Source organism: Peromyscus californicus, unplaced genomic scaffold (genome assembly GCF_007827085.1).
Source record: "Peromyscus californicus insignis strain IS unplaced genomic scaffold, ASM782708v3 Scaffold_24__1_contigs__length_46423439, whole genome shotgun sequence".
NCBI classification, from domain to species: domain Eukaryota; kingdom Metazoa; phylum Chordata; class Mammalia; order Rodentia; family Cricetidae; genus Peromyscus; species Peromyscus californicus.
Genome location: NW_026294535.1, coordinates 42,313,880 through 42,458,058, shown reverse-complemented (window position 1 = coordinate 42,458,058; position 144,179 = coordinate 42,313,880). Strand labels below are relative to the sequence as shown.

The 144,179-nt window shown below is 43.8% G+C and overlaps 1 protein-coding gene and 1 long non-coding RNA gene across 3 annotated transcripts; one reads left to right on the top strand and one right to left on the bottom strand.

Annotated features, from left to right (window-relative positions):
- Nucleotides 1-54,773: 54,773 nt before the first annotated feature.
- LOC128119854 (uncharacterized) lies at nucleotides 54,774-73,122 on the top strand. Of its 2 annotated transcripts, none has more exons than XR_008221711.1 (5): nucleotides 54,774-55,203; nucleotides 57,535-57,669; nucleotides 68,461-68,548; nucleotides 71,824-72,019; nucleotides 73,010-73,122. It is a non-coding gene; the product is annotated as an uncharacterized LOC128119854 (long non-coding RNA). The 2 variants fall into 2 exon arrangements; XR_008221712.1 differs by having other exon boundaries at nucleotides 57,535-57,673.
- On the bottom strand, nucleotides 67,881-119,223 carry Lrig3 (leucine rich repeats and immunoglobulin like domains 3). Its single transcript, XM_052753517.1, has 19 exons — nucleotides 118,684-119,223; nucleotides 112,930-113,001; nucleotides 112,646-112,720; nucleotides 89,016-89,147; nucleotides 87,765-87,908; nucleotides 86,578-86,721; nucleotides 86,112-86,255; nucleotides 85,566-85,709; nucleotides 84,695-84,775; nucleotides 83,501-83,572; nucleotides 81,181-81,252; nucleotides 80,512-80,675; nucleotides 76,944-77,264; nucleotides 75,446-75,727; nucleotides 73,914-74,366; nucleotides 73,063-73,221; nucleotides 70,177-70,320; nucleotides 69,811-70,080; nucleotides 67,881-68,580 (listed from the first exon to the last, which is right to left on the bottom strand). Exons 1-19 carry the CDS (start codon nucleotides 118,932-118,934, stop codon nucleotides 68,336-68,338), a joined length of 3,369 nt encoding a protein of 1,122 aa, XP_052609477.1. The 5' UTR covers nucleotides 118,935-119,223; the 3' UTR covers nucleotides 67,881-68,335.
- Between the last annotated feature and the right edge of the window lie 24,956 nt (nucleotides 119,224-144,179).

Here is a 144,179-nt window from a genome sequence, read left to right as displayed (position 1 = left end):
TTCCCCCACACAAATACACTCAACTACCTTTGAGCAGCATTTTTCTTTCCGTTCTCAGCCGTATGCTCTGAGCATCAATGTACCACGAGAGGACCGTTTAAAAGGACTCCTAGGACGGGGTCATTTATGTCAAGCAAGGTGTTTGTGAAATTAACACATTGTACTTGTCATGGGGCCGTTGTAACAGAAATCTATTCCTCTGCAGTTGCCTCCAGAGACTACAAATCATTTTCCCTGCCTGGAGCCGCGTTTTCTAGAAGAAAGCCGAGAGATGGCTTTAGGTTATTATGGAGGTGACATTGTTGGCAAGCTTAAGCTGACATATGCTGGGTATAAGCATGGTCAGGCTCACATGATTCTTTTTTTTTAAACAGGTGCAATTGTTAGAAAGATATTTTGATTTAAAAAATTAAAAATCCCCAAATTCTTAACTTTTGAAAATATTCTTTACATCAGAACATTTTGAAGAACGAGCTGGTGGGACTTGGAATTTCTAAATCATTTTTTCTTGTGGTTATAGTGACGTCATCAAGGACGACTCATTGCTCTGGACTTGTGTTAATCCGTGTGCCACTGCAAACACCACTGAACCATCATAACCTTTGTCGTTATTTGTAAAATAAAGAGATTTCCATCACGTCATGTCGATTTTGTTGTATAACTTACATTATGAGATATTTAGATTAGTTCAAGAGAGTAACCACAAAACCACACATCTTGGATCCCTGTGAAGCAAAATGGGGGAAATTGTGTGTTTCGGTGTTTCCTTTATTTTAGGCATTTTAGGATTTCTATAGACCTCACAAGCAGCCTTCTGCCAAGTTGACTCAAGAATGTCATGTTGCCAGGCATATAGGGGCATGCCTTTAATCTCAGTGTGCCAAATTTCGATGCAGGAGGATAGCAAGATCAAGGTTAACCTGGACTATACAGTGAGACATTGTCTCAAAGGAATAAAAGAAGGAAGGAAGGAAGAAAGGAAGGAAGGAAGGGAGGGAGGGAGGGAGGAAGGGAGGGAGGGAGGAAGGGAGGGAGGGAGAGCCTGAATGGTTCCAAGTGAGCTAATAGTCTCTATCATATTTCTGCAAATTTAGTTTGTAAAAGACTATATAAAATAAATACTCTTTTTTTTTTTTTGGTTTTTCGAGAAAGGGTTTCTCTGTGTAGTTTTGCGCCTTTCCTGGAACTCACTTTGTAGACCAGGCTGGCCTCGAACTCACAGAGATCCGCCTGGCTCTGCCTCCCGAGTGCTGGGATTAAAGGCGTGCACCACCACTGCCTGGCGATATACTCTTTTATTTTAATTAATCGTCACTATTTCATCTGTATTTGAAAAAAAATTGTATTTAGCATAGTAGATAGAGCATAAACAACACAATCAAGCCTGAGCGGTTACTACCTTCATTAGAATCTATATCTCTGACTGATATTCACCAGAGCCCAGCCACACCCTGCCTTCAAGGCCTGTACACAGTGTTGCTTGCTATTGTAGGCCATTTGACCTCACTCGTAACCACCAGGAGGTAACCACTGATGCCGGAATTTACAGGTAATACAGATTAACTGGGAGAAATGATTATCAGTTAACAATAACATTAATTGGGCCCATTTAATTTTTTATGAACAATTGGGATTCGATTATTCCAAAAGTGTTCAAGTGGATAATTTGGGAAATTAAAATTTGTTTGTGTAGGCCTCCCTTCACCCACTCTTCTGTGCCACCATTATACTAAGATAATAAATGAAAAGAATTGCCAACTTTACCTAGTCTACTCACCTTAACTTATTTTTTCACTAGAAACTAAAACCTTGTTTTTCCAGTTACTGGTAACTTCTTATAAAGCATTCACACAACATACAGATGAGTAAAACACCAATGTGGTGATATTATGTTCCCCAAAATATTGTACACCCTAATAAACTTATCTGGGGTCAGAGAACAGAACAGCCACTAGATATAGAGGCCAGAAAATGGTGGCACACACGCCTTTAATCCTAGCATTCCAGAGGCAGAGATCCATATGGATCTCTGTGAGTTCAAAGCCACACTGGAAACAACCAGGCATGGTGACTCACACCTTTAATCCCAGGAAGTGATGGCAGAAAGGTATATAAGACGTGAAGACCAGAAACTAGAAGCTTTTGGCCTGGTTAAGCTTTTAGGCTTTTGAGCAACAGTTCAGCTGAGATTCATTGTGGATGAGAACTCAGAGGCTTCCTGTCTGAGGAAACAGGATCAGCTGAGGAATTGGCAAGGTGAGGAAGCTGTGGCTTGTTCTGCTTCTCTGATCTTCCAGTGTTCACCCCAATACCTGGCTCCAGGTTTGTTTTTATTAATAAGACCATTTAAGATTCATGCTACACACCAAGGACAACCTTCCGTGATTGAGTGAGGGTTGGGATGGGTTGACACTCCACTCGGGGGCCTGTCTGTGCCCATGTGTTACTTACAAGACACTGTGCTCAACAGAAATGTAAGAACAAACTCTGAAACCAGGAGAGGATTTGTAACAGCATGTGATTTTTTTCCAAATACCATAATTCAACTGTAAAGATGCGTTCTTAAACTGTAAAGGCAAGGGTGGGAAAATCAAAATGTCATACCTCAATAGCCCCAGCTTTTCACTTTATTTTATGATGATTCACAAAATTAAACACATCCTTTCATGGGCAATAAAATAAACTACATGAAAATAGAATACAACAGTCTGACAGTGCTCTAGAACCAGACTTAATCATCATTGTAATTAGTGATCAATGAATTAAGCACATGTGTTAATAAAGGTATACCAAACACAACACTTTAGTACGATGGTCAGAATAATTTATGACAATTGAGCCTTTTATTATTTTTAAATATCTATGTGATTTTGTTATGTGTCTGAATGTATTTTTGTGCTCACATGTGAGTGGGTACATGCATCTGTATGCACACGGAGGCCAGAAGAAGGCATTAGATCCCTCTGTGTTGGAGTTACAGTTGTTTGTGGGACTCCTGGCTTATCACATGAATGCTGGGACCCAAACTCTGGTTCTCAGGATTGCACAACCAGAAGCTTCAACCCCATCTATCCAACTCTGTCCTTTCCATTTTTTAAATTAACATAATTGAAGTTGGTAGTAAAAGAGGACTTGGTTAATATGGAAAACTAACCTATTTTAAATCAAGAATAAATATTCTGATTATCCATGAAACATTATAAGCATTATTATTACAAACTACTCAAGAATTTTAAAAACAGTAAGACTGTAGAATCTGAGGCAAAAAGACCAATGTTACATGCGCTCTGTCCTTTCTTCTTTTATTTACATTCAGTAACAACTTGAATACAAGATCAATTTACTAGGCTCCAACGATGTGCTTAGAAATTGGGGAGACCTCAGGGAGTTTAGTGATGAGCAGATGTAGTTGTTGTGTGTGGGGGTGTCCTTATTCTACAGGAAATATATTTGAGCAGACAACAATTTTAGGTGGTTCTGACACTGTGGTGATCAGGGCTAATCTGGTTGCTAGGGAAGCATGTCAGCAGAGAACCCACTGCAAGAAAACAGCCTTTACACTAATTCTCACCAACAAGAATGGCTCTAACAGTAGAGTGAGTCAAAGGTGAGTGTAGGATACAAATGCAAGGGCAAGGACGTGAAAAATATGGACCTAGGCGTGATGCTGTAGATGTCCAGGGCAGTTTTCAAATGAGTTAGAACTGCCCTGATAAGTCAATTTCCATTAACTCTAGATTTTGCTGTATCTTGGAAATCAAAACACACCATGATCAAATCTCTTACCAATGTGAGATGCTGTTATTATTGTAGGAAAAAACTTTTGTCATTATTTTGACTTGGTTCCCAGTCATAAGAAAGACTTCCTGTGTGGCAGTTCTCAAATTGCTTCTTACCTTTTATAATTCCTTGACATCACGGCCTTCCCTTTGAGTTTACACTGAATACCATTACAGAAAGTCTATAATATTTCCATTCTTCTCAGTGCACTGTGGCTTTCATAGGACTGTGGGGCTATATGACGCTGTCTTCAGAAGCCTTGTACCATTTATTATGTGTGGTAGACATTTGATGAGGTACTAACTGGAAGTCAGATGGGGTTCATACCAAACTGGAAGTCACCTTCATAGAATAGTTAATCTTCCTCATGGTTTTACACCCTTCAAATCTATAAGCAATCATCGGGAATTTTCCATGTGTTCTGTTGCGAAATCACGTCTCTAAAAGTAAGTGCTCCCATTTCATTTCAATGAGATATCTTTGTCTTTAATCTAAGCTTTATCTTTGTAGATAGAAGTCCATTTGGAAAGACATCAAGGTCTCCACAACAACATCTTCACAGCTGTGGTCTCCACAGCAGCTTCTCCATAGCTATGTTTTGTTCAATAGTTTTTCCAAGACAGGGTCTCACTGTGTAATCTAAGCTGGCTTTGAACTCAAGATGTAGCCCAAAATGTCTGTGTACTCACTGTGATTCTCCTGCTTCTTCCTCCCGAGTACTGGGGTTAGGGATATATATCACCACGCCCGGCTCTTTGTGTCGTAATCTACTGATAATTTTCAGAATATGAATCGCAAATGCCTGCTGTGTATCAGTGTGCTACTCCTTTAGCCAGATGTGTTCTCCAGCTGTGAGGAAAAAAAACTTGAGAAAATCAACTTGATAAAGGGAGAAAACATTCTCGAATGTTCTGGAAATGGTAGCGCAGGATAAAGTCTGGAAGAAAAGTCAGAAGGCCTCGTGCTACAGTTCAGATCTGGGGTGTCCTCCACAGCTGGTGTGTTGAAGGGTTGTGCAAAAGGAACACACTGTGCTGTGAGATGTGCTGGAACGTTTAGGGGGCAGAGCCTGGTGGAAGGTAGGTTCCATCACGGAGACATGCCCCTTCCTCCTTCATGCATTGATTCCCAGCGTTTGCTCCTCAGTATGATCCCCGCAAAGATGATTCCTTCCCCATGAGCTGAAAAAGAGCAAAGCCCATTGATCACAGACTGAAATCTCTGAATCAATGAGCCAGAACAAGCCCTCCTTTTTCATCAGCTGACTTTTTCAAGTGTTTTCTCACAGTGATGGATAGCTGGTGAACACATCTGGCCAAAGGAATAGCACACCGATATACAGAAGGTGTTTGCGATTCACATTCTGAAAATTAACGATAAATTACTACACAAAGAGCCAGGCATGGTGGCATATAGATCTCTAACCCCAGGGCTCAGGAGGTTGAAGCAGGAAAATCACAGGGAGTGCACAGCCAACCTGGGCTACATTTTAAGTTCAAAGCCAGCTTAGATTACACAGTGAAGAAAAACAGCCTGAAGATGATACAGAGGGTCTGAAAACGAAAACACTGCTATCACGGCTTTAAAATCACACCGAAAGCCCTTTGCTTTAAAAAATCATAGATGGCAGCTTCTCAAGAACTATTTATTCTCAACTAATAAGCAATTGTTGGCATATTTTCTATGAAAGTGTTTACATAAATTTCACGTTGATACCAACAAAACAAGTAACAAAATTACTTCCATTGCTGTCTCTGTGTTTCTTCCCAAACCGTCATGTTGAAGCAAATAACTGAGCATGTGTGGATTTTACCCCACATCATCTAGTGAAGCCTGCCTCATTGACATCTTAGTCTTTAGGATAAAGACTTGCTATTTCAGTGACTCCTAAATGTACAGTTGTATTGAAAGTCATTATTTGTAAGATTCTGTGTGTTTTCTCACTTAACCTGGTGAATCTTACATATGCCACCAAACTCAGTAGTTACTCATTTGCATAGTATTTATAACTCTGCCTACAAATATTAATGAGAGTTATCTAAAATACTCACACTTTGTGGGATTTTTATTATTTCTTAAGTTTTCTACTTTTTTGAGAATTTCACAATAAGTATATCGTATTAACATAATTTCTACATTTCCCTGTCCCCACTCCAACTACTCCTGTGCTCTCCCTCTCTTGAATTCATCACCTCTTCTTCTATCATTACTATTGTTACACACACACACACACACAAACACACACACACACACACGCACACACTGAACCTATTTAATGTTGCGCATATGTACAAGTGTTTAGGGTTGAACACTGAAGACTGGACAACCTACTGGGGACTTGTCCCTGGGAAAACTGATTCTCCATCTCTTAGAGGCCTTTAACTGTCTGTGGTGCTTTACCTAGCGGGGGGCTATTGTGAATGTCCCCCCATCCACCTTGGCATGTCTCCTGATGGGGTCATTCCACAAGTCTCGTTTAAGTGACTGTATGGTTGAGATTTCATGGGTGAAGCATCCTTGTCATGTCTAAAAGACACGACCTCACAATAGACTTTCTGGTCCTCGGGCTCTTAGAACTTTTCTCTCCCTGTTTTACGATGGTCCCTGAGTCTTAGGTGTGTGTTGTAAATACCCCAGTTGGAGCTGGGCACCCCATGGTCACTTATCTGCTTTTTGATCAAGTGTAGATCTCTATGGTCACCTCTATCTGCTGCAAAAAGAAGTTTCTTTGATGAGGGGTGAGAGATATACTTATCCATGTGATAAGGACATGTATTTGGAATATAGCTACACTCTATATTGATATAGGAGTGTGGCAGTAGAATGCTCTCTTTTAGCATCTATGATCTTGCTAGTCAGTAGATCATAGTAGTTAGCTGGATTTCCAGTAACACACATTATTTCCCTTCTATTGGTTCCCTTAAGCCCAATTAGATAGATGTTGATTATCTTCAAGTTGTAAATGGCACTCTTGCACTGTTGGAAGGTAACACTTTAGAATGGCTGCTGAGAGAATCCTATTTTAGACTTCTCAGTACTAAGACATCCAAGAGGATTTTTTGTGTTGCAGACACCGCCCCCCTCTCTCCAGTGACAAAATGAAATCACTGAGTTCTGTGACCATGATTTCTTTACTCAAATGAACACTTTCCATGATGTAAGTAGATGAACTTGGGGCTTTTCAGGGTCACCAGTGATTCTGTGGAAAAGACATGAAGCTGAAAATCCCATGAGGTGTCTCTAAAAGTCTTCTCTCTGACTGGGAAGCCATGATGCAGAGTTGTTCTTAACGCCCATGTTTGGACATCATCCTGTGAGCCATAGTGATGTTCTTCCATCTGGAGCCCAGGCCCATTGAAGACTTTCTCTTTTGGTGGACTTTATTGTTGTAAGTCTTTATTTTTATGCTCTTAGGAAACATACCCATCGTTTCATTTGTATTTACTGGAAAATTGAATTGTGGGCTAATATCCATTTAGCTTCCCAATATATTCATGTCCAGGAATTTTTTAATTATAATATCCAGTAACTCAAAATTTCTAAATTTGCTTTTGTGTTATTGATGCCTTTTTTTGTGGTCTCAGTATAACTTACATACACTTTTTTTTTCTGTAAATGAGCTTTGATTTCACACTATAAGGCTTAAGAGCTTAGCTTTTACACACTTGATAATCAGAATTATAGAATAGCCTTATCACTGGGGTTGAATTGGATAGGTCTCATTAAAATTGACTATTTCTTGATTATAAGACAATTTTCTGATAAACCCAACCACACTCTTTGGTTTATTTTTCACTTCATTGTCTACAGTAACATTTGCTGAATGTAGTAGAAATTATGTTCAACTCATTCTTTCTTGGCCAAATTATCACGTCTACATCTTGTTCTATTTTTGAAAGGGTCAGCTGCCAATCTTGTGCCTGGTAAATGTCTCCCACAAGGCATGGCAATCTCAGGTGACTAGCCACTCTTAACATGTATCCATGTGTCACTATAGCAGTGTTAGATTCTAAATTGAACTCTTAGAGGGCAGACCCTGTGCTTATATTTACAAATACGATTCTCAATAAGGAAGTTCATTTTTTTTTTCCGAGACAGGGTTTCTCTGTAGCTTTGGAGCCTGTCCTGGAACTCACTCTGTAGCCCATGCTGGCCTCAAACTCACAGAGATCCACCTGCCTCTGCCTCCTGAGTGCTGGGATTAAAGGCGTGCACCACTACCACCCAGCAAGAAGTTCATTTTTGAAGATTTGCTCAATCAGTTGTTCAGTTCACAGCCTATCAAATAATCATGATAATTGTTTAGTTCAAATCAATCACATAGACAGATTTTGTTTGTTGTTGTTTTTCAACATAGTCAGAATTTTCCATTTTTATCTGTGGAATCCAACAATGGGAGGTGAGTAGGGGTGAGCTAACGACCAACCTAAAGTCCCCATGACGTGTACAATGAAAACATTTCTCTTGACCACATTTCTCTTGACCATATTTCAGTAAGGCAGACAGTGCTAGTTTAAAATAAAATGGCTCCCAAAGGTAATGGCACTATTAGGAGATATGGTCTTATTGGAGGAGGTGTGGTCTTGTTGGAGGAAGTGTGTCACTGTGAGGGTGGGCTTTGAGGTCTCTTTTCTCAAGCTTCACTCAGTGTGGCAGTCAGTCGACTTCTTGGTGCCTTCTGGTCAAGATGTAGCCAGCACCATGTTTGTCTGCATACCATCATGCTCCTCACCATGAAGATAATGGACTGAACCTCTGAAACTGTAAGCCACCACCTCAATTAAATGTTTTCTTTATAAGAGTTGCCATGGCCATGGTGTCCTTTTACGGCAATAAAAACCTAACTAAGTGCTGTGGGATGTCTTTCTGTGTGCTGTGAATATGTATTGCTATGATTGGTTAATAAAGAAGCTGCTCTGGCCTATGGTGAGTCAGGTTATAGGCAGGCAGGAAATCCAAGAGAGAGACTGAAAGAGGAAGACAGAGGCTGACGAGAAGCTGCGAGCCACCGTCATGTTGGGAAGATGAGGAGGGTGGAGTCAGCAGCCAGGGCTGAGGCTTTCATCCTAGCCATGCAGTTTCACAGTTAAAAATCTCTCCTGGCCAGAGAAGGATTATAGATTCACAATAAGACAGATTCAGATGGAATACTCATACACATCCTCACAGGCATACAAACACATGCAGGTATACACATATACGCATGCACATAGACATACAAACACACACATGCAGGCATATACATACATGCATGTACACAGACATACACACATGCACACAAACATGCATACACATGCAAGAATATACATGCACACAAGCTCACAGGTACACACATGCACATTTGTACACAGACATACAGACACACAAACATGCTTGCACAGCCATACACACATATGAATAAAGGCATACACACAAATATACATATGCATGCAGGCACATGCCCATGCATTACACAGTTATTTTCAGAATCATCAGGAGGCTAAACAACAATTTTAATAATGTGTTCAACTCAGTCTTAAGGACACCCTCCCCCTTAAAAAAAATAACCAAGAAGGATGTGCCTACAAATATGGCCATGCCTTACTCTTTTGAGAATTGCCTATTTATGGTTTGGAAAAGAACACACAAGGAGCATTCAAATTTAATACTACATCAAATATTCTCCAAAAGGATTTAAGGAGGTCTATGCAGTGGATCTCTCATTGAAATATAAACATTTTCTGTAGATAGAAAAGTGTCTTTTTTAGTTTTGGTAGGCCAAATACTCATTTTGCAGCGACAGAGAGCAGACGGATTCTTACTGAAGTGGAAAGAAAGACGCTTTACCACCAGGGAAGGACGGGGATTAAAAGGATACGGCGAGAACATATCTCCAGGCCCACCCACTGTGAGGAGCTTTTCAGCTGGATCCAATAGCAGTCTAAAACCAACATGACAAGAAACAGAAAGAAGGGCTGAGCACTTGGCCTGCACTCCTGCCCACACACAGGCAAGGCTGTGGAAAGAGTCAGTGAGCTCACTGGAGTCTGCACACCCAGGGAACCAGCAAGCGCTCTCTTGCTTGTGTTTGGTCTGAATGCTGTTTCTCTTATCCTATATTAGAAAAGAATTATGGACCCATTAGTCAAAAGAATGTACGCGATTTTCATTCATGAGAAGATGACGGAAGCTCCGGGAAGAAGTAAAAGCACCCAGGAAAAGGTTACTTTGTGTCATTGTCATAAAATTATGTATACTATATTCAAAAGTGAAAGCCATGATTCAGAAAAGTTTCCTTAATCATGAGGGACTGCCATGTCAGTTTTACAAACCGTTTGAGGTAGGAAGGCACCAGATTTATTGACTTAGCTTTAGTAACAAATCTTGTACGTTTCAACACTGATAACTTACGACTACAATGATTCATACTGCACTGGAGTCTTTTATATTAAATTGTTAATATACTCTTATTCTGCTTTGTGTTTCTCTCACACAGCAAACACCCAACATACTTGCCATGATCAATAAGAACCATAAGAGTAAGCATGATGACTGTGCCTGAGATAATTATTTCTTATGATACAATGGTTTTCAAGTCAGTTTTGTTCCTGAGAAGCCTGTTTGGACCAGTGGCATGGCAGATTTAAATAAGGACAGGGCCCCTATGCCTGAGCTAATCCAAGCAACTCAGCCATTCCCTCCAAGACCACTGGGGTGGGAAGATGCACAGTGGTCCTTCAGCTGCAGGGGTACCCCAGAATGGGGAGACAGGATAGCTCATGTAAAATGTCTATGGATTATGGAGAACTAGATGGGTTAGTGTCCCTCATTCCCGTTACTGTGCCCCAAATTGTTCTTTGACAAAGAGATTGATAGAAAGATGAGATATTTTCAGGGCACATTAAACTTTTGCTAATATTCCTTTGTTAGTATCTCTTTTGACACTCAACATCAACTGGCACTTACTTCACATGGATGACTGTGAGCCTTCAGAGATCCCGCCAATCATCTGTAGGAAGATGTTACATGAGGCTGACCCTGACTGTCCTTCCCATTTGTAAAAACATCTGGAAGAGAGTAAAGGCAGAGGTTGAGTAGTTTAAACAAAGGCACCTTGCTCTCTCTCTGTGTGTGTGTGTGTGTGTGTGTGTGTGTGTGTGTGTGTGTGTGTGTGTGTGTGTGAAGAGCACTCTTAGAAACCATCAGACTGCTAGGTAAAAATCTCTCTTTGTTGTTGGCCAGAAAGGCCCTTGAGACACCATACACCATAAATCCTATCTCCACTGCTATTCATTATGTACCAAAACTAGATAGTAAGAACCCATTGATAAAGACTCCACACAGAGAAATAAAACTGCAGCTGAACTATGAGCCTTCTTGCTGTCTTGCTCTCACAGTACAAAAGGCATGGTACAAGCTGCTGAGGGATAATTGTCACTACCTTGCTACAACACTGTATACGTTACTTTTCTATTGCTGTGGTAAAACACTATGACCAAGGCAACTTACATAAGAAAGTGTTTAATTTATAGGTCACAGCTTCAGAGGGCTAAAGTCCATGGTCATCATGACTAGGAACATGGCTAAGAGCTCACATCTTGAGATAAAACCACAAGGCAGAGAGAGAGAGTGAGAGACTTGGTCACAGAATCTTCTGAAACCCCACATCCTACCGCAGTGACATAGCTCCTCCAACAAGAACACACCTTCTAATCCTTCCAAACATTTCCATCAACTGAGGACCAAATATTCAAATATATGAACCCAAGGAAGTCATTCTCACAAATCACCATAAAATATTAACATGCCGGGCAAGATGGGCCCATCAGTGCAAGAGCGGCATGGCGTTATGGGTGCAATCAGTGGTTTCTGGTTGGCTTTAAGGCTGCCCCACAGGAAGTAACAAAAAAATGTTACTTGGAAGCCTAGGTAACAGCTTGAGGTTGGGAGTCAACAGGTCAGAATGGGGGAACAGTTATGTTTTGTTGGATGACTGTCAAACTAGCTTATAAATATTTATGCTTATGCCCATGGGTCTTTGTTGCTGTCAGCCACAATCATTAATTAAAGGAAACTTTCTTTGTTCAACAGACTCAAAAACACCAGCAAAACTCCTAAGAACAAATTACTGTGGCTGTGGCATAATCACATGATGCTTAGCGGTAAGTAGACGGGTATATCACTCCTTCCAAATTCAAGAGACACTACAGAAGAGGAGGCAGAAAAATAGAAGAACCAGATGAATAAATGTATTTTGTAGCAATTTCTTCTAAATTTAGACATTCCCTGGTGAAGGGAAGAAGTAAACACACCAGACTCAGGAAGTAAATAACAAAGTTCCTAAAACTTACAAGACTCATTAAGCTCCTCTGAAAGGTTATATTAACAATAGTAATTTCTGGGAAGAGGAGACTGTCTGACTTGTCAAACTGCCTGGAAGCCATGCAGAACATTCTAGGGATGTTGCTTTTGTGAGTTGTCATCCAGGCGAAGGTAGGCTTTTCAGTGACATGACTGCTTTTGATGGTCCATGCTCCTGTGCTAAAACTCAGCAAGCTCATTGGCTTACCAAGTAGGACCTTGTTGGAATCATTAGTTTTGTCCGTCAACAGTGGCCCTATCTGAAGAGAACAAGGGATCATAAAACCATGAATAGATAAAACAAGGAGTCATGAAACAAAACATTATTGGTGGTTAAAAAAGAATGTAATTTCTAAATAAGCTAAGACATTCAGGAACATGGAAGACATGCAGACACAAAAGTCACACGGAATACTCCAATTCTGTTCATATGAAGGATTCATAATAAGCAATGAGTGATGGAGTAAACTAGTGGTCACCAAAGGCTGAGGCAGAAAGGAAGGAGCAGCTGTGGCTATAAACATGGAATTTCTTTCATGAGTGTTAAAAAATACTTTAAAATTAGTGGATAAGGTCGTATCATTTTATGAGCACACCAAGAAAAGTACTGAATTGTTCATATTACAAGGGCAAATTATTAATGCATAAAATGTGTTTCAACACAAAAAGAATTGATTTTTGAGGGTTTTCATCAAAGTTCTTGATGTTGCAAGAATATATGAGCTACATCTAATGAATTCTCTATTTCATACACAATTTACATAACAGTTATTTCCTGTTCTTGATCATTTCATCACAATGCATACTTAATACAATCATTGATGTCATTATTCTATAATTGTCCACATAAACGAAGTATAAGACTATGACAGACTATAATCAACACACAAAATTGGCTGACAAAAATCATTAAATCACAGTAGCTGGTTGAAAATTGTAAAATGTATACTGCAAACATATTTACAGATATTAGTGATGTTTGGGTGTAGGGTCTATTTCTGTGAATATTTGTATATATGTATGTCAGAAAACAGCAGTGAAGAAAAGGTATGTTTGAAAGATACATTACCGGAAATGTTAATTATCACCACTGTTGTAACTCATGGAAGACCTCCAAAGTAGAAGATTCACTGGTTAGTTCAGTTTGGAGATGAAATATCTTCCCCACAAAAGCCCATGTGTTGATGAGTTGGTCTCCCGATGGTGCAATTGAGAATATTGGATCATGAGGCCCCACCTTCTTGGGTGGATAAACCCATTGATAACTTTATAGTTTGATATTATTCACAGATGATGGGTGCTAGGATGTGGGACTTGGTTGGGATGAGACTTTGAAAAGTATGTCTTTGTCCCAGGTTCTTTCCTCTCTCTCTAGCTCATCTATCTATCTATCTATCTATCTATCTATCTATCTATCTATCTATCTATCTACTATCTATCCGTCATCTATCTATCTATCTACTATCTATCTATCAATCATCTATCTATCTATTTATCATCTATTTATCTATCTATCATCTATCTATCTATTTATCATCTATCTATCTATCTATCTATCATCTATCTATCTATCATCTATCTATCTATCTATCTATCTATCTATCTATCTATCTATCTATCTATCATCTATCTATCATCTGTCATCTACCATATCTTTCCTCATCCTACTGCTCTTTCCTCTTCTCTCCTTCCTGGATGCCAGAAAGTAAGTAGCCCTATCCTACCATAACCTTTAACCATGGTACTCTGCCTCACGGTAGCTCCAGAAATAATGGAGCCAGTTGACTACTATCCAATTAACCCTTTGGGACCATGAGCAAAACAAATTCATCCTCCTTAAAGTTGTCTGTGTCAGGCAGTCCCCTCCCCGCATCGTGACAAAGTACAGAGAAACAAAGGTTGTTAGTGACTTTTCTGTTGCTGTGATCAAATACCATGACCAAAAGCAACGTAGAAGGAAGTTTATTTGGGCCTACGGTTCCAGAAGACTATGCGTCCATTATGATGTGGAGATAAAGAGGCAAGCAACAGGAATCCTGACGGGAGCAGGAAGCTGGGAAGTCACACCCTCGACTGCTAGCCTGGAGCAGAAACAGCAAACTGAAAGTAGGGCAAGACTGAAAACTCTCAATGATGCATTTCTTCCACCAAGCCTCCTTAGACACAACACCCGGGGACCAAGTATATGAGTACCCTAGCCTGTGGAGGACGTTTCTCATTTCAACACATACTAGTGTGTACTGTGACCATTTCTTACGGCATTCTGCAATTCAACAGGGTCCTGGACTCATGAAAAGGAAGATGAATAATGGCTAGCATTTCCCAGGCACATGAGCAAAGATTATTTTTCATTTTGTTTTAAATAATGGAGTGTTTTTTTTCCAATAATGCTCAATACTTTTTCAGTGATTTTTTTTATGTTTTATACTCACACAATGATTCTTTTAAAAATCTCATAAAAAAGAGATTTTTTTTTCATTTTAGTACTCACATTATAATTTCAGTGCTAGGATTTAAATAAGGTGTGGGACCCATTTCTCCAGTCATTTTAAGTCTAAAACTGAAACTATCAGTTAATGTATGATTTCAAGGATGTTGTAGAGATTTTTTAATAATTTGTTGTTAATAATTTTTAAATATTTTTCTTATCATATCCAATTATATTTCACGCTGGATTCCCTATTACATAATTCCTACATGTTTCTTGTTAAATTCTTTGTTGTAAATAGTTGGGGTTTCTAATAGTTACTGTAGAGAAATAAATGTTTTTATTCCTATTTATGATTCAACCACATGATTATTTCTGCTGCTATCCATCCCTCTTCAAAGTAATTTTTCCTTTCTAATTTAGTGTTCTGAGACACGTGTATTTGTTCTCATTTGAGAATTTTCTGGATAAAATTATTATTATTTATCATACTTCCCATACAATAAATGAATTCAATGTCTCATCTTCATTTTTATCTACTCTCCAAAGAGTGACTTCTGGAATTGCTAATGTTTCTAGTTTTTATTATATTACCCTAACTGCTGGATTCTACATCCTTTGAGATTATATAATAATGAAATTAAAGGGAAATAAATGACCAATTTATCTTCAGGGGTGAAAAACAGAGAAAAATAGCTGTGAGTTAGGTGGGGTAGGGAAAGAGTGAGCAGACTTTGGTTTATTTATATTCTCTTACAAAAAAATTAAAAACTGCATAACCTTAGCTATGTTCATGTTGGTTTGCAGCTTTCCAACGAGTCTTTGGTAGCTCCATAGCACAAATTTCTTTTCATCCCTTCATGAGGGTGGTCAGGTGAAGACAGGTCAATAACAAACTCTGTGAGCTGTGTCTGGTGCTTTGATAAAAGCCTAGGCCGTGAGTTTGGACTACTTATGTGCTTTAGATATGTGTGTAACAGTTTGACCCATTTTTTTTTTTCAGAAGTAAAAGACAATTTACATTAAAAACAGGTTTTATTTCAGTAATTATAATAGGAAAGTATGCACAGACATGCTGTTAATTGGCCAATACGTGCAGTATGGTGCAGGCCTGTTTTTCTTCGAGGTTCTTCTATGTTGGGAGCTATTTGGTTTCTACTATCCACTTGATAGTTTTATTTTCTCTGTGAAGAAAAGGAGGTGTCCATGCTCTTACTGTTGTTTGGGTGGCATTTCTGTGAGTCAAAGACATTTCCCCTGAAATACAGCTGCATGAATAATGGTGTGTTAAGAGAAAATCCAATTCATTCTTCTAACGAACACATAGTTCTGAAAGTCCATGGGCCTGTTCAAACACACAGTCAGCTTGAGAAGGAAGAGATCCAATAGTTCACCTCACAAAGTACCACACATAGCGCCGGCATAAGGACAGCACGCTGTGGGAGCCAAGGGGAACAAAGCTGACTGAGACCAGAATCACAGGGACCTTCACAAGGAGGCAGCGCTCTATGTGGGCTTTGAAGAATGAGCAATTTGCTAGGTAGGATCAATGGGATATCAGAACGGGCAACGGTTAAAGTCTGACCCGTTTGTTGTGAAACCGTGTGACCGTCAGTCTGAAGGCCTCCCTTGAGGACTCCATTCTAAGTGTCAACAGCTTACAAAGTAGCAGCTCTGGCCCAGAAATTAGACTTTTAGCCTAAAAAAATTGCCCTACAATAAGCACGAGTCATTTTCACCAAAAATTACTGACAAATTTCTTTGATCTGGAAACAAAACACAGAGGTTTAGAGAAACTTCTGAAGGCCAAGCTCTGCCGGATGGGTTATATTCACAAGCAAATAAATCTATTCCCTTCAAACCAACACACTTATCTGAGGAGAGTTGCAGGGATGATACTCCCGTTCTCACAGGCAGCATCAGGACCAGCTCTGGAAAAGGCTGTTAGCTGTCCCCACTGTCTTCAGGGGTGAAATCTCCAAGGTTTGTCATGTTGGCTGAACACTGACTGGGCCTCTTGGTCTCGTCTGGTTATAGTAAGATGAGCAAGTTCGGGGTGATCAAGAGAAGAAGTACGTGGGTGGTGGTTTCTGTGGCGTGTTCTTCGAGGTGAGGTCCGTCTTTCTTTTTTGCTCCTTGAGATGGGGAGGTGACTGAAGAGCCAGAACATAATGGAGTAGAGAGCTGAGAGGTGCTGTGTGACATTTTGTTTGCATTCTGACAAAGAAAGCGTGCCTGGAGATCAGAGGTCAGAGCTAGCCACTAGTTAACCATAGAAGCCAGGCGGTGGTGGCACACACCTTTAATCCCAGCACCGGGGAGGAGGAAACAGGAAGATTAGGAGTTCAAGGCCACCCTGGGCTATAGGAGATTGAACCAGTCTAAAAGAGAAACAGGAGGCTCACACCTTTGATCCCAGCACGAGGGAGGTGGAGACAGGAACACAAGGCAGATGGAGACGGAATCTCACCCCATTCAGTCTGAGAGTCCATAGAGGTAAGAAGTGACTGTGGCTGCTCCTTTGCTTCTCTGGTCTTTCAGTTTTCATCCTAACATCTGACCCTGGGTTTTTATTGTTAATATACTAATTAGGATTGCACTTCAGAGAGCAATCCAGGGGCCAGAGCAGTGGGTCAACCTTAGATGCCTATAGTGAATAAAAGTAATCAAATTCTAGTTTACAGAGGCTGTAAAGAGGCAAAGTGGTTAAAAGCTTTGGCTGTTTCTCTAGAGGACCTGGGTTTTGTTCCCAGCACTCATGCTGGGTGACCGTGAGCTCCAGTTCCTGAGAACAGGGCTCTAGGAGACCCTGCCTTACCCACACATCAGAGAATGTGTGTTGGGGGAATTATAACATATGTTGTTACAGTATTTAAGAAAATAAAAAGGTGTGTTACTTTCGTGTGTTACTTATAGCCAAACTAATTAACCCCTCAACTAACTCCTCTGTAGAGCTTTGAATCTATTATATACATCTATGATTTATTTCTCTTCAAAGGGGTATTCTTTTCTAGTTAGTAGATTTATTTCTTCTTTTGTGTGTGAAATCTATTCTATGTTTTCTTTTTCTTTTCTTTTATTATTATTGTTGTTGTTATTATTATTATCCTTTTTTTGGTTTTTTGAGACAGGGTTTCTCTGTGTAGCCCTGGCTGTTCTGGAACTCGCTCTGTAGACCAGGCTGGCTTTTAACTCACAGAGATCTGCCTGCCTCTGCCTCCTGAGTGCTGGGATTAAAGGCATGTGCCACCACTGCCTGACTGATACCTACTCTATAAAAAATGCATAAATAGAAGGAGAGCCTATTTGAGTTCTCCATGAAAAGCAAGCCAGTGTTTCCAACCATGAGCTTTCCCCCAAATGTGCAATGCCTTGCGTGGACACACATACTGAATCTTTCTGGCTCCAGTGAAGTATTTCCCATGATTAAATTATTTAATCCTTCCAACAGCCCTAGGAAGTAGGCACTATTTCTAGCCCTGTGTCCAGATGGCAGAGGTGGCGGGAGAGGGGAGGGTGCTAAGCACTGTATCTGACTAACGTCTCCCAGCTGGAGAGGAACGAACTTGGGCTCTAATGCACAGCTTAGCTATTCAACACTGCTCTCACCACCCCACGGGTGTATGCTTGTTCCTGAAACTGTGTGTCTTAGTTTTTGTCCTTGGGAGAAAAGGGAAAAAAATATGTGTAAGGGGAAATGGACGAGTGAATAACACGGGATGAGGTATTTTTGTTAGTGGATCCCTCAGTTCTTAACATTTTCTTTCTGTTGCTGAGATGTTTATAGAACGGGTTCCTGCTTTGCCCTCAATGACTGAGCTTTATGCTCCTGAATCCAGAACATATTTATTGCAACCCTGATCTTCATGGTCAGACTCTGGGAGCCTGACCATGGTTGGGGGACCATTTGCTGTCAATAATTATCTTCCTCATCCAGTTGTTCTTCAGCTCCTTACTTCACTCATCTCCCTGCAGCTTGCTTTCCGTGGCTTAGAACCTTTGTCCCCATCCTGTATCTAGCTTGCCTCTGGAACCCGCCTTAAAGCTCTAGAATTGCCCATGGCACTGTTGGTCATGCTCTAGATACCCACCGCATCTGTTGCCTATCTTATCCATCAAGCCATTATTGATCCCTGGTCACGTGCCAACTACTGTACTGCACTGTGACCATCATGTATTATCTCCTACCTTTGTAGAGTATTTAACATCGCAAACAAGAGCTGTAACAATGAAACGTAATTATGATGGTAAACAATGATTCAAATAAAAAAAAAAGTAACACCTAACAATACTGTGAGGAACATAAAGCAAAGAGGTCATCAACAAGCTGTGTGGAGCTTGAATACTGTTTCTACAAGCTGCATGGTCCACCAGCTTGACTCAGGGGGAAGGACATTACCATCAATAGACAGATTTAGCAAGGCATGGAAGCATGACCCAGCACAGCTCAACGTTTAGGTTAGGACAAAGGGAATAGCTGGAGGTGATATGGAAGAAAGATTTGAGTGACACCAGGGAATGCCCTGTGTGCCATGCAGAGGGACTGGGGCTTTGGAGGGATTTCGACCAGCTAGTGAAATGCTGCCGTTTTCCAGGTCTGCCCTCTCTGTTAGGATTCTGCACATCAACCTGCCATCCACCCAGTGAACACACAGAAGTGATTAATGATCTCTGTGACCACCCAGAAAACATTCCTGGCAGCGGCAAGCCCCAAGACACAGCCAGGAATCTGCTGCTCTGGCAACATTTAGGGCAGAAATACGCCCCCCTTTGTAGAGCTCAGCTGTTCCTTTAATCACACCTCCGTCCAGACCTCCCTACCACAGTATGCGGCTACTGCCTCTTTCTCTGCGTTGTGTTTAATATCGAATGCTAAGATCACTGGATACAAAGGACATTTCTATTGCCTCCATTATAAGCCAAGACTGATTACAAGTGTAAAATAATGTGGCCACACACTCTAATTCCTCACAGCCCCAAATACAGAAATGCCTATTTCCCCTGTGAAATAAAATGATCATATTATAGCAGAAAATGGCAATGCGTTCTTGAGAATGGCCTCTTGAAAGTCTCTGGTGCCTTCTGCACCACCCTCCCTTTCTGAGGCCACCTGCCCCTCTTGACCCTAGACTTCCGAAGGCTGAAGGACCAAGGCGGAGATGTTGGCTAGGCTCTGTGGCTCTACCTCCATGAGCATTTGAACTTCACGTGTGATTTTTCATCTTTTGGCAGTATTGAGCGACGTAGCCTATTAATAACAGAGATTTATACAGCTAGTGTTTCCATCAATAGAGAGAGAGGTTCTTGCTTTCCATTTGGAACCCATAGAAAGCACCAAAGTCTAATATTTAGAAGATGGAGAAAGTGTGTGGTCCTGAATACATTATAGAGCTGTGTGGTATTCTGCTCATTTGGAGACTTTTCAAACCTGGCCTAGGGGATCTATTTCATGTTTCCTTTTAATACGAGAACAACATTTTCCTCCCATTGTACAATGATTAAAATTCCCAGTGCCTCAACTCAGGCCAAAGGAAAAGAATATAAGCAAAAAAAAAAAATAATAATAAATGTTCCCGAGACAGGAGAGACGGTTTTCCTCTCTGCAGCAATGCCAAGAAATGAATGTGAAGATGTGGACTGTCTCCTTGACTACTTCATTTTTAATAAATGCAGAGTTGGCTACAAGAAGAAACGAAGTGTTCACTGGCAGGAGCAGCGGGGAAGGGGGTTTCCCACCTGATGGCGGCCAGCTCTCTGAGACAGTCTGGATGTCTTCTTGCAGACCAGTAATTGGAAATTAAATATTCCTCATCCAAAGAAGAGGCACCTGCTTGCAACTTTGTGTTCTATTATTCCTGCTTTTCCCCCTTTGATGCCTGATTTTCACGTGCTTGGAATAATTCATGAGAATTGCTTTAAAACTTCAGGGGAAAGGGAAAAAAAAGCAATGCATGAGAGCTTGCTACCTAGGAGAAAATTAGCTGATTTCTGAGTTTAAAAAGCCCTGGGATTCTTCTTTTTCTGCTCCATAAAATAGGTGCCATTAAAAAATGATTTCGGAGCCAGGAAACTTGGGCACAGGATCCCACACCCACTGATAATGAATCGTATGTCTTTGTAAAAATGTATTTACATCAGTAAGTTCCAGTCATGTGACCTAAAAGAAGAAGGGGAGGAAGGAGTCTGATGTCACTAAGGACCTTGCTATTGAATGTTTATTTTGGGTTAAGTATAAGTGAACTATAAATAAAACACAGAAATTTAAGGCATTGGCATAAATGCAGCTGGGGCTAAGGGGACTTCTATGTGGAACGCTGGGGCTGCTTCTACCCCACAGCCTAGGCTAGGACGAGCAACTATGTATTTAAACGTGAAATCTGGATGCAGAAAAGGAAATGGGGACTCAGGACAAGGGAGCCAAGGGGAGTCTACTAAAACACACTTTGGATGACAAGGCTATAATAAAATCTAATACTTTGTATGCTGTTTAAAAGTTGAATTAAAAATCTATAAACATGGAGCTTTGTATATGAAAATGTATTAAATAGGACATGAATTACCAGATTAAGAAAGCTTATTCTGTCCCACAATTGTTGAGAGTTTTGTTTTGAAATAATGAAAGGGTTACAACTGACATCCACTTGCAAAGAAAAACTTAGTTTTCTCCAGTGGAGTCTCGCTGGGGATATTAACCACACTTAAGGGTGGGGCCCTGGGCCCAGGAGTAGAAGTAGATGGCCAGTACAGAATGAACTCAGTAGTATTTTTGTAGACTTTTGGTCTCATATTGCTTTGGTTTTGTTACTGGTCTTTTGCTTGTATAGCATGGTTTCTGATTTTGTATTTTTATAGTTTGTGTGTGTGTGTGTGTGTGTGTGTGTGTGTGTGTGTGTGTGTGTGTGTATTTTGTTTGTGCTTTCTCTTTGTTCTTGTTGTTTTTAAACTCTCATTTGTTTGCTTTTTGTTTGCCTATTTGTTTTCCAAAGAAAGAGAGAGAGAGAGAGAGAGAGAGAGAGAGAGAGAGAGAGAGAGAGAGAGAGGAGGTATAGAGTTGGATGGGTGGGAAGTGGGGAGAATCTGGAAGGGATTAGGGTAGGGGAAACTGTGACCAGAATATTGTATAAAAAAAAAGTCTTTCAGTAAAAATAAATAAATAGATAGATGATAAATAAATAAATAAAACAAAAGAAAAGGTTACAAGTTTAACTATCTTTTTATATCTATGAAAAACGATAATATGTTGTTGCCCCCCACAAGTGGGAATTTACTGAGGCAGATATGTAGGACTAGACAACCAACATGTCACCACATTGGGGTAGTCGGGGTCCTGGTACTAACTCCCCTGCAGTCCACGTGTATGTGGCACTCAGAGAGTGAGGTCATGACTCACAGGTGGAGCCCTTTCTCCACCTTCCAGACTTTTTCCTCAATAATGTTTGACAACCAGAGATAGCCTAGAGCTTCTGCCTCGAAATATCAAGTCATTTGGGGCTGGGAATTATTACGTATTTAAGGTGACCTGCTTGAATAATGAAATAAAAGCATATCCTCTGAAGTCCAGATCCTGGCTTCTGCAGAGATCCAAGGGTTATTTTAAATGAATTTAAGTAAATTTCCTTTTTTTTTTTTTTTTTTTTTTGGTTTTTCGAGACAGGGTTTCTCTGTGTAGCTTTGCGCCTTTCCTGGAACTCACTTGGTAGTCCAGGCTGGCCTCGAACTCACAGAGATCCGCCTGGCTCTGCCTCCAAATTTCCTTTTTTATTACATTGAAAACATTCCTATAGAGATGCACATTGTCAATTTAAGATTGAATTGGTAAAGTACTTAATAAGGCAGCAATATAGTGGCTTGGGGCAGGACTTGGACAATTAAGTGATAGATCCTGTCTGTGTTGGGATGTTACAATGTCTGGAGTAATTTCCCTTTAATAAAACATCTGCATTCCAGAATGACTGCAAATATCTCCCTACAGGTTGTCGATTTTAGGCATGATTTAAATCAGAAAAAGCAGGTGAAAAACAGCACAGTGAGGCTTGCCGTTGCCTGGGTTTGCCTTGATTACTAAACACCACAGGCACAAACAGTGCAATTTTCCTGCCAAAAGGAAAGAGGAAGCCGATTCAGCATGTCTCCACTACATCCTAGACAATGCGGGGTTCAGAAGGGAGCTCCATCTGAAAATGCCAGAGAGTCACATTTTTGTCATTGGCAGCCTTTAGAAGTTTAACCGACTTAAAAAAAACAAAACACAACCCACAGCACTGTACCATCTGCAGCTTATCTTGCAACATTTTTCTAGACCACTTTCTATAGATTGCAGCATCCGGTGTTCCCATGTTTTTTGTAAGGTGAGTAAGATCAATAATTAGAAAAAAAAAATCTAGTTTCTCTTGTAATACCAATTCCAGATTTCCCAGACCCAGCCTGGGACAGTTATGTAGTCTATGAGTTAATTGATTATGGTGACAATTTAAAGGTCACATTGTTAAAAATATAGCTATTCTCCTGTCACCAATGGATGAAAGGGGTTAATATAAATCTATCAGAAGGCATTGGCATAACTTTTATTGTGGAGAAATATGCTACCCACCCTTGGCTTCCTGGTACACACTAATAAGTGTTCTCTAAAACATGCAATTCCAAAACTACCTCACTTACCTTCCTTCAGCTTTCCTAGATAAAATGACACACAGTAGATGTGGGACCCAAAATCATTTTCCCCCTGAATTGTGATATAATAACCCGAAGCATCACTCTCCACAGTCATGTTTTGGGAGCCACATTGTACTTTCTTTCCAGGCCTCTGTCACTCATTTATATAGTTCTGTATCAGAATGTGCAACACGTTCAGTGAAGGGTGGAGAAGAAACAAAAGGTAATATCACCAAAATGAAATTTATATTTAGTTGAAAGAACGGGGAAAGGAGTTACAGTGTAAATCAGTCATTGACTCGTGGCATTGCGTGGTTGCATATTTCTTAGTCTGCATTTGTTAGCAACACTTCCAATGACAAACAAAGTAGTGCCTCAGTTTACCCGTCATTGACTGGGCGTTTCCTATAACTAGTGTCTTTCAGCAACAATATGAAGGTGGCATTTGGGGAGATTTCTTTGTGGTATCTTGGTTCTTCATTTTTTTTTATTAGTGCTTGTTCATAGGCTTGACCTTTCTGTCCCTTCTGGGGCTTTAATTTCTATAAAATATTGATCAATTGTCAGTTTCTTTTGAAAAAAATATCTATTTGTAACCAGCCAATAGAAGAAGGTTGTAGAGTTGTTCTCTTTGAACCCCTACCCTGAACATTCAAAGATTCTACTCAGATTTTAGTATTTCTTCCATCTTTTCTCTTCTTGGCTTTAGATTGTTTTTTTTTTTTCCTCACAGATGAAAAACAGAAACTTAAGAAAAAGGCAGTTCATAACCTTATTGTGCACCAAGACCTCTGCCATTGGGCTAGATCTCAGTACTAACTGAACACGATCCAGAAAGGAAGGGGCCACACACACACCCTCTCCTGCAAAAGCGCTATCTCCATGCTTTGAAGAGGAGCCTTAAGTGTTCTGAGATTTCCCAAACACTCTCATTGTATTTGGGGGGGCAGGCAATGTATTGTTTTAAATGTAGACTAAGACGCAACTGGGGATGTGGGTTCTGCAATGCAGTGAAGGGAAGGACTGTTTGCCCCCCAAGCTGCCTAGAACCAGAAGCTGCAACTTGAGGCCACTATTGGCTGCCTTCAGTGGAGACACCTTGAACTGACGATTATTCTACCAGAGAAACCTGATGAAGCCTGAATGGAGAAATAAACACGGTGAAGTTTTACCACAATCCTTCCCCTAAAGTCATGAAGATTAGAGAAGAGGAAGGAGGGTTCTGGTTTCATTCCTGCTGTGATAAAACATCCCGAGGACAGACAGCACAGGGGAGGGGAGAGAGGGGTTTATCTGTCTCACAAGTCCAGGTTACAGTCCATCACCGTAAGGAAGCCTGAGACATCTGGTCACACCACATCTACAGCCAAGAGCAGGGAGAAGAGCAGGAGGGGAAGTTCAGCAGGCAGGAGCACTGGTTGCTCTTGCCAGCACCAACATGGCAGCTAATGACTGTAACTCCAGTCCCAGGGCGTCAGATGCCTTCTTCTGGCCTCCGCAGGCACCGTGCTCACACATGTCACACAGATAGGCAGGCAGCCCAAACTCTCAAATGCATACAATTTTTGAAATGAATTTTTAAAAGGAGTAGAGAGAAACAAATGCACCAATACTGTCTGCTTGCTCGACTACCTTCTTTACTTTTACACAGCTCAGGGCCTCCTCTAGGGAATGGTGTTGCCCACTGTGGGCCGGGGCAATGAACAATCAAGACGACCCACCATAGACATGCCCACAGACAAACCTGACCCGGTTAATTTCCTGAATTGAGACTCTTTCTCCAGGTGTTGGTAGGCTGTCAAAGGTTGACATTCAAAACAAACCATCACAATTACCAAGGGCTCTACTCCCAGTCATGAACATTCCTGGCCTGAGATTACTGTTCCCACCCCCACTTCATTGAAACAGTGTTATAGCAGGAGTCTTGGAGAGTCTTATTAATAAAATCAAACATGAGGCCTGTTATTGGGGTGAATGCTGGAAGATCAGAGAAGCAAAACAAGCCACAGCTTCCTCACCTCGCCAGTTCCTCAGCTGATCCTGTTTTCCTCAGACTGGAAGCTTTTGTGTCCTCATCCCAATGGCTCTCAGCTGAACTGCTGCTCGAAAGCCTGAAAGCTTAACCAGCCAAATGCTTCTAGTTTCTGGTCCTCGCACCTTATATATCTTTCTGCTTTCTATCATCACTCCCTGGGATTAAAGGCTAGCTTTCTGGGATTAAAGGTGTGAGTTGCCATGCTTAGCTGTATCCTTGAACACATGGATTTCTGCCTCTAGAATGCTAGGATTAAAGGCGTGTGCTACCACTGCCTATCCTCTATGTTTAATATTGTGACTGTTCTGTCTCTGACCCCAGATAAGTTTATTAGGGTGCACAATATTTCAGGGAACACAATACCACCTCACAGTGTTTAAGTTCTGAATGTAAAATCCTTGTGTGGACGGACATATAAATTGAGGGTGTACATATAAAAGAATGAAAAAGGAGCACAGTAACAAAGCCTGGAATCACTAATACAAAAATGTTGGTGAAAAAACATTGCGTGACCCTAAGGGCACAGTAGTACCACAAATACCTTGATGGTAACCAATAGCTCTCCCATTAGACTTAAGACCCATTCAACAATAGTTCATCAACTGGGAACTAAATATAAGAGCCTATGGGGTCACACATACAGACTGAGCATATTGTATTTATGCATTTAGGACTGCATACACATGTAGTTAGGAATATGTATAATATGTATGCAGCAAAAATTAATATAAAAAGAGACCATGAATTTGGAAGAGATCCAGCAGGGATATATGGGAGGACTAGAAAGTAGGAAAGGGAAGGGGAAATGATACGATTATACTATGATCTAAAAAGATTTTAAAAAACCTAATAGTTAAAAAAATATTATGGTGTGGTAGTGTGTACCTATAATCTCAGGAGGTGGAATAGGGAGAATCTGATGTTTATGTCCATCCTTGGCTACACAGTGAGTTAGAGGCCAACCTAGGCTACCTAGGATCCTGTCTCTAAACAAAATAAATCCGACACAAAGAGAGAGTATGCTCAATGGAAAACGCAAGTAATAAAAACAAATGCCACATGGAATAATCTTATTTATAGTCCTTAAAAGGTCAGGAGAATCCAGTCTAACTTAACAGAGATTAGAAACCACTGCCTGGGTATGTGTGACCTCTGTGTCTGTTTATCTGCATGTGTGTGAAGGACTGTCCAGAAAGGACACAGTTGAACATCCAGTTGAACATCCAGGAGTATGGAAGGAGTCATCGTCAAGTGTTCTGACAAAGTGTAGATGTTTTACTGCGGATATCTATAACGTAAATGTTTATCTCTGTGAAATAATTACCAACGTTTAAGACCTGCACTTTTATTTTTAGATGTAAATTGCGCCTGGATTAACTATTTCTTTCATTGGAGGTAACAGACTTCTGACTCTAATTAGCTCCACCGAATGAGGAACTGATAAGAGGGATTTGAGAGCACCCCGGGGAACATGGGAGAGATGCATTGGTGTTTAACAAACCATCTGTGTGGCTCCCTCCATTTCTGTCCCAGCCACTGAAAACAAAAGAAGGAATTTCAGAAAAAGGGTGACAGGGCTGGACAGATGTCTCAGCAGCTGATCTATCACAGGAGATAGCTTCAATTTCCAGCACCTACATGGAGGCTCCCGACTGCCTCTAACTCCAGTCCCAGGTAATCTGACGCTGTCTTCTGGCCTCCTCGGGCATGCACACAGTGCACAGACTTATAGGCAGGCACGTAATATATATACATAACACTTATATACATACACATACAATAAAAATACAGTGAAGGAAAGAAAAGGGGCCAAAGCTGAAGAGACTCATGAACACTCATTCTCCATTTAAAACTGAAATTCTAGGGACCTTTATCTACTGCCAAACAGAAGACACGACGCTGATCACAATCAAGGCTTCAGGAATCCATGCTTTGGAAATTAGAAATGCGGTCTGTGGTTTCTGCCTATGTTTACATCATCTGCTCCAGAAGTGCTGATATTTCACTTAATAGTTGAAGCAGGCCTGACATTTTCCTTCAGCAGAAAGTAGTTGGAATGACTGATGTCTGCCAAGTACAGAAAACTGACGTTTCTTCCTCCACAGCTTACGAGGGGGGTATTAACTGGGTCTCCATTGTTCATAGTTCCATCTGCAGTGAGTGTAGCACACTAGGAACTTAGGGTACGTGTAGAACATGTAAGGCAAGATGCCATCATAACAGACTTTTACTTTATGTCTCTTCTGCAAGCTCTAACGCTTAAGAAGATCGATTGCTTTAGATCACTAAAAAAGAAAAGGACAGTAGCTCAAAATTTTGGGCAACAGGTCTGGAATTTTTGAAAATGTTGGAGGACTAGAGAGACGACGACTCAGCTGTTGAGAGCCCTTGCTGCTCTTGCAGAGGACCCCAGCTCAATTCCCAGCACCCACATGATGACTAAGAAGACCTGTAACTCCAGTTTGGGGGGAGCCAGTACCCTCTTCTGGCTTCAAAGATGCCAGGTAACCGCATGGTGATCATGCATACACATGGGCCAATACTCACACACATAAAAATTTAAAAATAGATCTGTTTGTAAGTTGGGGGCTGGAGGGAGGGCCTTAAGGATAAAAAGCACTTGCTATGTAAGTGTGAGTACCTGAGTTCAAATCCCCAGAACTCCCAGGAAGACCTGCTCAGTAGCAATATCATCATTTCAGTGCTCTTACTGGGAGGTGAGAATGGGTTCCACAGATGCTCACAGACCAACTAGCCTGGAGAACGCAATGGTGGATAACAAAGAGAACCCATCCCAAAGTGTGGAAGGTGAGGCCTTACACTGAAGTTGTCTTCTTACCTTGACATACTGTGTGTGCTAGCACACATACCACACACATACACACACCATACACAAACACCACACAGCACACACCACACACACCCCACACTCACACCACACACACCACACACACAGCACATATACATACACCACACACACACACATACACACACCACACACACAGCACATATACACACAACACACACACACATACACACCACACACCCTATACATAGACACACCACATACCACACACACACAAACACACACATCACACATACATACACACACACCACACACATACCATACACAAACACCACACAGCACACACACCCACACATATACACATACACACCATACACACACACCACACAGCACACATACACACACCACACACACACATACACACCATACACACACACTACACACACATACACACACACCACACACACATACACACCATACACACACACCGCACACACACACATCACACATCACACACACACACACACACACACACACACACACCACACCACACATACCACACACACCGTACACACCACATATACAAATCCACACATCGCAGTAGAAAGTAGAGACTTCAGTCACTGTCATAACCCACTTCCATAACAATCTTTCCCATGTCCCTCTTGTCCAACAGAAAGCCTGACACACAGCGTTTCACAAGCACGTGCTAAAATGAACTATTACAGGTGTACTAAAATTGGAGATTTTTGCCAGTTATCTTGAAATATGTCTGCATACCACTGTGACATCACCACTGGCATGAAAACCAGGGCTCTTCGAGAAGTGTATAAAACACGGAAACAAAATAAAAATCTCTGCTTTCTAATGTTAAAAAAAAAAAAAGTCTCTGATTTTCCAGAAGAGAAATCTGAAAGCCCTTGGTTCACCTTGAGGAAGGGCTTTCTCTTCCACTGAGGGCACGTGAGACACCAGCTGAGTGGAGAGGGGTTCATCCGTCGATGACCCAGTTCTCTGGTGAGTCACTAGCTATGCTGACCAGTTAAGCCTCTGCCCCAGCACTCGACAGTATCGTACACGGTACTGTTGAGGGTTGGCAACATCTTTGGGCAGAACTGCAGAAAGTGGATATAGAACACCAGCATACATATGTCTGCAAACTGTGGGTACCATAGCAACAAGATCAACACGGCAAAGTTTCGTGTCAAGACTGAGAACCTCATGTTAGAAAAGCTGGGAGGCAGAATGTCTCAAATTTCATTTTTTTTTTTATATGTGTGTCTATATAGGAAGCCACTTTGGGGACTGAACAGAATTCCAATCTTCATAAAGCTCAGGGATTCATTTTCATGGCGTGGAATTTTCCATTTGTGGTGTCATTTCAGCACTAAAAAAAAGAAGTGAATTAAATCGCTTTTGAAGTTTAGACTTTCTGGCTGGGTATGTGCAATTTCTCTAGGCCTTATACGCTCATGGGAGAGGGAGGCCGTTCTGAGCCTTCCAAGAGCCTCATCAAGACTGCGACTCCAGAATGCGAAGAACCACTGTCATCCCAAAATTTAATTTACAGATTAAAACCTCACAGGGGTTACATATGTTACAGCCTCTGTGGATGTTGGTCATATTCCTGCCAGAGGAAAGACGTGTTGGGTCGGTCTCCTCATCCTGAACAGGTGATTAAGTCCACATGCGGTCAGCCCCTCCCCTCCCCCTCCTCCACTTTTCCATTCCAGCTCTCCACACACCAGCCTTGATGGCTCATGGGATCAGGGACCAGACAACCTTAGAGAGCTGCAAGACATGTCCCAGTCCCTACCACTGCAGGAAGTCTTCAAGTTAGCCAAGCCACGGCTAGCTGTCCTGCTTTCCACACGATGTTGCCTCAGAAGTTCATTGTGAACTCTCTCACACCAGGAAACCTTGTATGGTTTCCTGGGGCTTTACTTTGAAGCTGTATGAAACAAAGAGCTGTGTCCTCAGTTTGCCTACATGTCATCCTGTTGTGCCTCACCAACGCAGGAATCTTCAAATCTTGCAGAACATCCTCATGGTTGTCCTGGGAAATGAGCGTCATGGTTTGGGTTTTACGGATAAGCAAGCAGCCTTGTGCCACATCTGTCTACGACACTGATGCGGCTTCAGGTCCTGAGCACAATATTCCAATGTCAATGTTTATGTAATCTCTGTATAGTACACACATTTCAGTAATTTTCCCTGATTCGTTAGGTCTTTAAGTCTCTGAACAGGGAGAAGGCAGGGAGAAGAAAGAGGAGAAGGTAGAGGAGGAAGGAGAGAGAGGAGGGTGGAGGGCTATGTAGTAGGGGACAGGAAAGAAGAGAGAGGAGGGGAGAGAGCATGGGTGCAAATATTTAATATTGGGGTAAGGTGAACTGACCTAAGATATATTTAACATAATTTTACTACAAAACTATAGTAAGTCTTTACTAACAGTTTTAAGAAGCTTACATACATCACTTTAATAACATTTATCACTAAATATACCTTGATTTTCTTCTAGAAGAAGCAGAGCCAAGACATAAAAGCTGTGTGAAGGGTTTCATTGCAAGAATGAGCATGTTATCCACGCTGGTGTGTTCTGGATGCAGGACTTAGAAACCAACGGCCCGTTAAATACTAAGAAGCTTGGAAGTGGTCCTAGAGGAAGGAGTACTTAAACCATAGAGATGAGCAAATATTATGAACCAGAACAGTGCATCAATACACGGCTGCCTCTGTGTGGAAGCCAACAGAAAATAATACATAACAGCTGCAAATCGATTAATAAACCAGGGAATAATGGAGGTGCATTCACAAAAAGGAAACATCACTACCTTAAAATCACACTGTAGACAAATAATAATAAGGAATGGTATAGATGATATAAATATTGCCATCTTTCAACTGCTCTTGGCAAGGAAGTTCAATGCAATGTTGTTGTTTAAAAAGCACACACAAATGGGGGTGGTGGACAATGGAAAGTTATACACGCAAATCTGAAAACTGGTCCTATTTAAGATAAAAAACAATGATGAAGTGTTTTGTTGTCTCTCTAGGGTTATAAATGTTAGGTGTTTGACATGGGTTACTTTTGCAAAGCTTCCAAAATTCCCTCTAAAATCAGGGCCTTTGTGCGCTCAGTCCATTATGTCCCTTCTCTGACCATAGGGTCCCTGGCTTGGCACTATCACCCATGGGCAGAAGGTGCAAGGAGCTGGCATACCACTGCGCTCAGAGCAGGAGCCAGGCAGGCAGGAGCCGCACCTCAGCCACAGTGCTGTTGTGGTTACTAGAGTTATCATGGGCAGGTCTCACTTCCCTGTGGAGCCAGAGGACTGTCCTTGCCCTGGCTGTCCCTGCAGGATCACTGTCAAGACTGTGTAACCTGGTGGTTCAGGAAAAACGGGTACTGCACAAAAGAGCCAGAGCATAGAGGAGTTGTAGAGTGCTCCTGGGACTTTAGGTCAATTCCTGTCTCCTGTCTCGGTTTCCCAAGTTCTGTCCTGCTGCTGGAAAAGTTACATCTTCTGTTTTTTAACCTGAATTATTTTAGCTACCAATCACCCTGCCTTACTTTGTCTGCTTTCTGGTTTGTGTGTGTGTGTGTGTGTGTGTGTGTGTGTGTGTGTGTGTGTGTGTGTCTTGTGAAATAGAGGAATTCCTGTAATTTTGATTTGTCAGAAAGTTCTAGCAGAAGTTTACAAATCAGTGATAAACACCATGATCTACCTGGTGGTGTGTATGTGTGGTAAGTAGCAGCACTGTACTGTGTATGACAAAGTAGAAAGTTAGTGCCCGTTATTTAACATATAGAGATCACTAGGTAAAGGAGTAGCCAAGAAATGTATACACCTCAAGGACAGACACAAACCAGCACAGAAGTGAGATGTTGGGGAAATCTCTACTCCTCAGGGCTTCAGTTCCTTTACTCACGTATTACATACACAGAAACAACAGTAGGAAGAAGTGCTTCCCAAAAGAGTCAGTCGTCTTTAGACACGGGGCCCCTGACAGGCTGTCCCTGCTCCAGCAGATGGTGCATACTGGCATCACTAAGTGGATGTGGTGGGTTTAAACACTGGACACGAAGTTAGGAGAGAGGCATGGCAGGAGAATAGGGGAGGAGTTGGAAGTGAGGGGAGGGGGAAGTAAATCCCATCAAAATCCATTACAGGAATGTATGGAGTTCTTACAAACACTCTACCCGGCCTGGGAGACTTTGCATAAGGAAAACCAGTTTACTGCTGAGGCTGAACTTCTCACGTTCACTTACAGTTTCTCACGCACTGTCTTCGTCTCTCACAGCAAAGGTGAACCTCCTGAGGTGTCGTGGGGCAGATCCCTAAGCACCCACGGTGCAGCACCTTGTATCTGCTCTACAACACACTTCTTAATGAAGCAGGGAGCACAGAGTTAAAGATTGAGAATGGTTACATGGGGATGTAGGAGCAGGTCTACACAAAGGGGAGTACTCTGGGTGTGTGTACAAGTTTATGCCGCTTTTGGCCGTATTGAGAACATAAGCACTCTGTCCTTTCAAAGACAGAATGGACACAACAAGGCCTGGAACAGGAGGGATTCAAGGATACAAGGCATGTTTGTCCAACATGGAAACGGACATCTGTCCACTATTAGAGGCGACCACACCTAGCCCTAGCCGAGAGAGAAAGACAACTCGGTTTTCCTTCATGACCCAGTCTCTTCGAAGTCCTTCTCCAGTTCTTCCTTTTCCACCCCACATTCCTACGGCTCTTCTCCTCTCTGCCACCCACAGCCAACACCTCCAGACTCTGCCAAAGCATAAAACCACCTCCGTATAACCTGCCTTCTGTGCCTACACCGTTGCCCCTCAAACAATTTCCATTAAAAAAAAAAACTCATCTGAAAGTATTTCTCAGCATCGACTTTTAAGACAGAGCCTCCAGGACAATCCTGAATGCGTTCATGTACTTGAGGCACTCCTTACCAGAACTGTCACCACACTCTCTTGCAAAGTCACATCCATCTCTCTCAAGAATGTGCCCTTCAGAGAGTGCTGAAGAAAACTAGGGGCCTGGTAGGGAACATGGGCAGCTTAAAAAAAAAAAAATACTCAAGTGCTGCCAGCTGGCCAGCTTCACAGATAAAAAGCGATTAATTGAACCTTAAATGGAGAATAGAGGACTTGTGGCATGGCATAAATTAGAGCCACAGTGAAGATTTCTTTTGTATTCAGAAGTTGACACACAACCACTATCCCCACATACACAGTCTCCTCTCTCTCTCTCTCTCTCTCTCTCTCTCTCTCTCTCTCTCTCTCTCTCTCTCTCTCTCTCACACACACACACACACACACACACACACACACACACACACACACACACACACACACACACGGCTCTGAGAGCATCGACTCAGTTGCACCGAGAGTTACATTACAAAGAACCGAGAAGCTGAACCAGCCAGCAGAGCCCATGAGGCACCAGGGTGTGGAGGAACAGGATTTCAGCAATTAGGAGTGAGGAAAGGAGGTTATAGATTCAAAACCAGCCTGTCTCCTTTCTCTAGAGCACTTTCAAGTTTATCAGCAAAAACTATCTCTCTGCCTGCTTTTTCACACAGCAATTACAGCAATTTCTTAATCGCAGGAGGATGCTGGTATGTTCGAAGGCAATAAAACCAGTTCTAGAATTAAGTTATAGGCTTGCAGAACACTTTTTTGTACGCCTTCCTAACAAGGCCATCTCGAGAATTTCCTACTCTGGAGATGGTATCGTATCCTGCATGTGTGACATAATTAAAGAGGGCAGGGATTTAAAACACAATTGATTTCTGTTGGGGACAAAATAGGAAGTGTGTCACATAGAGATCAAAAGGTAGCCACAGACGTGGGCTTTGTTCCAGTTCTGTTGGTATGAGAGCCATAAAGTGCTGAGGGGTGGGGGAAAAAGAAATATGATCTTGCATCTGAGTGGGAACAAATAAATCTGGCAGCTTCTCTAAGCAAGGGTGAGGAGACGGCTCAGAAACCTGTTTTGTGTGGCCGTGGTGAGATAGATCAGGGCAGTTTAATTGGCATTAAGATTGGAATGGTGCACAAAATTATCCCCCTGGGGTTGGTTTGCTGCTGCGATATTGTAGATTTATACCTAGCTCAGTAAAGCTTCCTGGAAAGACCCATTTCTACCCTGAGCACAAAGCCTGAAAGGAACCCACAAGGAGGAAACGTCTTACACACTTGCCGTTTGGGTTTTAAAGATGCACACACGGGCAACCAGGGACTGGAGAGCAGCCCTTGTGAACTGGGTGCAAATTCTGCAAACTCCTCATGCCGGGATCCCATTTCAATCAGTTACCGAGATGTGTGACTGTCTAAAATCAAAGAGGAAGGAGGTGGTAGTATGTAGGTGTGCTCTCTCAGGGTCTGATGGGTCTCTGAAGGTGAGCTGGTCCTGTCTGCCAGGCAGAAGATCAGCAGAAACTGGGGAGGGTCATGAGGGAGGAAATGAAGTCCAGCTCGCTGCTACAGGCTCTGCCAATCACATTTCTGTTCCTTCCCAGGGCATCATTGACCGCGATGTAAGATGATAAGCAGCAAGATGATAAAAAAAAAAAGGGGGGGCGGGGTGGAGGGTTGCCAAGCGTGAGCAAATGTCCCCCGCTCTTTAATTGTCCCAAAATGAAACATGTCACTATACCAGAGTGAGAGACTTTGCAAAAGAACCCTAAATATGTGTTGGGAAAGAAATCATTTTCATAAATTATTATTTCCACAGAAGCTGCAGAAGCTTTTTAACCAGGTCCAGCACAGGAGTCCAGCAGTCTACTTACCAGGCGGTGTTCCTCCACACGGGGAAACAATTGTTTGCCGTTCTGCATCTCATCCCTCCCTCAGCATTTCCTGAGGTATGGATTATGCCCTTACCCATTAGAGGTGGGGAGGAAGAGTCGGCTTGTCCAGGTCATCCTGGAAAAGGGGTGCAGCTAAGTCCAAGTCCTCCCAAGACCAGCATCTCTGTCAAAGGTGATCTAAGCAGCACTTTTCAAATATCTATGTACCTATGATGAAGGGCATTCTTTTAAAATTAAAATGTATACTTTTGCAAAGATGCCTTTAAAATGAATTAGAAAAAAAATGAAATAAAATACCAATAATATATACCACAGGGACTGAAAATTCATTAGGACCAGATTGGAAAAATGAACTTGTCCCTTATACTTGTCATAAAAGTAGATGCTTGTGGGATGAGGTGATGGTTCAGTGTATCAGGACACTTGCTCTGTACCTGAGTTTGAATCCCCAGTGCCCATGCAAAAGTCAGAAATGGTTGCAGGTACCTATAATCCCAGAATTAGGGAATATAAAGCTCCCAGGAGCTCACTGGTCAACAGGAAAACAGAAAGCTGCAAGATGACTGAGAGACCTCCTCCCATGAAAGAAAGAAATAGAATCCTAAGAGAAGGTCATGAGCTAGACTAACCAGATTGTGTCATCTTTATGGATGAAATTATTTAAAAACTCACTTAAAACATATACATAACTATTGGCTGTCTGCATACCTCCATGGTCTTTGCATCCTTGTTTTAACTGGCCGTTTATCTTCTTATTGCTCTAATTGTTGAGTTTTAGCCATTTTTAGTTTTAGTCCCTTACCTCATCTGTCTTTTGCAAGTGTTTTCTCTGCATTGACAGCTTCTCTTTTCATTTTCTTAAAAACTACACATTTTAATTTTAACAAATTTCTTATTCTCTCTCTTATTGATCTTATCTTCAGTGTTATATCCAAAAAGCAAGGTCATCTAGATTTCCTCTTACATTACATCTTAGCATTTCAGTATTTAGGTCTATGATATTCCTTGAGTTAATGTTTATGAAAGGAATAAGTGTATGTCTAGATTTTTATTGTTATTTTTACGTACAGATGTCCACTTGTTCTGGCCTAATTTGTTGAAAAGGTGATCATTCCGCCACTGTGTTTTTATTGTCACACTTTTAATTAAAACATGATTACATCATTTCCCCCTTCCCTTCAACAATCCCCTTCAACAATCAAATTCATGGCCTCTTTTTAATGTTATTATCATAGATATATACAGAAATGCATATATACATAAATAGAAAAATACAGTCTGCTGGGTCTGTTTAGCGTTTCTTCTGTGTATATGGTTTCAGGGCTAACCATTCTGTGGTGGACAACCAGTTAGTGAGCTCACCCCTGGGAAAGACAATTCTCCCTCTCTCGGCAGCCATTAGTTACCCGCCGTTCTCTTGTCCAGGGATGAGGCCCCAGGAGATTTCCCCAACGATGCTGGCACGTCTCTTGGTGTTTTCGTTGTCCAGATCTTGTTTAAGGCATCTGTATTGTTGAGGTATCATGGATGTAGGTTCTCTGGCATTCCTAGGAGATGCCATCTCACAGCGGACTTGCTGGTCCTCTGGCTTCTACATCTTTCTGCCCATGATGTTCCCTCAGCCACAGGTGCAGGAGCTGTGTTGCAGATGTACCAGGCGTGGTCTGGGAACTCCACGCTCAGCTGACCTCTACCCTCAGACTTGGTTTTGTGGGACGGCCTCCATCTTGGTTGAGGGGTGTGAACTCCACTTACATGTGTGTATAGGGATACATTTGGGCATGAAGTTAGGAATGATGCTGGTCTAGTGAAGTGGTGGTAGTATGCAGGTTCTCCTCTTGGATTCATGGCCACGCTAACCCCCTCACTAGCCCTGGGTAGTTAGAAACGGATCCACCAACGTTTTTTTTTTTTTTTTTTTTTTTGTAGGAGACATGCTTAGTCACCATGAGTACTGAAACTGTCAAAGGGAATCAGAGAGTCATCTTCATCTCTCTGGCTGCTTCTTTCCAGCCTCTTATTGGCCTTCATGTTCCTACACTCTTGGTCCCATCACACTTCACTGTGTGTCCGCTCAGCATGCTGGCCCGGAAGGAATGCTCCTTGCTTAGAGCTCCTTTCTTTGTGTATTGGAGACAAATTGAGCTTCCTCTGCTTGGCTTCAACAACAAATACTGTTTTAAAAAAATCTACTTTACAGAAACCTTTTCACATCTTTATCTGTGGAAGAATCCCTGTTCTCTCCATTATTGAGGACTTGTAACATTGATATTCCATAGTGCACAGTTTAATTCAGTATCAAGGAGGATACAAAAGGGGGGGCAAAATATGTGTGTCCAATTCACATTTATGAACCAAAAAAAAAAAAAACCCAGCTTCCTCTCTGCTGCTAGTCTCTCTCTTTTAATTCATTTATTAATAGTATGCATAGACACAGGCGTTCCCTAGCACATGTAAAGGTCAGAGGACAACAGTCAGGATTGTAGCCAGAAGTTTTTCTCCGGTCCCACCAGGCCCATGCAGTCCCATAGCCCGCTTATAAAATAATCACTCAGAAGCTTATATGAATTATAACTGCTCAGCCATTAGCTCAGACTTATTACTGACTAGCTCTTACACTTAAACTCAGCCCATTTCTGTTAATCTATATGTTGTCATGCGTTCTATGGCTTTACCTGTGTGCCATTACATGCTGCTCCCTGGATGGTGGGCTGGCGTCTCCTGACTCTGCCCTTCCTCTTCCCAGAATTCTCCTAGTTGCTCGACCCGCCTCTACTTCCTGCCTGGCTACTGGCCAGTCATCGTTTTATTAAACTGATTTACAAGAGCATTATACCCCAGCAGTTGGTTCTCTCCTTCTGCTACGGTTTCTAGGTCTTGAATTCACATTATCAGACTCAAATGGCAAGGGCCTCCACCCACTGACCCATCTTAGGCATACGGTATTTTCTTATGTTTATATGGCACCTGTGGCGGTTAGAATGAAAATGGTCCCCATAGGTTCATATATTGGAATGTTTGGTTCCCACTTGGTGGGCTGTTTGGGAAGAATTGGGAGGTGTGGTCTTCTTGAAAGAGTTACACCACTGAGGGGTAGGCTCTGAGGTCTCAAAATCCCATGCCAAGCCCAGTCTTGTGCACACTCTCTCTGTCTCTCCTTCTTGAGAATCAGATATAAGTTCTCAGCTGCTGCTCTGGTGCCATGCTTCCTGGTCTAAGCTGATCATGGTCTAAGCTCTGAGACTGTAAGTAAGCCCCCAATTAATGCTCTTTTATAAGTTGCCGTGGTCATGGTGTGTGGTGGTATTGTGTTCCCCAAAACATTGTGTACCCTAATAAACTTACCTGGGGTCAGAGAACAGAACAGCCACTAGATATAGAGGCCAGAAAATGGTGGCACACACACCTTTAATCCTATCACTTGGGAGGCAGAGATCCATCTGGAAACAGCCAGGCATGGTGACTCACACCTTTAATCCCAGGAAGTGAACCTTTAATCCCAGGAAGTGAGCCTTTAATCCCAAGGAGTGATGGTAGAAAGCAGAAAGGTATATAAGGTGTGAGAACCAGGAACTAGAGCTGGTTAAGCTTTTAGGCTTTTAAGCAGCACAGTTCAGCTGAGATCCATTTGGATGAGAACTGAGAGGCATCCAGTCTGAGGAAACAGGATCAGCTGAGGAACTGGCAAGGTGAGGTTAGCTGTGGCTTGTTCTGCTTCTCTGATCTTCCAGCATTCACCCCAATAACTGGCACCAGGTTTGATTTTACTAATAAGAACTTTTAAGATACTTGCAACAATGGTGTCTCTTCACAGTCGTAGAAAAATGACTAAGACAACACCATATATTCCATCTCTTACTGCAGTTTGATAAGAAAAGTGAGCAAATGGATATACTTGAAGCTATGACGAAGAGACACTGTCCTTTATTTTGGATGTGAGTTTGCCTAATTAGTGAGGTTATAGATAGATTGGGAAATGACAAGTTGAGCTTTTCTATGAAACAAAACAAAACAAAACAAAAACAAAAAACCCTTATTGCAAGTCCAGGGAGTGGGAAAGAGGCAAATGGGTATCAGCAGTCGCTGTTATTTTGTTTGTTTGTTTTTTGTTTGTTTGTTTGTTTGTTTCGCAGAACAAGAGAAGCTGGAGGGATGGCTCAGTGGTTAAGAGCACTTTCTGTTCTTCCAGAGGACCCAAGTTTGGTTCCCAGCACCCCCATATGGTGACTCACAATCACCTGTAACTCCAGTTCCAGGGGATCCAATTACTCTGAAGGCTCTTGCACTCACATGCACACAAGCACCTCTATGCACACATACACATATAATTTTAAAACAAAAAAATCTAAAAAAAAAAAAACAGAAGAAAAAAACAGAGAAATGTATTTTGAGCAGGACACTCAAGGATCACAGATCTCTAAGTTATTGACCTGTGGCTCTCGGGCATGACTGTAGAAGAAATGCGTATGAATGTTTTTCTACACAAACTGAGTTTTCATGTGTTTTAAGATGTTGTCAGAAGTGAACCTCCATTGGTCTAAAGCAAGAATCAGCAAACTGACCTGAGGGCAAAATTACCCTCAAGCTTTTTAAATAAAGTTTTGCCCATCTGCTTAAATATCGCAAGTGGATGATTTTATAATACAGCAGGAAGGCCGGGTGGGTATAGAGAGACTCATGGTTCTGACGGCCTATGACTGTCAGCCTAATGACTTCACCATCTAGCTCTTTATCAACGAGGGCTGCACACACATGTTCTAAGGTAAAGAGAACAAGCCATTCCCACCGCCAATAATTAGTTTGGGAAAAGGCCTGAGCAATGGCTGCCAGTGAGATATGAAGGAAAGGCTATTGTGAGGTTTGGGGGGAAGGTCTGCAGCCTTAAAAAGCTTTTTGTTGCCCTCTGGTGAGTGTGGTGTCAGGGATGAAGGTAGCCGGAAGCGTGTGAAGGCCTGGCTGGTGCGTGAGCTATTAAAGCATCCTGCTTGGCAGGTGCTTTTCCTCAAGACTTTCTGCCCTGTGAGATAACACGTGTTCCCTGTGGAAACCATCCATGCGAGTTTCTCTTGTAAGGAGCTGAAGGTCTCCTAACAGAAGCACCACCCAGCTTTCACCTGTAAGCCCTGCAGACGATCTAGACCTTCCCGCCATCCCTCTCCCTCTGTCCAGAGAACTACTGCTGCCTTCCTTATGTGTTACTCTTTAGAGAAGATGGCCTCCAAAACTGTGCATCAAGCCATGCAATGTCTATCTTCTGGATATTTCTAGAGCATCTGTGTCACCAAGGGGTAGAGGGATTTGGTCTAGATTCTTTAAGATATCTCTCAGTTGCCTTTTTTTTTAAAAAACAAGAATTTAAAAAGAGAGAGGCTTGAGTTTAAATGTAGACATCCAATATATCAGCTCTTATAGTTTCTATAATCTTTTAATACAGTTATGGATTATATATATGTGTATATATATATATAGTTTTAAATATTTTATTCTTCTCTGCAGGTGATGGCATTAAATTGTGATGGTTTCTAGAAGCATAAAGTGATTATTTCATTTTGTCTTACTAATAAATACTTATTGAGTGAAGCATTTTATGTGCTATCCCAAAGTAGTGACTTAAATTGAATTTAGTAAACCCAGTAACTTAAACTCCTTTGATTTACCACCTCATCTACATAAATCAAGTTTCCTCTGAGAACTAATTGAAGAACTATTTTCCCACTTGAAGTTGAAACAGGTATTTTTGCAATGCAGCCCCCATTTCATAATAAAATTCTGCTGGCAAATTCTGTTCTAGTATGTAATTGCGATAGTCCTGAAGGTGCTTTTAATTTTGTTTGGGGAAAATTGTCCATGCTGCTGGAAGCAAAAATCATAAAATAAAGTGGAATTCCCAACGCACACAGAAAAAGTTGTATCTTATTGTTTATGCCACTATATTTTGTCTGTTTAATCTTTTATAAAGTTTCTTTTTGCTTCTTGGGGAAAAAAAAAGAAACAGAAAGTGACATACTTTTAAGAGATTTTTGAAGCAGGTGGTAAATGCAAGGTAATGAGCATTTTTAGAAATGTGTTATATTGTTACACGAAAACGTTCTTTTTAAAAATCATTTCACTTGAATACTAATTTTGTCCATTCCCCAGTCTGACTTCAGCGATAGGAGAATAGAAGTTACAATATTGTATTCTTACTCTCCCCCTGAGATTAAACACACAAATTCTACACAATAATAACACCAATGTATTATGTTATTATTACCATTATCTTGCAGGAAATTTTGTTAAAAAGAAAAAAAAGAGCTTTTGGGGAAAGCTGTCCAAAGTACCCCAGTTCATATGAGGTATACAAAGAGCCCTATAAGGCCTGGTCTGTTTGACGAGATAGCCAACCTACAATAGCCACTCAAACTGTAAGAAAAAAATTATAGGTAAAAATCTAGGGAATTGATCATCATCAACAACAATTTCTTAGGAATGTCTGTAAAATGTTGGAAAAGTGAGCCCCAAGGAAGAATTTATAACCAATTCTCTACCTGATCCTCTTGTCTAGTTAAAAACAATCATTCTGTATCATGCCTTGGCCTGGAAAGATGCTCAGTGGTTAAGAGTGTGTACCATTTTGGCGTACGAGTTAGGTTGGGTTCCCAGCATTCAGTGCACAATGACTTGTAACTCCAGCCCTGGAGTATGTGGTTTCTTCTGGTCCCCATGAACACTGCATTCACAGGAATGCACATGCACATGTGCATGTGCACACACACACACACACACACACACACACACACACACACACCACACCACACCACACACCCCACACACCCCACAGACATATATACATACACATAACTTTTAAAAGAAAAGATAGGATCTCTTTATCCAGAGTATGTAGATTAAATTCCATTAAACTCAAGAAATAATTTCCCCAATTGAGTCTGAGCTTGACCCTAGCAATGATTCCAGACATACATTACTAAAATGATAGGTGGGGGGATATTTTCAGGGTGGAAAATAAAAAGACCACTCCCCCTCTGCCTCTTTGGGCTTTTAAATCCTAAGAACCATTTAGTTCTTTGATTTTCTAATAATTTTAACCATTTAGTTCTTATTTACATGGTTGTCTAAACTGCCTTTCCTATATCAACTCTTACATGCCTCAGCTTTTGTATGCTTTCAAATTTTTTGTGTATTATGTGTGTGTTGTGTATGACCGTGTGTATGGAGAGGGTCCATGTGTGAGGGGGCATGTACATGTGTATAGAAGCCTGAGGTTGAAGCCAGGTATCTCTAGATTGCTCTCCTTTCCATGGACTGAGTTCAGACCTCTCCCTGAGCCCAGATCTGGGTCTTCTGCTAGTCTGTGTAGCCAGCTGGCTCTGAGAATCCCTTTGTCTACATCTCAAGTGCTGGGATTGCCAGTGGGCCCTCATGTTCACCCAGTTTTTACTGGATTCTGGGGATCAGGGAACTCTGGTTCTCAGGCTTATGCAATGAGTGATTTACACACCGAACCATCTCCCCCACCCACCCCAGCTCACAGTTTTTACATATGTCTGCCTTGTTGACCCTCTATGTGACATCTAAAGTGATTGCTGTAGCATCCAAACCCGACTGTGTCACAAACCAGTGACTTTTCTCATTGATTTTCTGACTATGACCAAAAATGCCCATAAGACCAACAACACCTGAATCATTTGATTTGAGTCTTTATTCAATCTGGACTCAAGCCACTTCCATTTTCTTCTAGATTCTTCAGGAATGGTGACATTCTGTCAAAATTCCCAGGTCTATTGACGCTAACTTCTGTGTACATGTATCTATGCCTTTATACATATTCTTTTCTACCTTTCCTGTAATTTTCTGTAAGTTTCCCAACCACAGGTCTACGGTCAGACTAAGATTGACTTCTACTCCATCTTTCAGGAGTGTGTGTGTGTGTGTGTGTGTGTGTGTGTGTGTGTGTGTGTGTGAGAGAGAGAGAGAGAGAGAGAGAGAGAGAGAGAGAGAGAGAGAGAGCATGTGTGTGACTGCGTGTATATGTGAGGGTATGTGAGTGTGGGGTGTGTGTGTGTGTGTGTGTGAGAGAGAGAGAGAGAGAGAGAGAGAGAGAGAGAGAGAGAGAGAGAGAGCATGTGTATGACTGTGTGTATATGTGAGGGTATGTGAGTGTGGTGTGTGTGTGTGTGTGTGTGTGTGTGTGTGTGTGTGAGAGAGAGAGAGAGAGAGAGAGAGAGAGAGAGAGAGAGAGAGAGAGCATGTGTGTGACTGCGTGTATATGTGAGGGTATGTGAGTGTGTGTTTTGTGTGTGTGTGTGTGTGTGTGTGTGTGTGTGTGTGTGTGTGTGTGTGTATGTGTGTGTAGGGTTTCACATAGTCCAGGTTGGCCTCAAACTTGCTATGTAGCCCAGGATGGCACTTACTTAGTTTCAGATCCTCCTATCTCTACCTTCTAAGTACTGGGATTACAGGTCTGGGATCACACGTCAGCACATATGTCTTTAGGTACAACTTTTAGCAATCAATTTAATTTCTTGGGCAGGGTATCTAAAGATGGTACCATTCGTAACTTTAAGGTGCAAATATAGTATATCCATCCAGTTTAAAGCAAATGGTGTTCATTTTATTTACTCTGGACATTATTTTGTTGTTTCTTCCTCGATAAAATATTATTGCTAAATACATTCAGCTTTGTCAAATAAAAAAAATGCTTCTGGTGAGGAAGTTTTAGGAAAATACTTTAGTTCCTGAAACATCTTTTCTTGGAGTGTTGCATATGCATAAAAATGTGTAAATCTGAAGTTCTGAGTTCAATAAAATTTCACAATATGAATACCTCTATAATCAACATCTTCTGTCCCATTCAATAATACCACATGTGACTATTTAAAATTTAAATTAATTAAAATTAAATACAATGAAATATCTAGTTTACTTTAATTTCCAGACAAGTTGGAGTAACAGGGACCAGATTTATCCTTTCAACTACAATAATTGAAAAACTAGAGAAATATTCGAAATAAATGTTTTTTCGAAACATTAATTCCCAGGCAAGAAAGAAAAGTGAATACTGAGGGGTGAAAAATAATACTTTGAGCCTGGTCATTGCCTCATCCTACTGCTGGAGGGCCCCAGGAATCAGTACAGCCAAGGAGAAACCAAGGCAGGCCACATGGGCCCCTGAGCTGAAGACAGATTAGGATTTCCACAGTCCAAAGAGAAGCGGCATTCACAGGTCAGAATGAAGAGAAAGAGGAACAGAGGCAGAGCAGAGCTTCCCTGTTGGAGTATCTAGCTAAATCCTCACCCACGCATGCATCTGTGAAAATCACTTAAGGCTAAAACCACCTAAAGGAATTAGAGGGAACAGTGCCCATTCTGTTCAGTTCGGCCGTCACAAACTATGTGAGACCAGGTAGCTCACAGAGAACACAGATTCATTTCTCATGGGTCCGGAGGGCTTGGAGGTACAGACTCAAGTAGCCACTATCTAATAAGAGCCTCTTTGGGAGACGGCAGAAAGGCAACCAAGGATGAGGCAGCAGGATGAATAAACCAAGGATGAGGCAGCAGGGTGAATAAAACGCACTTTTATAACAAATCTATTCTGACAAAGAACTGACATGCATTACAATATTGACCTATTGACCCAAAGCTGTGTCTCATGACCTAACGACTCTTAAATTGCCTACCTTTCAAAAATCTTTCATTAGAGGTCAAATTACCTACGCGTGAACTTTGATAGACAAGGCCCATGCAGACCCTGACAAAGGTCTAACACTGTTTAACAAAGAGCCATGTTAGGCACTCCACAATTCATAAAGCATAGGTCAGGATGTTATAAAGGACATCGACTTAGTAATAATGAAAAATTAGCCCCCACCTGAAATGGACTGTCACCAAGAGACCAAATGCCAAAGCGAGTCCTTGAGGCGGAAGAAACATGCTATCACATGGAAATCCAGGCCTGCTCAGAGAAAAGCAGAATGGCATACATCTTGTAACTCTACACAGAGAAACCCTGTCTCGAAAAACCAAAAAAAAAAAAAAAAAAAAAAAAAAAAAAAAAAAAAAAAAAACTCTAGGAATTAATATAAAGCCTTCCCTCATTGTTATCTGAGTTTCTATTTAGATGTTTAAAGCAAAAACATCAACAGTGTATTATGGTGTCATGAACACTGGTAAAATGGATGGTATCAAGATAGCAAGGAGAGGAGAAATGAAAGTTTACTATCGCACAGCATATAGGGAATGATGGACTATGCCTTCAAGGAAGTGTATGGTAAGTCAAAAATGAGAGCGGCAAACTCTAAAGTATCTGCTGAAGTAGCATGGCAGAGGGGTGGCCAGTCATCCAGCTCCAGAGAGAAAACAGAACTGGAAAAAGTGAAGACGAATAAAGCTGAAGTAAAGATGTGGCAAGCAGAAAACCAACAGGGACAGAATATTTAGACCTGATTATCTGTGCACTAAACACAAATGGGCGAAATACTGAAAAGTAGAGTTCACAGGACTGGATAAGAAATGATCTGCCATGCAGTAAAAGTCCTTTAAATATAAAGATATAAAGGGGTGAAATGTTAAATGCTATTAAACCAAAGATAGTGGTTAATATAAAAACAAAAGGAACTTCAGAAAGAAATAAACAAAGCCAAAAGCTCATTTGGAGACTGTAATAATCTTCCTCAACTCTTGAGAGAATGTTGAACCAAAGGAGCATACCAAACGGAAGGGCATAGGAAACCTGAACAGTATCAATAACCACTTCTGGCAATATCAAGACACTACACCATACACATCATTTTTAGAAAATTCCCACAATAATTCCCAAGTGAGATCATATGCAGACTGAGAAAACAAGTCTCAAGTTTCACAAATGTCAAGCCATACATATATATTCCCTGTCCAGAATATATTTAAATGAAAAATGAGTGGCATGGAGAGAATTTTTAAAAATTGTGAAAAGGATGCTGAAGTGTAGCTCTCTCCACAGTTGATGGCTTCTGGTAGGGATGCAGGTGGGGAAGGATTCAGTTTTCTTTAAGGGGCTGGCTGCCAAGAGTTTGACCATGCTCCTCCTCCTCCTCCTTCTTTTAGTGAGGGAGGTCACAAGGGTAGGGCAAACTTTTGAGGACAGGGAAGTGGTTGTGATCAGGGTGCATGTTGTCAAATTCCCAAATAATCAATAATGATATTACGTTGAAAAAAAGAGAAACATATGGAAAGACTCTTTAAGTTTGAAGAAGACTATGACATACTTCTAAGTATCTTGGATGTAATAAAAAAAAAAACCTCACAAGTAAATTATAAATATTCTGAGCTGAGTGAAATGAAATTATACATGTGAGTGGGGTATTGCTGAAGTGTTCCCTGCTGAGATAACAACAGCACAGAACACTGATTTTTAAGAACAGAAGAATTCACCAGCCTCAACTTTCACCTTCAGGGACCAGAAGGAGAAACTCAAACTAAATGTCAAGTAATAATAATAATAATATAAAAGGCAAGAAAGGTGGAATGAAAAAGTTTTAAAGCCGACAGAAGGAGCTGGAGAGATGGTTCAGTGGTTAAGAGCACTGGCTGCTCTTACATAGGATCTGAGGTCAGCTCCCAGATCACCCACATGGCAGCTCACAATCACCTGTAACTCCAGTTCTGGAGGATCTGACACTCCTCTCCTAACCTCTGGGTCACCAGGCACATAAGTGATACACATGTGGGAAAACATTCTACACACACACACACACACACACACACACACACACACACACACTAAATCTAAGAAGAGTTTTGTTTTGTTTGTTTTAAATCAGACATAGACTAGTAGAGAAAAATAACGAAACTAGAAACTGTTTTCTAAGTGCTGAATAAAATTGAAAGACCAATAGCCAGAATTAGCAGAAAATAAGCGAAGGGACAATTTTCCAATATTTGGAATAAGATACTAATATCACCAAAGAGTCTAAAGATGTCCTAAAATAATAAGGAAATGTTATATAAATTTTATTACAATAAATTCAGCAACTTCAACGAAACTGAAAATTCACTGACAGAAGCAAACTACCAAAGCTTATTTAAGAGGAAATAGGTCATATGAATAGCTATCCAGCTAATTAAATCTTTACTATTAGGACTTCCCACAACATGTAGAAAGAAAAACCTCAGGCTTAGATGACATCACCAGTGAAGCACATCTAAATTTAAACATAAATTGTACACAAACACATCCGGAAACACGAAGAAAGACTTCCTAACTCATTCCACGAGGCCAGTGTCATTCTAATATCAAACCAGACCAGGTCCTTGTAAGAACGATTATAGATAAATATTATTAATGCATATAGATGTAAAGGCTGTAAGAGAAGATTTAGAGTTTGAATCCAACAATACAGTAAAGTGATGGACGTAATGACTAAGTGGGGATTACTTCCAGGATCTCAAGGTTTATCGAACATTTGAAAATAAGTAAGCACAATTTACCAAATTGACAGACACAAAGCAAAACAAAACCAACTCATGCAACCATGTTAACAGAGGCAGTGATGCAAAGAGATCTGCCTGCTCCCCTTCTGTTGGACATGAACTCAAGGGTCCAACCAGTGTGATGGGCAATGAAAGAAAATTTAAAGCGCTGTCTTAGTCTTTGCTGCTGTGCCACCATGACAAATAAAGCACTTAATTGGGGCTCACTTACAGTTTCAGAAGTTAGTCCATTATTATCGTGGTGAAGAGCATGGTGGCGCATGGGCAAACATGGTGCTGGAGAAGGAGCTGAGGGTTCTACATCCAGATCCACAGGAAGCAGGAAGAGAGAGCCACTGGGCCTGGCTTGAGCTTTTGAAACTTCAAAGCCCACCCCTACAATGACACACTTCCTCCAATAAAGCCACACCTATTCCAACAAGGTCACACCTCCTAAGCCTTCTCAAGTAGGGCCACACCCTGATGACCAAGCATTCAAATATATGAAACTATGGGGGCTCTTCTTGTTCACACCACTTCAAGCACCTTCCAAGAACAGAGATACTGTGACTTGCAGGTAACATCATTGGCTATGTAGGGAAGTCCCAACAATCTAAAAGATGCTTCTGTAGATAACATCAAGGTTTCAAGGAAAAAAAATCTCAATGTGAAAAAAAGCCAATAATGGAAAACCAAAAATTTTATATTTTTTGGTTGGTTTATTTATTGTTGTGACTTTTTGAGACAGTCCTTACTCTGTAGCCCAGGCTGGCCTGGACTTGTGGCAATCCTTTTTCAGTCTTCCAGGTGATAAGAGTATAGAAGTATGTCACTGTACTAAGTTTAAGCAGTTAATATCCAAAACACTATGCTCTTTCCAGTATGGCAAAAAATAAAATAAATTTGGATACTTGCAATTATATATATATATATATATATATATATATATATATATATATATATATGACCTATATTCTAAAATATAATATAAGATTCATGGCTAAGAGAGCATAATATGTATGGAGACTCACAGATGCTTCCTAGTGAGAACTTACTCAGGGTCTGAGAATCTGAGCTTGATTTACCCTGCAGGGCTGCATAAGGGGATGACTTGACCATGTGTGTGGTTACCAGGTGTTTGGAAAGGTCTACACTTGGCTGTGCAGTGTGCTTTGATCTTGCAAGGGGGAGGTCTTTTGCCCCACACCTTGGCATTGTTATAAAAAACCCTTTTGAATAAATGGAAGAGGCCATTGGGTAGCGATCCAGGCCCCCCTGAAGCTATCCTGTATTCCTGTCTTTCTTTTCATAAACTAGGTCTCTCTTTCTATCTAATATTTTCTTCTCTCTCTCTCTCTCTCCTAAGAACCCTTCAAAAGGTGGGAGTTGGCCTTCTACAAACATGGGCCTAAAAAACTGTACCAGGGCCAGTGAGCTGGTTCAGGCAGTGAAAGTATTTGCTGCATAAGCCTGATGACCTAAATTCAATCCCTAGAACCTAGGGTGGAAGGAGAGGATCAACCCCTGAAAGTTGTCCTCTGACCTCTACATATGGGCAATGGCATGTGTGCACCTGTGCACATGTACACACACGCACAGGCCCATATGCACACACACACACACACACACACACACACACACACACACACACACACACACACAAATAATAAAGGGTTGCAGCGTTAGGAAGGTTTTGGATCCCTACAAAGTGTTTCTCTCTCACCCTTCAAAGCTTTCTTTTGATAGCAGATCCTCCTTTACGCTTACACTCAGGCTGTTCTCAGGCTGAGAGTACGTTTGTCTCTTTACATCACCCTCTCCATTTTTACCTGATTAGTGGAGAATATTGCACACCCTCCATCCCTCTGCAAACTTTCCCCGTATGTCTTTTGCGACTTCAGACCTAAACCCTCTGTTCCACATTCTCCATTTGTTCACTTCACCTTGTTACAAAATTAATTAATTTCCAAGGCTGGGGAGGCTGTGGATTCGGTGTTCCTAGATAAGCTACATCTGGACTTTAGCAAGCACTAATTTTTTAGCTTGTAAAAAAAAATCATATACTTCACTTTTTATTAGTTTTTTGAAATTTTCACAAAATGTATTTTCATCATGTTCACCCTCTTCCTGTAATTCCTCCCAGATCCACCTTCTTCCCATCACAACCAACCCCGCGTCCTCTTTTTTTTTTCTTCAATAAAACCATCAAAATCAAATCTACTTTGTGCTGCCCACAGACTCTTGGATATGCAGTGTTTTTCACTAGAATGTGGTCAACCTATAGAGGTCCACACCATTAAAAACTGATGGCTTCTAGGAGCTATCAACTGCCCACAGCGCCTCAGCTAGGGGTGAGACTTCATGCCCACCTTCCATCTCCATTCTTGGATTTTCTCTGGCTTGAGCTTCCACAGGTCTTGTGAGTGCCGTCACCACTGCTGTGAGTCCGTATGTCCAGCTGTCCTGCTCCGTCCAGTAAACAGTTTCCCTGCAGTCATTCACAGATTCTGGATTTTAATGCCCTTTCTGCCCCCTTGTTCACAACGATCCCTGGGCCTCCGGAGGGGGCGCTGCTGTAGAGACATTGGCATTGAAGGATGAGAATTCTACCCTCCCGTGTGTATTTCTTCACCTTGGCCAGCTGTCTACCTCTTCACTGTCATCTACTGCAAAAGGAAGCTTCACCCATGAGAGTTGAGAGATGTCCTAATCTATGGGTATAACAAGTCACTGGAAGTCAGTATTTATACTATGTCCACTTAGCAAAATAGTAGATTCCCTCCTAGGTCCCATGACCTGTCTAGCCGGTGGTTCTTGGCTCAGGTATCAATGCCAGTGTTGACTTTCATGTTGTAGAGCAGGCTTCTGATCTTATCAGAAAGTAATTGGTTACTCGAACGACATTTGTGCCACCATTAAACAAGTGGACATGTCTTTCCAGACCTGTCATATCCTACTTCTAAGAGTTCAGATGTGAGTAAGATTAAAAATACTTTGTGTTGTATTCTAAATTATGAAAAATAAAAAAAAATGGAAGCACTAACGATGATCTACCTATAGAGACTTAAATTATTTGAGGGGAGTTGTTCTTAGCAGCTCTAAAGGTGCATCTGTGCTTCATAAATCCTAAGTCCCAAAAGCTTGTAATGCGTTCTGTGTGATGCTGAAAACATTAGTGAGCTTTTAGAAGTTACATTATACCGAGTAAATAGTTCCCCTAACACTCTAGAGGAGTGTGACCTTCACTGTGCATGTCACACCTGATAGTACTTAGTACCAAACATACTTCAAAAAGCCTCCATACAGGTTCTACCACGGGATATGTGACAAGTGTTGAGTACTGCTGTACCCTGCCATATCTGCCTCAAGACTGACTCACATTCTTGTCACCAGAGCTGCTGGAGTTGAGCCTAGATGCCAAGCTTTATTCTCGGCCATTCTTCATGTTCAAGTAAACACAAAATGGTCACATAAAAGCCAATGCCCTGGCTATTGACAGTGACCTTTCAGAGGAAGCTATTTTTTAATATAGGTCACATAAAACATAAATCTCCAAGCTCATTCTTTTTTCTCTTAAAATTACAGAATTAAATTTTATAGAGAACAGTCAGAAGGAATGTGTAAAGGAACCATTCCTTCATAATTTGGTTTTCTTAGTAATTTAAAAAGATGTGTCTCGGCTAGGCTTCTGCACATTTCTTCTATCTTGCTATTTAAATAAGTGACTTGCTATTTAAATAGATGAGCAGGAATTAAAATACAGCTACTGCCATATGTATAATTAGCCAAGGAAAAAAGCTGACGATCAACTGCTGTGGATATCAGCAGTCCTAGACTGCAAAGGGCAAGCAAGTACCACTTTGTGCCAGCCTTATTTATAACTGATGTGACCGACGCAGGCACGAATTGGTGCAGGAGAAAGACATGGACGAACTCGTCTAGAACAGCAGCTGTCACTCTTCCTCCTGGATGAGGCCTTTGCTTTGAGAGGGGCTGAAGAGTTCAGTTTTACCATTGCTCTGTGATGACGTCTTCCTAACTCCTCTCACATCAGCATAAACAGCAATAGCGTCTCCCTTGTTGCTTATAGACAATAATCGCCCGCTTTACAAATTGCCGAGAGTGAAGATCACAGCCATTAACATTTGTTGAGCAGGCCCTAGGTACAACGGGCAGTACCAGGAAAAAAAAAAAAAAAGAAAGAGAAATGAATGACAAAATGAAGGGCAGGTTTGCCAGCACACAAACAAACGGTCTACCTTCCTGATTTGTTGTTTTCTGTCTTGTTTTCATAGTGACTGAAACAGCACCTTCCAAAGATTCCTTGTACAACCAGAAACAACTGTCAGAAGAGGATGACGTTGCAGGCTTTATAACCCAAACCTTAGAGATGTTTCAGGTCGGAACACTGCTGTCATTTAGTAACAGCTACCTGTGGGACCGAAGCGTGAGGGAGCCTTGCTCACTGACAACTGTGGATTGCAGAAATCTGAGCCAACTCTTGAGGCCTGGCCTGCATGTCCCAAGGAAGCTGTGTCTTCCTTGTTAAGAGAGAGAGAGAGAGAGAACATGCATCTTCTTTAGATCTAGCAGAAATGATAACTTTATAGGTTAGACAAATATTCTCTGCTTTACAAAGGAAAGAGAACCAAAGAAATTACTTGGCTAGAATTACATATGTATGTATGTACATATGTGTGTGGTACACACACACACACAATACATATGTTGCCAAAAATGGCACTTTGAACCATGTTTTCTTATGACTAAGGATGGTTAATGATATAAAATTTTAGATACAACAAGGAAGCATTTCATAACAGAGGAAAAGATATGGACCGTTTAATAAACACTCTCAAAATAACGCCAAATCGTCTAAAATTTGCTAAGTCTCTTCCTCTGTCAAATCCAGGATAGACCATTATTTAAATTAAAAAAAAATAACCACTGAAAGGATTAGAAGAAAATGTCGATGGTGACTTCTAAACCTGGTGCGGTGATGGGAGAAGAGAGTGGTACGCTTGACTGAATGGTAGGAAAATTGTCTGAACCAGATTGCTGGTCGCAGGATTAATTAACAGCACGCCTGGAAACATTCGCCAACTCTATTATAAAGAATTTTATAGTTAACATATGAACATTGTCAACTAAACTTTAACATTCTAAAAGACCAAGAAAAAATATATTGAATAACAAATTCAAACGTTCACAAAAAGAGCCAATGAACATGAAAATGTGGAGCGTCAGGCTGGACTCTTTTAAGCCTTGTATAAGCTTTAGCCCTTATAGAACTCTCATGAGGATGGGGGTTTAGATTCCTAGGACTCGAGAGGTGAGGCTCCCCTCAGTACTCAAGAGATGGGGACTTCCCAAAGCAAGCTGGCTACTTAAACTAGCCTAATGGGCAAGCTCTGGGTTCAAGTGACCCTGCTTCAGTATATAAGGTAGTAAGTTGTTCACCCTGCGAGAGGCGGTGGGACCTGGGAGAATGGAGCCAATAAATGAGGAGGACTAAGTCTCATGCAATGGTCAATTTTATTCAGGGCATCCAACAATTTTTACTCTGAGGGTGGAGAAAGGTCAGCTGAGTAAAGTTATCATGCGTTCAAGCTGTATGTAATCCCAAGGACAAGAGGCACGTGGCAAAATACGTTTTTCCAAAGAGGCATGTAAGCAAATAACAATAGCCAGTTGTCATGAATAATCCGAAATAAACTCACTCCTATCTGCTGCACCTGGAAGAAGTGTGAACCACATTCCAAGAACAAGTCTGTGTTTTGAAGAAACTGAGGTCACAACACTTTTGTTTTTTCACAAGCACTCAGAATTCTCCTAATACCACCCATTCTTGGACTTTGTCCTGACAGTGAATGATTGACAAAGATATCCAATATTAGCCTTGAGCATGCACACACACACATTTACACACATACACTTGTGTGCACAGCCCCATACACATGTGCCCACAAACATACATATACACATGCATGCATACTGTCTTAGTTAGGGTTTTTACTGCTGTGAAGAGACTCCTTGACCAAAGCAACTCTTATAAAGCAAAAACATTTAACTGGGGTGGCTTACATTTTCAGAGGTTCAGTCCATTATCATCATGGCGGGAAGCATGGTGGTGTGCAGGCAGACATGGTGCTGGAGAAGTAGCTGAGAGTCCTACATTTTGCAGGAACAGGAAATCATTTGAGACACCGCATGAAATCCTGAATGTAGGAAACCTCAAAGCCCACCCCCACAGTGACAGACTTCCTCCAACAAGCCACACCCACTCCAACAAAGCCACACCTCCTAATAGTGCCACTCCCGATGAGATTATGTAGACCAATGACATTCAAACTACCTCACCTACCATGCCACACCCATACACAGGCCAACAAGAAAAAAGAAATGGCCATGACATCATAAGGCTTAAGCAATTAGGTTTCACAATATATACAACACAATAATATGTTAAAACCCAGGCTCAGTTAGAGAGGGTTCAGTGCTTAGGAGCACTGTCTGCCCTTCTAGAAATCTGGGGTTCCTAGCATCTACGTGGTGGCTCATAAACATTTGTAACTTCAGTTCCGGGGGATCCAATGCCCTCTTCTAGCCTCCAAAGATATCAGGCACATACCTGGTGTACATACATATACGCAGGCCAAGCATCTATGCACACTAAATAAACAAACAACAACAACAACACATTAAAAATCAAACAGGCTCAGCTGGGTGGTGGTGGCGGCGGCGGCGCACGCCTTTAATCCCAGCAATGGGGAGGCAGAGGCAGGAGGATCTCTGTGGATTAAAGGCCAGCCTGGTCTACAGAGTGAGATCCAGGACAGGCTCCAAAGCTACACAGAGAAACCCTGTCTCCAAACAAACAAACAAACAAACAAACAAACAAACAGGCTCAACTACAAGCTAATTTTTTTACACCTAGAATAAATTTCTAGTTTAACATTGTAGATCATGAAAAAGACTTCCTAGGGTCATTATGTAGACCACATGGTGTAATTTCTTTTCACTGTGCTGAAAACTGTTCGGCATAACCACCAAAGAATTTTAGGTTAAATTAAACTAACAATGAATCCCTTCATAGTTCAAGTTATCAAAAACGTATAGACAATTCAATACATCTAATCAAACAAGGAATTGGTCTGTCATACACATATGGACAGCTCAAATTGGACTTAGTGGGTTGTGGTTTTTTTTTGGTTTTTTTTTTTTTTTTTTTTTTTTTAAGGCCATGGTTCAGAGGTTAAGAGCACTTGTTGCTTTTGCAGAGGACCCGGGTTCAATACCCAGCACCCTCAGAGAGGCTCACAACTGGTTGTGACTACTCCAGTTCCAGGGGATCTGCAGCCCTCTTCTGACCTCCTTCAGTGCCAGGCATGCATATAATTACACCGAAGGGATTTTATCCTTCTCACAAATAACCAGTGTGCATTTGGGGCATACTGACATATAAAACTAAAGAGAATTAAGAGCGAATCAGACGAAGTAACTGCACTTCATTTTTTAAAAGGTCACGTGGGACGTACTCAGATTTTGGGTTTTCATCATAACACAGCAGCACAGCTCTGCTTTGCCATGCGTTCGTCCTCCACGCGTCTTTTGAGGACGCCTCTTAGATGGCGCTTGGGCGTAGAATTCGACTGTCTGCTACGTTCTCAAGAGTTATGCTAAAAGCTCCCGAGAGCACGTGCAGAATCGTGGGGGCTGCCTGTGGAGGGTTTAAGAAAAGGCACGGAAACTGCAATTCGCCCTCCACTCTCCACGCCAGGAAAACTGGCTTGATTCCACTGGCTTTCTCTAAACAGAAGAGGGGTCTGGGGGAAGAACTCGGATCCTGAGCACTTCCACGCTCAGCCATTGATAGTGGAAAATGTAAGTCACCGAGTGCAAGGCCCGCAGTGGTCCGCACGGAGTGTGTGTGTGTGTGTGTGTGGTGTGTGTGTGTGTGGGGGGGTGCCGCGTCTCTTTTAATTACTCCCAAGGAACTGAGCGCATGTCTAGCCACGGTCTTTTCTTTTACAATTTTCCAAATAATGAGTCCTCTAATTGCTTTTGCTGGAACCCTTGGCCACCAGTATTTTCCCTTTCTTCTCCCCTGCGTTCCGCCCACACATCTCAACTTCCCCCATTAAATTTTTTTTTTGTCTGAATTTGATGAAGGTTTGGGTTTTTTTTTTTTTTTTTTTTAACTCCTTCGGAGTTTAAGTGGTTGAATTAAACCACAACTTGCTTTCGTCAACCATCCAGGGAGTGCTTTAGGCATGGGGGGGGGGAACATTTTATTTTCAGCCCAGCCATCCACCTGTGCTGACACGGCGAGGAATTTACAGCTACATGGAAAGCGCTATAACCCGAACCTCAGAAACGCCGTGTTCTCCTGAGCTGCGTTATTAGGGAATGTTTGTCAGATGGCCAATTGTGTCAGCCCCTAATTGATTTATATTAGCATCTGTAGAACGAGGGTGGCGGAGGGGAGGGGAGCCTGGGCCCAGGTCTGACCCCTGAGTTTCCTGGGGACAGTGCAGGTTTTCATAGACACTAGTCCCTCCCTCCCTCCCCCCCTCCCTCCCTCCCTCCCTCCCCCCTCCCCCCTCCCTCCCTCCCTCCCTCCCTCCCTCCCCCCTCCCTCCCTCCCCCTCTCCCTCTCTCCCTCCCCCTCTCCCTCCCCTCCCTCCCTCCCTCCCTCCCTCCCTCCCTCCCTCCTTCTCTCCCTCCCTCCCTCCTTCCCTTCCTTTCTTCCATCCTTTTCCTTCCTTCTTTACTTTTTCTTTATTTTCTCTCTGTTTTACTCTTATATAACATGTTTAAAATTACATGCATGCTTACAAAACCAGCATAAACTTCTATTGTTTTCTTAAAAGTGAGCTCACCCTCTCCTTGCCATTATTGCTAAATTCTAAAGAACACCTGGCTCTAAAGGAGGGCTTCATTTTCCCTGGGGTGGGGTACTGGGTAATGAAACCAAGAAACCCCTTCAACCTTTCTGTTTTGACAGCTTTCTTTCTTTTTTTTTTTTTTTTTATGATCGTTGGCTTTAATAGCTTGTTTTTCTACGTAGACCCCACTCCTGCTGGATTAGAAGTATATATAAATCTATATTACTTATTCAGGAACACCTGGCCTGAGGTGAGGTCCAAGTCGAGGGACCTGGCTCTAAAGGAGGGCTTCATTTTCCCTGGGGTGGGGTACTGGGTAATGAAACCAAGAAACCCCTTCAACCTTTCTGTTTTGACAGCAAAGGTGTGGGGTACACAAGACCTCCATTCACCACAGTTTGGAGCTTTGGCACAAGTTTAATATGTAGGCATTCCCAAACTGGTAGTAGACTGTCCAGAGTGTGTTGGCAATGTGGCTGTACCTGCTGGCATCACGGTTGTGGATCCGGCCTCTGTTGACACATAGGTGTGTGGTGATTTCCAAACAACCATCTCGCTGCTTCCGTGGGTGGTGCTGGGTCTGATTGATGGTAGATCTGTATGGGGCTAGAGTGGGTGTGAGAAAAGTGGAGGAAGAAAGGAAACACATGGGTTTGCATAAGCCTCTGTCTAGGAGGCAACCCCCACCAGGAATGGTGGTATGCCATTGGCCACAGAGTAGCCACTGTGCTTTAATTGGTGGTCACTGTGTACCTGGCTGCTATGGGTCACTGTGTGCTGGGATCACGGTTCATAAAATGGACTTGGCTATAGCGTAACTTCTGTTCGAAACATAGTGGTATTTGGGAACAATCTTTGGAGTTTGGGGGCTCTCAAGGAAGTCAGAGAAAGGATTTCAGAAGTGAAACTAAGATTATATGGCCAGTATCAACTGTGTTATAAAATTATGTTAATGTGCATGCACTATCTTAGATCTTAAACATCATCTAAGGGACCATGTGTTGAGGGTTTAGTCCCCAGCCTGCGGTACAACCAAGAGATAGTGAATCTTCAAGAGAAGCTTTAGCGGGTAGAAGTGACATCATTGGAGTCTACCCTTGAAGACTGGGGCTCTAAACCCTCCCCTCTCTTTGTTCCTAGCCATCCTGAGATGAGCAGCATTCATTCACCTGGTTCTGACTATCATGAAGTACTACTCAGCTCCTCCCTGCCCCCCTCCCCCGCCCTCGCCCCCCAGACAAAGTCAGGATTGAAAACTTTGTGGCTGAGAACCAAAACAAAGCTTTCTTCTTTTTAACTAGAGCTTTGATTTTTTTTTAATTTTCAGGTATGTTATCATGGCGATAGAAGTCTGATTAACACAGCATAGCAAAATAATGTGTGCCCCAGAATGTTAAAAATGGGCATTTTGGAAATTTATATACACAGAAGACAACCGAAGAATACACACTTCAACTTGTCAGTAGGTGATTTTTCCCGGAGTACACCTTTATACTTTGTCTTTTAGTGTTGTACTATATCATTTAAAGGTTTTGTAATGGTTTTTTTTTGTTTTGTTTTGTTTTTCGAGACAGGGTTTCTCTGTGTAGCTTTGCGCCTTTCCTGGGACTCACTTGGTAGCCCAGGCTGGCCTCGAACTCACAGAGATCCGCCTGGCTCTGCCTCCCAAGTGCTGGGATTAAAGGCGTGCGCCACCACCGCCCGGCTTTTGTAATGGTTTTAAGGATGTCAATCCCTCTGTTGTTCAAGACCCACATCCATATAACTCTTCAATGAGTCAGGTCTCATTTATCCTAAGATGGCCTTGAACTTGCTCTTATAGACAAGGGTGAACCTTGACTTCTCAAATCCTGGGTTTACAAACATGCATCACCACACCTGAGTTTATGCCACATTGGGATTGAACCCAAAGCTTCATGCATTCTAGACAAGCACTAACTGAGCTACATCTTGGCTCTTTACTGGAACATGTTGCCAGGTGGCTTACTTCTGGCTTCTGGACACTGTCATTCACAAGGACTACCGTGAAATAGTGATAGAGTGGGCAGGAATCTACTTCTTATTTATTTTTATCTCTCTAAAAGTATAGTTCTCCTGGACTGGTGAGCTGGCTCATTGGATAAAAAAACTTCCCACCTAGCCTGATGACCTGCATTCCACCCCTGGGATCACAGCTCTTCAGCAATCCTCCAGGCCTTCGGTGTCATATTGGGGCTGCTGAGTCCTCCTGTGGACTGAGGAACTCTTGGATTCTCAGCCTCTTCAGTATGAGACAGCCATGATTGGATTACTAAGACCATGTATAATCCAACCTGACAAATCATATATATGTATGAATGAATGAATATTTGTGTATTCATGTGTGTGTTTTCATTCATTCTATCAATCCTGTTCTTTAAGAGAACACTGAATAAAATAACATCTCTCAATCTAACTTGACAATTTAGACAAACCACTCTTCTCGGCAACCTTCTGCCCCTCCCCCCAACACCAGTTCCAATGGTTACTAGTCCTCTACTAGATTTTTTTCTCACTAACATTAAGACATGCTGGGTATTTGCTTTTCATCTTACAAAACAAACTCCTCTTGTGGCTTTTTGTCCTGTGGTGGCTTCCTTATTTCTCTTGTCATTTAATCAGATGCCTTCAGAAGGTTGTTTCGGAGTTTCTGCATCTAATGTCTTTCCTCTCATTCTCCCTGGAGTCCATACTCATCAAGCTTTGCACCATGACTCCAGCCCAGTTACTCTCACAGCCATTTACGAATTTCACATGACTAACCAACTTACAGATTCTCAGGCTCCAGCTTTCTTGACCTCTTAGCAGATTACACATGGTCAGGAGTCATTCTGTGCTCCTTGATACATTTTTCACTTGGTTTCCAAGGATACCGTCTGTGCTTCTCCTCCCGCCGACCAGCTCCTTCTCAATCAGCTTAGACGGACTCTTCATCTGTCACGTGCTTTTTGTTGGCGAGCCCCAGAGCCTGTCTTGAACGTCTTTTTGTTTCTCTCTTTACTTACTCCCTTAGTGAATAAGTTGATTCAAAGTCTTTCAATAACATCTCTACGTTGATGACTCCTGAGCTCATAAATTCATCCTGGATTCATATACTGCCAACCTGACATTTGAATATTTCTCAGAATTCCTGAATCTGCCCAAAACTGAGCTGACATTCTCTACAATAAACCTCACTGTCCTACAATGCCCCCCACCTGGGATTAGACATCTGAGATTCATCCCATCTTTCTCAGCAACCCCTTACTTCCAACCTTGTCCATTTTAATCTGTTATCAACATAGACATAGAGTTAACATGTAGTTAAACACATATTAATATGCACAAGGCTCAACTCATCTCCCAGTATTGAATAAATGCCTATTAACACGTCTTCCCTTTGATGAAAACCCTTCAGGTATAGGCATGTCTCGTAGAGGAAAGACCAGTGTACTTTCCCTTAAGGCCTTGTCATCCTATGTTTCTACAGCTCCATTCTGCCTCGGCCAGCCAGCTGCAGGTTCCTACAACATCGGTGCCCTTGAAGTTTGTCTTCAGTCTTGAGTGCTGTCCCCCGACACGAATACCTTCTCCAGGACACAGATAAAATGAGTGAATGTCCTCCAGTCATCTTACGTAAAATTTTATTCTCTACCTCTGATATTGTTAAAACCACTTTCCAGCTTTTTTTTTTTAAGTTTTATTTTTAACACTTGTCACTTTGCACCATGCTGAAGAGCGTTCATTAGGCTTATTAAATTTACTTCCCAATATGCTGAACGATGGGGTAAGTTTTATTTATTTGGCCATTAAACTTCCGTAGGTGGCACAATACTCCTAAAAAGTGCCCAGTGCACATTACATGAAGGTGAGGTCACTAAATACATTTTAAATCATGAGTTTTCTTTCACCCCACTGAAGTCTTTTCAGGATCATTCCACCTCATCTGTGTACCTCCTGCCCCTGGGTTCTCTTATTTACATCTCTATAGACATATAACTTCCCCAGCCTCAGACAGTGTACTTTCCCTTCTCAACCTTCCTGATGCTGTGACCCTTTAATACGGCTCCTCATGGTGTGGTGACCCCCAACCATAAAATTATTTTCATTGCTACTTCATAACTGTAATTTTGCTACTGTTATGAATCATAATGTAAATATCTGATATGCAGGATATATGCTATGCGACTCCTGTGAAAGGTCATTTGACAGCCCCCCCCAAGGTTGAGACCCACAGTTTGAGAACCACTGATCTAGTATTTTCCACGGCTTCATAAAGACCACTTTGCTCTTCTGAACTTTATGTTCTTTTTCTAACGGCCTACTGAAACTTCCACTTAGTATTCTAATAAATCCCTCATATTGTACAGAATAAAACCCATTGATTTCCTTCTTCAAACTTACCACCTTCTGTACCATGGTTTCATCGTACATCTGTATTATCACCCATCTAATTGCAGAGCCACGGCTCCAGTCTCTGCTCCAGCTTGTAGTCTCTCCCTGCTTCCATGGAGGAGGTCCTGCTTGGCCAGCATGACACTGTAATTTCTCACTTTCATTTGGAACCAAAAAAATACAAGTGGGTATGCATAGACATATGTGTGTGTGTGTGTGTGTGTGTGTGTGTGTGTGTGTGTGTGTGTGTGTGGTTTTTATGAGACGCTATCACACAGAAAACAATGAAATTGACCTGGCTGGTGAGACAGTCCTGAGTTCGATCCCAGGGCCCAACAGGGTGGAAATAAGGAAATGACTTCACAGTTGTCCTGTGACCTTCCTCCTGCGCTATGATACACACACCGATACGCACACACCTGAGAGAGAGACACATACACGCGCGCGCACGAGAGAGAGAGAGAGAGAGAGAGAGAGAGAGAGAGAGAGAGAGAGAGAGAGAGAGAACAGCAGGAGCAGAGGCTAAAGTCTGGTTTCGTTTCTGCAAAGCTTTAAGTCGTGAAACTGGCCCAGAGCTCGAGAGGGCCAGGATTTTCCCCACACGTTGCGGAGTGGGCATGGGTTCACTGCCACCGCATGAAACTGAGCCCTCGGCAGGGCTCTGGGGCTGTGGAAAGATTGGGAAGAGGAAGTGACCACTGGCCAGGTCTAAGGCATGTGCCAACCGTGCACAGTCAGTGCTGGAACAAGACAGACAGGACCCAAATCCAGCTGGCAGCCAGGTCTATGACTAAATGTGACCTGTGCTCAGGCAATCTTAAGGGGCTAGTATGAAAGCTGATTCTAATTCTTTTTTTTTTTTTAAATTTTCTGAGACAAGTTTTCTCTGAATAGCCCTGGCTGTCCTGGAACTTGCTCTGTAGACCAGGCTGGCCTGGATGGGAGGGCAACCTGACTGCTATGTCTGTCCCCCCACTGATTGCCAGGAGGATTGATTCGGCTGATCTGGCTGGCTAGGCAGGTGCTCCCTTCCTCCCTCACCACTCCATGTTGCGTCCCTCCCAAAGCTGTACACTTGGTCGAAGACGACGAACTTCCCGGAATAGAAGAAGACCAATCTTCGGTCACGAGTATAAGAGTAGCTGCCCTTCCCTGCTAGGACCTCCAAACACGCTCTACATCATTTTTATTTTATGTGTAAGGGAGCTTTGCCTTCGTGGATGTGCCAAGTACCCCTAAAAGTCAGAAGAAAGCATCAGAAGTGCTCTTAACCATGGAGCCACCTCTCCAGCTTCTGAAGGCTTCACAAGATGACTACTAAATCACTAAAAAAAATGATAAATGACATAAAAAGAGGGAAATGAAAACCTGCAAACGTGAATGCCCATGAGCAAAAGCAATGCTAGGACAGACCATCGACGGATATCTACCCTAGCACCTGGAAGGCTGAGGCAGGAGGATTACAAGTTGAGGCCAGCCTGGGTTTCCACCGAGACCCTCTTCTAAAATCTGGAAAAGAAAAATCAGCAAAACATGAGTCTAGCTAGAGGAAGCAGAGATTAATGAGGATCCGTGCAATTACATGCACGCCTGGAAGAGTGAGGACTATGAACAGTACTCAGTTTGAGAACGGAGTCCCGGTGATTTGGGTAAACTAGATTTGAATGTGCTCTTAGGCTGAAAAGGAACCCTGACTTTTAGAAACTTGATTGAGAAAACTTGAGAGTGGAAAATGAAGAAGTGAGGTTTGGAAAGGATGCATATGGCTGAATATGATCCTGGCAACCGTATTTATAGACAGAGGGCATTGGTGACCCTATCAGAATGCAGAATGAGCAACAGTTCTCAGACCCAGTGACAACTGAGTCCCCACCTCCACACCGGACAGTCATGTGGAGCCATTTACTTTTCTAATCATTGGACACATCTTTTTACCTCTGGCACACTGCCCATGAATGGAGTTTCCTGGTAAATGCCGGGTCATCACACTCAGATAAGAGGCTCTCAACCTGTGAGTCATTAGGCTTTGGGGTCGAACAACCCTTTCACCAAGGTCGCATATCAGACATTTACATTATGGTCCATAACAGTAGCAAAATTACAGTTACGAAGTGGCAACAGTAATCATTTCAGGGTTGGGGGTCACCACAGCGTGAGGAACTGGACGAAAGGGTCGCAGCGTTAGGAAGGTTGAGAACCACGGGTCTAGAGAGTGTTCAAAAACAAACACACACACAAGCAAAAGGGGATTCTGTGCTCTGTGTTACAGAACTTTGGTTTCCGGTGCTGCAATGAAATATGGAGGCTGGGCGCTTACAAAGAAAAGCAGTTGACCTCGTTCGTGGCTTGGCATCTGAAGGACGTAGAGCAGGCTCTGGTGAAGGGGGCGGACACCGCCACCACGGTGATGGGAGCAAGTGTAGGGTCACAAGGCAAGACAGGAAACCAGAGCATGGGGACGGCTAGCCAAGCTCTTTGAAGCAACTCTTCTCTGTGGGAACTAACAGTTCCTCCTGAGGATGTCCACAGTGACTCAGTCACCTTGTACTGGGCCCCACCTTTTACAGACTCACCGCCTCCTATTGTACTCAAGACCAAGCTTGCAACACACAGGCCCTTGGGGACACTACTAGATCCAAACCATGTCACTCTCACTTATTTATTTGGGTTGAAACCACCTTATTGGCATACAGGTTGACTGTACTTAGTGCTTGTCAGGCATCCCAGACAGCTTCAAGGACAACTACTTTCTTGTGGTTTCTCACGGTGGCTCAGGAGCAAGAGAGGAGAAAGGCTACCATCCTTGTGATAAAACCACAGGCTGGCCCTGGAGAGGCCTGCCCGGTGAACGATGAGGAAAAACAATTTGGGAGATAATTATTTGTGTCCAACGTAGGAATTTGAGGGAATATTTATTTTAAGAAGAAATATTTAGCCGGGCGGTGGTGGCGCACGCCTTTAATCCCAGCACTCGGGAGGCAGAGGCGGGCGGGTCTCTGTGAGTTCGAGGCCAGCCTGGTCTACAGAGTGAGATCCAGGACAGGCTCCAAAACTACATAGAGAAACCCTGTTTCAAAAAAAAAAAAAAAAAAAAACAAAACAAAGCAAAAATAAATAAAAAGAATAAGTATTTATTTTAGAATAAATATTACAGGGCTGATGACATGGCTTCGCAGGTAAAGGCATCAGCAGAAAGGCAGTGAGTGGACACTGTGCTGAGGCTGGCAAAAACTAGAGTTGGAAGACTGAGAGCGCTCTGGGGAGAGGGGAGGGCACGGGCGAGATGGTAGCGTGGGGATCACCCAGTTATTCCGTAACCAGGATTTAAAGTTAACCACTGGAGGGTTTCAACAGACACTGGATCCATTCAGATCCACGTTAGAACGGTATTTCTGGTAATAGTGAAGACAAGGGACTGAATAAAGCAAGGAACGAGACCTGCTACGTCACCGCTACCAGAGACAGGTAAGAGCCGGAGCTCCAGGCGCCGCCAAGGGATCCCAGGAGAGAGGCATGGAAGACCTTGAGAAAACTCAGGTGCAAAATCAGCAGGAACGGTGATGACGGACGGTGATTAAACAAGGCAGAACCTGAGCTGGGATTGCGCTGGGCAGGTGGATACACAGAGCCAACAGCCTCAGCCACCCTGCTGCTCAAAGGTCATGTGACACTCCAGTTTGCTTGGTGAGAACGCAAACGTTTTAGGTACAAAATCAGTGCCAGCCACAGAGGCTTACTGGGCAAGAAAGAGTAGCGTGTGACCATGCCAGTTACATAACTGAGAAACTCCCTCTGTCCACTGATTAACCTGGGAAAAATACAGAACTATGTATATAAAGTTGGGCAAATGAGTGGGCTGCTGCCAAATTTCAGCTCTGATCTGAAGACAGACCAAAAAGGCCGTGTGTAGAAAAAAGAGACCAATCACTAATGGGCCTAGGGATGTAGCTCCTGGGAAAGCACTCACCTAGCTCAGTTCAGTATTTCAACACACATACACACATACACACACACACACACACACACACACACACACACACACACACACACACACCCCTAATAAGCAAATAAATAAAAAATAAACAAATACAACAAACAAACAAAACTACTCTGCAAAAACATGAAAAACAATAAAAAGTAGATAAACCAACTTCATGAAAACCATGGTAATAACCTCATCATGATATTAGGTGCTGTCTTCAAACCGGACCTACGACATTAAGCTAAATAAAACAAAGTCAGCCATGAAAGCCCAACGAAGATGCATGAAAAGGAGAAAAGAATCGTAGACAAAATCTAAGAACTAGCTTGGAACAGTCGTGGATGACTTTCATTCTTAAGAATCTTTAATAATGTAAACGCAATAAAAAGCTGCATGAGTATTGGCTAAACTTTTTCTTCATTGGTGGATAGATGATATAGAATTTAAGTTCAAGCATCAGATCCCTGGCATTAAATGAAGTGAGTAGGAAGAAAAGTGAACCTGAAATTTTTACAGTAAGGGTGGATTTGATCAATTATCAAAAAAACATCAAACTATGAAAATCAATTATCAACAAAATGAAACTTTTTTTTTTTTGCCAAAGATACTCTATCCAATATCAAATTTCTTAAAGAATAAAAGGAAGACAACTGACTCCAGATATTGGGATAACTCTATAAATGCATGTGTGCACACCCTCTAGTGAATCTATTAAAAGAATGTACCGATGGTTTTTAGGTCACATTTGAAATCTCTCGGAGCCGTTACCATATCCTTGTGTGACACAGATTTAAGGAATGCCTTGTTAAGAAAGAGAAGTTCTGGTAACTAGATATTTCTGGAGTCATTCATGAAGGAGTGGTCCTCTCTTTGAAGACTGATTTTGTTTGGGAGGAACAGGGCACTGTGTTCTTCCGAGTGTTGAAAATTACAAGTTCCAAATTATCCTATTGCACAAGTCTCGTCATTTCAGATCCTGAGACCGGGGGAGACAGAGGGGATGTGCTGCCATGACGTTCAGTTCTCAGTCTTCAGAGGCATCGCAGCACAGCACATCTGTGACACTGGCTTCCAGTTATTTCTCTCTCATCACCGAGAGGGTGTGGAGACCAAGCCGCTTTCCATTTTCTACCAATATTCGAAAGGTACTGACCAGCTCTGCTCTGAGAAATCATTTGTGCCTTTCTTCTGTAGGAAGACAATGAAAACCATACATCTAGTTGTGGATGCTATTGAGAGCTATCCCAAGATCTTAAACAGGTCAAGATCACACATAATAAATCTCTTTAGCATCAAGAGTAGGATGAAGAAAGATACCGAAGGTCTATGAACATCTAGGAAGATATGTTTGTATGAGGTGTGATCTTCTACCAGAAAACAAGAAAGCTATGCTAAAAGTTTAAGAATTCTACTTAGAAATAAACCAAACTTTAGGTTGGAGGTACAGCTCAGTGAAAAGGCACTTGATTGAGGACCTGCGTTCGACCCCCAACATCACAAAAATAAAATGGGCAGACCAAGGGATTTAAGATTCACCCTTACCTTTATATTATTTTAGAACTTAATATCTACATATTTGTTCATCCGATGGGAGGTATTAACATAGTGTACACTCTTCTTACTGATGTCAGAGGAACTGGGTTCTCCTTTTTCTAGACAGATAAGATTCATATCTGATCCACAAGTTTGGCCAACCAGCACAGTAAAATCACATTGAAGAACCCAGTTTTACCTTGTGTTAAGAAAGACTTCTTTTTATTTCATGTGTGAGTTTGCCTACAAGCACGTCTGTGCACTGTGTACGTCTGGTGCTTGTAACACCAGAAGAGGGCATCAGACATCCTTGGCACTAGAGTTACAGTTGTGAACAGCCATGCAGGTGCTGGGAACTGAACCTGGGCCCTCTATGAAATCAACAAGGGTTCTTCCCTGCTGAGCCATCTGATTCACCCAATAATCCAGCATTTCAGTTTAAGTTGTTGACTTAAACTTTTCTACCAAATTTTGAAAAAAAAAATAACTCCTTCAAAAGAAGTTCATAATTAAGAAGTCCATGTTCGGAGCATGTCAGGTAACAATGTAGACAAATTCACAGTAAGAGTTCAAAATTTATCTGAGTTTGATAAAGACAAAGCACAGGAAATCACTTCTACTAGTCGCTGGTTGTCCATGGAGGGATGCACTTCCTGTCTTAGATTCTAAGGTCTAAATGAAAGGGGAAGCTTCCTGTGATCTAGGTTTGGGCTCCTGACTCTCAATAGAGAAGGACACCCAGCAGGAAGACCTTACCTCCACCGTGTCCTCGAAGAAGATCCCGCTTTCCCAAGTACTATTTTTAGTTTACTTTAAAAAAAAAATGCAAATGGCTGAAACCCACATGTCTTCAGGTTTTGATTTTTTAAATTCAGTACTGCTACACTAACTCCTGTCATGGCAACTTATCTTGGGCCGGAGTGTTTTCTTTAAATGGCACACACCAGCAAGAGTCTCCTAAGGATAAATGTCCAGTTTTATCCCCAGGGACTTCAAGTGTAGTAAGTTTATCTACTCTGTTGCTTGCAGTGAGGGTAGTGTTGAAAATCTCCCCTCTTTCGTGCATGAGCTTGGGATGTGGCATTCTCCCTTCATACTGTTTGAGACAAACACCTTAAAAGATTGTAAGTGTTGAAGTGACAGGTTCAATATCTTAAATTTCAACGAAGTAGAGTTGGCACGACAAAGTCAGTAAAATATGTTCATTAGAAAAAAAAAATGCTTCAAAATACTTTAGAAACACTGTGCACAGCCCAACCACGCCACTATGGGTACACCAACCACATCCAGTGAAGACTAGTAGGGGCAGGAAAGAGTGGGATGACATCCCACAGCAACTGTGGGTGAAAGCTCACCTTCTCTGTGGCCCTTTCCACAGCAGAGACCGGAGATAAAGAGCCTTCTGGCTATAACACAAGCCATGGTGGGTGGGGAACTCCTGCGAGAGACATTAGGTGCTGGACCACAAGGCATTAGCATTATTAAGGAAACATGGATTGTGGAGTCATTTAAGTGACAGTTGTGACCGGACGGCTGTATCCTCTTCTGTTTGTGAGGTTAGGAATACACCTCTGATGGCTGCAACTCCTTCTCCTGGAGCGCGTGTGGCTGCGAATCACGTGACGTCTGTCTTGTAACCATCCAGGGCGTGGGGGTGGGCTGAATGGGTCCCCTGGCTGTACTTTAATACGTTAACTTTTAATTCATCTGACATGTGATAATACAAATGAAATAGGTCCAAAACGCATTGAAAACGGTAAAATCTATTATTGTATAAATGGGGCTTGGCACCAAATGACACATTTTATTAAATGTAATGTGCAAAAGAGAATGAAGTGGCCTCTATCCAAAAAAAAAAGGGGGGGAGGGGTAAGGCAGGATTATTTAAAAGGCTTTAGTACTCATTCTCAATAAAAAGAAATCTGGCTTTATAAAAATACATAAAATAGTCATGGACTTATGCCATTAATTTACATAAGATATTTTTCATATAAAACGAAGTTATAAAATACTTTTTAAAAATGCATTTTTATATGAAAGTTATTCCCAGTATAAAATTTTTATAACTTTTTGTAATTTTGGTTCATCTGTATAAATAAAGCTTTTTTTTTTTCCTTTTTTAAACTTTGTAAGTCCATTTAAAAACATAGGATTCGATTCTGTGTCTCTTCAATAGAAGCCCAGATGAGGTAGTGTGTCGATTTTCCTGTTCCCGTCCAGTCTATGTGCCCGAGTCATAAGGCTGGCAGTCTGGAGTCCTGTAAGTGTCTAATATCTGTGGATAAGTACACCTGTGATTCTCCTCCCGAAAATCTGTCCTGTCTTTCTCATCCTCCTCTGACTCAGAGTCCAGCTCGGGAGAGGAAATCGCTTTCACATGAAAGGGCCTTGGCTGACCGTCCGGTGGCTTCGCAAAGCTCGAAAACGCATCCAGGTGAGGTCTCCTCAGAGGTTTTCCAAAGGTACCTGCAAGGGAAGAAATTCCCATGAGCACGTGGGGCCTTTTGCCAGCACAGAAATGAACACACCGAAAAGAGCGAGCATGCTTCCACGAACGTGAATAAGTTTTTTTCCCCAGAGTCCTGTGCAGGTGTAGGTGTGCGCTGTGGATACACTATTTACGGAATATTAGACTGTCACAGAATACTATGCACAGAACACCTGCACACCTGCTTATTCAAAACCACCAAATAAATCAATCCATTTTAATGTTTTCTCATGACCCTTAGTAACATTAGTCACTGAACACTGACGTTCTTGAAGTCTGTCAATTGAAAAATGGTCCCGGAGCCCTGGCTTGCGGATCTGTGAGCCCATGAATCTCCAGGAAGGGCGATTGCACAATACTCAGCCAGTGTCTTTCCACAGACTCTTGTCTTGCCCTTTCTTCAACTGTAGCAAAACATCAACCAATCAACTAAAACTTCTACCCTAGTTCTACAAAACGTGCTTTCATTTCTTCCCCTCCCCTTCGGGAAGGTATATACATAACCATACTGGAACAACAGGTAAAATTTCTTAAACGCTTAAGGAAAACGGTTTGGAATTTTCCTTTTAAAAACAAACCAAGGACACTAGAGCACACTGGGGCATGTGGAGGCCTGTTTTCTGATTGCTTCCCTCAGTAAAAAGAGCATTCATTCACTCTCGGTTCTTCCCTCCAACTGTTCCCACACACGAGACCGGAAAAAAAAAAAATCACAATCCACCTGAGGTACTAGTCGTTATTTAATGGCACCGGCTTTCGCTGTGAGTGCTGCGGGCCTCTCCCCAAGATTATCTCAACCGGTCTGAAGCCAGGCGAGGTAGGGTGCTGCCTTCCCGGCTTCCACTGTGAGTTCAGTTAGAAGCCACCAGACGTACGAAACCACAACCATGGAGAGAACACAGCTCCACCCCTCAGGCTGCCGGGACCCAAAACCACTTTTTCCACATGACTGACAAGCTCAGCTCCTAAGTCATTCCCCAAACTCTGGTCTCCTACATGCCACACACAGCATAACCCAGAAAGCTCCTGGGGCTTAGGTACAGATTAAATACATAACCACACACAATTCCCAGCCCCGAATGCACTTCAGAAACATCTGCAATCCAGAGGATACCACAGTAACATTAGAAATGAAACCATTGTCCAAAGCAGGATGGAGTTGTGAGTCAGAGAAGCAAGGCGATTGATTCCCAGCTTGATAAACTTACCCATGAAAGAGTTACTTGAAGTAACTGATCCCGGTTCCTGACTTGCACTAAAATCCAAAGAGGACTTGTTTAAACACAGGGTCTGAACGGCAGGTCCCTCATTCTGAGAGTACATGGAGTTCATGAGCTTTCTTGAGTGTGGCCACGGGATGCTATTGAGGCTCCGATCACAGGGCTCCTCTGAGGGATGAGCGCACGGGAAGCAGTCCTTCTTCATGTAGCTGGGCTCACAGTGGTCCATCAAGGCTATCCTGGGGTCAGAACTGCAACCTTTTCGAGTTGGGACCCACAACAGAAGGAGATACAGTTAGCATGCCTCCAAGTCTTTTCAGAGAACAGAACTCTAGTCAATCAAGAAAGCCATACCTGGAAGATAAACTTCAAATGGATCTGGGCCATAGACACTCCCCTTCAAGTACACAGGGCCCGCGGAGCCCACAAAGGGGCAGAGGAACGGATCAGGGGCAGCTTCCACATCGGCCTCACTGCTGTTGTCAATATGGCATGTCCCTTTAAGACACAAATCTCAGTCACTAAACTGTATTAAATGCCATTCCACCTTCTCTCTGGTTCTGATTTCCCAGATTTACAGAAGAAAATTTGGCTAGAATGTGATAAGAAAGAAAAAGTACACACGTACATAAGATTTTCTTTCTTTTCTTTTTTTTTTTTTTTTTTTGCTAATTTCTTAAGGCCCATGTGCTGGGCTTGTAATGGTTCATTTAAGCTACCCTGGAGTCCAGATAGTAAATGTTTCTACCCATCAGGGCAGCTATAGTAAGTCCTGATAAGCCTTTGAGCTAGGTGTGCCAACCTTATTGCTAGCCCATCTGGATTCTAAGGGGAAAGGATCTTCTATGCGTAGGGCCATGGTTTGAACGCTCAGCACTACCACCTTCCTGTAAAATGTTCCAGATGACTGGACTCAGGGATTGACAGTTGACTAACAATCTCTTAGTGTCCCGCCTCAAAGCTGAGTCAAAGAAACCAAGCCGAACCAAAACATCTCCTGGTCGTTCAATTAAACCACACGCCTTTAATCCCAGCACTCGGGAGGCAGAGCCAGGTGGATCTCTGTGAGTTCGAGGCCAGCCGGGTCTACAGAGCGAGATCCAGGACAGGCTCCAAAACTACACAGAGAAACGCTGTCTTGAAAAACCAAACCAAACCCAAAACATCATGGAACCATACAACAGTTAGCAGTGGACATAGCAGTTGGAGGATTACAGACAGGGTCTCCTTCGAGTTGCCATGGAAGCCGAGGATGGACGCCCTGTGGTCTAAGAGAGAAACGCCCTGTAGATCATCGATATTGGGGGCCCCTGGAGCTGCTCTGGGAGGGTACCACCTTCCCAGGCCAGCTTGTCACTTCTATGCCTCAGCCCTGTCTCTTAAGGAGTTCTCAGTTAGTCTCACTATACCTGACTGAGGTTGGGTCTCTGTTCTTGGCCAACTGTAGATGTAACCAACCTTCTTATTAAATAAGAAACACAGAACCAATGCAAAGAAGAAAGCCAAGAGGTCAGAGCTAAGAGCTAAAACCTTACCCTTCCTCCTGCGGTGGTCCTACCTCTCTGAACCAGAGCTACCCCTGTGTTAAAGTCTTTATATAGAGTTCCTGTTCTGCCTTCTCATTGGTTGTAAACCCAACTACATGAACGCCTCGTCACAGCCTGTCTGTATAGGCCTCCAGGTTTTCCATGATTGGTATTGAGATTAAAGGCATGTGTATCCAATAATGGCTGTATCCCTGAACACACAGAGACTTACCCAGCTCTGCCTACCAAGTGCTGGGATTACAAGCGTACGCCACCACTGCCCTGCTTTCCTATGGCTTGCTAATAGCTCTGACCCCGGGCAACTTTATTTATTAACATACAAATAACATTTTAATACAAATAAAATATCACCATAGCCAACCCTGACACTCACTCTGTGCTTGGGTCTGCTGCCTCTGCTCTGACTGTCTTTCCTAGTATATCTTCACAGTTAGCTTGTCTCTCTTTCTTTTAGATTCTTTGGGTTGAGTATCCACCTCACCGCGGACTAAGTTCTGAAGCTGAAAACAAGTATGCTTCCTTTCCGACTACGCAGTCTGGTATAGAGCAAATATAGACGCTCCATAAAGGACGGTGGTAAAAGTTAAAACGCTGAGAAAAGCCCCAGGAGTTTCTGCCATGCAGAGGCCGTGGCATGTGCCAAGCACTGTGTACGTAGTTTTTTTTTTTCCTTTAAACCACCTGTCTGGGAAGTGCTGCAACTGCCTGTGAACACAGGGAATGGGTCTGGGCTGAGATGCTCCTGCACCTGGCTTCCTCCATCTTTAGTCTCAAAAAACATAAGGCACCATGTATGACATCCGCTCCCCCCCCAACCCCCCCCCCCCATAGTCTTGAAGCCACCTGGCCTCTGACATTATGCAAGAAACTCCCAACACAGGACATCACAGTGTAAAGAAAACAGGACATCCTCAGAGAAATTAAATTTGACCTAATTTGCCTACTCTTCTTTTACCATTTAAAAAAAAAAAAGTGTTTTTCAAGAATTTAACAAAAGGATATAGAATGGGCGTGTATGCGCACATGTGTGCGTGCACAGGAGCTTGCACGTAAGAGAGCAGATTTCCCTGGAGCTGGAATTACAGGCAGTTGTGAGCCACTGGGAATCAAAGCTAGGTCCTCTGGAGGAGCAGTAAGTGCTCTTAACAGCTGAGCCGTCTCTCCGGGCCCTGACACTGGAATTTTGTGGGGACTACCATGCACCTGTAGATAGCTTCTCACGGTTATAGCAATTTTCCTCAATATTAATTCTTCCAACCCATAAGCACGGGAGGGATTTCCATTTCCTACTATTTTCTTCCCTTTCTTTGTTCTGTGTTTTAACGTTTTACTTGCATTGGTCTCATATTCTCTGAGCAGCTATAAAAGGACTTTCTACTCCTACTCAGAGGGGGCGCTTCCCTTTCTCTGAGAACTTACTCATGTGTGTCTTTCCACAGTATCTAGTCTTTAATAAAACCTTAATGTCCATTCTGGAAAAAAAACAGAAAGGGGGGAGGGGGAAGGGGAAGAGAAGAAAAAGAGGAGGGGAGGAGGGAAGAGGAGGGGGGAAGAGGGAGAGAACTGTAGTTTTGCTACTAATCTTGGGCCAGGCCCTCATCACTGTTATCAATTTCTTCCGAAATTACTATTGCATCTAGGACATCCCCCCATGACTTCAAAACAACTGTCCACGGACATCTCAGACACTCACCAGCACCGTCATGTTGTGGCAGGAAAAATCCACCTCCTGAAGACGTAATGAACTGGTGGTGACTTCCGCTCTCTGAGGAGATGTACCCATCCTGTCTGTCAGCTAATGTCCCCTGAGACGACAGATAACTAGGGATATCGGCCGGCAAATTGGTCTCATCTGTAATCAAACAACAGCATCCCATCAAGCCTTGCCCCACAGCTTCCGGCGCTGGCAGGATAGGGTACAGACTGCTCTGGTTTCTGTATCATCCATAAAGGAAGATCTACTCTGGAAAAACCAGGGATGGCCCATGACTGCTTTTCAGCTCTGGGCCATGAGTTAATTTTGACTTTATTACCCACGAAATACACCCCTGCCCAAATTTGAAAACCGCATGTTCAAAAGGTAACGCCTCAAAAACACGAACCCAGCTCTTGGATCACTTTCCATTTCATCAGTGGCAGAGTCTGCTGTCAACCCTCATTACAAAATCCACTGTGTGCGCATGTGTGCACAGGACATAAAGAACTACTACCCGCAGGGTGAGCCAACCCCCTGGGGGCTCCTGCCTCCCCGTGACCATCCTGGAGAAGGGCTATTTCACTCTGTGCTTTGGATTTTTACCTCTCAGCCATCAGGATTTCCTGATGAGGTTTTAATTAAAAAAAAAAAAAGATCGATCTTTTTGCATCAAGCGTTATTCCAGGGTGGGTGCAATTTTTAGCTACCCGTATCCCCGCAGCTTGCAGCCCATGAGTCACCCTTCTGAGACAGGCTCAGACTGTGAGACACAGCCGGGACGGGAATGCTTACGAAGCCACAAACACACATGACCGCCGCACCCCGGGGCCAAGCTTGTGTTTACACACCTGTGTTGGTAATACTGCAGTCCTCATTCCTACGCCGTGTGTGGTAGATGATGACCACCCACACGAGGGATGTGCCTACCACACAGCAAACCACGGCTATGATCACGACGCCCACGGTGGCCCATCCGTCATCGTCTAAGGATGGGGCGGTCATGTGAGGGGAGTCGCAGGTCGGAGAAGGAATCACGCTGAGGCGCATGTGGCCTCTCTCGGTGCCCAGGGTATTGGACATTTCACACGTGTACTTTCCCGCATCGCTGACGTCCGAGTCCACGATAATCAGCAGCTGGTTGCCCGCTGCAAAAAAGTGCCTCTCGGTCACCACCAATGGGCTGTCATCTTTTGTCCAGTTCAGCCTGGGGGGTGGGCTCCCACCAGCGATGCACTGCAGGACCGCCGTTTCTCCCTTGGTGACAGTTCTGTCTAACAGAGGCCGCAGAAATGATGGTGTCTCTGAAAGGACAAGGTTTGGATTTCCTAAGCGAAAACCGGGTTCCACAGAAGACCTAGCAGGTGAATTTATTTAAACTGTGTACTCCTACAGCTCCTCAGACAAGCGTACTAAAGAGCCCCAGACAAGGTAACCTTGGATCACATCACTCATCCCACGACTTAAGGGTAAAATTTATGAGTTTTTATCTCAATCTCCCTCATTCTTGCCAAGGTTAGTGAATTGGTAGTGGGAAGATAAAACATTTTTTAAAGTCTAGAAAATGTGTAAAAAAATAATAATAATAATTTCACGCACAAGACTGTGTTGATATGTGGACGAAGGCAAAGAACTCTCTAGAGATTTATTTTTATGACTTTTAATTATGTGTACGACATGCACGTGTCTGTGTGTGGGAATGTGAACACAGGAGAGATTCCTGTGGAGGCCAGAGGAGGTGGGTTCCCTGGAGCTGGAGTTAGAGGCAGGTGTGAACTGACAATGTGGATGCTGGGAACACACTCTTTAACTACTGAGCCACCTCTCCAGGCCCATGCTAATTGATTTTTTTTTAATTAAGTTTCTCATGCCAGACACCTAGGTCTGTATGAAAATCTTGGCAGATCCTCCTCTACAACCTGGCTCTCGGTAGGTTACTGTAACTCTCTTAAAGACACGTGAATTACGAACGTCTTCCAAATCTGACAAGCACCTCCTGTTTAGGTAGGTGGTAAGAACCGGGACTTCCGGGAGGGGGAGCCGAGAGAAAGGGTCTTCCCCAGCAGTCTGTAGACATTTTCTTACGTGTTCTTTATAGCACTGAGATGACCAACGGCTGTGAATAATCCCCACCCACAAAGAGAACACTGGAGAATGTACTCAAGAGTGAAGGGGGCAGATTCATCTCCCTGGCCACAGGCCTGAATATGTCAAATGACCCCTAGAGGTCAAAGCTCCCCAGAGACTCTTGGTTCATTTGAAGAGAGAACTCTCTGGGTCTTCATCCGCCCCTGTCCCTCAACAGCTGCTAACATGGAGGGTCTCTGGGCGAGTTGGGGGCCTTCAGGAGGGACTCAGAGCCTTATGAAAATGCCCGTCTCACCTAGCACGGTCAGGGTCGCGTTTGCCGAAACGCTCCCCGCACTGTTCTGAGCCGTGCAGCTGTACACCCCGATGTCCTCAATCTTCACGTCCACTATGAAGAAGACGTCGTCCTCCGGCATCACGTGCATGCGTCTCTCCCGGGCAGCTGGGAAATCCGTGCCTCCATCCTTCTGCCAGGCTATCTGTGGGGCCGGGTGTCCCCCGGCGGCACACTCCAGGCGGGCCATGGCCCCGGCACGGATGGTGAGGTCCATGGGGGTCTTGGTGAAGGAAGGTAACACTGAAATCACAAAGGGCATGCAGGTGTGACCGGGGCTGCTCCTCTCCTAGGTACTCGAGGAGTCACGTGACTTACGTAAGGCAGGGTTATTGCTCTAAGACAGAGGAACTAAGATGGAGAAATGAAATAGCTCGCTCCGGGCTACACCAGCGCAGGTGTGATGGAATCAGAGTGACACACGGGTCACAGGAGCCGTATTTTAGTTTTCTCAATAATTAAGTGTGAGATCTTGGGCAAATCAATAAATCTCCCTGTGCTATGACCATTCGCTTCATCTATTTCTTTCCCCCCAGTCCCGCAGGACCTAACATTTTGTGACTTTATCCTGTTTTGTACTCTAAATTCTTCTATGTGCCAGGCCTTAGCAATTGCCTGCTCAATGAATTCATTGATAAATCCTATTCCACATCTTCTTCTACTAGGCAGACCTTAACCGTTAAAATGATAAAGTGGAGAGCATCCAAAATGAAATCTTAGAATTGTAGAATTGTATACCTGCCACGCAAATGATGCTACAGTGCCACCGTTTAACAGTGGCTGCCATGAATGCATTTACTGAGCACTACCCAAGCTCCAAGGCGCTGCGCCAAGCCACTGACATACACACATATCTTATTTATGGATCATGACATTTCTAGGAAGTAGCACTTAGCATCTCTTTATTTTTATGTACATTGGTGCTTTGCCTGCACATGTGTGACTGTGTGAGGGTGTCAGATCCCTTGGAACCGGAGTTAGACAGTTGTGAACAGCCATGCGGGTGCTGGGAATTGAACCCGGGTCCTTTGGAAGAGCAGACAGTGCTCGTCACTGCTGAGTCATCCATCTCTCTAGCCACCCCCCACCTCTAAGTGGAAGATAGAGGTACGAAGGTAAGACAGTTATTGAGAGTCATAACTATACACCAGGAGTGACAGTCTTCACATCCAGAACTGAGTTAAAGGCAGTATGCTGTGTGGACCTACATCCCACCGTACCCCAGAGAGAGCACAAGTGTCTGGCTCATTTTAATTCTGGTTCATCCTGCCACATTCAGACAGGTGAATCCATTGCTTTAGAGACAAATAATAAAGAGTAGTGATTTTGTGTAGTTAGGTGAGAAACTATGAGAAAGAAAAGCAGGGGTTGCGGGAGAGAGGGCGGTAGGGGAACAGACAGACACTGCAGCTGTTTCTAAATGGTATCCCGAGACACTGGAGGAAAGGGGATCACGTACTGTTTATGGTGAGCTTGGCTTTGACGGAGTACGACGACCCGAAGTGGTTGGAGATGACGCATTGGTATCTCCCTTCGCTGGCGAATTCCACACCGCGCAGCCTCAGGATGGTGGTGTACTCCATCACCTCGCCTCCCTGGGCCCGGAGGTGTGCATAGTTCTCCATTTCAGCATCCTGCAGCAGCTCATTGTCTTTTTTCCATGCAAACGTCATCGGGGAGTCACTGCTGCTGGCAGCTGAGCAGGTGAAACTCACGTTGGAGCCTTTTATCGCGGACTGCGTTTCTGGTTGAACCGTGATCTGGGGTTTGGGGAAATCGTCTGTTTAAAATGGAGAAGGAGGAGACAAAGTCACTTGAAGGCCCCAGAGAACACCCATGCTCAAACGCCAACACCAAGCAACACAGTAGAGAACTAGTTCAGGGTTGACCTCATGTCTGTGTTTTACAGACACATCAGCTGTCCCAGAGTGGAATGACAAGCTGGGAGAATGCTCTCGTAGGAAACCTACTGGAGTCCAGTGGAGACGGAAGCTCCGTCATTATTTACCTGAGAGAAGTGTTACCTTGAAACGATCATAAAAGTTTATGCCACGTGTCTGGTATTTCGTATAAGCACAAGAAGAGCAGTTAAGAAGGCACAAGGGAAATTAGACCACATTTAAAACTGAGTGATGGAGTGGGGTAACGCTGGCTGGCAGCAATTAAGTGATTATTTTATAAGAGCCTGTAGAGAGGATCTGCAATCTTCCCAGCACAAAGAAATGACTTAAGCTTGAGGTGATGGATCTACCGGGTAGCCTGATCTGCTTACAGGACATCTTCTTCGTGTACTGAACTGTCACAGTATATACACATGCATAATTAGCATGATTACCACATTAATTACCATGAAGTGTAAGAAAAAAATTTTTTTTAAGGAAGAAAGAAAAGCAGTTTAAAAACTTCCAGGCTCACAGATGATCTCTGAATGTTATTCTCAGCAACTATACAATCTTTTGCTCAGGCTCTCCATCAAAAATATCAAGTAAAACATACACAAGCAAACATCAATGGCAAATAATCATAACCCCCCTGTCATCAAGACAGCAACAAGCGGCTGGAGAGACCTGGCAGAGGACCTGGGATTGGTTCCCAGCATCACACTGCTCAGCTCCTCACTGCCTCTATAGAGTTCTGATTCCTCTTCTGGCCCTATGGGCACTTGAATACACACGACGCACAAGCAGATAGACCGGCATACACATACACAAATAAATTAAGAAAAGACGGTAATGAACAAAAAGCAAACAAACAAACAAACAAAAAAGCCAAAAATAAATCAAACAGATGAAAAAGCATGTGCGAGCTAGCACACTGGCTGGGGCCTGAAGTGGGACAGTCCATCAATCAGGCTGCTGCACAGCCTGTCGGGCTACATTATAATTAGAGCTGGGCAACCCTCTCATTCCAGGCAGTTATTTTTAGTTCTCTGTTACTTTTTGGAAGTAGTTACCTTTTTTGAACTTCAGTTTCTCAGAGATGGCCTAAATAAACCCTGGAGGGAAACTACCAGATCTCCCAACATGGATGTCCGGATAACGGAGAATCTGAAAACACAAGCTTTCAGAGGGACCCTGAACGGAAGGAAGCAAGGCGCTGCTCTGACCACGGCTTGGCTGCCAGCTTCCAACCCTATGCCTGTGGGTTGTTAAACAGGAGTTTCTTCCGTGTGATTCTTTGAAATGTCCATCCCAGAAATCAGTGTTCTGATTCACAATGGAGAAGGGAAAAAAACAAAAACAAACAAACAAACAAGCACTACAGACGAAGCATTTGGGTTTGTCTCACAGTCCCAGAGTTCGTATATCCGGGCGAGGGAACTGTGAGATAAAGAAGAGTGTGGAGAAGGAGCAGCGTAGGCCCTGGGTGGATGACTGCCAAAAGCTTATTTGGTTCCCAAACCGACATCAGAGGTTTTATTTCCAAAAATTGCTGGCACCATTAAATTCTGCAACCTGATATACATACATACATCAAAAAAGCAAAGCAGTGTGCAGTCATGTTTTAAATGCCAGGGTAAAATGCTGGCCTATAGTTTCTTCTCACACATGCCTGAACTTTAGGCAAATTTTGATTTTGTGTTTTTATACACACATTCATTTTTGTGAAGGCTTCCCTGGCAGCCAAGAGTAAAGAGCTGTCTGGTATTATGACAGAAAACTGTATCGGTGACGGGAACTTTGTTTGTTAACCATGGTCTTGTTCCTCACTAGTCAGAGGAACACTGGGTAAGAGGATTTCAAACACTGAATCTCTTGTTTGCTAGGACAATGGATCTTAAAATGATTTAACAATAAATTTAAACTTGCCTTTCCTCCTAAGCCTTTACCCACCAATGGTTTTAATGTCTCAGCAGTCCTAATTCCTTGGCTACTGAGTTTCCTTCCCTCCATGCCTCTCAACAAACCCCAGAGTTAAAGAGCAGAAAGCAAACTGCAGAAATGCACCACAGGACCCGGCCATCTTGGATGGGGGAGGAGCTTACTGAGGGCCCCACCCCTCCCTGAGAGCTATAGGTAGCCAGAGTTGCTGAGGGAGGGGGGCAGTCAGGTGGCTACCGTGCCTTGCCCTTTCACCAGTAAATAATGCACCAATCATGCTCACACAGACGATACTTACTAAACACAGTGGGTCACCAAAAAAGACACGAAAGCAGGGGCTGGATTCTGGAAGAAGGGGGTTTGGTGGGCAGGGGGGAAAAGGCTGAGAAAGGGTAATGGGGGAAGACATTTATACCATATATATATGAATGGGTGAAAATAATTTTTTAAAACAGAATATTGATTTTTAAAAAGGGGCAAACGGCAGTTAAGATGCCTGCAGGTTCCCTGGATTGGTAGCTATGAACCCACCTACTTAGGAAGCTGCACTGTGGTGAGTTCCGGGCTACCCGGAACAACTCAGTGAGACCCCACATTTCCAAAATTAAAAACACACAGAACAGTGAGGAGTGGGGGAGCTGGTGATGCCACTCGGTGGAGGAGCCCTTGCTCGGGGCACACAAGGCCCCGGGCATGATCTCCACACAGGAGAAATGCAACGCCTAGGATCAGGGACCATCTTTGAAAGCTACTACTAGGAACTGCCATTTTTTTTTCCCACGGTCTCTAAAAATAATAGCAGCAAAATCAAGAGAGCGGCGTCAATGCCACACCACCACAGGCGGCTGTTAATATGCCAACTACGGAACCAGCATCAAAGGCCGGTAACACGCCTCCACAACTGGGCACAGAGGACGGTTGGCGGAAGCGGAAGAAGAAGAGTCGGGCCCAACTCATTCAAGATCTGACTTCTTTCTTGCCGCCAAACCATGCTGATGGTAAAACAAATACAAAGACACACGTCGGTGAACTCCACCAGTGTCTGTAAAATGCTGACGGGCGGCCACCTCTACATCCACTTCGTCAACCTCAGCAGAAAGCAAAGGTCTATTCAGAGAACCACGAATCTCTTCAAAACCATTATTTGGACAAATTAAATGGGAGAAAAAAAAATTAATGAAAATCGAGGATGATGCTTTTACTCACCGCACACAAAGCCATCTGGGCTGACAGTAAAAATACTTCTCCCCTTGAGCAGCTGAGGGTGGGCACAACTGGCATTGATGAAGTTCTGAAAGCTGTTCTCCACCACCCACTGTGGGAGCCATTTTAGCTGGCAATCACACAAGAGGCTGGATGTGTTCAAATGCCTGAGGAGAGGAATCACATTCAGTTTGTTTTGTATGAAATGCAGATTTCTTCTACAGGTCCATCAAACTTAAGTAAGTATTAACCAAGTGAGGAATTTGGAAACTAAATGCACGATGTTGTAAATATTCCATAGTCTACCTCAGAATGCAAGACACTGAGCGAGCAGCGGGACCTTTGGACTCTGTTGTTCTTATTGTCCTATTGAGGCAGAAGTGCTGATACATCAAAATTCCTAACTAATGCAAAATGAGAACTATATTTAGGAACCATACTATATATGGTCCCACAGACGTAAGCTGCAAATTCAAAACAGAGAGCAAAAGAAATTCCAGTCGCAACCAAGGGGACAAATAACCCACTTCCCCTGTTTCCTGGTTTAAACATCAATCATGTCAAGAATGCGCTAGATGCTTTTTTTTTTTTTTTTTTGGATGACATATCACATGACAGCTCCCCTTTGGGGCTTTATGTGAAACCGGAGAAGAAGAAAAAGGGAACACTTACAGTTGCTGAAGTTTCTTCATTTGGGAAAACGCATTGCTCTGCAGAGACATGATGGCGTTGTCACTCAGGTCCCTGGAAAACAGCCAAATCAGACACGTCAGAGTGAACTATGGCCAGGATGTGTCCTTAAGGTCTGGGCCACACCCCACTGCCCACACCCCCGCTTCAGCAAGCAAGTACTCCATGTTGAAACGTGTGACTGGGACCATCGCAGTGGAATCCCCCAGAAAGCTCTGACCAAAGAACCCAGAGATGGGTTCAGTCACGGAGGGGGAGGGGGGTATCATTTCTGTCACCACGCCCAGGGCGTTGACTCCTCGAGGGCTCTGGCTGATCTGCCTGTTTATTTCTCATTTATTCAAATTTGCTGTTAATGAAGTGTGCAACCTAATGACTGCACATTTTTTTTTAAAAAAAAACATCTTCTCTAGCCCACTTTCTGCGATGTGTTTCGATATCCATTAATGCAGGCATTCCTAAAGCGACCCAGAGAAAGATGGCCGACCTACGTCTCTTGGCACAAGAGGGGATGGAGACGGCTGAGCCCATTATTTTCTCCTCCAGCCTGGATTTCGTCACACGCAGCTCACCACTGGCAAAAGCAGCGATGTGCAGGTGAGATGCCTTCATTACAGCAAATAAGATTCCAGGCAGGTCATCCACCAAATGAGAAGATACTCCGTGTTGACTTTATTTTTAACTAGTACCTTAAAGCAGTCTGAATTAAACTACCAGCCACAACGGTTACTTTTTCTTTTTCTTTTTTTTTTTCCTGTCTTCACAGTTCACAGCATATAAGGGGGTGGGTTTAAAACGAGACCCCGTAGACTAGGAAACAAAGAACGGAGGTGCCGGACTTGGGTAGGGAGAGAGTCGAGGACAATCAGGGGAGGTTAGAGAAAATTGAAGCAGAGGTTAATACTCCGCTGATCCACTAATTCCACTTTCCCAGAAACGGAACGGGCCAGTTGACAAACGCTTTGGCTAGCTTTCCTTTGAAAACAATCTGTCTCAATAACAGCCGGGATCCCGGCTTGGCCTGGCAGCGCTCAGTTCTGCAGACTCATTCTGCAATTCCCAACTGTGGCGCTGTCTGTGGGGCTGGCCATCCGTGTGTCTCTCTCAGAACAACGGGTACAGCTGGGAGGTGCCCACGCGGTAGCTGATAGACAATACCCAAATACACAGTCTGCGTGAGGTACAACCCGAGTGTGTATTTAAATGGTAACATTTGTCCGAGTTAACATACGGGAGGACTTTTGGCTACAAGCATTCCTCCATGGAGCAAGCATACTGTAAGCTCAACTGTGATCCGACTATCCAAATGTGAACCAATGTGAGGCTAACAGTCACAGCCGGCTGGGTCAGTTGTCGTAATTATTTAAGCCATACTCCCCACGTTCAGTGTTTTCTTTTAGAACTGAAAGCCCTCTACCCTGAAATCTCATTTCAGAAATGGGTGCCAAAGGTTCCCGAAGACAGGGCATGGATTGAGTAGTCAAGGGCTAAAGGGCCTTTCTGAAGCCAGAGAAATCCTAATCTTGTGCTTTCCTAGCAATCCCCTACTGCTGTGTGGGGAGTAAGAGAGAAAGCTGGTTTGTCCGCGCTACAGCAAGGGACAGCAACAACAAAGGTTCTCGGGACAGATCTCCATCACGGCGGCCCTCTCAAGGACAGTTTTTTGATCTTTTTGAAAATTCAAGTCGTCCTCACTGTTAAAAAAGAACCCATGAGCCGGGCAGTGGTGGCGCACGCCTTTAATCCCAGCACTCGGGAGGCAGAGCCAGGCGGATCTCTGTGAGTTCGAGGCCAGCCTGGACTACCAAGTGAGATCCAGGAAAGGCGCAAAGCTACACAGAGAAACCCTGTCTCGAAAAACCAAAAAAAAAAAAAAAAAAAAAAAGAACCCATGAATCTTCAGGAACTCTATTTAACGGTTTAAAAAGACGGCAACGGTTGCTGAACAATATTCCTGCACATACTAAATGGAACAATAGATACTTATATATTCAGGACCTGGCAAAATGACCAGACTATGAGAAGTGCCCAATACATGGTAGATTGTTTTAAAAAGTTGCCACCGCTTATAAAGACGAATAAACACGGCAAGCAGAGCGATGTTCTCAAAGGTATGAGAAAACACAGAGGTAAACTCCAGAAGATAAATAGGAAGCAAGACTGACAGATGATAGGTAGATGAGCAAACGTGTTTTATAGTATAGGGAAGATGTCGGCAGAGGCTGTTGGTTTCATATTTCAGGAGTCATAAACAGAAACCATCTGGGACCACCCTTAGGGGAACTCAATTCCAGGTACTCACAGGTGTTCCAGGGCGTCCAAACCAGTGAAGGCCTTTTTGGTAATAGATCGAATGCGGTTTCCCTGGAGTATTCTGGAGGGTAGGAGGGGGAGAGGGTAACAATCACATTGTAATAAATTTTTAAAAAGCCATTTAAGGAGCAGAACTCTTATAAACGGGACCATTCTCCTTTGTGAACAATACTGTTTTCTTCAAGGAGACGATGTGACTTGAAATACCAGACCCCTGATGTCATGTTCAGTCACATGATTTAACATGGGTTTCAAAGCATTCAACAGACACCTCCACGTAGGAGCTTGAGTGAGAAATGCCTCCACGGGCTCACAGACTTGAACACACGGTCCCCAGTTGGCCGTTCTGTTTGTGAAGGTTACAGGACTTTGAGGATTTGAAGCCTTGCTGGAGGAAGGACATCACTGGGGGGCGGGCCTGGTGGGTTGACAGCGTGCCCCATTTCCAGCTCACTACCGCAGAGACATGGCCTCCCAGCTTCCTGCTGCCGCCACCATGCCTGACCTCCCATCACGGACATGGAGCTGTCCGGAATGGTGAGCCAACACAAAACTTTTAAGCTGCTTTCGGTCACGGCATTTTACCACAGCAACAGAGGAGTGATTGACACACTCGGCAAATACAGGCGCTAAGCCGGTGCCTCTGGGGAATCACGCTGCTCCAGGACGTAGCCTGCTCCCCTCTTCTCTGTGGCTACCCTTCATCACCAACTGAAAACAGAACGATCTACAAGACCCTTTCGGGGCTGACTGTCAAGTGTTTGCATCCTTCGTGGACCCTGATGCAGGGTGACTGATGGACGGTGGACTGCTTCCCTTGAGAGCTCATGGTCATAGCACACTGTTGGGGTTTTCTAAAGGTTGGCCCAGACACACTCCCTTCAACAGGGTGGTCATTCCTAATGGGTAGCAGTCAGAATAAATCTCAAGTTCTTATCTAGATATCAAAATGAATTAGACAAATCCCAGGACTGAAATTTCTTCCTTTCACTCAAGGAAGAAAAGCTAACTGATACGCACACATCACGGGCAATAGCACGCACCTGGAGGAAGGATCTAGGGTGCAACCAGATGACATATCTACTTCTAATGTCTCTATGATGTCAGCTTGTGGATCTGACTTCAATTAAGACAATAATCTTAAGTCATAGAGGAGGCAAATTAAGAGGCAAATTATACTCACAGTCGCCTCAATTTGTCCAGCCCAGAGAAGGCTCCATTCATGTCTTCAATAGTCCATGAAATTTCATTGTTTTTCAGATCCCTAATGAAAACACAGTGTTCTCCTTAGACATACTTCTCAGAAACCTCACACCATCACCCAGGTGGTGTGCCCAGAGTCCTCCTAATTGCCCCACCAGTTCCACCCACTTCAGAAGAAGAAACACAGTTCTCCAAGGTGCCCCTTATATCCTGAACTCTGCACTCAACAGTTGAAACTTTTCCCCCAAACCAAGACAGGCAACCCAGCCCTGTCAAATCTCCTATCAAGATGGCTAAACCCTGCAGTCTCAAACAACTTGAAAAATACATTAAATTTTAAAACCAAGTTCCCATCACACAAACAGACATGCGCCAAAGCATGCAGCTGACATTGGAGAGATTTTTCAAACAACCAGTTAATTCCACACTTTTCTTTCCCTTAGGAAAGAAATCAGGTTGTGGTTAACCAGAAGAGCCAACATTCACCTTCCTATAACTTTTTTTTTTTTTTTTTTTGCTCTGGGTTATTTTTTAATCTATGTTTTATAAAGAAAAAAAAATAGTGGACTTAAAATTGTTTCTCTCTTTTAACAGTTCTGAACTTCCTAGTGATCCTGCGAAGGAAGGCTGCAATCACCGGGCAGTCTGATCAGTGTACTTTTTAATCCCTTTAAGAAACACACATGGATGAAATAGCTCTATTCTAATCAAACTGCTCTGGGAAAGATTAAGACCCCCACTTTAGAGGCTGCACGCATTTCCTCAACAACAAAGGAAATCTGCCGGGAGAAAAGTGGGCGCATTTAGGAACCAATTAGGTTCGTGTACCAAGAGCAAAATGTGGAACTTACAAAGTCTTTAAACTGGAAAGCCCCCGGAAGGCACAATCCGCAATGTAGCTGACTTGGTTGTGCCCAATGTGGAGGGTATTTAGCAGACTTAGGCCAAGGAAACTGGAATCGTCGAGCCTCGATAAGTGGTTGAAAGTTAGGTCCCTGCAAAGAACAACAACAACAAAAATAGCTTTTCCCTTTCCATTCAATACAATAATCTGTTTTCTAAAAGGGAGGTGGTAAAAAAAAAAATGTTAACTACCATAATCCTGTTTTAACACTCTGCCCTCACAGTATCCAGGTAAGCATTCCTTCTCATCTCAGCAATTAAAACTAAATAAATAGCCCATGAAACTGCTTTTATCAATGTGCCACAGAGCCAAAGAGAGCAGAGTTGGCTTCGACTTAATCACAACCAAAAATGCAGGGACAACAGAGGGCACTCAGGAAAGTGGCCGTCACCTGGGAAACTTTGTTATGAAAATTCCACGGATCCGTGGTAAGGACCTCTTGTTCCAGCACGATCTTTGCTCCCGAACCCGAGGACAATAAAAGGCAACTTACAGTTCGCTGAGTTTCTGGCAGAACTCCCAGGCATCCTCGCTGATCCTGTTGATGGCATTCTGGCTCAGATGAAGCTCCCGCAGCATCAGCAAGCCGTAGAGCCAGCCTTTGGTGATCTCAGTGAGGTTGTTATGGTCTAGCTGCCTACAGGTACAACGAGAGCCAAAGATGGGATCCGGAGTTCATAATCTAGTCTCGACACGCATGGCTGCCTGCAACCCATGACGTCTCCCTCATGTGCCTAGATAATCTGGCTTGGATATATAAAGACATCAGCGAAAGATTTATGTGCTTCCAAATTCTCAGATCGTCTGAAACGTCACTGAGTCACAAATTACAGCTGTGATCGTACAGTATGAGAATTTAATGTGGGTTTTCAATAAGAGCGACGGAGGGTCTTCAATAAGAGTACCGAGTACTCTAGGGTCATTCCATCTGAGTGGGAACCGTGATAACCCACACTTACAGGATTTCCATGTTGCTCAGACCCCAGAAAGCTCCATCCATAAGCTTTGTTACTCCATTTCTTTGCATTTTGAGAGACTTCAGTGCCCCAAGCCCTTGGAATGTGAGTCCATCCACGTTCTTAATCTTGTTTCGGTTCAGTTCACTGCATGGGATGTTACGATTAAGCAGTTAGTTCATATGACAATAAAATTCCAGAGGTGGTAATAAAATGTGTCATATACTACTACAACATATTTAACCCAATCAGTGCTAAACTACACAGAATGCTTTTAAATTTCCCAGACTTTTTATTGACAAGAATTTTTTTTTTTCAATTTATTATGGGGAGGTGGGAGTGGTGAATGTTTGTGTAAAACCGCATGATATATTTTTGGAATAATATGAGAAGTACATTAGGTTTTCATTTCTACACTGTTGTCCGCTAAGGGTAGCAGCAAACAAACTGGTGTTCATCTTCTGTGGATGCAGAATTAGAGCGACAATCGTGCCAGGAGGTCTTCGCAAGAGCGGCACAGAAACCCCGCTCCAGATTGCATGCAAAGTCGGTTACCGTCATTCCAGATTAGTTTTCAGCTTGGTGCTTCCCTGCAGGCTGCAGCTCTCTAATTCTGCTGAACACTGGAACCACCTAGGGAGCTTTAAAAGTTCCCAAAGCCCAAATTGCAACCCCTAGAGGTTTTAGTATAATTGGTGAAGGGTGCAGCCCGGGTGCTGGGGCTTTGAAAAGCTCCCCAAGTCTCTGGAATGCGCAGCCAAGGTTGAAAAGCACCACTGCGGGAGCCCGTTCACAAACCAGTCTACCGTCCTGAACAAGACGGTTCTCTCCAACCACTTAGCTATCAAAGCGTCCTGGAGTTGTTGGTATTATTCTCACAAACCACAGCTATTGAGAGACCCTGTGGTTTCCCCAGGTCCACAATGACACCTTTGTGAAGGGGCCCGCTCAGTCATCATGCGGCTTGCTCCCTCAGCGGCCCTCTAACATGTCTTGTCAGGCAGCGGCTGGCATGAGATAACCGGGAAAGCCTTTTCCCAATCTGGAGATTCCACCGCTCTCGCCATGAGAGGGGAAGGCAGTTACCTGCTTCTCCCCTAAACTTCTCCCGCCATACTGTGGGCATCGGAATAAAAGACGCCCAAGGTTTAGAGGTGAGGACGTGATATCCAAGGGGCTACTGCACTTACAGGTGTTGCAGCTGGGGCAGTTTAAACATCTTGGGGGGCACGGCTGAGATTCGATTCCTGTTCAGCTTCAGCACCAGGAGGGTGCTGGCCAAGTTGTCAAAATATCCCGGTTCCATGGACATAACTCGGTTGCTATTGATATACCTGTTGAGAGTTTGAAGGTCAGAGGTTTGCTCAGGTTTCTATGGGAAGTCAGAGTGCATTCAATTTCCCCGCTGCAAAAGCTCTCCAGAGAACCTGACCATCAGTGGGTACTTAAAAGTTTTCAACACTGAGGTCCCTGTAAACAAATTAAGGTTTATACATATGGGCTGGCATGCTGGCTCACTGGCAGGATCCTCGCCTGGCATGTACGAAGAAGCCCTGGGTTCTATATCCAGTACCAGAAAAATAATAAATAAAAAGATCCACGCACTGCGGCTTTAATATAAAATGCGTGGTGCAAGCTCATGCACTCCAACACTTATTCTCCAGCACAGCTACTCTTTCAGAAGGCGGTAAAGCCTTTGGGAGGCGGGGCCTAGCTAGAAGAAGTAGACTGCAGGGGGCGAGACTCGGGGGTCTTATGGTCTGGCTTGACTTCCTGTCCACACTGTGGCAGGGCTGCCTGCCACTTCTCCCATCATGCCTTCTTCCCTGCCACAATGGACTGTACCCTCAAATTGTCAGTCAAATTAAGTCCCGCCCTCCTTTAAATGGGTTCCTGCCAGGAACTGAGTGACAGCTGCAAGTAAAGTAAGCAACACACACATCCTGACAGGAAAGACTGACCGGCATCTTTCAAGGTTACAAATGTCCATTAAAGATACATAGAGACATTGTTTGGAATTAGTTATTAATAAAAACACAGCAAGGGTCTAGTTTGGGGCATATTTTTTTTTTTAATTGTGATACAAAATTGTAAGAAAGGAGATTGTGCCTATTCATGCCAATTTCAACTCAGTAAGAAAGATACATTTTGGGGGCTGCAGAGATGGCTCAGTGGTTAAGAGCACACTGGCTGTTCTTCCAGAGGACCTGGGTTCAATTCCCAGCACCCACATGGCAGCTCACAACTGTCTGTAATTCCAGTTCCAGAGGATCTGACACCTTCACACTTATGCACATAAAATGAATTTAAATAAGTTTTTTTTTTTTAAAGTTACATTTTAATCCAACGACAGTAAAACTGAGTTTGCTGTATCTTAAAGCTCACCCCTATTCTAACCATATTCTCCCTGCGGGTCAAAGGCTTTGGTAATTTATACTTACAGATACTTGAGTTGTAAGGGCGGAAATGCAGTTCTGAGTTCTGAAATATTGTTGTTGCTCAGGTCCAAGGCCTCGAGGGACTGAAAGGCTTCCAGCTGCTCGGGGACGATTTCATCAATGCTGTTCCCGGCCCTGAAATGAAAACACAGCCCGGGTAACAGGTCAACCGCACAAAGCAGCGTGGGAAGAGCGCTGCGCCTCTTCCTGACCTGTCCTTCAGGAGTATGAAAACCTAGTGGCGCTAAGCAGTACTTCTCAAAGGCGAACGGCAACCCCATGGCCATGCATGCTCTGAGTTCCTACGAGAGCAGATGAAGAGCGGTCCCACGCAAATCAGACAGGGCAGTAAGCGGAGATGATTGCCATGCACGTAAACACAATGGATTGACCTTTCTTCATTCAGATTATTTTTCCAATTCCTCCAGTTTTATTAGATAGTAAAGGAAATGTCTAGCGCCGAGTGGGCACACCAGACCACACTGCCCTCATTCCCCATTCCTAACATATACATGTATATTATATATCTTCCTTCCCAATTCTTAATACACACACACACACACACACACACACACACACACACACACACATTTTAAACTTACTGTATTTATCACTACTAGTGGGAGAGGGCTACACATGTTGAGGTCAGAAGAGACTTTATGGAGTCAAATTTTCTCCTTCCACTTTGATGTGATTCCACGGGATCTGGGTGAGCATGGCAGGTACGTCTACCCTCAGGACCATCTAGCCAGCCCTAGTTCTTCTTGATTCCCAATCTGATTCTTTCCTTAGAAAGTGCCCTCACACCACGGTGCCAATCAACTCCCAATACGCATCACCCTGTGGCTGCTTTAGTGCCCGGCTGGAAGGATCACCTGTTTTTACTGCAAGTTACTAAGCCACTAGAGACTTGCATACCAGAGAAGAGCTACTGGGCTTTCTGCCTTACAACTGTATCCCAGAAGAGCAACCAGCCTGAACAATCTCTAGACACAGGTATATTAAGACATGCTTGACATTACCAGTCCTCAATACCAGACCAAAGTAGACCACAATGGTAGTCACTGGCTACGAATAACTCTTTACATATAACGTAAATGTACACACACGTACATACACTCATACACAACCTGCAACACTCACACGTAAGTAAATGTTAGTGAGCACGGGGCACACTCTCCTAGTTCCAGCACTCAGGAAGCAGAGGCAGAAGAACTGGGTCAGCCTTGGCTATATTAAAAAAAGACCATGTCTTAAACAAACAAAGTGTTCCTTCATTACAGCACCTATATTTCAAGAGCGCAATAGTCAGCATCCCTGATTGCATCGAATGACACAGAACAGTCCCACCAGTTTTCTATTGCGTTTCAAATGGGGAGAGGGGGTGGGGTGCCCAGTCAAGCTCTTACAAACGGACACAGGTACTAGAGCTTCCAAGGGGAAATTTAGCCCTAAGTGACACAGTGCCTGAAATTGTGTGACCGTTGAGCTGGCCTGTACATTCAGTTCACTCCTGTTTTCTAACAAAATTGTCACTTACAACACGTTAAAGTAAAAAAGCCAGAAACAATCATAATAAGGGGTTTTTCCTTACAACCCCAGGAACAGTGTGATAATCTGAGCACTGCACACAGGACTCTGCATTTGACAAAACCCTCACCCCAGTACTTCTATGTATGGTTGGCAGTAACTCTTCCCAAGGAAATTAGAAAATATATCTCGTGTGTGTGTGTTCTCCTTAGTGGGAAAACATCCCTCGTGTGTGTTACGTCACTTACCAAAACCTGGATTTTTGCAGTGCTTTGGGTTTATTAAGCTTTTATTAATAACTCAGAGACATCTCTCCATCTCAGAGGTTAGGGGGATCTCTTAGATGGGCTCCCAAATCCTACGCTGCATCACATCATCCCATGCACACCCCAGGTCTCTGCCATACTGCAAACTCCTCTGAGGCAGGAATTCGTGTTCACGACACTGTGTTGAAATGTGATGAAACCAGAAATAATGGTGAGCACACTTTAGGTGCCCCACACATTAAACTCATTTCATATGTTAAGCCGTTGAATGATAAAATAATTTCTCTTTTACAAATAATCTAATAATCTAATGGTCGGGAAAGTAGAGGTTTTTTGTATAACCAGTCCGGTCACTTCTGAGCCACCTCACACAGCAAGTCTCACAATCCCAGGGTTCTGTGTTCACAGAACACAGAGCGTCAGAGATATTTTGGAAATTCAATTCTCACTGCACACGTCCCTTCAGAAAGAGCTGCTACTTCTTACCTTGACAAAAATTAAAATAATAATAATAAAAAATTTAAAAAAAAAAAACACCCTCAACTTCTAGTTTCAAACTGATGTGGAAATCCAACTGGCCCCCGGACCCCTCATCAGAGGCATAGCCAGGGTCCCTTTCAATCACCTCTCCCAGACAGGCCAGGCCCTCCAGGGATTTGTGTGTCCAGCGCCCCCTACAGTTGGAAGGCTGACTTCCTGATGCTGCAAATGCCGGATGCTGCTTTCTCTACAACAAGCAAGGAGGAGGGAACCCCACAGACACCGGGCGGGCAGGCTCGAAGCAACACATTCAGTAACTTCTCAAATGACAGTTAACAACCCTTAGTATTTCTTTTAAGGACTTTAGGGTATTGTATGTTTGATCTTCAAGACCCAAACCATCAGAGAGTGTAACTCCACCAAAAGCAATCCCACACGGGGTAACAAGCTCACAATGTGTAGTATACCTTAAAAGCCGAGATGATAGTCAAGTTCAAAGAGAAAAAAAAAAAAAGAAAGAAAGAAATCACCAGTCCTACACACAAGTCACAAACTACAAAGCCCCTTGGATCCCCATAAAGCCTTACAGACTTTGTTTAGAGTCAAGTCAGCCGTGACCTCTGGTTTTGACCGTTTCCCACATCTGGATTTCCCACATCTGGATCTGCCGGGGTACAAACTCCTTGATCTAGCTGTGAGGTACAGGCTCATGCTAGTGCCACAGTCAGTCAATTTCTAGGTCCCGGAGATGGAGGCAGTCCAAGACAAGCCAAGAGGCCTTCGGGTCGGGTATAAGGGCAAAACAAAACCACAGTTTGGGGGAGAGAGATTTTCTCCCAAATACATAGCCTGATGTTTCTGTCACCAGGATGTCCTTCCTCCAGCTGCCCAGCAGCCCTGAAGTGCCCAGACCCACCCTATCTGTCTCACAGTTCCCTTCAAGTCTGTACCTGGTTTGGGCCAATACTGTCTGGGGCTAGCCTACCGAGACTTAAATAGTATTTTGCAACAACAGAAAGAAAACAATAGGTGTAGTGTTTGGTTTTGCTATTATTAGATTTTTTTTTTTTTGTAATAAATGGAGCAAATTAGTTTTTTGAGGCAGGGAGAGGGAGGGCCACAGGTATCTATCATGTTGGTCACATAAAGGCTGCAAGTCAGATAACAAGCCATACAATCTTTGGTTTATATATTCGTTTGTTTATAAGGTAATTATGAACAAGGTCTTAAAACTGCCAATTACTTGAGTGACGAATAAAATTTTCCTTGCAGTAAAAGTACGGTCCAGCCAAAGCCGGCAATTTCCTGAGCTGCACAGCTCCCAAATTGCAGTGTGAAAGTGTTCCCTTCTAGATGGAGCATGCACAGTGTGGTCTTTGTCAGCCTCGACGCCCAGCACAAAAATCCCTTACAACCACCAGGATAATAGCCCCTGTTTCACAAAAATGTAAATCTGCCCTAATGGAACTGAGTCCAATCCAAATTCGAGTTTCTTATTACCTTAGACTAACTGGCAAATTACCACCTGATAGGTACCAGTTTAAAAAAACAAACAAACAAATAAAAAAAAAAAACTTGCTTTATATCATGAAAGAGGGTTTTAAAAAGAGAGAGGAGTAACTACATTAAAAAAATAGAAAAAAGAAAAGAAAATTTCTTATCACCCAAAACACTCAAAATAAATGTATTTCGGTGATTGGGTCCTAAACAGCCACTTGCGGAAGACAAAGGTTCAATTCAGTTTCAGCTCTAGCTTCTCTCCAAAGATGGACAAATGCCAAAATTTATCAACACATTCAAAAGCACCACAGCCAATTCCTACTGGGGCAAAATGTGTGCAGTTCTTGATTAAAAACAAAGTCCTTATCCATTGCTGAAGTTACATGAACATGGCATCTGTCCATCGCCCCAAATAACAAGGCCTGGAGGGTGTTTAAGCCCTGCACAAACCCACTGGAGAGGAGGAATATTTGGTCCTGTGTTTGTTGATGGTACAGAGAGTCCCATGGTCAAAAATCACTGCCGAGGTGACTTATAATTAGTCCCTTCAAGACAAACAGACCTTTGGGGCATGGCTGGTGGGCAGCGAAAGGCAGCTGCCTCCTTCTTAGCTTCTGAAGCAGCCACAGGAAAAACAGTAGCCCCCAGGTATGCCAACCTTGGCTTCCAAGGTCCAAAAATAATGGCTTCATTTTGTTACCAAATGCCATCTTCCAGGCAACTTCGCCAAATACCATAAAAACGTAGAGGCAAATATGGCCTTACCATTTTTTTTCTCTGATGATATTTACTCTAAGAGGGCTGGAGGGAGACCTAACCATGAGCAAGATCAAGATGCCCTTGCCTTCCCTCAAGCCTCAGGTAGAGTGGGGAAAACAACAGACAGACAGACAGAGACAGACAGACAGACAGACCGAGGTCACTAGCAGGGTTGGTGCTGAGAAGGAAGGAAGGGACATCAGCACGAGGGTCAGATTCCTCAAGGGCACCGGGAAGCGCCTGGAAAGGTCAGCAGGATTCGCCAAGGAAGTCACTGCTGAGGCCCCGGGGATGCTGAGTTCTCCCAGTGGCAAGAGGGAGAACAGGCCAGTGTTGCTCCAAGAAGAAGCAGGGGCCAAGGGTCCGAACAAGAGAGAAGGAAGCCCAACATCTCCTCAAGGAAATGGAAGTGGGCTTGGCTGGCTGGGACATAGCATTCACAGCTCTAGATAGAAAGGCTGACGTTCAAGAGTGAGGAAGCTGGGGACCAAAGAGATGATTCCCAGGTGAAGAGCATTTGCTGTTCTTCCGGAGGACCTGAGTTCAGAGCCAAGCACCCACATCAGGTGGCTCACAATCACATGTAACTGGAGGTCCATGGATCCAACATCCTATCCTGGCCTCCGAGGGCACCTGCACACACGTTGACAAATATCTGCACATCCACATAAATAAAAATAATACATCTTAAGACAAATAATGAGTGAGGCCGCTGAGATGTCAGTAGGTGAAGTCGGACCCTGGGAACCAAGTTAGGCCAAGGCTTTCCTATCAGGATCGCTGGTGGGGAGAGGTCGGCGGTTTCTTAGTGAAGGGACGGATGCTCTGGCAGGCGTGGGGAACGACTAGCTAAAAGGCAGCCAAGAACAGACTCAGAGCATCCTGTGTGAGGCTTCTAAATCAACAACGAGGACTGAAGGTGGTATTCTGGTGTCAATGGCAATGACCAGTGTAGACGTTATGTTTGGGGGTCACGAACCACGGTTCTTCTCGCTTCCAGAGCACCTCCAAGGCTTTGTCCTCCCCTGCACACAGGCCCAGGTCCCCTGCTCTACAGCTCTGGCCTTGGGACCAAGTTCAACTCTAGAGGAGTTTCCCTTCACTCTGTTACTTCCCTGTTTTGTGTTGGACGTGAGGTACTTTCTAAGACGCGGGATTCCCTCTTGCTTGGCAAGTCCGAAGTGTGACAGATGAAAACAACCAATACCAGCACTTTTCATGTGTCTGGAGCTCCTGAGAAAATGGTTCACTACACTCTCTCCACATATTAGGAATGGGCTCCTTTGATCTGACACCGGGAACACCTGTGGTGAATGTAAACATGGTGGAATCACTCAGAGCAGAAGACAGTGAGGCTAGAACGGCCACTTGACGTGGTGAGCGTGCCTACTTTCGACTCCCTGTGATCTCCAGAAAGTACAAGCTTCTCAAAAGCTCTCCTGCACTGTTAAGTGGACTTAAATGGTGATAATTTACTTCCTAGGTGAGGAAAGGGACTTTCAGAGTGGAAGAGTCTCTGTTGGCGAGGGGCAGGAATAGCAGGTTTTTTCACACACTGGAATTCCTGAACCAATCAAGCTCCGGCTCCTTAATGAGTAAGAAACATCTGCCAATAGTTTCTACAGTGTCCCACCTATTGTGCCAGATAAAAGGCAGCTCAAAGGCCTTGCAGGCGTGATGTGTAAGGGCATGCAACTCTGGCTACTTAAGGATGCCGTGTGTGGAGGAGGCACTCTCCTTTTGAGAGGCTGGGAGACGGTGTTTTAGATCCTGTAGTTCCCTCTCTGTTTGGAATGTTGCACCCCACTTGTAACCCTCCAGTTCTATTCTTCTGTGTCACTAACAGCAGCTGACTCCGTGGCCATCCCATGCAAACCCTACTCTGCAAGCATATTATTGACTGTTCAGGTTCAGTATGGCCTGGCCATAGGGAAACACTGATCTCGATATAAACTTACCAGCAACCAGCTTAACGCCATATATAAAGAAATCACAGCCTATTAATGAAAACACAGCATGGTACAAACACATGAAAGGGCATTTATTTCCAACATTTGGCACACACACACACACACACACACACACACACACACACACCAAAAAAAAAAAAAAAAGTTTCCCTGAGCCATCTTGAAAACTACTTTGGCTGAAACAACTAACTCCCCTTAATATCAGACTTCATTTGAAAGAAAGATCTGGCAGGCGAAAGGCCTCTCCCATACAGATAAAAATAAACAGCCTTTGCTCACCTCTGTGAACAAGATAATGAGGAAGTTTCATTAAGAGAACTCACATGTTTAGACTGGCCCACTAGCACTGTGCCTTCGAGTGAGAGAGCCAACCGTGGAAACTTCCAAACGGAGACAAGGGGGCCACGTGAGGAGGAGAGTGTCGCTTCTTTCCAGCTAAAAGCCAGGTCAACATGAAGTATAATTATCTTTCGGATCACAAGCAGGATAAAGATGGCTACATCACAGTGTTTTAACAGCGGTCCGACAATAATCAGGGCTCTGTATGTCTGCCAGTTATAACCCATGTTAAAATGAAGAACGGAACCAGGGTCAAAAGCCCATTCATACCACATACAACACAACCCTTCTTCCTTGATCCCAGGTATGTAAGTTCAAGTTGGTCCTCTACGTAAACAGGAGAACTGACAACGAATTCTCAAAGAGGGCGATAAAGCAGGAAGTTACTGAAAATTGATTTTAATGGGAAATTATTATGTACAATAAAAGCTAACTCTGCTTTGGCAATGAAATTTTAAAATTCTGGGGTTGGAGAGGTGACTCAGCAGGTAAAAAAAAAAAAACATTTGCTGCCTGGTCTCACGACCTGACTTTGAACTCCAGGACCCACATGGCTGATCGATCTCTCGTCCTCTGACCTCCACACATGTGCGGTAGGCATTCATGGGAATGGTGATCCCAGACGCTTGGATATACCAGAAAATGGTACACCTCCCTCCCGGCAACAGCTGCCCAGGAGGGCAGGAAAGCAGGCACAGAGATGACTCCTTACAGGGATCAACTTGCTCCAAGTCGAGGCTCTTTAATACAATAATTCAAACTGCCATGCCCAAGAGGACTTCTTCACTCTCTTCCTGGTTCAATGTCTTGGCTTTGCTCCACTTGGTGAATCCAGCCAGACAGAAATGGAATAGAAAGGTCTCGCCCGGTCATCATGAGCCGGAAGTCAAGAGTTGGAGGATGGGGTACCACCAATAACCGGCTTTGCTACGGAGGCTTCAGGAAAGAATTGCAGAACCCCTAGCACTGTGCCTCCCTCCGAGAGACTTCTTTGACAGTTTGTCCCTGTGCCCTTGATCCTTATTGCTCTCAGTTTATGCTCTCCTGTTCCTGGACCTCATCTCCCATTAGCTTCTCTATGTTTGGGAATGTTTTTTGTGAGTCTGACAGGTTAGCTGTGCACCATGTTCAGGCAAGAAGCGGTTGTCTTCTCAGACTGGGGAGGCTTGGTGCTCACAGACGAAGTTTGAGAGGCTAGGTTCTGTTGTGATCCTTCACCCCAGCGTTGCTCAAACTTGAGCCAACAAGGAGAGCATTCTGGAGGCAGGCTTGGAGAGCACCGCACCACTGGTGGGGGGGGTTGTCTTCTGTTCAGTGTGTGTGCAGAGGAAGGGAGACCTGCCTGGGAGTCTGTGTTCCTACCAAGCTCTCAGGAATGCCCTGCTGTTAGGAGTACGGTGGCAAGATCACTGCCTGCATTCAAGTTTCCCCCTTCTCGGAGCTTCTTGCGGTCCCAAGATCCTGAAATTTCACAGGAATGTACTGCCTGGAAGCCTTCCGCTGGCACACAGTCGGCCTTTTCAGGAGAGAAAATGTGGCTCCTCAGTTCTCAGGTTGGTTTCTTCCCCATCATGTCCTTGGCAATCTCTTCCCTCCAACATCTGCCTGTGTCTGCTGGTGGAGTTCACCTCACAGGAGCCGATTCCTCCGCAGCACCCCCATTCCTCCTCTCTCCTCTCCGAGTCTCCATCCCGTTGTTCTCTGGTTCTTTCTGGCAGAATTTTTCAGCTTTCTCCCAGCACTTTTATTTCTGTGTTGAAAGGACTATCATTTCTGCATTCTTAGCCTCAGTTTTACAATCTGATGAGTATTTGCATTTTCAACTTCCAGTCCATTCCCTGCTTGTACGTTTCTCACGCGGCCCTTCTGTTTTTCTGGCTTTCGCTGTTCCTCTTTCCGTCCCAAAGACCAGATTTGTGTCTCCATCTAATGCCTCCAAATCCTTTTTTTTTCCATTGGTTCAGACTCTGACTTTTGAAAGTATTAAATATCCATTCATATTTTCTAAGTAAGTTCTTTAAAAAAAAAAACTTACTAAAACTAGGCAGGGCAGCAAATAACATGTAATTCTAGCATTCAGGAGGCTGAGGCAGGAAGATAATTGAGTTCAAAAACCATTCTGACCTATGAGGCAAGACCTGATATCAAAAACAAACAAACAAACAAACAAACAAACAAACAAAAAACAACAAAACAACCAGAAGGAGGTAGGGATGTAGCTGTCGCTAACGGGGTAGATTTGTGTCCTGCAAACACACGGCTCTGGATTTCAGTCTCATCACATACATCAAGTGCAGTGGTACGTGACTTAAATCCCAGTTCTCAGAAGATGAAAACAGGAGGGTCAGAAGTTCAAGGTCATCCTCTGATTTACAGTGAGAACATCCAGGAGCACATGGAAGAAGACGGAACCTTAAAGAAACCAAGGGAACACAAGCTTCCTAAGGACTTCAGGTGACGGGGCTGTTGACCAATAAGCAACCACCCACGCAGGTGACAGAGGGGAGCTGTTTTCTGCTGGGATGCTGTTTTTTCTTGCACACCCTCCGTCTCTAGTCTACAGGTGTAAGCATGGCTGTTATCACCTGAGAAACTTAACGGAAATAAGGTGAGAGGATGTAACCTCAGCATCCACGTTTCACTCGGTTTCCCTGACCCAGAGGCAATGCCCTCTATCCCACCCAAACTCCAAAAACATTCTGCTCAAGTTATCCTAGAAATAAACTTCCAATCTCCTGAGTCAGATGCAAGGCAGTCACTGGGCTGTGAGTCTGGAATGAGAACATGGAGGTCACACTACTTCCTATAAACAAGTTTTAGCTAAGTCTTTATTATTTTTTCTTTCCAGTCCTATAGGGTACCTCCACCTTTATAGGTTTTGAATTCCTGAACTATCCTGAGGATCAGCAGCATATGCACATATGTATACACACACATGCACACACTCTCACACACGCACTCATACACACGCACACACACTCACATTCTCACACACATACACACATAAGCACACACACACATGCACACATAGGAACACACACGTGTACTCATACACACATGCAAACATACACTCACACATGCACATGTGCGCGCGCACACACACACACACACACACACACACACACACACACACACACACGAGTTTTCACTTTCAGGGATGTCCTCTACTTTCTCCCTACTTAAGTTTACAATTTACCCATCAGCTTGCAAACTTTTTAATGGCGTTTTCATTTGGCCTGTGGTCTTGTCTTGGTTCTTGTTGGTATTTACTTTGGGTGTTTCCTTTTTCTTTGTTTCAGCCCTTTCACTTTGAGGTGGTTCGGAGAGAGAACAGAGCGGAACGAATGTGCCCAGTGTAACACGCTCAACACAGGTCTTCTGCAGTAATTCAATCAGTAACACCACATTTTCCTTAAAAAGTAAGCAAAGTATTTACCGTGAACTCACTTCTTCCATATGAATAAACTGTTCTATTGGCCTAAACAAGAAACTGTCACTGAATAATAAAAACAAGGGAGTACGGCTGTTCAAGACCACGAGCAAATAACCAGGTATTGTAGAAGGATTAACTGCGCGTGTATACACCGGGCTAAATTAATTCTGTTTGATTTGGCTCACAGAGCAACAGGCAGGGGACAGGGCAGGGAACCTTGGCCTCTCTGGTCCCTCTGAGGTAGAACAGAGTACGTGGTGGTTGTGATCCCACAGGCAGGTGTGCCACACCCCTATTCTGTGTGCCCACTGGCACGGGAGCTTGGGATTCTTATCTCAGAGGAGCCACTGAGCAGGACTGGTCAAGCCTGCAAGAAAAGAGGCAAGAGAATTTAGGCCTAGAGATGGAAGGGGCTGTGGATGCTGGGGCATGCCTGGAGTCCAGCACAGAGAAGCTCAGAGAAGGTAAGGAGGCGGCCGAACTGAGAGCGCGCTAGGTCTGCAGAGTGAGACCCACCCTGTCCCACCAAACAAACAATAGCAAAATGACAAATGGCGGACAACAGCTTTATTTAAAAAAAAAACAAAACAAAACAAACAAACAAAAAAAAAAAACGTATGTTTTAAAGCATGTAATGTCCAAACTGCAAGTTTCTTCCCCACCACAGAGAGGTAAGTTCTAGCAAGCACAACCACGGAGCAGGTCTCTCTGGGAAGGGCGCTCACCAGAATGACCTCCTACACCGGATGTGCTTCGTGGAGAGAGGTCCAAGGATCTCTCTTTCAAGGATTCTTTCCTTCCACAGAGGGAAATGCCTCTCCCAATTCCAAAATTGTGCACAGGCACTTATACTAAATAAAAAATGGGCCCCAACAGTTACATAACGTATCAAACTGTTTCTAATTCTTTGCAAATAATTCTCTTTGATAATTACATGGTGTGGTGGGTAAGAACAAAGACACCCATTCAATGAGCTGAATGTGTGCCCAAATCTGAAGCATTTTTTTCATTGGAAGAATTCTGCCATCTAGTCTAGACCAATGTCATGTGTGGGATTACAAAGAAAACTGACCAAATTCAAAAGCGCTTTTCTCTCTCTCTCTCTCTCTCTCCATACACACATATACACGTTTGTTTATATGTATACATGTGTATTCACTTTGACTAGTGCATGTTACATTTCTTTGCTATGAAAATTTTGAATTGCCCATACACAATAAAATGGACAGCTCCCAAATAAACACCAAATTTATCCTATGCTCTAAAGTACCTGAAGTGTGACTATTCCCTTCAATTTCCTTTTGTCTTCAACCTCACTCGACAGACTGCCAGACTGCTCTATCTTCTGAAGCGACAGAATAAGGGGATGAGACAGCCAGGCAGGTGGTATTAAGGGACAGAAAGGAGGTGTTTGTGTTTATGACTGCCTTTCCCTTTCATGTTTTGAATCTACTGCTTAAGCAACTTCCATCCAAGGAGAGAAGAGGTCTGTTGGCTCCACCACTCTTTCACTGTTTTGGTCTTCAACAAACCAGAGTCCTCAACCCCTGGCCTTAGGGAGCCATCAGAGAAACTTAAGGAAGAAAAGGAAGAGGCAGAAAGCAACCAGACCAGAAGAGAAGTGCGTGTTGAATCTTGCCACCCCAATCACGGAAACCTAACTGGCTGGAACTCTGTTTTGTCTGTCTTGGCAGAGCGAGCCTCACTTGGCATAGAGATGCTTCCTGGTAGAAGCTGTCCCCAGTGCCGCAAAGCTGCACTTGAAATGGCTAACCCCCAGTGGGGAGGAACGGCGAGGCTCTGACAGCACAGATGTTCTGCTGCGGCATCAAGCATTCTGGTCGGACAAGCTCAAGGGAGGGGAGGTCAATTTTAGGGGCTTCGAGAAGGACCACTGTGGAAAGATTGCCCAACAGGTCCCTTCTGTCAAATCTACAAACTCTTGGGTTTTGTTGTTGTTGTTGTTTGTTTTTGCGGAGGGTGGGGTGGGGTGGGATCAAGTTTAGTAAGTAAAAACAAGTTGTAGCAGACGGAGGAACAGAAAAGCTAACTGTGTGATTAACTAGGAGCAAGCCATCCATTCATGCCTCTATCCATCCAACAAATGTGTACTGAGTACTTTCCATGTACCAAACACCATCATGCAAGCCATGTCCTCATGGGGGATAAAAACAGAAATGGTATCAGTCTGGGGAGGTTCCATTTGGAAGAGAGAAACAGAAACTTTAAAATCATGAATACGACTGGAAGAAGTAGGTTTACAGGCACACTTAAAAATGTAAAAGTGGCTGGGCACGGTGGCACAGGCCTTTGTCCCACCACTCACTCAGAAAGCAGAAGTACATAGATCTCTATGAGTTCTCAGCTAGCCTGGTCTACATATCCAATTCCAGGCTAGCCAAGACTGTAGGGAGACCCTACCTAAAAAACAACCACCACCAACAACAACCAAAAAAAAACCCATAAACCAACCAACTGATCAAACAAACAAGATCCCAGAAAAGTGGAGCCGAAGCTGAGGCACAGGAAGAGTGGAGGGCGAGGTGATGGGAACACAAGGGCCCATCCCTGCACCCAAGGAATGACTCCAATTTGAAGAGGAGTTGCAGAGCACTGTACACCTGGCCCAAGATTCCACTTTCGACCTAACGAGCCACGTAAGGACACGGAGAGTTCTCAAAGGCCACGCAAACGATGACAAACGCGTATTTCAAATCTAGTCACTCTAGGCAGAGAACGGAAAACCCCAGAAGTCTGTATTCTGGGGGGACAGGCTAGTATAACGAGCAGATGGGACGGCGGGAAACTCACGTGGAGGCACAGACACAGCTCTGTGCACAGCGAATTTTTTTTTGTATGAGCTATATGTATAAACACTGTAAGGTCCGACAAAAGAATACCACGTGCGGGATTAAGACGCTCCTGTGTGTATTTCGTGGGACTTTCGCTCCATGAACACAACAGTATCTGGTTTGCATACACGGAGAAGCGTAGAGGCCTCTAAAGCAAGACGCTTTGCATGAAGGAAGAAGACATTAGTCCATCCATCCGTCCTCAGGACGGCATGCGCTCGCTCAGGGAAGAATTGTGCAGTTAAGCTGGTCAAATGCCATCAGCGCCTCTACAACCAGATGTGGGCAAAGCGCTGGGTATGGTCTATGCCCACTTAATCAAAGCAAAGCTTGCTGATTCCCCTTAGAAACCTATGCTTTACTTTTGCCTAAAGTCTGATCCTCAGCTTTCTCAATTAATATGACGAACTGGTGACCTCTTTCCAAATACTGACTTAGGAGGGTTTTGGTTCAAACAACTATTTGTGCTTTTACCTCCTAGTTATAAAGTTATGCGGGCCTGTCACTACTTGAAATGTTTGTAACGCTTGTCTTCCCATATGCAGCTTGATGTCTGAGCTGCGAACCTACTCAAATCACTCGTGCTAGATTTAAAAGCTATGAATTAAGCTTGGTGAATTCTTCAGATAAACTCAGTACTATACAACCAAGCAAAAGTACCTTAAGTGAAATCCAAACCAATCCAAGAGTCTGATTTTTGGAAAGCATGAGAACTGTGTAATTAGTATGGGTTGTGTTCACTATATAAGTAATAGAATATGTATATATATTTCTCTAGATTTATGATAGGATGACATCCCAGAAAACACATCATATGTGGAAATATTATAAGTTAAAAATGTGTTTAATAGCAAACCTAACCTGCTGGTCATCCAAGCTTAGGCTCAACCTATCTTAAACATGCTCAGACATATATTTACCTATTGACAGGCAAAACCATCTAATGGAAGTCTATTTTACAATTAGGTGCTGTCCCATGTAACTTACTATATACACTGAAAGCAGGAAGCAGGGCCACTGCACAGGCACACTCTTAAACCATCAACCAGCCTCAATACTGAGTTGAAACACCACGGGTAAGTGTGGGGGGTAATGTACTACACTCTCCTTTCTCTTTGGCTGTTCTCCTCCACCCTGTGCATGAACCAGAAGACATGTTTGTGTCACTCCCAGAGATGAACAACCTCCTTATGTGGCTCTAACACACTCCAGGGCTTTGAATACAGAACGACCGTCGGACCTGGACCTGTGGGTGACAGGCATGTCACACTGTTGATTCTCAAAGCCACAAAGGACCCTTGATTTTGAAAAGGAACGGTATGTTGACTATCTAAAAGGAGGAGGAAGAGAGAGAGAGGGAAGGAGAGAGAGAGAGAGAGAGAGGAGGAGGAGGAGGGAGAGAGAGAGAGAGAGAGAGAGAGAGAGAGAGAGAGAGAGAGAGAGGCAGATTCTGCTGCTTAAAGAAAATAAAAAGTTAAGAGCTCATCCATGACTCCTTCTAACCCAGCCAATAAGGAAGAACCTCCATGAGCTCATCCATGACTCCTTCTAACCCAGCCAATAAGGAAGAACCTCCATGAGCTCATCCATGACTCCTTCTAACCCAGCCAATAAGGAAGAACCTCCATGAGCTCATCCATGACTCCTTCTAACCCAGCCAATAAGGAAGAACCTCCATGAGCTCATCCATGACTCCTTCTAACCCAGCCAATAAGGAAGAACCTCCATGAGCTCATCCATGACTCCTTCTAACCCAGCCAATAAGGAAGAACCTCCATGAGCTCATCCATGACTCCTTCTAACCCAGCCAATAAGGAAGAACCTCCATGAGCTCATCCATGACTCCTTCTAACCCAGCCAATAAGGAAGAACCTCCATGAGCTCATCCTACCAACCTGTCAACATCTTCTCCCTGACATCAATGTTCTACCCAGGTAGCAACGGCTGCACCTCAAAGCCCGGGGTACCCACAACCCCCTGGGCATCACCTCTCCTTAGAAGTCATACCAGCTCCCTTTCCCACTGCTGGAGCCACTACACAGCTCGACACAGGCCGGGCCCTCTTTTGCTTTGCTCTCTGTCACTTAGCAAATGATCAGCCTTGTTATTAGGCTCCAAATCCACCCATAAGCACAACATTTAGGCTATAAATTACGGTCATATCTTATTTTATTTGTAGGTGAATAAATAAAGTTGCCTGGAGAGCAGAGGTCAAAGCGAGCCATTTAACAGAAGTCGGGTGGTGGTAGCCCACACCCTTAGTCCGATCACATGGCAGGCAGAGTCTCTGTGTGGTCAAGGACACAGCCAAGTGTGGGGACCCAAATCTTTAATCCCAGTACAACCTGGGGGTCTGTACAGACAGGCAGTGACGAGGAAGACGTGTGGTTGGGTTTAGAGCCAATGAGAAGGCAGAACAGAAAGGCAATAAAAAGACGGGTCACACAGGAAGAAGGTCTCTTTCTCAGGGGAAGGATGGCAGCCGAGTGGCAAGCTAAAGGTGGTTGTGGCTCTTCGCGCTGATCTCTTGGGCTTTTAACTCCGTACTTGGCTCTGTGTTTCTTATTTAATAAGACCGCTTAGAAATTCGTCTACAACAAGTGTTGAGTTATTAACTATTATCATGTTGTGCTGCCCCCACTTTTTTTTTTTTTGACCACTGAAAGGAAGTTCCGGTTTTACTGTTAGTTTACTCTAAATATAAAGTGCCCAATACTCTCTCCCTCATCTGTTGCTGCCAGGATAATTTTTAAATTTCGCCTATCTCCTGTGACCCTCACGTTCGAGCAACCACATGGGCACCCTCGGCCTCTGCCCCTGAGCTAAGCCCACAGCACGCTGTGGTCGCTGCAGCTGTGGCTGCTGGCTGGAGGCCCTCGGAGCCCTTCCAACGCCACTTGATCCTCGGCCGGAACAGAGGAGGCATGTGGGCAGACATCTCCGACTGTTTGTACAGATAAACCAAGAAGAATTCATTACGTCTGCCTCAGGTCAGGCAGGCCATGACACTGAGCCAGACACAAACCTGTGCCCCAACTCCAGCCCCAGTCTCCCCTATTTTAGAGGGTTCTATGTGTCGCTCACCCACTCAGATTCTTCATGAATGCTTTCCACATGAATGGAACTGCCCTGGGCTGCTGCTGCTGGAAGGACTGAGACCTCAGGAAGACACAAGTCCTACCTTTGGTGTGAGACGTGGCAAATGCCCCTACAGGCCACACACCCTATACCTGTAAGAGTTTCAAAACGGAAATCAAAGAAAAATCTCTGTGCTGGATGGCTAGTCTCATCAGTCAACTTGACCGGGCTGAGAAACATCCAGGAGGTTAATGAGGAGCACTTCCGGCTGCCTCTGAGAGGATATCTCCAGACAGGACTAACTATGGAGGAAAACCTGGGCATAAACGCAGGCAGCGCCATCCCATAGACTGGGGCCCACATGGAATAAAATGGAAACAGAGAAAACCCTCTAGTGCTGAGGCCTTGTTTCTCAGCTTCCTGGCTACTAAAATATCCCCTGCTCTGCTCCACCAGGCCCTCCTGACAGGAGGGACTCAAACCTTAAAATCTGAATTAAAGGTGACCTTTCCTTCTTTGTCTTCCCAGGCATTCTGCTACAGGACAAGAAAGACTGGCTAGCCACCACCACCCTTCCAAGCATTCTACAGAACCTGAAGATCCTGTGGCCACAGGGCTAACACTCCCCGCCCCACGGTGCTATTTTTGTTGTAGTATCTTGGCAGCTCAAGACCCCACCCCAAGGGAAGGGTGTGATTCACACACTTTTCTGTGCCTCCAACACATCTCAGATACAATGGGACAAGAGATGGGACAGAACCACGTGTTATCCACAGTAGGTTCGCAGGTCAGCAGTGGGGACAGACACCTGCCATCAGCAGTCCTCAAACACGGCCGAGGACTTTGTCTGGCGTCTCCCTCCCTCACCCCAGGAATCCAACAGGGCTAGTTTTCTTCTGAGGGAGGCAGCTCAGTCTTGTGGGATGTGTATGTGTGTGCACTGTGTGGCTGTAGGTGTATGGATGCGTATGTGTGTGCACTGTGTGGCTGTAGGTGTATGGACGCGTATGTGTGTGCATTGTGTGGCTGTAGGTGTATGGATGTGTATGTGTGTACATTATGTGGCTACAGGTGTATGGACATGTATGTGCGTACATTGTGTTGCTATAGGTGTATGGACGTGTATGTGTGTGCACTGTGTGGCTGTAGGTATAAGGACATGTATATGTGTGCATTGTGTGGCTGTAGGTATATGGATATGTATGTGTGTATACTGTGTGGCTGTAGGTGTATGGACGTATATGTGTGTGTGTTGTGTGGCTGTAGGTGTATGGACGTGTATGTGTGTGTGTTGTGTCTCTGCTGTGGATTTCCATAGCTCACAAAGTGAAAGGGACGGTCACCAAGAAAACCTGGGTTTCCGAACACCACGCTGCGTGACTTACAGAGACAAAAGAAAAGGGCGCCATGGAGTCCCACTTGCTACTCACTCTGGGACAGGCTGTCACTGCAGAGTCATCTAATGAATTCGGAGCTCCTTAAATTGCCTCTCTTATTCTTTTTAATTTGGCCTTTTTAATTAGCGCTACTGCGGTTGGTATAATTTAATATTATTATTATTACTCTACCAAGTATGCATGGTTGAACACTGTAAATATTTAGCCACAGGTCTGGACTCTGTGTATACAAGATCTGTCTGAATTATGCTAAGTACACATGGGCTTTCTATAAATATTCTCTAATATGCATGTTAATTAAACACCAACTATACATTATTATATACCTGCAGTAGGGCACAGAGCCACAGAAGTCTCCAAACACAGAGGAGAATGGTGGAAATAAGGTTTGTATTTGATACCCGGGTATCAGCTGGACATGCAAGGCAAGGTGGGTAAGGCAGGGCAGACTTAGAGCTGAGCCCCAGCCTCCAACATATACTGTGAGGCCATTGCGGAAATCTCACCTTCTCAGTGAATCTTCTTCTCTCTGCATCCCCTTTTCTTTTATCACATTTTTTTTTTTTTTTACATTTTTACTTATTTATGGCAGTGGGGGATGCGTGAGCCACAGTGCACTGGTGGAACTCATAGGGCAGTTGGTGGAGTTGGTTCCCTCCTACCATACGGGTTGTGGGAAAGGAACTCAAGTCCTCAGGCTTGGCAGAAAGTACCACTGCGCCATCTTGAAGGCCTTCCCTTTTAAACTGTCCGGTCTTCTTTGGCCATGCCCATTGCTCAGACTTTCTTTCCTGCTTTTTTTTTTTTTTTTCTCTCCAAGATCTACCCGACGCTGTAGGCAACTCTTATTTGATGTTTATCTTCCCACTTCCATGAGAAGGTGAGACATTCCCGCTACAAAGGCAGGGATTTTTGTCTGTATTGTTCATTGCTGACCTCTGTCCTTAGGGGCTCTGTCAATATTGGCCTTTCCTGAGCACGTCAAAGGACAGCCGCCAGGCCTCACTCACCACACCTTTATCGGGAGCCAAAGCCACCTTTTCCTTTGAAGTTGGCGTACCCATCCGTTTTCCCTCTCCCGTCCCGTTAGAATGAAGTTCCACCATAAGAGGCAGACTGTGAGCTCTCTGCTTGAAACAGATCCTGGCATAGAACAAAAATTCACTGCTGTGCTCTAGGTGAATGAATCACCTCCCTCCCCATCACTCCTCACTTGTGCGAACCAGATGGCTTTTCCTGCCTGCTCTCCACAAATCCTCACAACGACTCTGGGAAGACAGGTACTGTTATTATTCTCGTTTTAAAGAAGAGAGCACACACACGTACACAGAAAGACCCACTGTGGGCGGGGCTGGTCATGAATCCCAGGCCCCTAGATAGAGGCTTTGCTTCGTCTCCTCAGGGAGGCTGAAGGTGCAGGGTCTTGCACTCTACTGCTGCCCCACACGCCCACCCCTGAACTTTACTTTCAATGACCTTTCTATTGGCGCGACCCCTCCGTACATCAGGGCGGTCACCACGCTTCCGCTCTGCTGAAGGGGTAGTTGTCTGCCACCTCCAAGCTGCTCTCTACACTGAAGCTAGACTGATGTTTCCAGGCATTACATTGGATCCTCACACTGTTACAAACCTCTTTGATGGCTTTTTACTGAAGCCCGTGCTTTGAATTTAACCATGGCTGGGGAGGATGGCTCAGTCCACACAGTGCTGGACAGGAGGATCCTGAGGCTTGCTGGTCAGCCAATCTAGTGGAATCAGTGAAGTCTAGGCTCACTGACAGACCCCATCTCAGATGATGAAGATGATGATGATGATGATGATGAAGAAGGAGGAGGAGGAGGAGGAGGAGGAGGAGGAGGAGAAGAAGAAGAAGAAGAAGAAGAAGAAGAAGAAGAAGAAGAAGAAGAAGAAGAAGAAGAAGAAGAAGAAGGTGGTGGTGGAGTTTGAGGAAGACACCCAACATTGCCCTCTGGCTTCCACATGGGCACACATAACACCTGCACACTTGTAGAAAGATGACAATGGCATCTTGACTGTGATACTGACCTAACTGACATTTCCAGAAATGTTTACGTCAGAGCTGATCAGAACTCCAGAGGATGGATGTGTCCCAACAGACGTCCCTGGCCCTGCCCAAACCCACCAACTGGGACACTGTAGGAGTGGGGTCAGACAATGTCCATTTTTAACGCCACAAGCACTGCTGACAGCCGCTGATTTAACGCTTCTCATCTCTAGGACACTTGGCGAATGTCCACAGGTCAGGCAGTACTAGTTAAACCATCATCGTCAAGACAAAGACTTGACCAGCCTTGTTTCACAATTAAACCACCATGTCTCACAAATGAAACCCCTGCCCCAACTCATGTTACATGTTTCAAAAGTGCTTGGGCCGGGCAGTGGTGGTGCACGCCTTTAGTCCCAGCACTCGAGAGGCAGAGCCAGGTGGATCTCTGTGAGTTCAATGCCAGCCTGGTCTACAGAGTGAGTTCCAGGACAGGTGCCAAAACTACACAGAGAAACCCTGTCTCGAAAAACCAAAAAAAAAAAAAAAAAAAAAAAGTGCTTGGAACCTGGATAAGTCACACCATACCACATAAAGTGTGTGGTCAACAGTTTTACTTTGAGATATACTCATCTCGAGGATTTTTCCATTTCTAAAAAAACAAAACAAAACCCAAACAAACCCTATCTTACCACAGCTTTGCAATGATTTGAGAGAGAGAGAGAAAAAAAATCAATCAATAAAAGACACAGACACACACACACACAGCCCATGCCTTACCCCAGCACATCAGTGAGTTCTGAGCCTTCTAGTCAGGTCTTTTGCATCGTAAAAGATCCGTTATCATGTCAGAGATAAGCTTTGTTAGAGGCTGGCCGCTGACTTTCCAGCCGGCATCCCAAGTCCCTCATATTTTACCAGGCTTCAGAACTGTCTATCTTGTCTTTGGACATGGGATGCCATCTGACCCCACATTAGCGCCTGTCTCCTACAATTATAGGCAGAGACAAATATTTTACCAGCTAGTCATCTCTGAAGCCAGCTACTCCAACTGGGAAGGTCCTGTGGCACAGAGAAACAGCAGCATGAAGCTGGAGTATTAAACCTTTATCCTTCAGATGTATAATATACACAGAAGATATATACCACAAATATTTTATATAAAGATTGTGATATATATATATATATATATATAAAATGTTTAAAAATCCAACTAATTTTTCCTTATTTTAACATATAAATAGCCCAGAAAAATATTTTCTTCCAAAAAAAATGTAGAAAAACAAGCTAAAAAAACCCTGATAACAAAGGTCAAATGTTTTTAGAAACTACTTTGAAAAATGCAATTTGAATATAGTGCTAAGGCAAGTATGGAATCTGAGTCATGTCATGAAGTTTAATACCTTTTTTTTTTTTGCAATTTCAGAAATGTATTTAAAAGTAATGATATTTGGTTGAGATTACTTCTCAGGGCCTCTCTATGAAGGAAAATAAATATTCCATCTACACAACAGGATACAGAAGATACTGATGTTTTAGAAATAATAACTATATATTACAATATCCAGGAGAGCCTTCAGGAGAAAATAAAATATTTGTAGTAAGAAACCACCAGAGAGGTAAGGTTTTCAAGACCTTTCAGGGGCATAAAAAAAAACATTTTTCACTCTCCATACTGCATGAGCAGACTCCTCACATAAATCACCCCCCACAGGGGCTCCCTAAGCTAAGCAATAATTGGGCCTCGCATTATGTGAGAGGAACAAAATAAGACTGCCCAGATGTGCTCCGACCGATGAAAGGGAAAGGAAGTGAAATTTTGGAGGCTAATTTGACACACAGCCTCACTAAAGCTAAGCACACGCAGAAACAGCATGTGGACCATTCCTAACTCCCCCCCCATCCCACCCCCACGCGCTCCCCCATCATTCCAGCCTCTGGCTTTCTAGCTATAATTGATGGCATTCAAAGGTAGGGTGGTAGCTATTCAGTTCCAAGAGAAATTCATAACTTCCTTGCATGTTCTTAGACTCAACAACACGGCTAACTAGAGGCTGTTACACCACCCTACCCAGAGCAAAAGCCACCGCAGACCCTCAGCCACCACAGTGCCAGGAGGCTCTTAAGCATGTTCACAGAGTCTGCTGAAACACAGGACAAAGACAACAGGGTAAAGAGAAACATTAACAGGCCCCCCCTTGGCCGGACAAAAATAACTCCCGAGGCTGTAAGATGCCTTCCGCTCGGACACCAATAAGACATGAAGAAAATGGGTATTAATACTAATATGAAAACTTTTTTTTTTTAATTCAGTGTTTATTTGACAAATACCAAGTGTCTTTTCTTTCGTGCCTCTCTGGTTCTGATCTTTGGGGAAAGCCACATGAGTATCAAATACCACTCAGTTCTTATTCAAACAGGAGACAAGCAGACTCAGAGGCTGCGGAGTGACTTGGCTGACCTGGGCCTTCAGGAAAAACAAACCACTATAAATCACCAGATGTAAGCAATTGGAGAGTGATCACTTTAATTAATTGACCAGCTCGCCTGAAATTTACTATATAACTTCCACCTTTCCAACACTTTTACTAGGAAAAAAAAAAAGGAACAATGGTGGGCTTTTAATCAAGCTGTTTGAAGAACATGTTTTAACTTTGGAGACAAGTAAATTTTTAATTACTTAAGATCAGGACAGGAAATTGCTTAATTTTCGAAATTAAACCGGAAACATACAAAATGCCACCAAGACAAGATGGTCCCCGAAACTGACCTGAGTACATGAGTATAAACATATTATCTGTACTGAAAATACAGAAAATCTGACACGATTTTAATTGCATCTGAAAAACTACAAACTCACGTTTTGCCTTCACTTACTGATTTAACTACCTATGTTGACATTTTCAGTCGGGGTTTCTAATCCTGATTTCCCATGCCAGCCGCCATACTTAAAAGGTGATGCCAGATGACTCACTGATTAAGAGCAGACTCTGCTCTGGAGAGGACCCTAGTTCAGTTCCCAGCTCACACATCCAACAGTTGATAACTGATCCAGGAGATCTAGCGGCCCCTTTTGGACTCCAAGGATACCTGCACTCACATGTGCACAAATCCACAAACACATATAACGAAAAATAAAAACGAGACCTCAATGGCATATTACCAATTCCTATTATCCTCACAGGAAGTCTGAGCATTATTGACAAATATTACATAACGCAGCATTCACAGTTCTCAGGCCTGCCAAACACTGAGCACTGTCAGAATTTAATTTCTAGTCCACAGAACATAACCAAAGCTCTAAGTAACTTCTTTTGAATCCTGGCAGTCAGGGTAGCAAAGGCAGAAGAGGCCGGGCGGTGGTGGCGCACGCCTTTAATCCCAGCACTCGGGAGGCAGAGCCAGGCGGATCTCTGTGAGTTCGAGGCCAGCCTGGACTACCAAGTGAGTTCCAGGAAAGGCGCAAAGCTACACAGAGAAACCCTGTCTCGAAAAACCAAAAAAAAAAAAAAAAACAAAAAAAAAACAAAGGCAGAAGAGAGTAAAGTGTGTTATAAGGATGCTTGAGGGCTTGGTAGTTTAATGGGTTGCCTAGCAAGCAAGAAGCTCTGGGTTCCACCCCCAGCTCCAAAACAAACAAACAAACAAACAAACACTTGAGATTTAGAAGTGGGAACAAGTTAATTTAAAGATGCCTTCTTTATTATGCCCTGAAAAGGGTATTCAAAGTTTGCTTCTAAGAGGTACGTGCTAGTTCATATAAATCAGTGATTCTCAACCTTCCTAATGCTGCAGTACAGTTCCTCATGTTGTGGTGACCCCCAGCCATGAAATTATTTCATTGCTAACTCATAACTGTAATGTTGCTACTGTTATGAATCTTAATGTAAACATCTGATAGGCATGATATCTGATATGCAACACCCGAAGGGGTCCACTGATTGAGAATCACTGACACAGATAGTACCTGCCGCTCTTACACACATACATGGGAATGATGGGAATGATGCTGACATTCACTTACAAGGAGAGCTGTCTAATATTTGCTGACACTGGTCCCAGGTTTGGAATGGCCTCCAGTTCATTGTTATTCAGCTTCCTAAGAATGCCAAAAAAGAACAGAAAAGGCTAATTAGGTAATCTGAAATCCAAAGATGTGAAAACACTGTATATTATTTAAAGACCTCGCCCGCCCACTTAAAAGTTCGAAGGAAGGTCTCTATAATCCAAAGGTTCATCCCGTGAAATGGTCTGGGGGTGGGGGGAACATTTTATGCAACCCTCAAATAGGAAGTGACTGTGACTCACACTTCTCGAAGGTTTTGGAGGTGGCTCAGGGAACTTGTCTGGATAGAAGATAACCTGTTGTGACTGAGGTCCCTGGAAGAAAACAAAAAGTGGTATCACAAGCAGTTTCGTAAACGTTACTACTATCACTTAGTGATGCGCCAGGCAGAGCAGGGTTCTGAACTCTCTCTCTCAACACCAGTGGCAAGAAGAGAAATAATCGGACCACTCTGTCCACAGACTAAATGGCAACCAAATGCCAAACTCGAAATGACAAACTCTGAGGGCAAATTTAGTTTAAGAGGCTGGCAGATTCAAATACTTGAAGCCCACAAGCATTTTAAGGGCTGTTTCTTTGGCACATGGTGAACAGACCTTTTATGAACTATAGCTTGCTTCAGCCTCTCATCTCTCTCCCCACCCTCCACTCGATCCAGTGACATCATAGACTATGAAAAGTAGCTAATTAGACAGGTTACTGAAACAAGGACTCCGAAGAAACATTTTGATTATCACAAAATTAAGTAGCAAATGTCCTTAACGGCAGTCAAAGAGAACAGAGGTTGGCATCCATGGGTAGTTATTTTAGCTATTTGTTTCTCTGCGTTAGTTAAGGGACTAGATTACTAATACAGGGTGTGTTCGTGTGTGTGTGTGTGTGTGTGTGTGTGTGTGTGTGTGTGTGTGTGTATGTGTGTGTGTGTGCAATCGCACACGCCCCTGAATGTACATGCTCAAAGGGATACACCCTCTCCTCTAAGAACTCTTTGAATTTCAATATCCAATAATGCAGCACACCATTTAAACCACACCAACCATCTAATAACGCAGGGCAAGCGGTACAAGCATTTTGGTCGCTAAAAGAAACGTGCTTCTTACTCAAAGGCCCAGTAAAACTTAACAACAATTCCCACAGGCGTCCAAGTACTAAAAGTAACCAACTCCTAGCCACACAGTGCTCTGGGTTAGGAAGTCCACCCAGCATCACGATTTGGAAAAAGGAAAACACAATCCAACGAATGTTTCAACATCCCATCTACATGCCTCCAAAGTAGTACAAGGAAGACAAAATGGTTGGAACAGTCACTCGGAACGAGGTTCAAGCCCAGTGTGGCTGGAAGCTCCCCTTCTGGAAGAGGCAAGCCGATCCTCAGCTAATTCCTCGGTGTTGAAAATGAAGACTTTTAAATCACCAAAGTTTTAGATAACTAAGGTTAGCTGCTGACAAGCAGGAACCACGCTACCTCCATCAGAATGTCCTCCCACAAACAGGAGAAAAATAGCAATTGCACACCCAGAGAAACACTGTTGCTGCTTGCTCACTCGACAACTGGAAATGAAGGACCCTGTCATTCTCCCTGCTTTTTGTTTCCAGAGTAAGCCCTGATTTCTGTGTTTCACCCTAAAAGAAAATAAAAAAAAAAAAAAAAAAAAAAAAAAGGAACTCGCAAAGATGGTATTCAAGCTCTGTTTGCCTAGAGACCTACCCGACAGTAACCGACATGAGCAGATTTTGTTCCGGTGGAGTTATAACATGAAGGGGGGTGGGGGTGGGGTGGGGGGAATCTGGCTCCCATTTCAACTATAAAAATCCTGCAATTACAACCACTGCTGTGCACGCTCACCACGCTGGCTGGAGCCAGACACTTTCCCCTCACAGTCCAGCCCAAGTCCATCTGGAGTTCATCAAGGAAGCAGAGAGCCCAACAACTCACGTTAGCAGTCAGACAAAAACCTGCGTGCCTTTAGCACCCCAGACAGTCACAGATTGCCCACATGGTTGAAAACACAACCCAGAAAGGAGCCTTCCACCTGGGGCTTTAGCCTCACTCCACGGACAGTCATTTGGACCTACTTAACTCAAGAATGCTGAGCCTGCCCCCACCCACCATTGTTTCCTGTGTTTGAAAAGCATGGGGAGGGGGGCAATCTGGTATTTACATTTCATCCAGTTGATTTTCTTTTAAATTAAAAGAAAAGAAAAGCTCGTTGTAAGGATTATTATTTCACAGGGAATCCTGGGAGAAATGAGATGTGGGGGCTCAAAGTTTCCCACCAGTCATGGGATGAGGTCCCCCTCCCCAGCTCCCCCCCCTCCAACAAAAGGTCTTTAAACTGGGAACAGCCTGCAGCCCAATGTACATTCTGGGGACACTGGTTTCATGTCTTCCAGCAGGAGCTGGCAGCCATACGTATTTCAGTTCTGGCCAATGCTTCCATTCTGAGATCTGTATACTATTAAAACCATATTATATGTGGGAGACGAAAAGAAAAAAAAAATCTTAAGTGACTTTTACTGCTAAATACTTAAAGCCATGGAACTTTTAATTTACCTAAACTTAGATTTTTTTTTTACAGTAATATACATTTCAGAAGTAATTACCTTCTTTTCAGGGGATGCCACATTTTCCTACATCTCCCCTCTATTATTTTTATGGATGGAACACTGAGAGATTCGGGACATAAAACGCCAGTGTTTCCTTGAACCCAGGACAGAAACCATTCCATGGGAGGGCAGATTGATTGTTATGTGAAGTTCCATAAAAGAACATCTTTCCCCGGGAAACTTTTTTTTTTTTTACAAGATTTGCTGTGATGAGGCCAATACATGGGTTGGGCAAGGCGTTAACTATTTACCCAGAAAGCCACTGGGCAAAGGCTTGGGGGAAAAAAAAAAAAAAAACCAAACCCTGTGTATGGTAGAGTCGCTTTATCAAGTGAATGAGCATATGTGAGAACTATTGATTTTACAGCACTTGGTGCTGGCTAGTGTTTTCTCCTTTTTAAACATTTGGAAATCTGGCTTCCGGCTCAAATTTGAAAACGCAAAGACAGCGGTGTGTCTCAACCCCACGGGGGCCTGCCAAGCTGCTAACTCAGCAGAAATATGGAAAGCTGAAAAACAAAACGGCAGGCTTGTAGCTGTTTTAAAACACGGCTCCAAAGCGACTCGTAAATCAGCCTGCTGGGCTCGAGTCTGGGTCTGGAAAATACAGACGAACAGCTGTGGAAACCATAAGGACTATTACTCCCCTCCCCACCCCCAGCTGCAGTCAGCTCCAGAAGATTCCTAACAGGCCAACACCGAAGAAGTCACACACCAGCACAAACCACCTTTCGGACTTTCACCTCAGCCCTGTCGGGAGCTCAAACATGTCCACGTGATAAGAGGCATCCTCTGAAATCCCAGCTAGAATCTAGTAACACTGGAGGTTCCAGTTGGCAATCAAACCATTTCCCCCGCTTTGGCTAAACCCCGTACTTTAACAAGCCCTCCTCTTTGGGTTTGGAGCTCCAAAAGCACAAAGGTTTTCCAGCGAGGCTCCGAGCAGTGACTTTTTTTTTTTTAACAGCCACTTTCATTAAAGGACTGCAGGTCCGTTCTCAAAGCAGGAGCAAGCACAGTGTTATTATTGTTCAGCTCCAACTATTCAGCTTTCCACTCAAGGCGCTCCTGTGGCAATAAATGACAACTGGATAAAGTGGGGACACACACACACACACACACACACACACACACACACACACACACACACAGCACAGACGTTCATAACTTGCCCGTTCAACAAAGAGAACAAAAGGCCCACAGCATACCTTCCTGAACTTTCTCATCAACTGTTCCAAAGGCAAACTTTTACTCTTTTAATGACCCAAGGAAAGGAGAGCTGTGCCGAACAAGACACACTTTTCTACTCACTCCCTGGTTGTGGAAGTGAGGCCTACTTAAGAGCTTTTGGAATTATGTAAGATTTAACTAGCAGCAACTTACACCTCCTATTGCAATCCACCAAATAACGGGGGGAGGAACTCAATGGCACGTTGCTTTTTTGCTCTTCTCTGAGGTGAAGAACAGACCTCTAGGGCTTTGAGGACAAACAAAAGAAACCCTGACAATAAAGAACTTAAGACCACATGGTCTGGTGACACCTAGGAAGATGGTCAGAAGTCACAGGAGTACAAGAACGGGAGGGAAGGCTGTCCAGATGAAAGGTGACAGCAGGACCTCTGAAAACAGACTAAGTGCTTATTTATACAAGTGGGATGTATTTTCACATACATTTAAGGAATGTGGACTTGTATTGAGACAATTTACTACTGGCGGAAATGTAATTAAAGGCTGTGCTAACCAAATAAACTGTAATTTGTTAGTGTGCCACCAAATTATCTGCAAAACAAAATCCTAATTAGGTCAGCTCTCTTTAAGAACGTTTAAATAGGTATTGAATCCCCCTTTCGATTCAGCTCTACTTCCAATCCAGGTCCGCAGAGTTCTCCGAAATGCCTCTAGATCCCAAAACACAATACTGTGCACTGACGGCATTTAATGGGCCACCTGTCATTGAGGAACTAAAGTTAGACTGAGTAAGCATTTCTAAAGGCACTCCAGGGAAGCACCGTCTGAGTTTTCTCTCATCCCTCTGCTATCCATAGGTGTCCACCTCCAGGCATTCACGTGTTCCATATGTTGTCAATGGAGCCATTCTGCTTCCCGTGGATGCGGCAGCGCGACCCCCACCCCCCACCCCCAAGAGGCAATTGAATGGAATTAGCCACAACTAATTGAAAGTCTTCCTGCTTTAGGCTCAAGTCTTTATCTTCCCTTTCACGAGTAATAAAAGCTGCTACATCAGACATTCCATAATCAGCCATTAAATATCAATCCAATTCTCGTTAATTCTATTTCCTTATTAAACTCCTTCTTAAAACAAGGCGTTTTGTTTGATGGTCAACAGTTTATAGCTGATGAAAGAATTTAGGTTGGCACGCTGGTTTAAAAAAAAAAAAAAAAAAACAACCCAAACAACACGACTTCTTAAGCCGCCTGACCACCAACTATTGTCAAGACCTTCGACGATTGTTTAAGAGCTGAGAATTTCCACTAGGCCTAAATTTAGGAATCTTAAATATGAAGTGCAATCTGATTTTTCTTTTAACCAGGACAACTGTTTTTTTTTATACAACTTTTGATTTTTTTTTTATTTTCACTTAGCTATTTATTTATTTTGCTTATGGCTTAAACACCCCCCTCCAATTTTAACATAATAATTAGGGGTTGGGAGAGAATAAGGAGGGTTGACATTTGTAAAAACTCGCTTTTCCAAGTAAATTACATTTTCTTCTGTGTTCTTCCACACAGTTGGCAGTGACTTCAGGCTTTCAGACCTCTCAGCTTAAAATTCGCCCAACAGCACTCCGCGCGGGCCCTCAACCTTCACAGCGCTGCTGGAGGAGGGGTCGGTTCTGAAAACCCACTTCCTCCCCTTGCTTATCTACAGATCAGACTTCGCACCCAACTCCTCACCGGAACCGAGACGCATTACAAAGTGGCCCGGGCGGGAGGCTGATGGTCTGCTAATGTGAAATTAAGCACAGGAAGAAGAAAGGTCTGTGCACCACAGCTTGAGGAGGGGGTTCTCCGTGAAAGGAGCGCAAGCAGTGACTGGGGACAGGCAGGGACTCTAAACCACTGGGAAGCCAAGGTTGGGCCGGTTTCCCCAAATAATAAACTCAGAAGAAAACATGCAAAATCCGGGGGGTCTCCCAGACTGGCTCCTGCGGTCGCGGGCGTCTGGTCCCCTGGCCCGGGAGTGGCGAGCCAAGCGCCCACCTGCGCGGACGCAGAGGGAGACTGGAGTTCCCCCAAGGGGCTCCACTCGCCGCCTGGGCGCAGTGCACACTGCACCCTGTGCCCAGGCCTTGGGCAGACTCCGCTGGTCCCCGCACCCCTCGGTGGGGCCGTCCCCTCCACCCCACGGGAATGATACTGATACTCACAGCCGGGCGACCCAGGCCGGGAGAGGATCAGGAAGGCGAACGAGCCGCCGGCGGCTGCAGTCTAGCAGGTCCCCGAGGCAGTGGCAGGCGGCTGGGCACGGGCGCCGTGCAGCATCCTCCGAGGGCTGCCCCGGCGCCCCGTGGCCTCCGCGCTCCGCCGGGCCGGTGCGCCCCAGCCCCGCGCACAGCAGCAGCCCCAGCGCCGCCGCCGCCGCCGCCGCCGCGGCCGCTCGGAGCCTGGGAGCACCCATCGCCGCGCTCCCCCGCCGCCGCCGGTCGGCCCGGAGCTCCGCAGCCTCGTGCCAACTCTCTCCCTCCTCCCCTCCCCCGACGAGCACCGAACGCCCGGGACCCGGCTGGACACGCCGATCGCGGCCGCGTGCTCCTCTCGCCCGCTCAGGGTCGGCACCGAAGGCCTCGCATGCCCGCGCGCAGCGGGAGAGCCAGCAGCGAAGGACGGCCAGCCGCGGCGCGGGCAGCCCGAGCGGCGTCCGAGAGCTCGATCGCCTGCAGAGAAACTTTTCCGCCTGCGGCGGGCGGGCGGGCGGGCGGGCGGGCAGGCGGCGGGGGCGCGAAGTCCCGGCGCGGCGGAGCGGCGAGGCGGGGCGCGGAGGCGGGCGCTCGCCCATTGGCTCGCCGGGGCACCCGCGGCCACGTGACAATAACAAGGCTCCAACCCTCCCCGGCCGGCGCCGAGGAGAAAGTGGAGCTGAGATTGTAGGAAATTCCGAGTTACATTTTCCAGCGTCTGCAGCCAGAAGTCTCCGCTATGTCCTGGGAACCGTAGATCAGATGGAATGGAAGGGGGGAAAGCGAGCCAGCGGAGGAGGACTGAGCTCGCTTGCTGCTCAGATGTGGAGTGACTTGGAGAAACTTTAGGGGAGTACAGTTAAAGTGGTTTTGGTGTGAGGGAGCGTTTCAATTCCAAGCGAAAAGAACTGTGTCGATTATTTTACTATTCGCGGGTGGAACAGCGGCTTTGATGGGGGAAAAAACAGTTTTAATATTGATACCAGTAGGGTCTTTTTTATGCCCACAAATCGAATATATACATACATACATACATAGCCTGGCCCCCCAACCCTGGAAGACAGAAGCAGGCGGATCTGTGAGTTCCAGGCCAGCAGGACAACACACTGAGGCTCTTTCTCAAATGTCTGTCTGTCTGTATATATGTATGCATGCATGTGTGTATATATGTATAGGCAGACAGACAAGACACCACATGATTTTGAATCCGGTAGCTTGGTTTACAATGGCTGGAGCTGGAGGAAATAATCTTTTAATAAACCCGAGTTAGCAATCAGATTGCCTCCAATAGCTAAGAGCAATGATATTATACTATGACCTTGGAAGAAAAAAAATACATGTACCTTGGTCTACCTGGTTTTGGGGTGATGACAGATTTTGAATAAAAAGGTTATCAGAATTAAACATACTTGCCTGTTTGTGGAGTTTATTGGGGCAGTGGAATCAAACTACAAGACTTCCCAGTGAAAGTCTTGTCTGGACACTCCTGCAGGTAACCTGGGCAGCAAGGTGTTGAAAGTGATGGAGACCTCGGAGATGCTTGACTATGCCCTACTGGGGGGGGGGGGCACACGTAAGAGGCTCTAAAGAGATATCTAATACTTTGTGGGGTGGCATGAACTAATTTGAAGGCTCCATTTCTCTGGGCTGTGTGCTGCATGGTTTCTGCCCATGCTTGTCTGTGGCTGGTGCTGCTTAACATGCTAATTGAAGCGCAATTGAAATAGCTGGTGGCGATGAGACTTGAACCCCGTGCCCATTGGTTCCCACTGTAGCAAATCACCTGTGTGAGCACTGCCATTCTTCGGGGAAATGGAACGATGACACACCCTAGTTTGTCACTGCCTGTAACTCTGTCACACTTTAGGACAATAGACAAGATATAGTTACAATTACAGGGCCTCCGTGTAGAATTGTGTTCACTACAGTCGGGCTATGGATTTTCCCAGGCTAATGTGCTTGAGTAATTTACATAAGGGAAACCAGGTTTGCTACACTGAAGTTTCTAAACACGAGGGAGATCTCAGTACACTCATGCTGGTGCCGTTACATGACGTGAGTGCCTCGGCATGCTTCTGAGATGTCAGGGACAATCGGAAATCTGTCATCAATTTGGCAATATAGGGCTTGCTTTTCCTGTGTACACTCAATTTCACTTTCTTTGTGAATTAAATTTGTACTTCTGTATGTGTATTTACATCTCACCCTGGTTTCCAGTCCAGAACTTTCTCCTAAATAGCGCGCGCGCGCACACACACACACACACACACACACACACACACACACACACACACACACATTTACCAACCACCCACAGGTCACCTCACGTTGGGTATTCAAATGTGTCGTGTCTAGAGTCGTGTTTCAGCATCCCCAAAGTTCACTCATTTTCCTCCTGTGTCCACTGTCTCAAACAAGGTTGCTTCACTCCAACCAGGTGACTGCCCTAGACCCTGAAGAGCCACCCTTCAACTTAGCCTCCATAACCAACAGCATGTTCTGTTGAAGCCAACCAGGAAAGGACCTTGTCTCCATCTCCTCAGACATCACCCAAACTCAGACTCCACCAGCTCCTTCCAATCAGGCACTCAGATTCTTTCCTCACAAGGGAAAGACAGCTCAAATCAGGGCCTCCGCCTACGATTCCACTGCCGGGTTCCTTTCTTGGGTTCCATTGTCTTGGAAGTAGAGTTCTGAGCGTGACCTATACCGTCTTTCCTTGTGCGTGGCCTCTGATGCTCTCTTTAGTTGACTCTAATCCCCTAGCCTGCAAACTCTCCCGATTCACTGCCAAGCTGTGTCATTTGTTCTTTTGTCCTGACACCTCTTCCATGTCCAGATCACTCTGTCCCTCCTCAGCCTGGTCCGTTTGCCCATCTGCTTTGGAATCCCTCCTAAACAGGCTTCCCTAAGCTCTGCTTGACTCCCCCACCCTCCACACGCTCCCTCTGCATTCTTAATCAGCTAGTCGGGAATACAATCAAAGCTTAATCAGTCTTCCCTCTATCAGCTCCTTGGAAAAGTCCCTGTTGCACTCTGTCCTCTCTGCAACACCTACTGACTGTGGCCTAGGCCTCCTCTGAAGGACACCAGTTCCTCCCCATCATACTCTTTTGCCTGTGTGCTCCTGACAGTTACTAGCTAGCTGATCCTCAGTCGGTCCAGACTGGTTTGTATTTATAATGACACAATTAAAAGACTTTGACTTAACCAAATAAATACGAGCACAACAACAACAACAACAAAACCACACTCACTGGGCAGTGGTGGTGCACGCCTTTAATCCCAGCGTGCAGGAGGCAGAGGCCAGCCTGGGCTACAGAGTGAGTTCCAGGAAAGGCACCAAAGCTATGCAGAGAAACCCTGTCTCGAAAAACCAAAGAAGAAGAAGAAGAAGAAGAAGAAGAAGAAGAAGAAGAAGAAGAAGAAGAAGAAGAAGAAGAAGAAGAAGAAGAGGAAGAAACACACTCATTTTTATGATAATGACTTGAGAGCATGGGAAATATCCTTTACAGGTAACCACTAAAGCAATGTTATCAAATTAGATTAGAAAAAAACAATTATCCAAATGGGAAGAAGGCTTCTACTTCATTTTATGCTCCTGTAACAGAACACCTGATGCTAGGAAACTTATAACAAGTAAGGTTGGCAATTCCAAGATTAGGGGTCCACATCTAGTGAGGACCTTCCTATTGTACCACCCCGTGGCAGAAGACATGCAAGAGAGGAAGAGAGGATGCGGGAAAAGGAAGGCAGTATTTATCCTTTTATTGGGATCCTCCTGTGGCCAGAATCGCATTAATCCAGTCATGAAGCCAGAGCCTTCAAGATGCCGTCAACGTCAACAACATTGCGTTGGGGTTGTGTCTGCAGGACACGAACATGGAGGGACACATTCTACCAATGGGGAGGGGGATTCTGAATCTCTAGGAAAAGTCATCCCACAGATGTCTTCCCAGGCCTGTGTAAGATCCTGTTGTGGTTTAGGGTAGTGGCTGGGAACCCAGAGTCAGGCAGCAGCAGCGAAGGAGGCTTTGTGGGTATGGTCTACTCCTGCACTGAAAGTCACGTGATGACTGAGGGTAGAAGACACGGCACGGAAAGGATTTGGAGTGTTGTCCATCTCGGTACATCCTTTAGTCACACGGTCAATGGAAAGAGTGGCTCTCCTGCACAGAAATGTAACGCAAGGCGTTGCTTTTTACAAACGCACCAAGGGGCCGGGCGGTGGTGGCGCACGCCTTTAATCCCAGCACTCGGGAGGCAGAGCCAGGTGGATCTCTGTGAGTTCGAGGCCAGCCTGGACTACCAAGTGAGTTCCAGGAAAGGCGCAAAGCTACACAGAGAAACCCTGTCTCGAAAAACCAAAAAAAAAAAAAAAAAAAAAAAAAAAAAAAAAAAAAAAAACAAACGCACCAAGGCCTTCATCAAGCAAAGGCCAGAGAAAAGTTTTACTGGACACGTATCTACCTAGGATGACGGGGCCCAAATATGATCTGAGGTTCCCCACCGCTCTGGCTCTGTGTGGATTCCTTTGTATTCTGTAGGAAATAAAACTGAAAGCGAAGTCCCTGGGAAATTGATAAAGAAAAGCACCGAAGTACTGTGCTTTTTTTTTTTTTTTTTTTTTTTGACATGGAGAGCGATTACATCACAGAGATTTGGCTCTGCTTTTCTGGGTGGTGGTGGTCAGTGCTACCACCCCAGTGGGAGCGCATTTTCCATGCTGTCAGTGGATTGTTGCAAAGTTGAGTTTGGCTCCCTTCCCCGCTCTTTCTCTTCCACACCTTCCCTCTCTCTGTCCTGCCTTTTACTGTGGGATGATTACAACAGGAAATCGTCCCCAGGTGTGGGTGCCTTGGGCTTGGACTTTGCAGCCTCAACAACGGTTAAGAAATACATCTTTGTTCTTTATAAATTACCAAGCCTCGAGGATTCTGTTACAGCCGCACAGAGATGAATAAAGAATTCTGTGCATTTCCCAAAATGAATAACAGAGACTCCTGAGGCTCCTTAGCCAATTGTTGATCCTCTCTGGTGAATGTCCTTTCCTATACGCATGCCTCACCTATGGCCGATTGAGTTGTTGTGGCTCATGTCTAATCAATACAGCTTTAGGAATGAGGTAGTCACATCCATTCTGACTGGGAGTCACTTAAAATGAGACGAAGTGTTGGATTTCTTCCTTCTGAGAATCAGTGCCACAAGGCAGTTAAAAATGAAAATCGCCTTTCCTGTGGAAAATGCATAAATCATACCGGTTTCTCATTTACACCTCCCCTCCCTCAGGGAACTAGAAGTTTGACTATTTCCCAAAGTGCCTCCTACTGCCCATTTTGTGACTAGTATGTCCCAGACCCGGTGGGTTGGGGTTTTTGTTGTTTTTATTGTTTTTTTTCCTTTTGCCTCTGACAAGCCTTTGACTTGGTTGGCTCATTACACACTCATTCATGCTTGCTCCTCTCTCTTTCCACCCCCCCCACCCCACCCCCCAACAAGTGAGAGACTTTCTTATCTCAGAGATAAGAGGTAATAGAGGTGCTAGGTTGTCAGTTTTAACATCCAGGGACCAGCATGAAGCTGAACTACACAGCCCCTGCCTTATCGTTACAGTGAAGGACAGGGTTTGTGTACCTGTGAACTGTGAAAAGGGGGGAAAGATAAGCTCACGGAGAAAGAAAAAAAAATGCAAAAGTCCCTGCTAGTGTTGCCAAAAGGAAATGCCCCTGTGTTCAGTCACCTGCCGGGGCTTCCCCCTCACTCCCTTTCCCCACACTCAGGCACACGCAAAATGCAGTTTCAAAAAGAAAGCCCATCTTGCTCTACAAAGATCTGCGTCTGGAAAGAGGGAGCTGGCGACCCATCTGTTTTTCTCAAGTCCACCGATTGTGAAATTATTTGAATTAAAAGCAAACACGGTTATCTGAACATTGACTTAGCTACAAATTAAATACACGCTGCTTTACATTGTATTTATTTCTCAAATCACCCTCTAGGAAGAATGTGTGCTCTGCAACTCATACTGTGGATAAAAGTATACCCAGGAAGTCAACTAGGCACCACCTGTCCTGCGCTCCTGGGTGTCTGAAGACAGAGCTGAGGAGGTGGGCAAAGGCAGTGGGCCCATTGCGCTCACCGGGTTCTCCTCAACGCAGCATCCTTTGCCAGCAAGGGCCCCTTAGGGGGTTTAGTCCTTCTGGTCCCTTCACTCTGCTCCTAACCCCCAGCAAGTCTCAGTCCTCAAAGTTCACTGGGACCTCCCTAGAGCAGCCCTTCTTTCTGGCGTGCAGAACACAGATGGGTGACAAAGTCACTGTGGCGGAAGTGGAGAGATCAGAGGTGAGGTGCCATAGCTCTCCACACCCTGACGATTGCTCACTCCACTTTCCTCTTCTAGAAAAGGGCTCAAAAACAAGACTGTGCTTCACAGTAAAACTTCAGAACTTCAAAGTCCCACGTAAAGTCAGATTCTTAATATTAATATATAATGTGTTTTAATAAATATATAATAGTAATTATTAATAATATAGGATATATAATGTAATACACACTATAATATGAATAACTTAATAAAAATATAAAGCACATTCTATAACATATAATTAGATAGATAGATAAATAGATAGATAGATAGATAGATAGATAGATAGATAGATAGATAGAGTGTCTGTTTGTGTATGTGCACCATGAGCATGTAGTATGTGCAGAAGTCAAAAGAAGCATCAAATTCTCTGAGACTAGACTTGTAGACAGCTGTGAGCTACCTGGGGTAGGGAGGGCGCTGGAAACCTGGGTCCTCTGCAAGAGCAGTAAGTGCTCTTAACCACTGAGCCATCTCTCCAGCTGTAGCCATCCCTTTAACTTCCAAGTTGTCACACTCTTTTCATTGTTTGGAGAGGTCAGATGGGTGAGACACAGAAACCATTTGCTGCTGGAAGAATTTACTAATGAGGGTGCTGGAATTCACTGATGTTCCAGCTGTTAAATGATAATGAAATGGAGAAGGAAAAAAAAGGTATTTTTGTGACCTCTCATAAGGCCCTAAATCTATGTGTTATGGTAGCATACTGTATGAATTTTATTGGGAATTGTATTATGCCATCTGAAGAAGTTTTGCATTAGCTCAGTTTGCTTTGATATATGCCATGAGGTCAAAAAGAATCACTAAGCATATTTCCTGAAAAGGATTCCTGTGTGCCTCTTGGTGATAGACCCCAGACTCAGGGTACTACCTTCTCGGGTGGGCGCCCCAAGAACCCAGACTCCAGTCCAGTCGATGCAACAGCAAGAGGTTTATTGATGCGGCTGTACAGTCGGGCCAACTCAGCTCCAAAGAGCAAGAGTCGCGCTTACTGCAGCCACATGGGTACTTTTAAAGGAAAAACCCACAAAAGCCATAAGATTACAACTCCCATACAATTTCATTTCGATTGATTTATGTCTAGAGGCTAATTTCATAAGATCATGGCCTGATCACAGGGTGGGTACAATCACATCCCCATGCACATTTTTCCCGAAACCTCAAGGCGGGGGTGGGGGGGGGTGGGGGGGGGGTGGGTGGGTGGGGGTGGTATCAGGGCAGGAGTGGAGTTTACACAAAGGTTACAGTGGTCTTTCCTGGAACACTTGCAATTATCCCAGTCACAGTTGAGCGCATCTCTTAACAGAGATCTCTTTACATTGTTACATTGTTACAGGGGTGGTTGGGTAATGGCTGAGTCAGGTTGCCTTTGGAACTAGTTTTCATTTTAGTTCCTTATTCTCCTGGGGCTTGGTGGGGGGGCATGTAAGCCTGAAGGGTTAGGGTCTTTCATTCGGACCTTCCTGTAAAATGTTTTTCTCCTACATCTTGGATGAACAGTTAGTCTACACAATTCTGAGAATTAATTTGCATTCCCAAATCATGGGCGTGTTCATAAATGGTTTATTTGTCGCTTTTCCATACAGCTGCATCCTCTTCACCATTTTACATTTACTCAGGCCTATCCAGTTACTAAGGTGACTTTATGTTGCACATTCTCAGGAACAAGTGCCCTGTATTACACTCAGCTTCCGCTCCTAAACACGAGGACACATACTGTCACACTGTCCCTGTGAGTGACCAGTCCCAGGGATCCACACAGTAGAAGGAGCAAACATACTCCCACAAGCCGTCCTCTGACCTCCACACTGGCTTACACACACACACACACACACACACACACACACACACACACACACACACACACACACACTTCGTGTGGGAATCACGGTGGACCAGTCTTTACTTATGCAGATGTGGGTGCACTAAAGGATAGGGGCTCCTGCCCAGACTCCGTCTTTTCTTTAACTGTATTCTCACACCCCAACAAAGCTCTGCTTTTCTGTTTGCAGACGGACATCCAAAGCAATCTCGTTCTGATTAATTGAAAAGTGGTTTATTTTATCCTGAAAATAGACAGAAAGCTAATGTTGTTTTACAGAAGGATGTATGGTAACTTTCAGCTTATCACGGGGACCAATCAATACCAGAGATAAACCAACAGAGTCGATGGCGGCAGGCTTTCTGCACTTGCTCCCGACTCCACCATCCACTTTACTAACTGAGAGTCTCCGGATCTGCAGCCATCCGCCCGCTCTGCTCTGTCTTTATAACTCCATCAGATGCTCTGAGGACAGTAGCTTAGGCTTTAGGGACCCAGATGGTTCTTAGTTTCATATTTTCAAGCAGAATAATGTTTTCTTCCTTGCTTTGTTTGAGACATTGTCTCAGGACATAGCCCAGGTAACCCCAAGGTCACACTGCCCCACCTTAGCCTCCTGACTGCAGGAACTAAGGGAGTGCCCCACTACAGCCAGTGAAAATGTCCTCATGGGACGAGAACTCTTGTCGCAGAAAAACTAAGGAGTCTCAACTGGTACTTGGAGCCAGGGAAAGTTTCTCCCTATAAATACCTTGAGACATACCTCATGCCTAGCACATCCTGCTTGCTTAAGAGCTGTGGACTTACCTGTGTATGGGCACATGTTCTGAAATAAACAGAAAGACAGGGAGAAAAAGAGTGAGCAGATGAACACTAATCTGAATGCCCATTTCGTGATAGCACAGCAGTGAGGGCGCCTCACACATAGAGTGTCTTAGAGAGTGACGTCAAGGATACACACAAGCGAAATCACAAAACTGCCAGTTTCCTTCCCCGCCTTAAAGATCAGAGGATAACTTTAATTTGGAGACAACTGCTTCCCACCAGCCGGGCTATAACCTCCCCTGTAACTCTTCTCCTCCATAACTGCTTAAAAATGGATGCAAATTGACCCACCATGCCAGGACTTCACGTGTTTTCTAGTTAACAAATAAATACTGGGTTCTTGTGTGTTTCCATCACATCTGGTAGAAGTCCAATGTATGATATATGATAAGTCAACCTGCAAATTTTAAACTAAGGGTGTGTGTGTGTGTGTGTGTGTGTGTGTGTGTGTGATCAAATACAGTGAGGGTGGTTTTCTGGTTCGAAATGAAAGCATAAGCTCACTGTGTGTTTGAACTTTAAATATTTGAAGAAAAATAGCCCGGGTCAAAGGTAGGAATACATTCTTCATTAAAAGTTTTAAAACATTGCCGACTCCTATTTGGGTTGGATTAAAGCAAATCTTTAGCTTTGCAGTAACCTGGGTCAGGGCTGGCCTCCTCGTGGAGGGTATGGCTGTGTGCCCAGCAAACCCACTCTGCAGGAGAACTGCCCTGGTGGCCTCCTTCACAGGTGTTCTCCGCCATGCAGCTCAAGCCTCTCCTTGTGGGGTCTTCATGATTCACTGTTGAATTTCACCCAAGAGAGAAATTTTCCCAGGGAAAAAAAGGCAACCGCAGTGGGCACCAGAAAACAGCCAGCCGGGTTCGGTGTCATGGGAAATCATTTCTTCTGTTCTGAATCCTTCAGCTACGTGCATCTTGTAGCTGCATCAGGTCATATCCAGGACATCTTTCTGGGTCCTGCTTGGCTGCACTCTACCCAATGTTTACTGGACTCCTCACTGCAGAGTAGACATTCTTGGGTCAAGGAGGAAGTATGGGGGAGAGGAGTTATCCACAGTGGCTAACGGCTTGAGAGCCAATGTGGACGAGACCTTTGCTGTCTGATCCTTGCTAATTTTTTTTTTGAGACAATACAAAGACCATTTTCAAGTTAATTATTAGCTATAAAGTATAATCTACAATCTAGGAACCTAAGCGCCTCTTCCCTCAGCACACAAGGTGTGCTCAAGGGCTGTAGGTGGGTGCATGCTTTGAAATGACAGAAAGAGAAGGGGAAAAAAAAACTGAGAAAATGAACATGAACCTGAGTATCGGGTCTGAAGTGTGATACATGGATTTTTTTTTTTTTTTTTTTTTTTTTAGGAAAAAAAAAAAAGCACAGATCTCTTAACGGGGGGGGGGGGGCGGGGGGGTGCGGGATCCCATCCCAAGCGACACACTTCCTTCAACAAGCCCACACCTCTGAATCCTTCTCAAATATTGACACATCCTGATTACTAAGCATTCAACTATATGAGCCTATGGGGACCATTCTTATTTAAACCACCACACGGTGTAAGGTTCTTGGTGGGACTTAATGTTTTCAATGTACTTATGATATTGCGTAGCACACCCAGTAAGTGGCCGACAACACAAATACAAGGATTTAAAAGATTTGTGAATAACCAGCCTTTAAACAAACATGGTGATTTTTTTTCTTGACACTTTTCTTGGCCAGATTATAATGTTTTTACAAGTGGGGTGGTCAGCTGCCTGACCTCCCTCTGCTTTGCATGTCTCCCACTCCTGGGTATGTATCCTTGACAGAGATAAGCACTGAACATCTACATCTTTTGTTTGTTTCCAGGCAGGGTTTCTCTGTGTAGCCCTGGCTGTCCTGGAACTCACTCTGTAGACCAGGCTGGCCTTAAACTCACAGAGATCCACCTGCCTCTGCCTCCTGAGTGCTGGGATTAAAAGTGTACTCCACTACCTCCTGCCAACATCTACATCTTTAACCTAGTCATCAGCAGCAAAGAAAATGGGTAGATGCTGGGTGCATTTAAAATCTGAGTCTTCAGCTCTCTTCCACCCCATCCTCTCTCTCTGTGGAAAACTCAAGCGTGGAAAAATACCACAATGAATGAAAGGGAGGAACCAAGAGCTCTTGAGGGGGAAAAAGTAGGAATGTTCTTGCTTGGAAGGAGCAATTTAAATCAACAACAGCCTTATCAGCTCACACCAAGTAGAGAAAGGCTGAGCTTCCCCGCATTATATTTTATAGAGTGCATTCAACCTTCAAAGGCTCAAAACTTTTCACCCCCATCTGCTAGTTAGAAGGGTAAAGTCATAACCATGTGAGCAGGGATTATTTTAGCATCTTTAAACTATGCATTGCCTTGGGAGAAAAACACATAGAGTTTTCAAGGTGAAACTTGAAATATTGGCTTCAAGTTATTAATTATATTTTTATGGCGATACTAACTCAATTTTACTTGGCTTTTGAATTATATTGTTTGATGCTTGGGGCTATACATGGCTACCATGAGAAATTGGCCTTAGAAATCTCTCAAAAGAAAATTTGAAAAAGAAGGGGAAAGGGACCTTGCTTCTCTCTGAAAACTCAAAAAATCTCTTTGGATATTTTCTCAAGTTCGTTGAGAAGCTTATCTGCTACTTGCCATTTTTTGTAACATTTTAATAACAGTAAATTCTGAGTCATCAAGTTTTACCTGTTGCAAGTGGCCTTTCTGTGTTCCACGGATTATGAAGTGTAGCTTTTCAAAGACGTAGTTAGTCTTTCTGATCTTTCTGGAGATGGAGCCCTTTGATTACTCTCAGTTACAATTTCTTTACATTCATTCTTATTTGGGTTTTCTGATGTCAATCTAAACAAACAAAGAGGAAAAAAAGACCATATATATATACATATATATATATATATGTATATATATAGGATATCAGAATTTTTCTTGTTGAAGATTTTACTCAGTGGGAAAACCTAACACTATTTTGCCATTTTCTTCAAAGTAGAATGAAATAAATGTCAACTAAAGCCATGAGATTAAAGGAGTGGGTGAGGGATTTAAAATTTTTCAGTCTGGTAAACTTGATTCAAAATGGCCTCTGAAACAAAGTAAATTATTTTAACGTATGTTTTGCTTTCGGGGTGTTTTGTAGATGGGATTCAACCTCAGTGTCTGTTTGCTGGGCTATGCATCACCTCAAGTGAGTCAAGTGGCTACAATGCCCATAACTTTTTCTGATTGGAGACACGAGCTATGTGGCACAATACATTGAGCTGTAATCGCTCTTTACTTACACTATTTACTTTCTCTTTGTGATGAAAGATACAGGCATGTGACAGGCAGGAAACCCAAAGTATCTTAGTAAATAAAGCACAGAGCAGGAGTTGGGCCCAGGCTTATAAACTCCACAGCAGTGAGAGCATACGACAGAGTCTGAATTTAACTTAAATGCTCAAAATGATCAAGGCTTTGCTGGTGCCGGCCATACCCTTGATTGAGAACTTCATACATCCAGCTCATAGGGAGTGGCACAATTAGGAGGTGTGTCTTTGTTGGAGTGGGCGTGGTCTTGTCGGAGGAAGTGTGTCACTGTGGGGGTGGGCTTTGAGGTTTCCTATGCTCAGGATACCTACTGCCCTGTGTCTCAGCTGAGTTCCTATTATTACCTACAAGATGTAGGACTCTCAGCTACTCCTCTAGAACCACGTCTGCCTGCACGCCGTCATGCCCCCAAACATGATGATAATGGACTGAACCTCTGAAACTGTAGGCAAACCCCCTCAATGAAGTGTTCTCCTTTGTAAGAGTTGCCGTGATCATATTGTCTCTTCACAGCAATAGAAACCCTGACTAAGACAATCCTATGCCAGTTTTTGACCCGCCCAATAGCACTGGGTAGTAATTACCATTACTATCAATATTTTACAGGTGAGGAAACTGAGTCCTTAGCTAAAGAAATTAGTCCAAAGCCACAAGCTAGGTAAATGAAGGGGACACGTTTTGAACTTGTTTTGGGGGTGGGGGTGGGGGAGCAGGTCTCATGCATCCCTGATTGGTTTTAGATTTCTATGTAGCTGTGGATGACCAACTTCCACTTCCTAAGTTGTGGGATTACAGGGATGGAGGACAACATTTTATTTGCAGAGTATTGGTTAGGAGACCCAGAGTTTAGTGCATGCTAGGAAACACTTTACCAAATGAACCACATCCCCAGCCCTACATTTTGAACTTCTAAGCCTTTCCGGCGTGGTTCTATGGTGAAGGAAGACTTTCAGTGACTCTGGGTGGAGGAGGTTCTATTGAGAGATTGGACACGGGGTTCTCGTGTGCACAGGTGCTGGTATTGTTGGCCAGGTTGGGTGAAAGGTCTTCCGGCAGTGCCTGTGCCCTCTGAATGACCAATGGCGTGACGAAAACCTGACAGGAAATGTTGCTCATTCGACAGATGATGGCCATGTTCTTTAACATACCACTTGTAAGCTCTAAATATATATTAAATTCCCCGTTGCCTTGAAGGTTCAGTGAGGATTCAGCATCATCGTTGTCCTCGATAATTCATTTTAGGGAACCTGTGCTTGCCATTGCTGCTGTGTGGTAGTAATATAAGGTCTATGCAGTATCATGGAGAAAAAGGACAGAAATACTAATGGCATATGCAGAGTGTGGCACCTTTATGTTACGTCTAGGATAAAGGCATTTTGACATGATTGAAGAGAAAGCCAGCAAAATCCTATAAATAGTTGTGTCGAGGTGGATCGTATTTTCCCTTCTCTACTATGAGTTTTAAATCCTGTCGTGAAACTCATTTCACATGAGAAAACAATGAACTAGTAGGGAACCAGGTTTGAAGGGCCTCAGTGTCTCGGAGAGACATTGCAGGCTGATTAAGGTACAGGAATTCTTGGCCCGCACACGTGGTTGCCAATCAACATCAACTCCACGGAGGAGCTCAAGAGGACTCCGTTTTTTCAGAGTCATCTGGGTTCCTCAAGATAAGCAGATCTGGAGAAAAGATAACTGAGTTCCCGTTAGATACTCGCCTGCTGAGAGCTGCAGTGAGCTCAAGTACCCCATGCAGGGATGGGCTAGGACGAAATGGAAGAGCAGGAGGAGGGATTGTTTTTGTGGTTTTTGTTTTTTGGAAGAAAACAGGTTAAGCTTTTATATTGGGTTTGCTGCATGCTTCGTTTCCATTAGGCAACTGGTAATTTTGTACGGACGGTTGGAACAGAAGGTAGAGGCCATGATTATCAGTAGAGGAAGGGTCTGAGGGCACCAGTAGGAGTGTGTGGAGTCTCCGAGGAAATGATTCTAGAGAGGAAAACAGAGCCAGAGAATGAACCGCGAGACACTCAGGTAGGAGGTCTGAACCCCAGCAAGCCGGCTTCGCCCTTCTTCGGTGAGTCAGGGATGTTGAAGGTGATAGTCGTGGAAAGTGAAGGCTGTTTAAGCCTAAAACTGAATTGGTTCAGGCTTAGGAAGAAAAGACATAAGGGGACAGGATGATGGGTGAGAGGAGTGAATTCATGAAAGTCATTCACGGAATGCAGAGAACAGGCACACGGAGGGAAATCTGTCTGGCTAGATGCAAGTGTCACGCGGCTGTGGTTCGTCCAGAGAGAAACGTTTAGCAAGGCAGGAAACGGCTGTGGAAAGAGCTCATGAGTAAGGTCGGGTGGGAAGACCAACGAGGTGGAAACCATACTGGGCTGGCGGGGGCAGGGTGTAATATCTCAGAAAGAATAGGTCACACAGCATAAATGCCAAACCAGGGCCAGAACAAGGACCTAGAGGTGGCTGCGGGGAGGGTCCTCGGAAGAGAGATAGGACCTAAAGCTGAGTAGGAAGAATAAGGTGCAGGAGACCGGCAACAGTATAGACACAACACTCTCAAGGCTGCCAGTATCTACCTACCCACAACGTTCATGCTGTATCTTTAGAACGTGGAAAGGAGTCAGAAAAGAAAGATCCTTAAAATACCTCACACTGGAGCTGACTGGGTAAAGTAGGTCCTCAGGAAGGTGTGTGGTATGGTGGGGTGGGGTGGGGGTGAGGAATGGACACCCCACTGGGCTGAGGAGACCTCACAGACAGGAGCCCCGACAGAAGAACTTTGCAAACACCCACTAAAGCCATTGTCCTCTCCCCTCGTTTCTCTGGAAACTGAAATCTGTGCTTTCACTACTCTGGAACTGATCCACAACAATAATTAGCACTCCTCAAATTAATAAAGTTCCTTCACCTTTCACCTTTGAGCTAGCTGTGGGAGTTACCCAGGTGAGGGACAGCTGATCGATTCCTCCGTGGAAGCTTGCCTGCCCTTCTGGCTCTGAAATCCCAGCCGACTTTCTCTGGGTTCTCCGGCAGTGCAGACTTCTGGACGTTTGCCATGAGGCCCCCGAGAGTGAAATTCCATGGGGCTTAGACTTTTAATCATCCTGAGATACCCTCTGAATTTGGCAACAAAACCCATTTAGGTGTATTTTCTTTCTTTTGTTTCTTTTTTTATGGCTAACATGGGCCGTGATCCAGATGTTTTATCTCAGTTCATAAGGCAACAACAGAGGGAATAAAAAGTTAATTTCATTGATACATTATAAATTACTTATTAATTATTTGTGTATAAATTGCCCCTATAATTTTATTTTTTTAAATGAAATTAAAAAAAAAAAACAAAAACAAGGGCCAGTGGGTTGAAGCAACACGTTTATGGTCACAGGGACCATGAACAGCAGAGCAGGGGCGAGAACCTGTGTCATTGGAGGATCCTGAGTTCCAAGGTACATCAAACAAGCAGATGTCATTTCTTCCCTCCACTTCTTCTTTAAAAAGCACGGCATCTCTTGTCGTATGGCCTCAAGCAGTGGGCCTTGATGCTTGTGACGGATATAATCTGGTCTGTCTGAAGGCCTTGCTACCTGATTATGTGACGGGCTCTGGCTGTCCAATGAGTGACATCCTGTTTCTGATTGCCTCAACTGTCATCTTCTAAACCAGCTGTAATTGGTTCATTTTGCAATTATCCCCTCTGTCAAGAGGATTAGTTGGAAGGGCTTCTTCAGCTTCTACATTTGCATGGTCCAACAAACCATGTCCTGAGCAATGTGTCAGCAATGAGGAACAAAAGTGAAATCGAGCAAACCTACTTCAGAACTGGGATGCTATTTGTCCCAGAAGTTGGTTAGTTTTAGTCTTATAAATTTAAATATAAAACACATGAGAGGGAAGGTGCTTTTGAAATGGAGCCGCTAAACCTTGCTTAGAAGAGGAGGGTCTGCCCGTGTCAACTGAATTAAATGTGACACAGGATTCCCAGGGTAGAAATCTGAGCTTTTCGGAGAGCGTTAGGTGGTTGGGGTGAGGGAACAAATAAATGAGAGATTTGGAGAGCTCATAGTTCTTATCAAGTCTTATTTACACTCCTGGGGGTGGCAGCTTGTAAAACAAATTAAGATGTGGCCCTGCTGCTCTCTGGCTCCTGTGGTAGCTTGCCAGCCCTCGTCTGTGGTAATAACCCTACAGGGTTAAGTCTACGTGGATGGCGTTTTTGGTTCAGAATGAGATTCTTTTCTTTCATGTGAGTGATATTTTTTGATGCAAGAGTAGAATTAAACAAAACAGCCAGTACCCACTGCTGGTGGTGTTATAGTAGGGGTATGTCTTTAAAGACCAGACATAAATAAAGTGTGTCCGTTAGGAATGGGTAGCTCTGACTTTGACATTGATGTGGGTAGGAATAGGTTTAAATTAGAGCTCAGCAGTTTGGGGGACCCTTCTTATTCTGCAAAGCTGAAGTCAAATGCCTTAACCGTCACACCTTATGCTCGAGGTTTGGCCTGTGCTTTTCATTTGCTGTGGATGACATTCTTGGGTGTAAGCTTTGAGTTTCACCACCCATATACATAAAATAATAAAATAGTTAAAAACAGGTGTTAACAAAATAAATCGTATTTTAGAGTGTCTGTACTATGAGAGTAGCATGAACATTAAAATATAGTAACTAGTCAAAAAACAACCATGGAATAATTATGAAAGCAGCCAGGACCTACCAAGAACAATGGCAAAAATAATAGTGTGCTTTATATTAACACCTTCATTTGATTGGCAACAAAGAATAGTATGGACGGGACTATTATTGTTCAGATGACTTAGACATGGATAGGTTTAAGAACTTAGCCTGGCAGGGAGTATTTGTGTATAAAAAGTCAAGGTATCTTTTACCGCTGAACATACATGCTCATGAATATTTAAATCATACTTCAGACACAGTACAGCTCCTTTCCCCTTCCACAAATGTGTAAGGATCTCCATGTCAATACTTCTTCATAAACGTAATTCCTCATGAACAGTTTAAAGCGGCTGCCTGATTTTTTTTTCCCACTAGTTAGCTGTTTCCTATCATAAGTCAGATGTTTATATCCTGTGCAGGGTTTTGATAGAATGATACTGCTATGGTGGATTTAGATCAGTTGTCAGCATAGCTTTCTCAGGATGGCTTTCTAGAAATAGAATTCTGATTTGCTCTGAGGACATCTTAATGTCAAACTTTTCCAAATGAAAATGCGTACAAGTCACTTTGGAAAAAAAAAATGGGTCTACACAGAGACTTCAGATCTTTAAAAGTCAGCTAATGGGAGTACCTATATTCTGGAAGCTTTTATGATGTGATGAGAGATGGCAGCAGGCACAGCCGTGGGGAAGTCATTCACTGATGCTGGCCTGACCTTTGCTCACTCACAGGCCACTGCCCTATCTTTGTATGAAACTCCTGGAGTTAATCCATATGCAGAGTGCCCATTGATTGCGACTAAACTGGGTTCCCAGAGAAGCTTTTAGGGCAACACAGCAAGAAGGGAAATCAGGCCAGGGATTACAGAGCACGTGCGGATGCTTACAAAGCTCAGCATGAAAGGTTGTTTTGAACCACAATTCTTATTGGTGTCTTTAGGACGCAACAAGGACAGAAGAGGAAACACAGTCCCCAAGGAACAGTTATCACGAAGATGGGGATTTCCAGGTGCATCGTGAGGTAAAGGCAAGATGAAGCCACCACAAATGGCTTAACTCAGGGAGCAGAATCCAGTCCTGGTGATGTGAGCAGACCACAGCTGACACCTTGGTGACAAACAGCTCAGATGCTGAAAATATCTTGGTTATTTTTAATAGTCCATGTGCTGTTGCTGGTTTCTTGGTGAGTGTGTGTGTGTGTGTGTGTGTGTGTGTGTGTGTGTGTGTGTACAGGTGTGTACCTGTGCTACAATACACGCATGGAGGTGAGGTCAGAATATAGCAGGAGGGAGTCAGTTCTGCCCTTCCGTCGTGTGAATCCCAGGGATGGAACCCAGGCTAGGGCAGCAAGCGCCTTTCCTGCCTGACCCATCTTGCTGACCTTTCATCCTGACCTCAGCAATTCCAACCCTGAACCCCAGTTTTAGGTGCTGTCTACGTGACTCTTCTCATTCTCGGGTAGAGTTCGTAGAGTTTCCATTTTGTTCATTGTCCTTTCCTGTTCTTCAAAAGGTAGGAAATCACACACACACACACACACACACACACACTCAAGGGGGGGTAGAGAATTAGCCAATAGGCCCAGGGCCAAGGTGATACTTAAAGCACTGTTGGATGTCCCTCTTCATTCCTTGTCTCCTCCAAGTGTTTTCAGTCTCCGCTGTCTTAGGCAGGCTTTCCCACCTGGGCACGGTCTTGGGCAGGCTCTCCCTTCTGGTTACAGTCTTGGGTAGGCTCTCCCACCTAGGCACGGTCTTGGGCAGGCTTTCCCACCTGGGCACAGTCTTGGGCAGGCTCTCCTACCTGGCCACAGTCTTGGGTAGGCTTTCCCACCTGGGCTCAAATTTGCCATGACTATTTTCTGAAAAAATGACAGCTAAGTAATCAAATGAGCAAACTCAGGCTAAATGAAAGGGCATGTTCCCAGCTCTAGTAGGCTGAAAAATGAAAGTAGGGGATTAAAGACCCAGTGATTACAATGAGAATATATAAATATATAATAGAGTTCAGGATTGTCTGGGAGATTAAGTTTCCGCAGCTCTACCTTTCCTTAAATAACACTCAAATGTCCCCTTTTCCAATGCTCCCCCAGGGACGGCAAAAGCTTGTGTAACGTTACCTGTTATAAAGAATCTGTTTGCCCTTTATTCAGAAGCTTAAATTCTTGACTTTCAAGGAACATTGTGGAAAGAACTTCCCCTTGGCGGGTCTCTGAATACCAAAAAGCCATGGGGTCCCAAATTTGGTTGCACATCTGAATCCCTTTGGGAGCATTATAAAAAGGCACCGGGGCCTGGGAATTTATGTGTCTCAAAAGCTCTCCAATTGATTTTGATCCTTGGCCAGCTTTGGGGACTGCTGTTAAAGTGACTGCTTGGACATTAGCTAAGTTGGTTTCTGTGCCTTCTGTGGATATTCAATAGGTGGCTAACAGCTACCGCACACAGATGCTGTGGCCGTTGCTATGGCATTTCATAGCCAAAGAAATTTGACTTGGTTTGTGAGTAGCAGAAGGTAAATTCAAAATAAGAGTCAGAGCCTTCCTTCTCATCTGGCCTCTCAACTAAAATGTTGATGATAAATAGGTATGGGACAGACTAAAACTGAAAACTCACTCTTGTGAACATTTTATGGTATATTTACCAAAATTTAAAACAACAAAAAAAAAAGCTCTTTGTCAGATTGTCCACCTTGGTCTGTTCAGGTTGCTGTAACAAAGGACTTTTCACTAGCTAGTTTAAAAATAATGCAGATGAACTGGTCACAGTTTGAGAGAGTAGGAAGTCCACAACCAAGGCACCAGGTAAAAGCTCTCCTCACAGTGGAAGAGAGAGGGACTCCTACAGGCTTGTGCTGTGAGAGCTCTTATTTCATTATGCAGAAGGAGTCTTAAGACTTAGTTATCCTCTAAACAGTTTACCTCCTAATACCGTCCCACTGAGCACGAGGTTCCATCAGGAATCTGGGGAACACCACCACCAGGCGAGTGACAGACCCTGCCACATCTCAAAGGTGGTGTCCAGTGTTTGCAGCCTCTCCTCCGTTTTAGTGTAGTGGATGTATTCTTGTGTTTGAACCAGAGCTATGAATCCTGGAGACATATTTCTTGTGGCAACACACCGGGGTCTTTGTATGATTTTTGACAATGGGGTGCCCAGATCCTCTCACTAAGAGAAGAGCTAAGGATTCTAAAATGGTGATGGCAGTCCTGCCTGAGGCCAGATCTTCAAGACACCTTCCAGCATTAGAAGCCTCAAGCTAATCATCAACTACAGATAAGAATGCTGATGGGCGGTTTGCTTTCCAAGATGAATATTGGATTTGGGGGGCTGCCAAAGTCTCATCATAACACTCTCCAAAGGGTAACCCCACATTTTAGAAAGACCTTTCTTGCCTAAGAGCTGAATTCAGAGTATATGAAATCTCTATAGTGCTGGGGTTTTCCCCCAGTGTGGAGTCTTATTATAGTCCAGGAAGAGGCATCTATAAGTAAATGTTTATTGTGGATAATTGAAGCAGTGGGTCTGCCCTTGTGGTTTTCTCTTGTTACTAAAATTTAAATTGATATGTAGTTAAGCGGAAAGCAATCTAATTTGAAAGAAAGTAGCAACCTGACCCTAACTAGGACCTTGGTTTGAATATGTGAAATAACTTACTTTTACCTTAATTTTTCTAGCCCAGAAAAGTTAGTTCTGGATTTAACATAAGATATATATATATATATAAAACGTTATTATGAAATTGTAAACAAGATTATTATGAAGAAACTCCTTTGTCTGGAATGGGTTAAAATGAAGGCACTAGTGTACTATGGCAAGTGCTACCTTGAAATGCTGAGTGTGTATTTCGGAAAGACTGGTGAGAGAGAAAATGCTTTTAATTTAAAAACTGGAATGCCTGGTTTAATCCCAGCACTTCAGGGATTTATCGTATGTATGGTCCAAATAATCTTCATCATTATTCATTGTTTTGCAGTCTTTTGTTTGTTTGTTTTGTTGAGACAGGGTTTCACGTAACCCATGCTGGTCTGGCGTTCACGGTGTAACACAGGCTGGCCTTGAACTACTGACCCTTCTGCTTCTGCCTCCCAAGCGCCAGGATTAGAGGAGTAAGTCACCATGCCTGGCTCACTTGCTGCATTACAGAATCAGACGTCATTTCTGATCGTACGTCTTATGGGTCTTTAGTTACCTTTAGAAACTTCATTCTTTCTATTCACAACACCGTGAAGTATTGCTAAAATGCAATTCATAACTATATTCTGATAATTTTGCCGACAATTTGGGAGATACTTGTCTATCTTTCTTTTCCAGTTTATATAAGTAGTTTGTAAAACTCTTAGGAAGTTTAATAACTGTTTGGAAACTCACACTTTTTTGTTGTTGTTCTTGAGGTTTTTTTTTTTTTTTTAATTCCAGTAAAATCACAGCTTTGATTCCCAAGAGAGAGAAAGAATAGTTTCAATATGGGAGTCGATAGTATTTGTACTAGAAAATGAAGTCATAGATGAATATGTATGTAATTAGATGACTAAACCCTCTACCTGCCCAAGATGTTCCCAGTTATATCATTGACACAAAAGTTACAAAGTGTTGAAAGGCAGTTGCATTGTGATAAGTATAATCAACACATTTTCTGCAGCTGAGGACCTGTTCATGGGCAGCATTGAAAGAGAAATAAAGTGACATCATGTCTGGGAAGGATTTCTTCATAGCAGCGGGCTCAAGTCCATGATTTGTGGTTTTCCAAGCTCTCAATTTCTTCAGGGAGGCCTGTTGACAGCTAGGTTCTCTCACCACGCCGAGGTCTGGGTGGGTGGTACCTGCTCAGCGGGACCAGGATCTCTCTGTTATGCTCACTGACCAGAAGGGGTGGAGCATGCTGCCCTGACTCCAAGCTTCCTTCTACAGCCTCCGTCCTTGCTGCTCCTGTGACTTCTGCTGGCTTTTGCTAAGCCCTGAAAGCGCAGGATGAGATGATTTTCAAAGTCACTAATGACAGGATCCAATCTTCCATTCTACGGAGAGTGAAATGGAGCTTCGTGCTGGGCCAGGTGTGCCCCTGAACAAGCACGCCAGTCATTTCACAAGACGTTCTAGTCTGGGATCATTCCCATTTAAAAGTTAACCGTTCTTTAAAAAAATAGTAGAGGATACAAAACTGGCTGATGGTGGCGCACACCTTTAATCCCAGCACTCGGGAGGCAGAGGCAGGCGGATCTCTGTGAGTTCGAGGCCAGCCTGGTCTACAGAGCGAGTTCCAGGACAGCCAGGGCTACACAGAAAAACCCTGTCTCAAAACAAAAAGGAGCCGGGCGGTGGTGGCGCACGCCTTTAATCCCAGCACTCGGGAGGCAGAGCCAGGCGGATCTCTGTGAGTTCGAGGCCAGCCTGGGCTACCAAGTGAGTCCCAGGAAAGGCGCAAAGCTGCACAGAGAAACCCTGTCTCAAAAAACCAAAAAAAAAAAAAAAAAAAAAAAAAAGGAAAACAAAACAAAAAACAAAGTGAGATTCTCAAAAAGGGGGGATTATTAAAAACCTCCTATATGAGCCGGGCGGTGGTGGCGCACGCCTTTAATCCCAGCACTCGGGAGGCAGAGGCCGGTGGATCTCTGTGAGTTCGAGGCCAGCCTGGACTACCAAGTGAGTTCCAGGAAAAAGCGCAAAAGCTACACAGAGAAACCCTGTCTCGAAAAAATACAAAAAAAAAAAAAAAAAAAAAAAAAAACCTCCTATATGGTATCCATAATTCTAATGGCTAATAAACCAATTTCAAATATGTAGGTTATCTTGTGATCACTTTAAAGTCAGAGTAGCGCTAATCAACATAGAAAGAATGAAACACGCGGTTTTGGAAACGCTCCTTAACCATCATACGTCGAATGCCCACAGGGGCCATCTCTAGTCACATGGCAAGTCTTTAGCCGCTGTCTACCTGGAGGGGTGAACTCTGGTATCTGTCATGTCTGCCCATGCCCATGGTGTAAATATTCTCGCCACACCTAATTTCAAGCTAATTGTTGAACGTGGCATTGGGACAAAATACGCACCATTTGGCTCCTAGGAGCCGGCACCAGCCAGCCTAATATATCAAGTGGCAAATTCAAAACCACAGAGCCATCAACAAGAAAACGCCTGTTGCCCAGGTATGGCCAGGTGTGGCCAGCAATTCCAGACAGACCTCTTTATGTCTGAACATTATGAAAAAAGAACTTCCATGGGACAAAACTACGCTAAGGTCAAGTTGCAGCTCCTTGATAAGGCTTCGTCGTGGCTTAGAAAGGAGGGTCCTTCAGCGTTGTATCAGTTTTCATCTGAAGCTACATATGTAAGGCATTCTCCTGCATGGAATTAGAGGATACTCACAGACTGCTCAGTGACTTGATGCACATGTGAACCACACGTGAATGGCGAATGTGCTGCTGTTCCACTCCTGAAGGAAGCCAGCTGCAGAAAGCCCTGCTCCCCCGGTTTCTTAGAACTGGGGATAAGAAATATGAGTTAGGACTCAGTTCCCGTAGGCTGTGTGTGATGCAACCTGGGACCTTCCCTCTCTCCTTCCCCTGTTTTTCTTTTTAAATATTCTTTGATTATTTTGTGTGTATGGATGTTTTCTCTCTGTGTGTGTCTGTGTACGCTGTGTGTGCAGTGCCCTTGGAAGCCAGGAGAGGGCATAAGACTCCCCTGGGATTTTATGGAGGAGATTGTGAGCCACCATATGGGTTTAGGGGTTCACCCTGAGTCCTCAGGAAGAGCAGCCAGTGCTTTTAATCACTGAGACATTTCTACAGCCCATCTTTGTTCTTTGCAGTCCTGCATGCAGCATAGTCAAATTCTTTCTGGCTTTTGTACGATCCAATTGATCTTTATTTGTATAAGCATAGCTAAAGAGTCACCAAGACCACAATTCTGACAAGAAAGAGAAGCTAGTCATGGTGAATGGTGACACAGCCTCACGAAAGCATTTACTTGTTTTCTATAATCAAACTACGTACAAGGCTCACACCTCTTCTGAGTGCTGGTGTGTCCTCAAAATATCTCATCCTCAGGGTGAGAGCCTTCTTCCCTGAATCTCTAGGTTAGCTTTGAAAGTCTTCTTTAGAAAAACAAACTTCACTGTACATATTGAAGACATGAAACTTGATAGTATAAAGATTTATATCTGTACTATGTATGGTATTTGTACATAATAAAATAATTTCTTTAAGTAATTTTTATTTTTTTTATTTATGTGTGTCTGTGTGTGTGTGTCTATAAATATATGTCATGTAAGTGATTGTGGTTGTTTGAATGTAATTGGCCCCCATAATCTCAGGAAGTGACACTATTAGGAGGTGTGGCTTTGTTGAGGTGGGTATGGCCTGATTGGAGGAAGTGTGTTACTATGGGAGCAGGCTTTGAGGTTTCCTCTGCTCAGGATACCATCCATTGTCTCGGTCAACTTCCTATTGCCCATAAGATATAGGACTCTCAACTACTTCTTGCTGTGGGATGTTCTGTATGGCAAATGTGTTGCTAATTAGTCAATAAATAAAACACTGATTGGTCATTGGCTAGGCAGGAAGTGTAGGCGGGACAAGGAGGAGAATAAAGCTGGGAAGTGGAAGGCTGAGTCAGAGAGACACTGCCAGCCACCATGATGAGAAACAGCATGTGAAGATGCCGGTAAGCCACGAGTCATGTGGCAAGATATAGATTAATAGAAATGGATTAATTTAAGCTGTAAGAACAGTTAACAAGAAGCCTGCCACGGCCATACAGTTTGTAACCAATGTAAGTCTCTATGTTTACTTGGTCGGGTTTGAGTGGCTGTGGGACTGGCAGGTGAGAGAGATTTGTCCTGACTGTGGGCCAGGCAGGAAAACTCTAGCTACAACTTCTCCAGCACCACATCTGCCTGCACATGGCCATGCTTCCCGCACATGGCCATGCTCCCCGCCATGATGATAACGGACTGAACCTCTGAACTGTAAGCCACCCCAATTAAATGTTTTCCTTTGTAAGAGTTGCCACGGTCATGGTGTCTCTTCAAAGCAATAGAAACCCTAACTGAGACTGAGTGTGGGTGCCCTCAGAGACTATCAGCTGGTTGTGAGCCTTCTGGTACTGGTTCTCAGGAAGAGCAGGAAGTATTCTTGCCTGCCAAGCCGCCTCTCCGGCCCCTAATTAGCTGGTTTTACAGTGGAATAAATGAATGCCTTCATTGCCTTACCTAGCTATCCATTCCACTCCCTGCCTATGGTAAGCGCCGAAGCAGTTTTTGAGTAACTTCCTCTGTTTCGCTGCTTCCTTTTACTGTCTCCTTTTCTTTACCCTCCTTTGATCCCTAAGCTCCAGCTCCACAGCCTACTTCAGTTCTTTTCATGAAGAATTCAAAAAAAAGAAAGAAAGAAAGAAAGAAAAGAAAGAAAGAAAGAAAGAAAGAAAGAAAGAAAGAAA

Coding starts and splice junctions, on each gene's coding strand:
- Lrig3 (XM_052753517.1), bottom strand. CDS start 118,934: ATGGGTGCTCCCAGGCTCCGAGCGGCCGCGGCGGCGGCGGCGGCGGCG. Junction 86,256..86,577: donor CTGAGCAACATGGAAATCCT/GTAAGTGTGGGT, acceptor TTGTACCTGTAG/GCAGCTAGACCATAACAACC. Junction 73,222..73,913: donor CTGCAGTATTACCAACACAG/GTGTGTAAACAC, acceptor GTTTGATTACAG/ATGAGACCAATTTGCCGGCC.